This window comes from Colius striatus, chromosome 4 (genome assembly GCF_028858725.1).
Source record: "Colius striatus isolate bColStr4 chromosome 4, bColStr4.1.hap1, whole genome shotgun sequence".
NCBI lineage: Eukaryota > Metazoa > Chordata > Aves > Coliiformes > Coliidae > Colius > Colius striatus.
The window spans coordinates 49,945,083-50,089,261 of record NC_084762.1 but is presented as its reverse complement, the minus strand read 5'-3'; the positions used below and the strand labels follow the sequence as shown (position 1 = coordinate 50,089,261).

Sequence of the window (144,179 nt, the reverse complement as noted above, 5' to 3'; positions counted from 1 at the left end):
TTCTTATGTAAGACAGAGGGACATCAGTGCTCCTGAGCATGTGGCATAGTGCCATGAGGACCAGCTAAACTCTTTCAGACAAGTAAACAAGTGGTTTTCTGAAATACACACACATGAGCATTATCATCCTTGGAAGTTACATTAGGTTTTCAAATGTATGACTTTGATAGCTATTTCAGTACTTGGCAGTCTGAAAAAATTGTTAGTGAGAATCTCTGCATTATGAAGGGTGAATAAAGAGATTGGCCAAATTTTTAATATCAGTCTATTCCCTTTGATCAGAAATATGGGTTGATTCAGGGCAAAAAACAATTCTTAGTTTGCTTTCTATATGGAACACATTTAAATACATTAAAATGAGTTAATTTGTAGGAAAAAAAAACTATAATATTCCACTATATAAATTTGGAATATATTTTACATATGCAAATTTACTTGGTTACTTTCTGTATAAAGCTCTGCATTTTATATGGAATTTTATTCACAATGAAAGGATAAAGGAAGAGCTAACAACTCAGAAAGAAAGGCTTTATTACCGATTTCATCCTTCAATGGCTTTATCTCAAACAGCATCATTTATTTTCTACTCCTTTTTGTCTCATGCCTAGTCAGAATAAGACAGCTGGGCTTTGCCTTTATGCTTTTACTGATAGCCCCAAGCCTGTAACATAGAGAGACAGCTAGTACCTGGGTAATAAGTGTTTAGGTTTGGATCAGAGGTGGTGGGTCCTTAGAGCATAGCATGAACCCAATTTCTTGCTAAGCATTTGAAGTGTAGGGGAGGAGGTAGAGATAGAGGAAACGGGGGAACTGGGTGTTTTTGGTTTTACAAGGAAGTAATTCCTGAGTTTTTAAGAGTTGCCATTCAGCAAAATGTGGCTAATTGTTAGATTCTGTATGTGATACTTAAGATCAGGGAGCAAATGACACTGTAAAAGATAAGATAGAAAATTACATCTTTCCTGCCCTGGATAAGATGCCCAAAATTATCCTGAATGATCAGGAAACCCCTAATACCTTGTGTAAAAAATGGATAGGAGCCTCAGGGTGTCCTGTCTGAGTAAACGTAACTTGTGGAGATGGACACAGGATACATCTTGAACCGAAGCTGAGCATGGTCATCTCTATGTAGTCATAAAGAGAGCTTTAGTGATAATCTTCACATTTAAAATTGCTTTTCAGACTTTCTGAGGACATGAAATCAGTTCATCCTTGGCACAGTCTATGATACCTAACTTGTATATAAATGGTCAGAACTCTGAGCTCAGATATTTGCATACACTTTTGTACACTTTGAAAAACTGAGGACAACTCTCTGTCTGCCCCATCACAAAAAAAAAAAAAAAAATCACAAAACAATAAACAAATAAACAAACAAAAAAGTGAGGGAAAGTCTTAGATGATAGACTCTCTCCCATGCCAGGCTGCTTTCAGCTCTCCTTGACTTTTGGAGTGAGGGATAGCTACTCTGCAGCTTGTTGCCAGTCTGCACTTCACCCTGCACGTTTTCCAGTGTCTGGCAGTAGATCCTGAGAAAAGGATGCCTTTCCAAAGGCAATCAAAAAAGCTGAAAGGTACCTTCTAATGTGAGATCAGGCACCGTTTGTGTTTACCTTATCCATGCCAGGACTCCTGGCTGCTGTTACTGGTCACAGACCTACTGAACACAGTGAAAAACCCTGTACAGAAATTGAACTTGCATCATGACACAAGAGTGTATTGTGCAAACCTTGGTACAAATAACTTGTTAAAATGTGCTCAAAGGATAGAAAAATAACCAAGAACATTTGTTCAGACATTATTTAACGATCAAGGTCATTTTTTAAAAAAAAATCTCTGGCAGTATTTGAATTTTATCACACTAGAGCTAAAATGGCATTCTTGTTTATGATTCTTGCAAAGCAAAACTCTGCTTTGTGGTCTCCAAAGAACGGATAAACAGATGTGACCTCATCACTGTACCAGGCAGTAATTCTCCTTCAAAAAGGAACAGGACCATGTAGATTAGTCTTCTCCCTAATGGTGTGATAACTGGGTAATTATTTCTTTTTCCCTGGGTAAGGAATACTTTTATTCTGTAATCTTGTGTTTGTCTGAGACCAATGAGAATATACAAAAGGAGTGAAAATTGCATTTGCTAAGTTACTTCTTGCTGCTTCCCATTCAAATACACATTTCAGATAGGCATGATGTGCTGTGAATGCTTTGCAAACACCTTCATACTTTAGCACAGTAGGATTTGCAGGGGCCTCCATCAGCAAAGTGCCAGCATTGAAAAAGCCTTCTACATTTGAGTACTGGGCTAAACAAGCACTGTCAAGCCAAATTCAACAGACTGTGTTAAGGGTATGCCAGTGACACCTAGTGTTGAATATGAAAAAGCTGTAAAACCTTATGGATGTTCTCCGTGAAGCCATTTGTGACACCCAGTAAAGTGTGTGCTGTTGAGGTGGCTGCTGCAAGCGGCAAGGCAGCAAGACCATGGTACCTTTGGCAGGGCAGAGGGGGACCTGGGGCTGTTATCCTGCAGCCTGGGAGGCTAGTGGCCTCCCAGGCCATATTCTCAATCAGCAAACAGCATGTTCAAGAGTTAACAACCCTTGATAGCAAATAAACAACATTGTAGGGGTGCCCTCTCATTTTTCTATTCAACATACACCTTTCTAGCTAACTGGCAGAATATTTCAAATTTGTATTATTTTGTAAGTTGTGGGATGCAATTTGGTCACCGATATACAAAAATTGCAGTGGGAGCTGTATGGGAAGTACTGTACTGTAGTCTAATTTAAACAAGGAAGAAAAGACAGTATCTCAGAACCGGATTGCAATAAATAAATTCTGAAATAAAACTCCAGCACAGTAGGGAGCTTGGAGCTGGTGAAATATCACACAGATTCAACGAAAAGGAGAACAATATTCCAAGGATAATTGATACCACATAGCAACAACAGTTATAAGTTGATGAATTCAATGTTCGTACAGTAACACTGACGGTCAAGCAGTTCTTTTAGATTTTTTAACATTTGGTTTGTTAAAATTCCTGTTTCTAAAAATAAGGATAAAATGGGCTGTGAGATCATAAACCATATAAAAACAGATGTATGCTTAATGTTGTACAACAGAGTTAAAGAAGTTAGCATATGAATAACTAATCACCATCACAAGTATGTCAAGAATTGATTAATGCAAAAATACTATAACATTGCTAGTAGAAATAGAACATCAACTTGAACTATATACAGATTTATGACATTTTTATCCCTTTTGATATTTATTATATCACAGAATCATACAATGGTTTGGGATAGAAAGGACCTTTTAAGGTCATCCAGTCCAAAGCCCCAGCAATGCTCAGGAACATCTTCATCTAGATCGGGTTTCTCAGAGCCCTGTCCAACCTGACCTTGAATGATTCCTGAGCTGAGACTCTTACCACCTCTATGGGCAACCTGTTCCAGTGTTACATCACCCTCACTGTATAAAATTCCTTTCTTATACTTAATCTAAATCTACCCTATTTTAGTTTAAAATCATTATCCATTGTCCTATCAAAACTGGCCCTACTAAAAACTTAATCCTATCTTTCTTATAAGCCTCCTTTAAGTATTTAAAGAATACAATAAGGTCTCCTCAGAACCTTCTCTTCTCCAGGCTTGAACAGCCCCAACTCCCTCAGCCTGTCCTCACAGGAGAGCTGTTCCAGCCCTCTGATCATTTCTGTGCTCCTGCTCTGGACCTGCTCCAACAGGTCTGTGCCTTACCCGTGCCGAGGGCCCAGAGCTGGATGCAGGACTCCATGTTGGGACGCATCAAACTGAAGTCGAGGGGGATAATCAACCTGCCTTGACCTGCTGGACACAATGTTTTGGATGCAGTGCAGGACACAGTCAGCCTTCTGGGCTGTGAGCATACATTGCCAGGTCTTAGCCAAGAAAAAAAAAAGTAAAAACAAAATTAGATCAATTGAAAAAGTTACTGTAACAGTAATGAAGTAGACAAGCTCACAGGCTGATTCATTATGAGGAATTCAGACCAAAATTTAAAATTGTTGTGACTTCTGCAGACTTGCACAGATCCATACGTGATTAGATTCCTTCAAGGCTTCAAAGATGCACTTCTGTATCAGAGGCACACTGCAGGTCTGGTGTCTTACATTAGATGAGCTTAATTTGTTTAGTGCTTTGAAAGTCATATAAAGTCACTAGAGACTTCTTGAATTATCTTTTGGAATAAATTCAGCATCTGTGTTGTTTGATAAAAGAGTGACACAGATGTCTGAAGCTTCTAAAGGCGGGGAGCATCAATGGAGGTCAGTCGAAGAAGACTACAGGACAGAACAGAAAAGGACTAAAGTGATCCTAAGAAGTATGGACTGGAGAGGAACTTTGCTGCAGGGGCATAATTTGCACTACTCTGTTCTTGAAGTAAAGTGATACTGCTGTGTCAGTGTAATACTTCAGTTTTGATTGCTGGTCAAAAACATTCATCATGAGTTAAGGCAAGTTTAATGCAAAAGTGTATGTGAATTGGAAGAGGACACAAGTAAGATATATTTAGCAATGCTATTCATTCAAAAGGAGAGGAAAGCAAGCAATGGTAAGGATTCATATACAGTATGGAGACACTATTAGGCCAACATTTTCTATTCTGAATGAGAGCACTTTTTATATCTGTGTTATACACTGAACTTTGCCAATAGCATAAGCAAAACAAAAATACATCATCAATACAGGTCACAAAGCCAAGCGATAATTTTTTAAAATCTTATTTTTTACTGCCTCTGTGTTCTGTGGATAAGGTTAGATACTCCCAGGTGAGAGAGAAAATTAGATTAAGTGGAAAATTCCGCATGGACTGTATACTGTGCTTGATAGTTATAGCAGATTGTTATTCAATACGTTTTCCTTTGGGATCAACCAGTGCAGGAGAGGAAAAGATGTCGACAACTCTGTAGTCATTATATTTGTGTAGGGTTCATTCATTTTGATTACTGCTGTTACTCCAAAGGTATTCTTGATATCTGAAACAAAAATGTAGTTCTCTACAGTTCAGTTCACTTTAAAACATCATCAAATTGGTATGACACTCACAAGGTTTTCTTAAAGTGATAGTGACAGCTATTGAGTTCTATCTAGCACTGTTTTTATGCTTGCTATAAATAATTACTTTCATCAGCCATTTTCTCGACTATATATCACTAGAGAAAGATGCAGCACATTCCAGGTCTCCACATATATTAGCACTGATTTATTGTTTCACCTCTTCATCTGAATATGACAATAGCACTAGAAGAGTTATCCATCCAGGCTTTGATTTCCTGTTATTTTCTGTCTAATTTTAGAGTTTGAAACCAGTGACTTTGGGGATGGCTTTTGCATTTTCTTCATGTGGGCAACATGAAGAGGTAAAGGTCTGTTGGATAGATTCCTTTGTGAAGCACAGCTTTTTGCACTGCTAAGGCAATGACAAGAAGCTCCAATAGGGCCACAAAGTACTAGCAAAGAATCCCCTAGGACGGCAAACTCTGCACAGTTTGACTCTACCACTGCATATCTTCCTGCCTCCGTGTGAGTAGGGGAGAGAATATACTTCAATGGCAAGAAAGGACACACTGGACATGTGGCAGAGAAAACTGCTTTTAAGTAAATCCACTGAGAGTGGTGGTGCAGAGCAACTTTCCAGTAAAGGGAATAACACAGTTTTTAAGAGTTAAATGACTGAGACAGCTTAAACTGCTCAGACTTCATCTTTGAGACCTTCTTGTCCTTGGACTTATGTTGTGGAGCCACATCCTAAGTTGAGGATGCTGTTCCAGGTATCATTTACTACGCAGTGGAACTGATGCTCATCTGACCAGGTCTAGGAAGAAAATTAACTCATGTGGTTTCATGCTCCTTCACATCACAGGGAGATCAAATGCATATCTCTGCCAGTGCAAGGAACAAAAAAGGATGCAGGTGGAGAGGGGATGGGGAGAGGAAGACAAGACCAAACTACCTCCAACGCTGCTATAAAGCTGGACCCTTGGAGAAGCTACTGACAAGTCTCCTGAGAATTTGTGGCAGAGTGTGGTACCATTGTATGGTACCACATTGTATGGTACTAGACTAGGCACTATACTAGGCACAGACTCCACATAGCTTTTCATGAAATTTGTGAATTTATGGAATATAAGTGTCTTTATTTTTCCAAAAAGATTAATGAAACTAGTATTCTTGAGAACAAAAAATATTTTTTTGACTTTTTAGTGAAACAGGTAAGAAATTAGTGTCTAACATATGCTTATCTTGACAGTATCATTTTAACTTGCTCTTAATTGGTTGGCTGAATGGCTGTTTCCATGACAGCATGGCAAATATACAGCAGGAGCACTGATAAACACTGATGAATAACAGATCTTTAGATTTCAGGGAGAATTCTTCACTAGTCTATTACTGCTTTGTACATTTGTCATGTGGTGACAACACATTTCACCACCATCCATGACACCAAGATAAAAGCTGTCTGACTTCCAAAGGCTCCATGTGCTAAGTAGTTCCTACCTTTGAATGTGGGTCAAATAATGTTGAAGTACCTCTTCTAAAGTTAACTTGCTAATGACAGTGACGTACAATACTGAATGTCTTCTCTATCCTTGTCAAACTAGTCTTAAGACCCTACCAAGCAACAATGCTTTCAGGATGGAAGTGGCTTCTCCTGACCCACTGTCTCAGATTTTTCCAGCCATGCTGACCAACAGAAGGAAGCTCTTACCCTCTAGCTCATTGCTCTGGGGTTCACTGTGCAAGCTGTGTGGGAAAGTGTTGGGATAATTCATTCTACTGAGAGTCATCAAAGAGGACACACTCAATGAGAGATGAAAGCAGAGGTGATGCCACATGCAGGGCAACTCTATTGCCTCAAATGGTGTTTAACCCAGATACATTTTAGTTCAGTCTTAAATCACACACAAATATCAGAAACAAATTTGTAGCTTCCTTTGGTCAGAGTAATAGCAACTGAAACATTGCTGTTTTGAAGGAGGTTTGATAGTCCTAAATGTGTCCTAGTGCAAATTTTAAAAACTTGTTTTGTGAGGATCTAAATAAGCACTGCAGAAAAAGATCAAATCTCTTTCCTTTTGAAATCAATGACAGTTTTGTCAAGAATTTAAGGGTAATCAGAATTTGTTGCCTGTTTTCTTGCTTTTTATGATAATTTCCTGGCTTAATAAAACCAGAAGAGGTAGTATTGAATAAAATATTAAAATAAGAATAGTTATCTGCTTGTTTAGACAATCTGCAATGCTGGTTGAAATAGGAAGGTCATCTGCATGCTCATAAGTTTTGTGGAAAGTTTTTCTGAACTTCCCTGTATTCCAACCATAAAAGATGCGTTTAGTTTTGCTAAAAAGCAAGGTCTCACTGCAAGACAAATCATTACCCTATCTGAGACAGAGGAAGCTTTGCTACCACAAATTCTTGTAACAAAATAACTGAACTTAAATGAGTCCTATGGTTTACCTAGATTGCTATCCACCAGATTTTATAAGCATAATTTAAAAAACATTTATTCTTACTACAGTCCTGGATCAAGCAGTCTTCACAGTTTTTCACTCGTGACCAATCCCCACTCCTCCTTCTCCTACCTATTCCCTAAAGCACAAGCTCTGCTGGTTTGTAAGATTGCATGGTTAACCAAATCAGAGATTTCTCTTCAAACATACATTAGTTCTCATCTCATCAATTGTTAGCAATTGCAAGTCTCAGAAATTTCAGAAAATATCTAGTCATTGTTTGAAACGTATTTCCTTCAAAGATGACTGAAGTCAGATTAAAGGTAGAAATTCATCCAATCACTATTCACTTTTTAAAGTTAGACTACTGTCCAGCCTAATAGCTTTTGAGTTTATTGTTAATATTTCCTCTTTCTTGTCTCATTAAAAGGGAACAGAGTGGTTTGGCAGAAAATAAACCCCCTGCATTCTAATCGTCCTCACTGAGGTGGGAGGTTAGGTGCAACTAGGTTTAAATGCTGAGTGATACACAATTTGCCACAATCAGTCCAGGTGCATTCACCTCCTGTGAAGTGTCACAACTCTGGATGCACTGGTAGCGGACTGCACTTTCAGTCCAATCGTACTCATCAACTAGCACGGCTACACTCCAGGGTTTGGTAATGTTCAGTGAGAAACTGTGACTGGCTACTTATACAGTGCAGTTTTATTCATGAAACAGATATAGGGGTTCTTATGGATTGATGGTGAAAGAAGAAAGCACGTGCAAAAAGAGATATATAAACAATACAGCACATGAAGTCACAAAGTACAGCCTGGCTATAAAAAGTTAAAGAGTAATTCTTTGTAGAGATTTCTAAGTTTCCCACAGAAGTACTTAGTTTAAGTTTCACGCGAGGCATTCCAAGGCAGGGAAGAAGAGAGGCTCAGTCTGTCAGCTGATCCCAGGAGTCAGAGACAATCTGTGAGGGAGCTTCCCTGACTTGATCATAATGATGTCTTCCCCCACACCCCACTTTTCTTTTAACCATTTAATACTTTTTTTAACCTTCAAAGTGGAGTTTGAGTGACTATAGTCATAAATACCTTTATTACGATTAGTGTAAAATTCTCTCGCCTCATATTTGAAGGTGTAGCTTACAAAAAATTCAGGATGCAGACTCAAGGAGGAGTGGTGGCACCTTGGAGAAGAATAGCCTTCTGGTACTAAGTAGTAGTTTTGGTACTAAAATGATATTATAATGAGCAAAGTTCACACAAAAGACAGCATTTTGTCAATATTTGACAGACTGATGGCTCAGGGTACCAAATGTGCTGCTCATCAGTTCTAGAGGACCATCTTGTTCCCATGTACTGTCACAGTGTCTGATCCCAGAACCTCCACTCTGCTCCACACTCCGTGGTATCTGCAGGCAATCGCTGTGTTGTGAATTCCTCACATACCAGCAACAGCTGTACCCACCCTGTAAGCCTTTTGATTTTATACCTTTCCTTAATTGGTGAACAACACTGATTTTTAATATAAGTTTTAATTTCCAGGACACTTAAGTAATTATGCCACACTCCTTAAAAAGTATATTTTTTTTTCTCAGTGACACTCAGTAGGAACCTCTGTTTTGCTTCATATGCTTTTAGGACAACCTATGATCAAAGATAGCTTCTGTGCTCTTCTAAACCACACAGTAGTTGTTATAAATAAACAAGGGTTTTTGTCTGCTGTTGAAATGTGAGTGATAACTTTTGTGCTCTGGCATTAGAACTTCTTCAGTGGTGCACTATGCCGGCACCCAGAATAATACTGTGTAATAGAGACGTGTGGCATTTCTCAACCATTCCCATTATACAAGGCAGACTGATGCACTAACATGGTGAGCCATCTGTGCTAATGCTGATGATGTTATTAAAACATTCATTACATTTCACAATTTCATATTAGATCATTTCAATTCTTATTTTGGCATAGTGCATAGATTTCTTCCTCTAGAAATATGAACTCAGTATGCAAATATGTTTGCCCTGATAAATTCATGTCTGGGTTGAACATTCTTACAAGTGCTGTGGCTCATGTAATTATGCCCTCAGATGCTGATAGTAGAAATAAAGCCCTAGTTCACGCCAGATTAATTGGTCAGGTTTTAGGACAAGTAAATCTGATGCATCCATTTCTGCCAACTTGTTCTGTTTAAAAAACACAATGCCATCCAGAGCTCTACTCCATGCTCCTTGATGCCTTTCTCTACAGGCAAGGAAAAATACTTTTCTCTCACATTTGATACCATTTAGTGGTAGGAATATTGCCCTAAAATCATACTGTAGCAGTAAATAACAATACAGTTTCACTGGTTATCATCCTGGTATGTAAATAACATGCTAGCTGGCCTATTTATTCTAAGTGAGAGCTAAGGACATTGATCAGTGAACATTGCACTGGGCACTGTGCTAACATACAGCCTATCCTAGAGACCTCACAGTTCACACGACAGAACAATCCAACAGAGTAGGCTGGACAAACAACGGTTAAATAGAGGAAGAAAATTATAAACTCACAACAGATTTATTTCACCAGAAATTTTCATTGACTGCCTGCTTATACATCTGAGAATTGCCAGAGACATTGGTGACCTCTGTGTAACTAGGACTGTGTTATGATTGTCATTTAAAACAGAACAAAAAGTCTTCCATGCAATTTAGTGATGATGTCCCAACACAGTACAATAAACTATCACAGGCTAATTAAAAATTTCTTGTTTATTTTTAAAGACTGAACAACCCTGCAGATGAGACAGAAAAGCATATATGTGTCTGTAACTCCCGTATGGAAATATAAAATATTCAACATGAGGGCATGCTGTTCGGTCAGCTAATGAAGAAAAACAACCCACTTCACTGTTATAGACAATTTGCTAGAAGAAATACTAACTGTAGGTGTTTTACATGATCACACTTTTCATGAAAGAACTGTATATGGCGTGCAACTGCATAAGCCCTTTGCCTGTTTTGCTTTCGTGCAGTCACCTTCAGTCTTTTGAAATGTCTGCAAATAATAAACATAACCATGAAATGGAAGGTAATGGAGGACCTTTACTATGTACGTTTCATACCTGCTTTCCATAGCATACATATGCTAAAAGACAAGGGACTGCAAAATGCCTTAAGTCTGTACTTTGAAAATGTTTTGACGTTGCTGAAGGCCCAGGGAAGGAATCGCCTTTCCCAATGTAGGTCACATTTTGTGTACCTCTAGCAATATGAAGGTATTTCTTCATGGTCCAAAGCCCATCTGTGGCTCCAGTCTAAGTTTGTCAATTATATAGAGTACTACCAGTACAGTTCACAAGCACTAGATGTCTGTACTTAAAAATGTGGCAGCATTCAGTGACATTTTATCAGAATAGTATCTTCTTTAAGTAGACTACACTTCAAAACTCAGGTGCACAGTGTCTTCTTAATCTATAGAGGCTCCTCAGAATCACAGGGACTAGTTCTGTAAATTATGTCTTTCAGAACTGGCTGAGAACACAGTACAACAGAAAAGCCAAGATAGGTTATGGTTAAGAATTGCTGCAGTTATTCCAGAAACCTAGTGTAATCATAAAAAAATAGAGGTAAAAATATATCTTTCTTTAAGCCGAGGTTTTGGTAGCTTCCTGATCAATAGGAGCAAATATTCAGACATTCCTATTGCCAGACAGGAGAGGTATTTTTCCCAAACTCTGCACTTAAAACTTTTATAGGTTATCTCCCTACTTGTGAGAACCATAGCTGTCTTACAGAGTCCAGTTTCAGACTGAGCTCTGTTTTCTGGGGAAAAGGAGGGCAAAGAGACAAAGGATATCAGAAAGACGGGAGGAGGGGGCTTTCAGTGAGATCCGACACAGTAATTTGTGTGTGATTACCCTCCAGGCCATGAGATGAACACTGTTAGTTCTTGGGGCTTGCCTTGACGTGACCTCCTCAGTGAGAGGAACAGCATAGCTCTGGATGTCTCTGCTTGCTGAGATGAATTCAGCTCTTACACAGAAGTATTTTCTTGTCTTCCAACTACAACATCCTCATAAAGCTTCTGGACGCCTTTTTCCTTTTAAACACATCAGCTCTGAGAGGCTCCTGTTCTGCATGCTTGGAGATACAGAAAAGCTAGAGAGGTTTTTTTTTCACCTTGCCTAAACTAAAACATCTGGGAGCATACAATACAGCTGAGAGACAATGATGTTTGAAAAACATTGTTCTTCTGATCCCTTTTTATCCCTATTTTATGAAGAGCAGAAAATTCTTCATTTTCACTTCGTCCACTATCATTAACAGTGCCTCATGATGCTAATTAATATTGCAAGAGGCTAAATCTCAGGCTGACTATCTCACATGCAGGAATTAGTTGTGTGGGTTTGCAGAGCAGCATGTGCCCATGAATAGGTTTTTTAAAAAACAATAATTAAATTAAACAAAAGAGAAACTCTAAGCTGAATCTGTGGCTAAATGATTAATATTGCTTCATGTTTAAGATTTTTTCCCAGTCTATTTTGTTTAATGATTTTCAGCTATGAATATTACATGTCCTTCTGCAGTTAATTATTTATGCTGATGAAACATGGCATTCTCTGTAGCCTTTGGATTCTAAATGGAAAGGAACACATTTTCTAGACAATTCCTTCTGAATAGTGCTGGCTGACAGAGGTTTCTTTCATCAGAGGCAGGATCATCCTCAAGCCAGTTTAAGGGGGCTTGGAGTTCACTGGGAGAAATTGTTGTGCAAGTAGAATCTTCACGACTGGCCAGCAGCTGTGTGTACCAGGCTGACAGTTCTGGGTGATAAGCTTCAAAGAGCCTGGCCTCAGAAATCATTTTCTTCCTGGTGGGAAAACCTTTCACGTGAAAGACTAATTAATCAGCAGCATTTATATTTTGGAATTTTTGGTGCTTCAGGAACAGTTTGCATCTGCCCAGGATTTTATAGTGAGCTTGGAGTCTGGCTAAGCAGAACTTTGACATTTTGAGATTTCATTTTAAATCGGCATGAAAGGAGTCATCAAGTATTGAAATCCTCCCAGAGATGGAATTATCTTTTTCCCCTCAGCTCTGATAATTACTGTTTATGGATCTCTTTGCAGCCAGATACCCTTCATTCTGTGAGCTGATCTAGGTAAAAGCTTTGGCTGAAAAAAAATCTGCAGATATTATCTCTGCTGTTGTGTCATTTTAGTCACAGAAATATATGTCTCTTCTGTGCCATAAGTTCCCCAGAATCACCAAATCTCTAACACTCCTTTTGGACAAGTCAGGTCTTTAGAATGTGACCTTCATAGTAAACTGATGGCACGTAAATAGCCTGAATGGGAAGCAATCTGATAAAATATAAACCTCAGAGAAATAAAGCTTACTTCAACTAGAGTAACTACAAGATATTGTGGTAAACCAATCTCACTTAGAAACGTATTGTACTTCAGTATTCAGGGAAGCAGAGCAAGGTGTTATAAGCTTGACAAAATTCCAGCTATTAACTGCACATGTACTGCTACTAACTTAAGGAGGATTCTTCTCTGGGAACAACAAAGCACTATCACAAGGAACAAGAGAAACATGTTGTTTACTGAACTCAGTAGTGAAGAATAAAAATAATATTTATTAGGAAATCTTTAGATTAGTACAGCTGGTGCATTGACTGTGATTTATGCTTCCTTAATTAATCCTTTCTGGTGGAGAATTTGGAGATACTGATGAGTAGCCATAGAACCCAGGTGCTGCAAAACATGCACTGCTGCTACTGTTAGGCACAAACAGCTGCAAGCAGATCTGGAATAGCAACAGGATCTCAAACAGCCCTTGCCCTCCAGACATGGAGACACTGGAAATGGTTCAGTCACAGTGGGGCTCCATTTCAATGGTGCCCCAAGGATGTCTTGCTCCTGCCCTGGCAGAAGCCCTGCTGCTGTGTCTGTCCCTCTGTCTCATCACTTTCTTCATCTCACCAATCTCTTATCAAGGGAAAAATGAGGCTGGACTGGCATCTGTTTCTGGTAAGTACTGGGTCTCAGTCCTATGCCCATTGCTGCAATGCAGGGAAGAAATTTGTCTGTCTCGGGAGGTGAAGGTGTTCACAGCTGTATTTTTGCAGCAACTGGATTTTCAAGTGCTTGTTGCTCAAACCACTCATTTAGCACTGTATGATATAAGCATAACCTATTTGGCAAGATGTGCATTTAGGATATGAGCTGTGTAGAGAGAAATGAGAGAGAGAGATTTCTCAAGTTGAGCCTCTGGCATTGTACCCTGTAGCCCCTGGCATGTATTTAGGTTTGGACCCCCTGGAAACATAGAATCATAGAATGGTATGGTTGGAAGGGACCTTTAGAGATCATCTAGTCCAACCCCCCTGCAGAAGCAGGTTCATCTAGATCAAGTTGCATGGGAACATGTCCAGGAGGGTCTTTAAGACTCCAAGAAAGGAGACTCCACAACCCCTCTGGGCAGCCTGTGCCAGGGCTCCCTCACCCTCACAGTGAAATATTTTTTTCTTATATTTAAGTGGAACTTCTTGTGTTCCAGTTTCATCTTATTACCCCTTGTCCTGTTGCTAGCTAGTATAGAAAAGAGGGATGTCCCAACCTCCTGATACCCGCCCTTTAGATATTTATAAATGTTAATAAGATTCCCCTCAATCTCCTCTTCTCCAGACTAAACAGCCCCAGTTCCCGCAGCCTTTCCTCATATGAAAGATGTTCCATTCCCCTGATCACCTTGGTGGCCCTGCACTGGAATCTCTCTCCAGAAGTTCTCTGCCCCTCTTGAGCTGAGGAGCCCAGAACTGGACACAGGACTCCAGATGAGGCCTCACCAGGGCAGAGTAGAGAGGGAGAACCTCCCTTGACCTGCTGGCCACACTCTTCTTGATGCATCCATACTCTTCTTGATGCATCTTGATGCATTGAATCAGCCAAAATTGTGCTGGTAAAACAAACTCCAAAACCTACACACTCTACACACACCAACTATTCACAAGAAAGTTTCCTGATGTTCTTGACAACGTTGTGTGATATTTTATCCTGTACCAAATTTGGCATTATAAAGAAAATAACTATAACTTGTGATGGTGGATCCTGCCCAGATGAAACTTTCAAAAGGATTGAGCAGTCTTTTCGGATAGCACTTTATAACTGCCTACATTTTAATAGGATTGTTCAGGCTGTGTTAAAATCTGTGTTAACACAAGCTGTAACATTGCCAATACACCAAGCTAGGCCAGCCTCAGATAACTCCAGTACCAGCTAGTGCCATGTCAGTTGCTTTCATACAATTCCCTGAAGTCCCTTTTGCCTTGAAATCTTCCTCTTCTCAGGATCATTTAGATTTAATAAAAAAACCCACATTTTATGACTCTTAACAATGACATCTTAAATAAAATAACTTCCTGTAATTCTGATAGCAGCTACCAACCTTATTTCCATAGCTTTCATCATTCACCTCTAATCCTCTTTCCTTCTTGCTTGTCATTATTTGTATCTGCTTTTATTCTTTCTGATCACTACTGTTATTCAATTTCCTTCCTTCTTTCATCTTTTCCTAACTCCCACTGCATTTGTGTCCTGTCATTTTATGATTTTGTTTTTACTCCCCATGTAGCTTTCTATCAAATATCGAACTTTATAACTGACTTTACCTTCATCTTCCTACCTTTTTTCTTCTCTCTTAGTCATGCTCTGGGGATCAGACAAAGGCCAGCAATGCAGACAGTTGCATACTCTTCTCACACAAAATCCACAGAGAACAACCACTCAGTCTCCTTCCCTGAAGAACAGCAGGATAGCCTTGGCTTCAATTGCTATTCATATTAGGCTGAAGGCTTTCGGAGATAGCAAGTGTTTCTTACCATGTACCATGCAGTGCCTGAAACGTGGGGTCTCTGATCCCAATTGAGATGATTGCTAATTAATTAATAATATCAGGGACTGGAGTATGGCCTCATCGTCAGGCTTTGGTTCACCTGAATGATGTAGGAAGAGCTCAGAAGAGCACCTCTGCTACATGGGCTAATTGAACATTTATTTATTCATTTACTTAGACACACTTAAAAAGAAAAAGAGTGAAAAGAAAGAAAAATGTGAGACATCATCCATGAGTCTTTGCCATACTTTTAATTAGTAGCAAATTGATTAGTAGTCAATGTTTCCATCACCACGCCTGTAAAAGCAGAACCAAAAGCAGAACAAAGGAAAACCAAAATTTCTTCCGGGATTACTCCATACCAATAACGAGCTAGTCTGACATCAGGTCTATTGCATTGCTTCATGCTATGTAAGAAAGGAGGGAACAGAGGTAAACAAGCAGATATTTCATGAGTTTTCTCCCACAAAGTTTTCATATCTGGGTTACATTTGTCTTGCTCAAACGATTTCAGTGGTTTAGACCACTTGGATACACATGACATGCAGCCATTTCTGAGGGAAAGGATTGCTCTCATGTAATGACCATAAAAAAACAGAATAAATCTTCTGAACATAGGCGGGAATTTCTCTTTTCCCTTTTTACTCCTCCCCAAGAGAAATTGTCTTCAAAGTTCAGAATACACTCTCAAGCAGATAAAAATTAATATTTAATATGACTTATTTGGGATTTAAGAAAACGGAAAATAGGTCATCATGTTTAACTGCATGTTTAAAAGTTTTCACAATATTGAGTTTCTTAACTGAAGTTCTCAAACACAATTGTGTTTCCTTTAGTTGTCAAACATGGCCGTATTGAATGATTCCTTATGTGGATCACGTCCTTCTCTTGAGAAAAACTTATCCTGACAGAGGTGTCAGGGCCAATCTACTTCACTCAATTCAGGATTCATCTCTTTGTCCCTGAAGCCATTTTCTTAGCAGAGACAGACAACTCCAAGATGTTTCTCAAGAAAATTGAGCTCACAATGAGATTGTCAACAGAGTTGTCCTAGAGTATTCACTTTTGGGATGAAACCCCACTTACTTTTGACTGGATCATTCTTTGGGCTTAAATAGGTAATATGAGCAAGGCTTCGACCTAGAAGATATCCCCTGAAAGAAGGATCCATGCTGTATTACTCTCATAGACTGAGTTCACTGTTCAAACATGGGAGCAGAGGCTCCCACAAAATTGCAGTCACCAGTCACACTTCTCTGTCATTCTTGCTCTTGCTGCAACTCTTTCAACTTGTTTTCCTCCATGACACTGTCTAAAAGGAAAGGAGGAGCACTTTATTTCAGATAGGTCAGGTTGCAGAGGTTCAGGTTGTTGAATTGATCTGAATATTACACAATGTGCAGAAATCTTGTCTTTCTGACAGTAAACACTTTACCATCTAACCCTCACAGATGTGTTTTCATGACTTATAGAACAACAGAAAGACTACATAGATAACTATCTGTACATATGGTTGTACAGGTGTATAAATCCATCATCCAAATCCATCACACCAAATTCATGTAATGCCGGGGCTGAACAAGCAAGCCCTCAAAGCTTACGGTTTGATTCTGACCCAATGGTTATCTTGAAATATTTACAAGAGTTTCAGGTGCCAAACTTTAAGTACCTGAATTAACTGACCAAGTTAACTAGATTCCCTCTCTGGTCAATAGAAATGAGAAGCTATCAACTTGGGAAGCCATCCTAAGCCCTAAGAGCACTGCTTGCGATAGCCCTGCAAACAAGAACTATCTTTACATTACCTTCTCTATATTAAAAATAACTTACAGAGATCAGCTGTATGGGCTTATGTTGGATTGACATAGGGTGATTGCCCTCAACAGCGAGGAGAAGCCAATGTGACATAACTGAGGGTAAGCACAAGTATGCCGTGGTCAACAGTGTTTCTGAATCAGCTCTGGTGATCCCTTGTCTTGGAAGAGGACAGGTTGCAGGCACAGCAAGGACGGTGAAACTGTAAAGTGAAACAGATGCTAGCTTGTCATTTGACCTGGAGAACACACTTCACTTTACGGTGCTCATTAGGGGGAACTACAGTTTCCTCTGCCAGCTTGTAAACCTGCTTTCACTCAGACTGCACATTTGATAAAGTTATTTGTCCTGTAATGAATACCAATTTAAACTTCTCGTGTAAAGTTTTGCACTGTAAGCATGTGGGTTACTGCATATGGGTTTTTGTGTCTGCACGGAAAACATCTCTATGCATTTGTGTTTGTGCAGTACCAAGCGCCAAAGTGTTCTCAGGCTGGGAGCAGGGTTCTTGGCCACACTATAATGAAAACAAAATTGACATTATTTGTTTTGTGGTAGTGCCTCTAGGCCTCAATCAAAAATGACACAAGACAACAGATGGATGCAAGTACACCAGGGAAACACAAGACAAAACATTTATTCATTTAGCAAGAATCAGCCACAGTGCACCAGCTGCTTAGGTATTAAATATTTTGTAGGAAGCATTGTATAGATATAAAAATTATAATAATTGGTGTTATAACCTACCATATTTGAGAAAAAGATTTTTTTATATACTGTTGTATCATGGGACTGGAAAATGTGACCATTAAAAGCAAACACCCCTGTTAAGTATAAACATTCAGTCATTCTTCAGCTGTAAACATTACATTATCCTAGATTGAGTCGAAGCTGGTAGTTGTGTTCTCATTTAAAAGATGATAAATTTCATATCAGAATTTTCTGACAAGTGTATCTGCAGTATACAACTGGTTATACTGGACAGTGTTGGCTAATTTTACATCTGTTCAAATATTTAAACCACTCTGAAAAGAAAAACTCACTCCTTTCAAATGCACCCCCAAGCATATTACTGTGGCATTGGTACATGAAACACACAAAAAGGAAAAGTAGATGACAAATTTCATTGCAGACATTAGAATAATATTTTAATGATAAACTTATGAAAATGTAGAGATTATGACTGTAGATTTTATTATTTTAATAAATACATTTATGGACTATTTTTTAAGTTTTAAAAGGAAAATATTAGATGCCGATCTTATTGCTCATCTACCTTTTGAATAGCTTGGTTGTTTTGCTGAATCTGTGGAACCATTGGGAAATTTCCAGTGGAACTGGTTTGGTTTTTTTTTCAATTGGAAAATTCATTAGCTGCAGTTTTTCAGGCCAATGTCCCAAGATTGATTAAGTTTTTCTCAGGATGCTTTTTTATTTTGGTGTCAAAGTTCCATGTTGCATGCTGTGTGAGGCACATTGGGCACGGCTATTTTGTATTATTCCCATGTCCAAAAGTTAAGCTGAAAGATACTTCTCAAGAGCACTTTCCCTGGAAAGACAGGGAGATTTAGTGTGGGACAGACTCATTTATGTCTAAAGCAAATTTGTTTTCCTGGGTATTTTTGCTGCCCAGTTACTTTGTTTGAAGCTTAAAAGCTCTATTTACTTGCTTTCAAATTTTATAACTAACTTTTTTTCCATCCAAGGTGGTTTCTGTTGTCTTTTTTGTTTAAGATCCTTTTTTTAAGAGATCAAAAATTTTCCTGGAAGTTCTTCCCCTTTACTTTTCACGGACAAGCTAAAGCAATTTTTCAGGAAGCACAAAGAAACAAGTAAAAATACATGGAAAATATAGTTGATGTGTATAGTTTCTGTGTACAGTACCTTGTGCATTTAGCTAACAGACATAACATCTATTCCTAGTTCCAACTATTTGTTTTACATTTTTTTTCTTAAGAAGGGGAAGAGTAAGAGCAGCAACAACTGAGTCTGTTGAATTGGTTCCATGTGTGTTAAAATGTCCAGACTAATACAACTAATATATCTAGCTACCAACTCTGGTGAAGGCATATCAGATAAGGTAGCAGCTCTAATTTTTGCAAAGACTAGTGAAACATGACATGAGATTTGGAACTGAGTATGGTGGGATTTGTTTCTCTCATCAATAAACAATAACTATATTTCAGCTATTCATTATGTGTTCTGACAACTAACAAAATCTATAAAGTACAACTCCTAGGCATATGGATTGTGTGAAATTCAGATGTAACTTCCCCTTGTAAAAATCAAACTATACTTTATGCTTCATACTCTTCAAAATTCCCATTTTTTTCTTCTGCAAGGACAAACAGAAGTAGCAAAATCCTTGGCTTGTTCCCAATTGAAGGGAAGTTTGTGTAGTGAGCACACAATTTATTAAGAATTTTTTAAGTACTTGAGAATGAGCATGTATTGTAAGGTGGGGGATTTTTCCATTTTCAAATTTCTTGCCTTACAGACAGATTTAATGAGTATTTTAGAAAAGCTGAAAGTTGAAATACCTGAAAATATCTTTCTCACACCTTTCTTGTCTCCCTCCTGGCTGAAATCTAAACTAAATTACCTGACACGCTGGCAATGTCTTTCTTTGAGTAACTGTCCACGTTATTGATGAACTTTTTTTTGGAAAGATGTTTGTGCATACAATATTATTCTCCTATAGTGCAAGCTAAAAGTTACAAAAAATATCCTGTGCTACAAAAATTCATCCAGTGATTTTGGTGAATGGAGTAAATTACTTGATTTCTCAATTTTATTGTTTAGGATGCCATTACAGTATCAGAGCCTTGCTGTATACCAAGAAGGGTTTACTGTAGCTTGTAGTCTGATATCTTCCTCTCATGAACTAAGAGTAATCTTTTAATTTTTATCATCTTCTGTTCTCTTGACAGTCTAAGACGTCATGCTCCTAGGAGGTGATTGAGATGGTCAGAGCTCTGCAGACTTTTCCTGCCCATGATGGACACTGTCCTCTCAATGAGGAAGCCAAAGCCTTCCTCTGCAATGCTATTCAGTTGAGTTTACCACAAGGGGTCAGTAGAAATCAGTGAGAAATAGTCCCTTTCCCACCCAAGAACTATGGAATGCTCACAGTCACTCTGCCATTTCCTATTAATTTCAGGAATTCAGTGACGGAAAATCTAGATGTGATTGTTTTTCTTTATAACCAGACAGCTTTTACCACTAAAATATATGAGTGGTTTCCTAACATTCCATAGAAGTTTGCTCTTGATCAAAGTAAGCTGGGATTCCAAAGTTTGCTTTCATTTATTTTTCCAAGATAACTTTGCTTCAGTCTTTCTTCATTATATTTGTCAAAATGAGTGCTTCAAATGGGGTATAGATTTATGATCAGTTAATAGAATTTTTGTTTCTTCCAAACTAGATTTAATAGAATTATTTTTCTTTTAAAATTAGTAGAATTAAATGATAAATAACTTAAAAATTAAACTAAAACATGGGTCCTACTAAGCTCTGTGCAACTGAGTAGTTGAGAGCAGTTACATAGATCTTCTCTCCAAATGTTTATGTAACTCATTTCTATTTTATTCATGTTCATTTGACTACTCATCAGACTTGTTCTGTTCTCTCTGTATCACATTCCCTTCATTCCAAAGGATATTGGGGACAAGTGAAAAAAAGAGATTGCTGGCTTGAAGTTTGATTCTCTGTCATTTTTGTGAAAAGGTGGTATGCCTAGGGAGCCTTCTAGACATAAATTACAGCAAATTAAAGACCTGGGTATACTACAATGTGAACTGGCATCTCATAAACTTTACCAAATGCTATCTGACCATTTTCCTTTAGACAGGTAGTGGGTCAGTTAATCTTAAACTGTAGTGGTACATTAGGTAATATTCATGGAGCTCTTGAAATTCCTCTTACTTTTTCTTGCCTTTGCCATTCATCCTGAATGGTTCAGATGTAATACAAAGGAAATATGCTGGGAAACAGATTGGGAAATATTCAGATTTCAATTTATTGAGTCTGTTGCAGCAAAAGAAGTTTAAAAATATTGTTAAAAAAGAAGTCCAGTGGTTGAAACTGTCAGGGAATTATGAGTCTGGAAATCGAGTCATTTGCTAGAAGTATTATTGTACTTGGTTCATTTTTTTGACACAGACAACATAAGTAGTAGAAAATGAAACAAGGTGAGATTTTTTTTTGCTTCCAAGAAATCAGAGCTTGGCTAGTCCTGTTAATGCTCAAGAAAAGAGTTTCATTGGTACACTGTACAATGACTTTACTGTGCTTCATTCAGAGCTGGTGTATAATGAATGTGTTCAGCATGGTGTACAAAAAGAGCATGCACAGTGAAAAAGGTTGATTATTCCTGTATATTACAAAGTCAAAGCAACATTAATCTTTTAATCCAGACAGGAACATTCCCTAAACTCCTAATCGCTAATATGTACAGCCAGCAGACTCTGAAACACCTTTTTCTCTTTTGCAACACTCATAATTCATTGTGAGTATAAAATGCATAGTCATCAAAAATTGCTAAAAGAAACTCATTTCAGATGTAGATTTGGAGTTGCATTCTGCTCTGTACCTTGAATGTCACAGGAAATTCTCATGAAAATGTAGCAGAAACAGGTCCCCCTATATATTGGAGACAGTACCTGGGGCACAGAGTACAAGCTCCTGCCACATGCACTGAGATACATATCAGCTGATGACAGATCAAAGTGGGATTATGGCATTGGGATGTTGGTGACACAGGTTACATTCAGTCCAAACCTGTAAGAAATTTCTTCCTTTCCTGTTCCCTAGAGAACCTGGAGAGTCACTGATATAGATGGTAAAAAAGAAGAAGCAAAAATGAAGCCAAAAGGCCCAGAGTTATTTGTGATGAGGGAGACCAGTGCTGCTCCTGCTCTTTGTCACCTACAGAGCAGTGCAGGCAACAGAAGCCAAGTCTTGGATTCAGGCGATGAGTAACTCAAGGTACAACTTCTCTGAAGTTTCCTGCCATTCAGTGCATAGTGACTGCTGCCACATCAGCACCAGTGTTTCACTACAGACATGAAGCCAAAACCTGAATAATAATAATAATAAAAAAACCCATTTAAAACTGTAACTTATTTTTTTAACATGATGTCCTGGCAAACTCAAACACAAAACTTTTCAGGCACCAGAACTCACTTTCTCCTCCATGTAGAGTGACTGTCCTGAAGGTCTGATCAAAGTACATAGAGTTCAAAGAGCTTTTGAGGAATCGTTGTGTCTGAAGGCCTAAATTGAAATTGGATCCTAGATGTGCTACATGCTGCAAGTAAACATTGAAAGTGACAGTTCATCCACTGTGGACTAAATAAGCAAGGTGGAGATAAACTATTACTATACTTGTGCAGACCTGGAGAGTCAAGATACAGGTAATGACTAAATTACTTGCCTCAAGTCACATCAGAGGCAGAACTTGAACTTCAGTGTCCTGAGTCTCCTTTCTGCTTTTTAAACATCCTGTCTTTACTTACTCCTACGGTCATGATCCAAACTGACACATGGGACCTGACAGATGTACCTTACTGAGGACAGATGTGACCATATCCTCGGGAGGAAAGGTAGAAGGAAGGCCTCTGCAATGGATCTCTAACATGCCAGGTGCTCAGAAAAGAGCTCAGGTTGAAAGCTTTATAGGAGCTGTGAGGCGAGGAAAAAGGGAAAAGTATACTCAGTAGCAGGGGAGGAAACTCACTCAATAAATACAAACTGAAGACATATTTAGAAGCTGAGTATGCAAGCTGAATTTTCCCTGGGGCTAATTGCTGTAATGGCATGTTAAATAAATCCTTTCTAAACTTGGCTGTACCACAGGAACAGTATTTAAATAATGAAGTGCTCATGGACAAATCTTCAAAAGTACTAGGCAGAAACAGGCTTTTATTTAACTTCAATTGTAATATATGAGGGTTTTTTCCCATCTAGTTACTGTGACCATCACAAATCAGATCATATTTTCTGATAATGTCAGGGCTGTCTTCTCCTTCTGCAGTCCTGGGTAACTAGGAATATAACAAGTGCTCGTCTTCTTAGCCTTTTTATATTGTTCCATGACAGACATAGAAATGTTCTTTGTTCTTTATTAAGCAGTTGGTAATTTCTGGTCCTTTCCTTTTCCATTATGCATGGGAAATGGAAGATATTTCTAAAACAGTAGTCTCTGTGGCCAAGTCTCTTGAAGAAGGGAACTTCAGCTGATGAGTTAGAACTGCCTGCACTTCAACTAAAACTGAGCAATGACAGTTCGAGGAAAAGATGGAAGAAAAAACAGAGGAGTAAAGTATATATCTAAAATCTAAATTTCTTAAATCTAAAATGTTTCTCTCAGTCTGTGTCTTTTTCTCTCAGTCATAGACTTCCTGATACACTTATCAAAAGGTACAAATGACTCTAAAAAGCGATGTGAGGTCTCAAATGGTGATTGCATTGGAAAAATATTTCAGAATGTTATCTGGGGTTTTGACAATTTCTCCACTCAGAAAGGCTGGAAATTCTACTTCTTCTGTGCTGTTTGGCATATTTTTGTTTCTTGTTCCATTAACTGAGATGAACAACCTCATAGATGAATAACAAACTGATAATAAAATTCTGAAATCATTCTAAAGATTTCATTTTTCAAAGAAATCAAAGGAATTATTAACCTAATGAGATCCCTAAGCATCAGCTGTAAAATAACTCTAGTAAAAGGAAGTACTTTGTACCTAATTCATCCCTACTCCTCATCTCTTCTTCTGTGGTTATTTGTGCTGTTGTAAAGCAATATAGTCCTCACTCCATATGTAGCACAAATGTTCTTTGCAAGGGGTTCTTTCCGAAATCCAACCTAATGACTGAACATGTTGTAACGACATGTAATGACACTGAAGTAACCTTGCAGTCTCATGTTTTTTAGTGCTCAGAGATGCCTTTCATTCATGTAAATATAAGATAAAGTTAGGAATGTATATATCCACTGTGTGAAAGTGTACATTATCTGTTTGGTAGAGTTTTTTTCAGGATACAAATACAACTTTTTATTTTATTTTATTTTTTTATGAACTATTTCCTTCTAGTGTTTTCATAAAAGAGCAGGAAGGATATGATTCTTCTAAGCCATAGAATAGTATGTTTACATATTAGGGAACTTATTTCATAGAAATCAATATCTTTTCATTTCATCTGGGGAAGAATAATATTAGATACTTGTTGGTTCTTGGCGTTCCTAACACTCTGTTGGCAAAGGGAAACAAATAATTTTACAGCTGCTTCCAAGAGAGTATATTATTAGATTTTGATATTTAACTGCATTTCCTCACAAACATTGATTTGCTGTTGTTATTGTTGTGACTGCATCCAGGTGGTCATATAGTTTGAAAGAAATATGCAATTAAATTGATATCACAAAATGATACTTGGAATATTTGTGTCTGTCTAGGTCTCAGACTCAAAAGCAAGTCATTCGATTTTTCTTCAGAAATGGAAAACTCAATTTCCTCTTATGAACTCCTCAACTGTTAACAACCACCAAGAGTGATAGAGAGGATGCTTCTAATTGAGAGGCTTGTTGTGAGGGTAGGAGGCTCTTCCATTTCCTCACTAACTGTCAACGCCATAGGAAACATCTTTGTTTAGATTACTGTGCATGTTCCAGAAAAGTTTAAACTGGGTTGCGGGTGAAAAGGGAATCAGAGGGAGCAGAGCTGGAAGAAGGTACCGTCCAACTCTGAATGTCCTCTTCAAAGTGCTATCTACATCAGCCCAGGAGTCCAGGCACTCCAATCTGGGTTATAGGTTCTGGCACTTTGATGAAATGAGCTGTAGCAAGGACTTGAGCCTTTCTATTCCTTCTCCCCAGTGGGGACTGTAGTTAGTGGATAATTGGTTGTACATGTGCTCTGACCAGAAATTCTTTCCACATTGAAACATACATAAAGTGTTAATGAAAGCTGTCTTTCACAAACTCATTTTTCTGTCTGGAAAAGGGTTTCCTCTAAACAAACCCAGCCATGGGAGTGGGGGGCTTTTCTAACTCCATTATATATTTGCTAAAGACATGAATACATTCGCATCTTTGCTTCATTCAGAGTTTTCATTTAATTGAACTTTATCCTGTGTCTGTCCTAATATCAGAACTACAAGACTGTGATTTGAGTGCTGAAGCATCCTACCTAGAATACATTAAAAGAACCTAATTTTCAGAATTTCAGGTTTGTGTTCTCCCAGCATCAGCCATACTTAGAAGCTTTGCTGTCTGTTTGAGCTTTTAGGCAATTAGTTACTATATACATTTTACACATGTTGCAGCAAAGATTAAAATCCTTGTGGATTTAATTGCACAGTAGTAGAAATGTGACATTCTCTCTTCTGAAAGATTTGTTCTTGCCCATTAAAACTGATCACAGTCAGCTGAAATCTTGTCCAGGAAACAATCATTCAAACCAAGCCTTAGCTCTGTGGTCATTGGATAACAACAGTCTGCTCAGGTATACAGTTATTGCATATTGTCTTTCATCCACTAGTGCAAGGGATCTCCGCTGACTCTAAAGAGCATATCAGGTTTTGCAGAATGCAATGCCACGCAAGTTCACTTATGTTCTTACTGTGGGATTATGATGCTGTTTATAGAGCATGTTCTGTAATGCCACATCTGGACACGTAACTGTCCATGAGCAGGGACCTGGACCATTAATGAAAACAGGCTCCATTAAGACAGGTAGATTGCATGAGCTGAGGTATAGACGGCTACGCAGGGAAATGGGCAGGAAGGTCAATCACTCCTGCTCATGGGTCTGGGCACGCATATACCGTGCTTGCAGCTAGCTGAAGCGTGTCGTGCTTCCTGGCAAGGCTTCATCTTGCAGAGTTAACTTTACTCATGAGAAAACTATGCCAGATTCTGGTCTTTGAAGATTTCGGTAAACTTCTTTTTCAGGGAAAAAGGGTTGCCAACTGGGATTTTTCATGAGTCGACTGTTTTTCAAAGATCTCTGTAAAAGGGGCTTGGTTAAGGGCATTGCTGGGGGAAACCAATTATAATTTTCAAATATGCTAGACTTAAATAAACATTTAATTAAAATAAGACCATCTCTTTCAGCCATTGCCTGTCTTCTGCTGTTTGTAGAGTTGAAGAGTTCTGGGAAATTCCTGATACTTATATTTTTTCACAGCATCAGCAAACTTTTCAAAGTAACCTTCAGTGCTTCCTTTCCTTTCTCTTCTCTCCCTCCAAACTCTTTTTATCAGACTCTTTAACCTACTTTTTAGTCTTTTGTTTTTATTTTCCCCTATTTTTTCCAATCTCCAATTTTCTTCCAACCTTTCTTTCTTTGCCCATTACTCTCAGGTCCTTTTTCTTTGTTTTTTTATTCACTGCTCCCTCTTTCCCCAGCCCAAACAAACATCACCACATACCAGTTTACCTCCACAGTAGCCAGTGTCTAATGATGGAGAGGAATATCCGGAAACATCAGTTTTCAGCATCTGGGAGTCAGAATGTTATATGTAACATGGCTTTTCACCCCCTCTCTGATTTGCATAATTCTTCTTTAAATATCTGTCTGCCTCTGGTGAACCACGAGATGTAGCTGGGCTAGCAAGAAGCAGAATGAAAAAAAATATGATTTCTGTCATTTTTAGTAGCTTCAGATGACTTCCAGGTAGCCTAAGAAGACCCATGAAGAAAGCAGGAGTGACAGAGGACCAGAGATGGGGCTGTGGAAAAGGAGCATCATCTGAGTGACATGCAACACACAATCTGTTTCCACTAAGGTATCATAACACTGTATTTATGGCATTATCAGCATTATAACCACAATAGGGCATGCAAAATTAAATGCTGACTGTGAGTCTTTGTAGTTATTAAACCCTATAAACATCTCCAATAAAAGCAAAGGGAAAATATTGGCCACACAATGTTTTCTTTTAAAAACGTCCAACTGATACTAGTTTGCCTCAGGTTTAAAGATCTCCCACCTTCCAATATAAATTGATTTCAAATTGTCCTGCTTTTTGTTTTGCTTTTTTTCCCCTCTTCCTCAAGGACTTTCAATACTTCAGTCTGCTTGCTTGGCAGGACATGATTAAGGAGCCAGGACAATGACATTACATAGAGATAAAGTAAATGTAAACAGTATTATCATCCCTGTTTTGCAGATTATTTGTAGTAGTTGGTGACGTTGGCTGCTATTAGACGTGCATTCATACAAGAAATTGTGGCTATTGTTAATGTATCTTCATTAATACAAAGAACATAGCTTAGCAAACATGGGCGGTAAATAGATTCTTAACAACTACAAAGAAATAAACAAAGCATAGCTTTAGCCATTGCTAAAACTTGGTTAGAGTTATGTCATTATTTGTAAAAGAAGAAAATTATAATTAAAATCTCAGTAAAAAAATCTCCAATTCTATTTACAAGAATCTAACCAAATTCTTATATACAACTCCCATGTCATGTTTGTGCTCACCTTCCTTTCTCCTGCTTCATGTTAAACATAAAACATGATTATTCTTCACTATTTTAAAGTATGCAATAAAATCCTGTAATTACAATAAAATCCTGTAAACTTTGCCCATCAACCTTAACCTTTAGGCTTTTCTAACTTTTTTTTTTAATTTCATAAATATAGTTTACCATTAATCTCAGCATTCTCTGTCCTTGTACTGTAATTAAAGTTTACGAGGCATTTTGCTTTACATCTGCAGTTATTCTGTGAAGAATCATTGCTTTTCCACTTCTCAATTCATTTTCAAAAGCAGACGATCTTTTTAAATTTTCATAATATATAAAGGTTGCTCCAGGAAAATTCAGCAGACTTTGTATTCAGTGTCAGTCTATATCTGGATTAGGTGAGGAGGTGTTTTCAGGGTCACACTGTAAAACCAGTCTGTTTACAAATTCTATTTCAGCTGTGAGCAGGCTTCTCAGACTAGAGGCACTTCAAAAGCAAAGAAAATATTTAGATCCTACTGAAGATAAAAAGTTTCTAGATATCAACAACAACAACAAAAAAATACATCCAAAGTAACAAGTTCCTCTGCTGGTTACACTTATTGAATGGAACTAGAAAGACAAACAAGGTGGAGATAACGTTCTGTGTCTTTTGTGTCACAGATTTGGTAAGGATGACCTGAATTTTGAAAAATAGATAGTTACTTGATTTGAAGTTTAGCTGCAAGAACCTTTCTCTTAATTTTCATACAGACACAAAGATTCTGTAAAAAACAAAGTGATTATAATCTTTTATCAGATATATGTTTAGCTATAATAAAGAAAAACAAAAGATGATACTCTTCATTAATCTTACCAAACCATGGACAGCTACGAGTTTCTGAGTAAATCCTGTCCTGCTGATAAGGATTAAATCCTTCCATTTGTTAAAATGCAAAATGTAATGCAGTTTAAAAACTCAGAAAGAATAAGAGACGGAGTGTAACTCCTGTTTCTCAGTTTCCAAGGTGAATTGATCTGTAACCAAAGTGGGGATTTTAGTCACATTCACAGCTTTTCAAGTGAATGAGAGCAATCAGTTCCATTTTCTCTGCTTTCTAGACATCATTAAAATACATATTTAGTGTTTTATAAATGGAATAAAATTATTTATTATACCTATTAATATATATGTGCATTATCTTGAATTACACATAGCAGTTATTACATAGTACAGATTAATTGCTAGTTACTTGTGTGAATCACTAAATAGCTAATATTTTGTATTACATTTTCACCTATAGGAAATAATCCAGTGTATACCATTTACCAAGCCGCAGAAATTTGACACACATACACTAAGCATGTCTGAAAATGTCTCTCCTGTCTGATCGAATCACTAAATTAACCACGCAATCATGTAAAACATCTTTTTCCAGTTAAAATTTTCAGCATATCTTAATAGACATTTTATGTCATGTCCATCATTTAGAGGGGATAAGTTCTATACAGGCCACGAAAAAAAGCCCATATTTCTTATGTGTTTAGTAACACAGGTCTTCATATCACATTGTCTGCTTCTTGCTACTAGGAATTTATCCATGTAAGTGAGGAACAGAAACCTTACAGTATTTTAAAAACTAAATATCTTCCCCTATGTAAGGAATTAATAGCCAGTGGTATTTTCTATATCCTAAAATATTAATAAGGACATGGAGCTCTATCTGAGGAATTAGAAGTTGTAAGCCATGTGTTGCTCTGTTTTATATCCTTCATATTTTTCATAAAAGTTCAGAGAATAAAATATCCATCTCTGAGGAGATGTTTTGTTTTATTCTTAAGTGTCTACATTCATATTTCACCTACAGCACTTTTGAAAAATATTGCCTTCAGCAATCTGAGAGCTGAAGCCACCTTGCAGCCACTGCAAAGGGACAGCTCCAACAGCAGCAATGGGAGTTTGCTTTGGCTACCCCACGACTGCATTTCAGCCCTCTTCAGTCGGGAAACATACTCCCATCCCGCAGCATTTTTTTATGTCTTGCAAAATTGTAATTGACACTACTATTTGAGAGAAGGGGCTTTTAGACAGTGAACATTGAGTTAAGAAGCACAAAACTGGTTTTATCTATTAATGACTCCACTGGTTGCCAAACCATACTAAATTTGCACTAAATTCTGACTGATGGAAGCAAAGAATCTCAGCTGACGCTCATGTGACTCTAAGATTTTTGTCCTTAAAATAAAAGGTGATGTTGGCTAAGTTTTGTCTTAGGCATGTGAGGTAGTGGCAGATGTTCTGGGCAATTGTTAAATGAGCTCCAGATGGTAGCTTAGAAGTTTGACCTTAAACATTTTCTAACCTTCAGCTATAATTTTTAAATTAAGAGATGCGTAGATGCATGGCTTGTTCAGTTTTTCTCCTGGATTTAGACTGAAGATAAAATGATGAGGTTCATCAGGAAGATGGATGATGATATTATCTTGTCTTGAATTCATCGTAAGTGAAGTTTGACAGAATCATCTGTTCACCATTATCTATAAAAAGATTTTAAGGGGGAAGAAATAGACCGGTAATTTTGTTCTTTTTAGTCCTCATAGAAACTAAAGAAAACCAATTTCCTTTTTGAATCTTTTATTCATGTCTGATAAAATTTCATCTATTTATGCAGATTGTTTTCTGCTAGGCTGCTCAGAGTAAACCCTAACTTGATGTGTTTATCCTAACAGAGGACAAACCACTCAGCTCTCAGGTTTAAAGAACTCTTTAAATTTGCTTTCTTCTTCAAAAGATGATGTATATATTTTGAGATCATTTACTACTCTTAGCAGTGTAATCACTGGATAGTTTGTCAGAAACTGTAAGAAAGTTCATCTCCACAGGAAGCTTTATAATTTAGAAAACAACATCTAAAATCATCAAACTCTCCTGCCACCTGGACTTATTCTCTACATGCAGAGTTAAAGGAGGATAACTCATTATTCATTTCCTCATTAGAAAACAAACAACCTGTCATTGTGGTAAAACTTCTGTATGCCATTTCCAGAACTGTTATATGTAGTAAGTGCGTGATTTTGAATGCACAATGGGCATGTGGTATAAAATTATTGTCTGATTTAAAATTGCCTGTTTTTCTCCATTAATTTCTTTTTGCTCTAACACATCCACAATTCCAACATTTACACTGAAAATTATTCTCTGAAGTCTGATTCCTTCCAGCAAAGAACATGTAAAAGTCCATCTCCAAAGGGCAGCAGGAGCTAGGTCCTTTCAGGGCATGAGGCAAGGCCAGAACAGTAGGGATACACTACAGCTGGGCTCTGCACACTGTGCTTCCTTCCCAAGGAAAAAATGCTGGTCTCACCCCAACATGGGCTTGAAATCATAGATGCATCTCTGAACAGAACTCCAGGGTACTACTGAATCTGGTAGTTTAGATGTAGTCATAATAAGGTCTGGACCTGTAGATATCCTGCTGCTTCAGCCACACTTGCCATCAAAACTGCTGCAGACAAAATAATTAACTTCAGAAGGAAGAAAACAAAGCCTAAGGAAAGCCTGCAAGTAGAATCTAGGCCTTCAGTTATAAAGCACTTCCAGGTCCTTTTGAATGAAAAAATATTGACTTGGAAATATTTAAATACTGCCATTGATCATATCTTTGATCTATAGATAATTCAAAGAAAATAAGATCTAATAACATATCTTATTAAAGCTGATGAATATAATCAGCATCTTTCAGCCTGACTGAATATTGAACACTTCTTTATATAGCAATAACTCAAAAAGTATGAAGCCATTACTCAAGGTAATGGAAATAAAATCATGAGGCTGAAAAGGATTCTCTGAAGTTAATTGTGAAACAGTAGGTCTAGGGTATTGATTTATGCAAATGCCTATGCCTGTATACTCATCAGGCAGGCAGGAGAACCAATCATTGAGGGAGTTACCCTGGGAGCAGGCGGAGAGTTTTGAGGAATCCCAGGTGGCTGAAACAGACACCTTGCTGACCCTCACTGACACCCTCTGGCTTCAGGGCATAAAGGCAGACCTGCAATGTCCAAGCAGCATCTGGATGCCTAATCTGTGACTCTCCCTCACAGACACACACAGATGGTCTGTGGCCAAACATTTCCAAAATGCACAGATCAAAAAGCTATAATTAAACTTTTTGATGTTAGTCTTTACATAGGACTTTGCCCCATACACAAAGAGATCCCTTACACAAGTATATAACCAGCATCAACATGATTTACCTATGTATTGCTCATATTTTGGAGAGTGTAGATAGAAGATTTTCTTGACTTTGATGAAATATATGTAAAGTGATTGAATTTTTGCTTAAGAATACTAACTCATACAATGAATCTAATCACAGTTTACTATAGACATACTCATCCTTGCTTTCAGGCAAACAAAACTGACAGTTCTTTCCTGCCTTTTCTCGTAAAGTGCAGCCTAAGGTCAGCTGATCGCTTCAGATCAGCACGGTACAAGCTGAAAGTACAAGTGAGATATGGTACAGAAGGGATAAAAAGCAGTTTCTTTATTTTCCAAGTTATTGTGGAATAGTAGTTTTTATATCAATGGTCATGACCAATTCATTAAGTGTAATTTCAAACCAGTCTGGTACAAAATTGTCCAAAGTCTGTTAAAATCAATGTAACTATGGAGTAAGTAATTAGAATTCAATCAGCAGGGAAAGTGTCTGATTCTTAAGACAGAGTAATCAATATATATTTTGACAGAAATCATAAATTGTAATGGCTACATTCAGAAGGCAACCTGTTTTATACTTTTGAGATTACGTCTTTCACTTGTGTTCCCTTGGTGGATCTACACTGAGTGCACAGAGAGTTCTCTCTAGCCATACTCACATTTTTGTCCTTCATCATGGAAATATGATGTATGAGAAGCAATTTTAGTGTTCTGATCAACTTAGGAACAATGTCATTTTAAAACAGAAACATAAAGAAGCAGAGAGAGATGGGGATAGCTTTCTTCATGCAAACAAAAAAATCACTTAAGCAGATCATTTTAACACTTTTGCTAATCATTAAGGCAAATACAAAGATTTACTCTGAAGAAATGTCATCTCAAAAAAATTGTTTGTTAATATTTCAGGGATTTAGAGAGCAGTCTACAAGAAAGCTACCTACAGTTCCATAATGGGTCTAGAAGCGTGAAGACAGTAGCTCAAACGGTTACCACCTCATGGTAGAAACTTAAGTGTTTTAAGAAAGACATTAGATCTCAAACACATACTTCCAAACAAGCTGCTAAAATAGCATGCAAATATATCGTGCTCACTGTCTTAAGCCACCTCATAAAACATGAACATTAATAATTTCACAAAGCTTTCTGAGCAAGACCAACCAAATTCACTTGCTGATGTTCAGCTCTGGAGCACCAAAGAAAAGCAAGCAAATAATTTTTTTTTTTTTAAATAAAATAATCAGGAAAGGAATAACAAAATGATACACAGTATGTTGATCTAAAAAAAATGCTAAGTAATAGATTTCATTTCTCTAATCTGTAGTCAATCCTCAGTTCATCTGCACACAGTCTTGCTTATAAAACAAAAAAGTCCATTTCTCAATCCTGCAAGCTAAGCTTAGCAGCTCTTCCATCTGTTGAGCTATAGTAGCAGACAGACACCATACTCTATCATTGAATGTTATTTGTATCCAGGGTACAGTGTAAGGTTGTAACTGCACGCAGTGACCTCCTTTTCATCTGCCTGTTTGCAGATTTGTACCAGGGACTTCCAGACCAAGGCAATATTTTGTAGCTGGTCACTACCATCATTCTTTCTTTTTTTTTTTTCTTTCTCTGGGGACAGCTTGTCCTGGGCTGCTCAAGCCTTGCTTTTGTTTAGGTCACAGCATAAAGTCTCACTTCTTTGCAACTCATCAGACTCCTATCCAGGTCAACTGCGTGACTAGAGATTGGTCTGTGCGATCACAGGAAGTTACTGCTGATCCCGGCATGCCTTGGTTTGGCATTAAGAGTAAACCATTTTAACAGTCTAGTATAAATCTCAGCTCCATCCTGCAGAGAAGCTCTTAAACTCTTTATGAGTCTCTGCCATTTAATATTATGCTAGATAGGCTCAGCTTGCAAAAAAGGAAAGCACATTGGCACTGGGCTTTCTTTTTTTATCACTGCTAAATATCAGGCTGACAAGACTGATAATCTTCCCTGATTACTTCCTTCACATTTTATTAGGACATGTTCTTGCATTCATTCAGACATTTAATTTCAGTATTGATGGCTGCTTCCTAAAACATAAACAATTCTGTCTTGGTTTGAAAAAAAAGGTTTCTATGATATCCAATAATTGCCTTAAGTGACAGCAACCACCATTACTAGCTCAATGCATTCTCCAAGGTTACTGGACTCAAGAGCATTTTCAACTACTAATTGTTTCTCTTCATGCTTCCTTGTTTTTTCCTTGGTCTGGTAATTAATTTCTTCATTCCTTCCTCAGGTTTTCATGTTCAAACACTAATTTTCTTCCTCAAGCTCCTGAAACATTTTTGTGTACCTTAACCTTTGGATAGAGCCACTGCCCTCCTGAGCATGCACACATTTCTTACAGGGGTCTCTGCTCAATGAGGTAACTCTAGAGCTGCCCCATCTCAGAAGAGCCCCTGCAGATGTATGCAGATATGGCTAAACGTGGAGTTATTTACAGATAAGTTATCTTCTCCCTTGCTTTTCCTCCAAACACATAGCATTTGATTGCTATGTGTAGCGGGAAGCTCTAGACTCTTTATGCCAGCTTCCTAGCTAGCAATTGTCTTGTCAGACAAAGCCTAAGGAGCTGCCTTCTTACTGCTTGAGCTAAAGTCTGGGAACAGGTAAAGGGAAATTCTAAACAATCATAACATTGCTGGGACTTACACTCCCTCTGAGCAACAGTGCTGGAAGAAACTGATAAAGATCTAGATGTGCTCAAAGGGAAAGAAGTAAGGAATTGCAGTGGCTGCCAGACTCTGTGGAAATAATGACTCAACCTCTATGAATATGGAGGAGGGTACTGGCTTGAGTGATGAGTGAGCCACAGCCACCATTACTTTCAGGACTCTCATCCCAAAGTTTTCGGCAGCATTAACATGACAGCTACTTGCGCTCATGCAGGAGAGTATGGACATGCCAGAACAAAATGCATTACCTGTGCCCATTAGAAGCTTTTCTTTGGCAATAGTATCTCAATTTCCCAGCACCATAAACATCCACTTCTGCCATAACATGCATTTCCTATAGCTTTTGCAATAGCTGTGTGTCAATATTTGCAAGTATTTATGTGGATTTACAAGATCACTGTATGCTGTGGAAATCAGAAATATGAAATTTGATCAGTGATTAATATAACTTGGAAAAGTGTGCATTTCTGGAGTATAGGATACTTCATCATCTCACTTAGATGAAAATTCTATGTTATGAAGCGTTGATCTTTATGGGCCTGTTGACTACAAGAAAGTCATTCTGTCTGAATACTCAACCTACTCATACATCCAAGCTAGTATACGTTAAAAGGATGGAGAAATAATTTTGTCTGTACACATCAAGATATCAGATTGCATGAAGTTGACTTTGCAGCTTTTCCTGTCAAATTATCCCATCTTTTAGTGGTGGTGATGATAGAGGTACTGGTGGCAGCTCAGGCTTTCTAACACTGAGACAGGGGGAAAAAAGACCTTACTGAAGCAGAAAGTATCATTGTAACAATGCACAAATGAAAAAGGATGCTGAGAGGCAAGTGTAATACTTGAAAGGTATTACAACTCATTTATTGAAAATGACCAGGTTTCATGCTACCATCACCTTCTTAAAGATTGCATTCAGTCCTCTTTGATAGCTTAGAAGCCTCTTTTTCTATAAAATGTATGCTTTACAGGCAGCTGCAAGAGAATGCAGCATAATGAAGGCAGGTGCTGAATACAAAATACGTTTATGTCATAAGGTGAATTTCGTATCTTTTACTTGAAGTTGATCCATCAATTGAAAACCATAATATGATGTAGTTAAATGAGAGGACACATTTTGCCGATAGCATGGCAGAATGGAAACTGTACCTATAGCCTGCAGCCCTAGAATAGTATTGCAGCACTACTTATAAACTTATAGGCAACAAGGAGATCTGATGAAATGCTGCTAACTCATTTCCTCGAACCTTCTACAGAGGTTATCACACCCTTATATTAAAAAACATATTCTTAAAAATGTGTTTGCAGAAACTTGAAAAGAAAAGATGATCAGAAGACAAACTGCTCCTATCTCATTTGCTAAATATTATTTAATTCCTCTACTAAAACATCTCTCCTCTCCCCCTCCCTCTTCACCACCATGCAAACTGGCAATTGGTAGTAGACTGGTGATTCAGTGGGAGCCTGAATTTTTCCATCTTGTTAGTCTCCGCTAATGATTTGGGGACAGTCCTCCATAAAATCTGTTGTTTCACTGATGGCAGCTGGCAACTGGCTAGTTATTCCACCTGGAAGAAAGGATATGGCAGTAAGTTTCTGCAGGTCCTGGGGTCTGAGAAGAGCAATCACAGGTGAAAACTCTGGAGTGGCCCAGGCTTCAAACAAGTGGAGCTAAGTTTCATGTGGAGCTCTGGACTTCTAGGTTAATAAATTCAAACTGCAGTGAGAGAATGTATTTGAATGTGTGTGGTGTATGGACCTCTGACAGTAGGGTATCAATGGGATTTGCTAGTAATGGTTTCCCTGTGAGCTACCTAACATATGGGATTTTCTTACAGTACAATCCTGAAAATCCTGACTATTTCAATTTATTTGCTTTTGAAAACACAGCTTGGCAGTCCGTGTATTTACACTGACACATGCAGCAACTGTGTACCTAACATCAGTTTGATGACTGTGAAAGAGATTAGGGAAAATAAATCAAAACTCCTGCTACTTTAATTCACTAAAAAGTTTCAATTTGTTTTGTAAGCTCAGTTCTTTTTAGATGACCTGAAAATTTGAAACAAAGGAACATTTGCAGATCCAAAGAGTATACAATGTCATGTATGCGTGTAGATTAAACATGTGTTGACTTTAACACATATGACAGAAAAATAGTTTAAGACAGCTGTAGTTAGAAAATGCAGTTAATAACAAACCACAAATGTTAGGTTAAGGATGCTAAGTGTGTACAGGGCCCATATTTCTTGCAGTTTCTTCTCCTCTCTAACATTTAAATTAAAACTTCAATCTCTACTGACCAAGAACTTTGAAGTTTATAAACAACACAGTAAACATTTTTGTCTGTAGTTCTACAGGTATTGTCAAATATTTGCCATGATGACTGTAAAGCTTTCCTACACAATATACTTCATACCTAAGCCTTTAACAAGGTAATTACCAAGCAGAGCATTTATTTGTAAAGCAAACAAAAGAATAATAAGCTGCTTTGTTTATTCTTTAGCTGTTTTCCCATAGTAATTAAGATAATCCCAAAAAATTACAAACTAACAAAAACACTTAAGTTTTTCCATTTCCAAAATTTCTGAGCACTTTTTTTTTTAAATACACTCAAAAACAAGTACAAAATATCATTTAATTCATGAAGCCCAGATCAGATTCATCTAGGAAAGGCTCTTGAGAATATGCTACAGTTTCATTGGTTGTTAGCAAGTGCTTAATTGCAGACATAGATGTTTTCCTACATAAAGACGATCTCTAAAATTAATTTAGATTCCGTCACAGATATGGTGATAAGATCATATCCCCCTCTCCATATGTGTAACAGTCTCTAGCAATGAAAGTACTGCATGAGTGCATTCGTGGAAGTTCATAATCTGTCCCAAGTTACTTATCAAGCATCCTTCAATGTAACTCCAAAGACAGAGCAATGGAAAAGTATGATACCATCTGGAAAAGATTAGTTCAGTAGTCTTTAAACTAAAGAAGGACATGACCAGGAGAATAGGTCATTTAAAGCATCCTTGAGAAAACCACCTTTGTTCAGCAGGTTACAATGACACAGAGATAAAAAGACAGTGGTTTACACTGAACTCATGAGTGAGATAAATTTACTGCTGAATTCAAACACAGTGTAAAGGATTATTGGTTCCTATTAAGGAAACACTCTACTCTGGGTTGTGGATTCCTTAGTTGTAAGCAATGATTTACCATATAACAGGTTACCACAAAGAAAGTAATAAGCTATTCTATGTCATTTGGGAAAAGACCAAGAAAGGCATAAAATGAATGAGGGAAAACTAGATGGTTATGAGGAAAAGTTTCCTAACAATACAGAAAAACCTTCCTGGGAAACCATATTATTAGAGAAAATGTAGGCCAAATCCTAGAGAGCATGGTTTATATACAGTTGAGCTGAGCTAAGACAAGGGAAATTAGCAGGAAATCTGTGAGATGTGTTAGGATTTTATGATCCTGAGGCTCCATCATGGCGTTCACTTGCACTTTTTTCTACAGCATTTTGCAGCAGCAGAGCCTGAAGGTAGGAAAAACGGCTGCTGGTATGTGACAAGAGGGAAATCCCCTTGGCTAGAGAACTTTCTGCTGTCACCCCTGTTTCAAGAATAGCTCCAAGTCTAGTTTGCAGCCTGAGCTGAAACAGTTCTTCCAAATCTCCTCCTCCTTGAATGTTCCAACATTAAACACATATTTAATTTTCCAAGGCTACTCCTCCTTTTAGTGTGTAGTTAGGTGCATTTTAGTGCTTGGAAAGCTTGATTATGCTATTATGAAGACACAGAGTTTAATTGCCCATGGATGCAGCTGACTCCCAAATCCTTCTCAACTCCCAATCTTAACTAAGAGCTTTTAATGTGTGAGGATGTTCCCAGAACCAGGAGCACGCATAATTCCAGCAATGATCTGGCTAGGAGGAGGGATAAGAGACTGAAATGTGCAGTTTTATCCACCCTGCTAGACCTCATGCAAAAGAGCACCACGTGACCGTCAGTCTTGTCAAATACCTCTAACAGATCTAGCTACATTAACATAGCAATTAGACTCAAAGTTTATAGCTAAAAGAAGATGGCCCACCAGAGCAACTGCCACCATTGCAGTGTAATATCTTCATCTAAAAACCCAGCTGTGAGAGTATTTTTGGCAGAAAATGGGCAATAATAGCCCCCTCTTGGTTATGCTCCCTCAAAAGCTACCTTTTGTTTTAACATCTATCTCAACTTCTAAAGAGATGTGTGTGATGAGCAGTGAAATCGTTTCCAAATCTTAGGCTAGACAGCACACATCCTACATGAAGTATAGAACATTTGACTGCATTTTCTTCAGACTGCCTCTGTAATACTACCTTGCAGAGGTGCAAAGGCACAGGACAGTACTGGCACTCGGCTATTTGTGAATCGTTACATGATGACCAAACACTTGGGGCTAATGTCCACACTAGATTTTTTTTTTTTTTTTAATAAAATCTATATTTCTTTTTCTGTCTCTTTCCTACTCTATAGTGTCTGGTTGTCAGTCTACCCAGTCTTTATTTTACTTTCCACCCTCATTTGCCCTGGAATTTCTCTGCACTCAACATGTAGTACAATGCTGACACTGGCTAAGAGAACACTATACTGTTTTATTTCATTCAGTCGTCCTTTATCTAGGCAGCTGCCAGGCTGTCATGTCATGGTATTTCTGCTTTTAATTCCAGGTATTTCAGGATGGAAGATGAACCAGAACATTGGAATTATGTATTTAATGATATGATATCTTTTGTTCAACAGATTATGAATCACTTTGGAGGCACACTTAGTTTCACATATTCATTTGTTTCTCTGTCAATTTATATAAACAGTTTGTCAACAAATGTTGAATCAGTGTAGAATTTTCTACTATCAAGAATATTTTTCATAGTAAGATAATTTTGTTTGTCTCACATTCAGGGAATGTGTAGACATCAAAATACAATACTCAACTTTTTACTTCTCTGATACTTATTGCTCATGTAAAGGACAGTGAAGTTGGTCTAAGAGGAGTTTTGGTGGCATTTTTCTCCAGTCTCTGTAATGTCTAAGAGCAGTGAGTCATAGCTCAGAAATACAGACTCCACACTAAGGATGGAGACAATGTGCTAACGAATCTTCAATCAAAACAGGAAGGCAAGCAGAAAGAACGTAACCTTATCTTTATGACTACCTTTAAAGTATTTAAATCAAACAGTTAAGAAATTCACAATTGATTTTGTGTGAACGCTGTGATATCAATAGCTGAAACACCAAAGAAACTGTCTCCCACTTAGGCACTCTTAATACAACAGGCTGTTCTTTTCCAGGAGGTATCATAATAAAGTATTAACTGGCAGAACAAAGGTAACCATTTCCTCTTCTCTAGAACTAGACAAACTAGAAATCACAATGTTACATAGCTTTACAAACACTGGTAAAACAGATCTCTTTTGGAATTTTCTCAGGAACATGATGAAGGCTTTTAGAAGAACTTCTTTCTTGCTTTACAATCCACATTTCAACAGAAAGCCTTCTGATGCTAGTTAGGGACCTCATTCATTTGTTTGTGGTCTGTGATTGTGTTAGGGTAGCAGTCTTCAAATCTCATTTTTGTGTGAGATGAGACATTTTTGGTGAAAGTATAACCTGCTGACTTTTAGATGGGCTATCCTGGAAGACAGCATAGGACAACTCTGGAATCATAGGAAGCCTGTATTCCAACCTTTAGTCCAGAATTACCATTTTGTCCTTCTATGTGATTCCGTGACTGGGTCTAACATTGAGTCAGGCCAACTTGCTCAGGGCTTTATTCAATCCTGTCTTGAAAACCTCTATGCAAGGAGCCTGCAAAACTGGATATACTTCAATCTAAGATGTAAATGTATCACATAATAGCATGAGAACATATATATACCTTGCTCACCCACTGCTCTGGCCGAAGTAATAAGAGGAGGCAAACTTTCCCATTTACACCTGTGACTGGAAGCCCTCACTAGCCTTTTAAATAGAGAATGACTTCACTTTTTCAGAAAATCAATTTTCAAGACATCCTGAGGCATTTTCCAGCCTTGCAGCACTTGACGGAGTAGTAGTTGCTATTTGAAGAATATTTTTGAAACAGAGTAAGATAATGCATTAACCTTCAGGAACAGAAAAAGAAGATTGTAGCTACTGTTTTCTTTTGGTTGTCTTTTGAGGCAGGAGCCCATTAGAATAAAATAGCTTCAGAGTTAACACACTGAAGTGTTTAAGTCAAGTTGAGTTTGTTTTTAGAGGCTTCTTAAAAAGAAAACTTTGTAATAACTGAAGAACAACAGACACTTAGAATTGCCTAGTATTTTTGAATGGGAACACAATTTACCTAGAAAGGCTTTGATAATTACCCCAACATGCCAGTTACTGAGAAAATGAATTTTATTTCAAGTTGCTAGCAGATTTTTTTTAAAGAAACAAGCAAATTCCCCTTAGCAATGCTTAGTAGAGGCAAATGTTAGCCTCCTAACTGAGAAAAGGAGCATGTAGGTGGTGTATTTCTAGCTAATTAGCTGAAAATTAAAAAAGCTCAAGGAAATAAAATGAAACTTCTTGCTGAATGGTTTATGCCCTGGAGTAAAGATGCTTTCATAATGATAAAATGCTTTTAATCACCAAAGGTTTGTCTAATAGGCTCTATATTGATACACAACACACAGCACTGAAACTGTGCCAGCATGGCCCGTCCGAAAATTCACTGCAGTAAATGATAATGGCACTTGGAACGTATTTGCACAATCTAAAAATATCTTCCGAAGGACTAATCCTTCCCCTTTGGAAAAGGATCAGGCCAAATATGCATGGTTTTGCCACAGCTGATACTTGAGTTGTGATTTTCCTGACTTCTGACTCCTTGAAATACCGTATATCTGCACAGGTGGCTGAGCTACCTTTGCTGTAAACTTTGAAAAGTGTCACATGGAAACCAAGGCTATATGGAAAGCTGAGCAAGAGCAAGGAGTTTCCGAACACCTCACAGCAATGTCACATGTGGTTTGTGTCCTGTCTCTCCTGGGGTAACTATCCAAGCACTCATGAGGGATTTAGGGGGCTTACATACTGTGCGCTAGCAGTCCACAGAGAAGGAGCTGTGAGCCTGGGGAACTGTGACCTACTCTCCACATCCAACTTTCCTCCGTGGCTGTCACTGCTAAACCAAGATGAAAATCTACTCAGAAAACACGCTGAAAGAGCCTAAACTGGTCTTACTGCAAGTAGAGTAAAGGTGGTTTTATTTAAGCAAACTGACCTGTAATTTTTGGCAGGTCTCAGTTCCGATTTATGACCTGTTCTCTTTCTTCTCTAACTGCACTCACTACTCCTGTTTCTGTGAGGAGGCATCACTACCCAGCCACTGCCTCACTGCTTTCAGGAGATGACTCTGCAACTTTAACCATTGAACTGCTTGTCTACCAGAAGTTATGGGAAACATGCAGAAACCTGCCAAGAATAGAGTTTCTGATGCAGGCTCTGGCTCCAAATCAACTCGGCTGACACAGACAGACTGCCGCCACCCTTTCATAATTTGTTTCTTTTTTGCTACACGTTGGTCTTCAGAAGGTACTTATTACATGTATGTAGCTGATGAATTCCCTAAACTAGTGTCTGCTTTCACCTGCATGTTGATTTTTAATCATGTAAAGACATTTAAATTCATAGCTAGAATCCGTTTTCTGCACTGGAAGAACCTATGGTGAATGAGCTAAATGCATGGGGGTCTGGGTTTTTTTATTAAGTTGTAAAATAAGATTTGGCTTTATCCCAAAGCAATTAATTTATTCCTTTAACTGGAGAAGAAAAAAAAAAGATATAAAATAAAGATATCTGATCTTTTCAGTGTTATATATAACATTAATCAGTTGATGGGAACAGCCTGAATAGCTCAATCTGAAGAAATGTGTTTGCAGTGTGTACTTATTGAGTGAAATCAAATCTACAACACTCAGAAGATAAATCTGTACATCCTTGTTAGAAGCTTCAGTGATTTTCATTATAATTTTTTGAGCATATCAACTCAGGAAACTAAAATTCAGTGGGCATGTTGTTTTTCTCTAAAATCTCCCAGGATGTCAGAGACTAATAGAGCTGTAATTTAAATATAAGGTCACTTTTTTTTTTTAGGGCATATGGTTATCATAGTATCACATGCCTGACAAGTTGTCTGAAAGTGGAAACGTGCTCAACTTTTGTGAAAGAGCAAACAACTGGCATATTCTGCTCTTAAAACTATTTCTTTCCCTCCTTCCACTCCTTTTATTTCTATTAGACAAAGCTACAGGTGTGAGAGATAGTCTTTACTCATCAGAACTTTAAAAGTGGATCCATAGCTGACTTTAAAGGAAAAAATCTGTGCTGCCTGAGTCTGCTCTGAGGTCCTAGTTTCTGTAATGAACTATGACTAGAGAGATCCTTAACTGAGATAAAAGAGAGAAAATTATAGGCTATACGCCCTCATGCACATAAACTATGCAGGAGCAGGAGGGTTTAGCACTTAGATTGGAAATCCATAGGGAATACCACTGCACTACCTAGAGCCGCTACAGATCCTGGGGCAGTTTTCAATGAGCATGTGTTATCCCCAATGTCTAAGCTCTAGTTGGGATTAGTTACAAGCTCCACTTGGTTAAAGCCTCTTGGAAATCTGAGTAGCACACAATTCGGCTCTCCGATCTGAAACAGTGTCTTTAGCTGGCTGCTGGTGTTAAACTTCATACTGGTGGTGGCTGTGCTTCACTGGTTGGAGAAGCAATCCCTGAGTGCTGGATTAACAGCATGAGAGATGATTTGAGACTCCTTGAGGCAGTGACCCAGGGAGCATTTCAGAAGTAAGTGATGCCATAATTCTATGGACAGAGCACTGCAGTGAAGTGCCTAAAGGGAGAGCCATATGGAAGCAGTTTGAGCACAGCTCTAGAAAGTCCGAACTCCTCTGTGTTTACCCCATCTTAGCAAGAGCTAGAGCTAGACTTCTTCAAGGAAGTCCTTGAAGAAATAAGTAGTACATCTGCTAAAGAGAGTTAATGTAATTTATCTACATGGATGAGCTATTGTCGCAATAAGCTGATGATGTTTGCAAGGCACATATGAAGTGCTAATAAGCACTAATTAAGTATTTTTCCTCTGCCATTCCGTTTCCCATAGACGACAATAAAGTTTTTACTCTACCTGTTTTGGTAACCAATTACAGCTCTGACTCGCCTCTACCTGGCAGCTTAGTTACATTTATTTGCAAGCAAAGGAAGAGCCTGCCTCTGGACGTGTAACAGCAAACAAAACCTGTTGGCGAAGCGCTTAATCCCAGGGGCGCTCCGAGGTAGGAACGGAGAGCAGTTCTCCGCGCACAGAGAGCCCCGGCTTCACAGACACCGCGGCGGCGGGGCTGGCGGGCTAGCAAACCTCGTATTTAGCTGGCCCCGCGGGGACACAGTCGCCCGACCTCGGGCAAAGGCGGGGAGGGGGTGGTGCAGAGGGCGTCCCGCTTGACCAGGAGCTCCTCGTCGGCCTGGCCGGCCCCGAAGTTTGGGGGTGAAAGTTTGTGTCCGGGCGCCGCTGCGGAAGCGCCTCCTGGGAGCGGCGGCAGGTGAGGAGCTGTCGTGAGGCCCCGCGCGGGTGCGTGGGCGGCGGGCGCGTCGAGGGGTGCGGAGTTTTCGTGGGGGGGGATGTCTTCTACGGCCCCGTAAGCAGCAGTGTCCCGCCGGTACCGCCCAGCCTCCTGAGTTCCACTGGTGGGAGCAGGAGGAGGCAGAGCGGCTGCTCCGGTGCGTTTATGGCAAACAGCTCCTTGTAGACAGGGGTGGCCCGGGGCGAGCCCAGCTTCGGCGGTGGCAAGGAACTCCCGTCGGTGGGTCCGTGCCGTGGGTCGCCTCCGGAACGGAGGCTACGGCTCATCTCGGCGGCCGGAGCGTCTCTAGAAGTTGAGGGGGAGACTGAGCCCCCCGCCGCAACCACTAACTTTTTCTGCTGACTCCTCACATCCCCCCCAGAGTCACGCAACGGGAATCGGGAATTCGGGGCACGTCTACAAAATAATCATTATTTAAAAAAGAAAAGAAAAGGCTAGTACTACCTATGCGTTTCCAAGCAGTAGAGTGAATGACTGGGGCAGACTGCAAGTCTGCTTGGCAAGCTGGTAACACTTTGGCTCGCTGCAGCCAATAAACAAGATCGTGAATTTCACCCCTTAAAAAAAAGGGAAGATCTTGCTTTGATAAAGTCCTTTTCCTAATTCTCCCTGTTCTAAGAAGGGGAAGAAAGTCCGCCTCCAATCCTGCTAAGAAGATTGAGAGTCGTCAAGTTACTGTTTTGTGAGCTGTGTTGCTATTTAACTTCCCGAAATCCAGGTGACTTCCGTGGGACTGCTGGCCGACTTCATGCAGTGCTTCAGGCAGGTAAGAACCAAGCGTGTTTTGGTCTACTGAGATGCAGCAATGTCCTCCCGTCCTGACTGGGAGTTATAAAGACTAGTACTGCTTTTTCCTTTTTCAAGCGAGATGTCCTGCAGCTGTAGGAGGACTGCTTTCAGTCACCTGTGGAAATTCCTGTTGAAAGATTTAATGGCCTCAGAAAACAATATATACTGCTTTACTAAAATTAGAACTTGTTTACATCTATTGCCTCACTAAAATAAGGAGTTTTTCTTTGGAATTGTTTTGAAAGGTTAAGGGGCACATAGTGACTTTTAGCAGATTAAAATGGCCAAATGCATGTTTTCTTTGTCACATTATTAATTTTGCATAACATGTTGTATGCTGTAAGGTACATTAATAACAAAAATGAATTGCTATAACAGTATTGAGGTCTGCTGTGTAACAAGGGAGGATGAAGGAGAAAAATGTTAAATATGGTCATCTTGGCTGGGTAAGAAGTTACTTTGGTCATACTGATACTTGAAATTTCCTGACTGCTTTTGAAACTTAAAATTTTTAACCTCTATTTTTTTTTAAAGAGGCTTTATGGTTTAAGGGTTTTCAGTGGGTGAGTGAAGGATGCTCACTTTCTTTAAACAGCTGTCTACTTTGAAAAGAACACACTACATATTTCATTAAAAATATTTCATTATTTTTGTCTTGGGGAACTCCTAACAAAATTATGTTAACTGAATTTGCAAGGTTGGCAGGTAGTAATCTGTTATTGCCAGGGATAAAAGTTGTGCTGACCAGATGGTGTCTTCGGTTACACTTTGACACAGTTTTCCTATAAGCAGCGCTTCAGGTGAAGAAGTTGCTGATGTATCAGCAGGACTGATGTAAGACTGTGTCTGGATGCTGGGTATCTCTCTCTTTGGCACCAGGTACTGGAATAATCTGTCATGGAATAGGAGAGAAATTCATTGCTTGCGCAGCCCTGTCTGTACTCAGCCCTGTGGTGAGGCCTGCCAGATTGTTAGTCATAACCTCAGTAGGTTCCTATAGTCAGGAAGGGCTCAATTATGGGAATTTAGGGGTTTTGTTTGGTGTGGGGTTTAAAAAGTCATTACTTATTTATACAGACTTTCTCAGCAGCACTGATACTGGTTATCTTGATCTGGTTACGCACTTAATACAGACTTCCGTAATACATACACCGTAAATGCTCAGTGTAACATGCTGGAGAGAGAAAATGACGAATATTGTATGTTTATTCCTAGCAAACATTGGAATAAACCAGAATGAAACTTAACACTGCCTGATAAAAGAAACTATGCAAGCATTGTTAAGAGCTGGAGCTGTGCCTTGTGTTAGTTGTTGTGAAGCCAGAAAGTTGAGAGGTAGATGGCAGAAACACGATCCTGGAGGATCACCTACGCATGAAGTAGGACACAAACCAAGAGATGAGAAGCCAGGGAGGAGGGGGAGCATTGAAGTGAGAAGATATCCTTACTTCCTTCCGCTGACTTGAGTTGAAAGTAGCCTGAGACAGTGTCCAGCAGGACAATCCATGATGCAAAATTCGCTTGACATGATACTCCAGTGAAAAACATCAGAAAATGTATTGCTTCTTAAGGTAAGGAAGGAAGGGAAAAAAACCCAAACATGAGTAGGATTGCAGTAGCTTTCTGTGTCCTTTTTCTTGTTTTGCTTTCCTTATTCAGTTGGTCTAAGGAGATGCTGAGTGGGTGGGAATTTGTGGTAACCTACAGTAATATGAATCCTGAGGCCATTATAGAACATCTGTGTTTTTTATCAGTATTCTGCCAGCTAATCACTCACCTTCATCACCTTTTTATTTTTTTTTACTTTAGGTGAAGGCAAAAAAGGGGAGGGGATTTAACAAAAGAAAGATTTCTAAAGAGTTTGAGGCAATCTAATGATTTCTATGTTTTGGAACTGGATGGTAGTGAGGATAATAGTGGGAAAGAGAACTTAAGTTAACCAAATGTACTATGACCAGATGCCATTTATTTTGTGTGGCCTAAAATAGGAGAAGCCAGGAATGGTACCTGAGTGCTGGAGGTGCCTCTTCTGAGCTGAAGGTGTATTTACTTGCCAGCAAGAGGAAAGGTGAATGATGTACTGCTGTGAGGAATCATACCACAAGCAGGAGATGGACTCTTCCCCATTTTTGGGTGGCTCTGCTATTTGAATAGCTTGTGTTGGCTCTGTACAGGGATGTTCCTCTTTGAGATGGACCCAAAACACATCAGGGAAAAATGCAAGAGTTTTACATTAGTGGAATATGGATTCCTGAAACTCTTAAATTTGACAATAGTATTAAGTGATTTGGCCTCAGAAGCAAATCATTATAAACTCGTCATATTTCTGAATTTTTCCTGCAAAAAGTTGTGTGTTGTCGTCTAAGGCTTGAAGTGTCTTACAGGTTAACTGTATCTTCATGATGGATAAGGACCACATGTAATAATCTCTGTCTAGTACTCAAAAGGACTTGAAATTTTGGGGCGTGTGTGTTACGATGACATTTTTTATGAAGGCTTGAGTTGAAATGGATGGGACACATGAGCCTGTACTTCCAAAAGAGACAGGGAAGGGGAGGTTGAGCTAGAGAAAGAATTGAGATCAGTATAGGTGAAAGGGACACAGCAGTTCCTTAGACTACATTAGTTTCCCCATAGCAAGCATTGTATCCACAGGATAGTCAGACTGTCACCCAGCGAAGCCTTGTTGCCCAGGACTGAGAGCAATGAAAGATTTACAGCTTAACTAGGGATGCTGAATGTCTATCTGGATATAGCTGATCTGTTTTGAAAATACTTAGGTTGAAAGTAATTGCTTGTTGGCTCTTCTTTACAGCCGTAACAGAGCATTCATCTTGATTAAAGAATATTTTAAGGTATTTCCTCTTTGCCAGAGTGCTAGAGAGTTTTATCTATGACTATTGCTTTTTAATACTAAAGGAGCTAATTCGTCAGTGTTGTGCAGCCATTTTTCAAGTTCTACTAAAAGACTCTCAAATACAGACTTTTTTGAATGTCACTATCTTTTTTTTGTATGTGCATTACAAATGACTATGTTAAATAAATTAAACTACTTATTCAAGCTGAAAAGTCTTTAAAAATTCTATAAGGTATCAGAATAGTTTTGGATTTTGAATAGGTTTTATGTATTTAAAGTCTAACCTGTTCTAAACTAGATAGTGTTAATTAAAGCTAATATTGCTCATGTTTAAGGCTAAACTTAAAACTTAGCCAAAATGTAAACAAAGAATATAGTTTCATATAAATTAAGTTTAAATTAAGCTAATCGCACATAGCATGAAAACTCTTGATACAAAGATAGTTGAGTGACTGTGATGATGTGATATGTTTGTTTTACAGTGTGTTTGGTAGTTTAAAGAAAAATCGCACTGTGAACTGCTGTTTCCTTTTAGGAACTTCTATCCACTCAAAACTGAAACCACACTAGTAGAAAAACATCTGTTTTCATCTTCAGAGATTAAATTGCTTGGAAGTGCTCCTAACTTTTACTGTGTAACTGAAAGGTGGTGATGCAGGGCTTGTAGATGATGCTGCATGCAACCATGATAGAGTTTGGACAAGGTTAGCTATATGTCCTATGCCATCATGCATAATGGATACATGTGATGGCTCATATTGTTAAAAGAAAAAACATCAGCACTGTTCCTTGGGGTAATTCCTTTGTGTGCTGTAGTTTGATTAAACCAGTGCTTGCTGCCTTCTTTTGGCAGTAGGGGCCTCATTCCTTTTTTCCAGAACAGTTTTTAGCTGAATGAGCTTTCTGAATGTTACCATGCAGATGTCCAAGCCTTCTCAGTGATGTGGAATGCTGGACAGTTAGGAATGGTGAAAGCAAGTAGCAGGAGAGAGCAGCAGTGCCAGCCTACACGCATTGGAAATGTTTACGAAGATGTCGTGGGGGATACTTGGCTTTCATCATCATCCATGAGGCCTGAGAAAGCTTGCTTTTCTTGCCCACTGAAAGACTGGATTTCAGAAGAGAAGGCAGGTTTTGCACAGAGATGGAATCAAGTGACAAACACACAAAAGGAGGCTTATTTGGAAGCATGCCACCATTCATTGCATGTATCTGGATTGATATAAAGTTATGAATCCTAAACAACTTTTCTAAAAGAAGCAGGCTTCTTCTTTCTTATACCTGCAGTTTAATTTATTTCAAAGGTATTCATTCGGGCCTTCATGTCTTATTTATTTGACTTTTTTTTCCCCCTAATCCAGATGATGTCAATGTCCTGTTATGTGAACAACACAGCTTCACAGCTTATGTCTGGAGGAAAACAGAAGAGGTGTGTGTTAGTTGGTCCTTTGACTAACAGTTCTTGAAGCATTGCTTATGCTGGGGAGCTTCTGTCTCCTCAGCAAAGTGATTTCTGAAGACATGCAAACAATGTATTTTCTGAAGGGCTGAAGTTAGGTGCAAAGGCCGAAGCCTTTCAGCACAGATAAGGAAGATTCTGAGAATGCTGAGAGCACTATGGGAAGAGGTGCAAATGGTAACAGCTAATAAAGACCTGGTTGGAAGGAGGTTCCACTACCCACACAGGAAACTCCCCAAGCATTTTCCTTGCTTTTGCCCAGTTTTCCCTGCTTCCTTATGATTTTGTGCATCATCACAATAGGTGAGAAGAGATGTATCTCTAGAGGGGATTCCATCTCTGCAGAATCAAGGCAAAAATAACTAGATGAAATACTCTTTCCTTTCCCATTCCAAGTTTGAACCAGATACTTCATAACTCACACAAAAAAAGACTTCAGAACATTTACAGTCTTTTAATTTCAGAACAATTGCATGTGAAGTGACTCATATTTAAAGTCTGGTTTACATTCTCTACAGGTGAGCTTATGCTTCAGAGAAGTATATAGTTTTAATGGCACAGAATTGGTAAAAAAACTTGTAAAGTTCCAAATGCGGTTTTGGTGTTCTTGAAATCATTTGTTTCTGTCTAACATAGTTACTTTCAATGGCTATTTTTAATGAGAAGTCCTACTAAGTCCTATGTGTATATTAGTTTTTAGAAACAAAGCAATTCTATATGTAAGAGTGCTGATTTATTTAAAAATACAAACTTGTGGAACATGCAGGACTTATTTTTCAGAGTAAGAGTTAAGTACTTGTGTTTTCTTTTTTACTGTTTATTTGGATATGCGTATGCTTTAGCTCTATTCTTTTAACAGATTTCTCTTTCAAATATTTTTCAGTAGACTATCTTCCTTTAAAAACTTGAGGTTTTTTTTGTTTGTATTCTTTGCAATAGTTTACCAGGCACTTCTGTTGGATAGGCATTTACAAGGGTGTCCATTGCATTGAATTTTAACACCTTTGCTGGGCAGACCAGTTTCAATAACTGCTCTTCAGCTTCTGGTAACATACTTTCAAAGTGTATGCATTCTGATTCAGGTTAAAGAGTTGGCTTTTTTATGGTCCACAGTGTTATCCTGTGTTCTATTGCTATAAATTGAATTTTATGGCCCCTTCGTGGCAGGTGCAGAATATTGGGTAAAGTACTTCCTTTTTCTGGGCACTCTACTTTTCAAGAAATTGTGGAGGTAGAATGGTCTCCGCAGCCAAATCCAGAAACGCTTCGGAGTTTCGCTTCTGCTTGAAACTCATCCAGAACTAGAACACTGTCAAGATCATGAACAGAAATCTAAGCATTGAAAATAATAGCTTGTAAGAGCTCCAGCTTGTACATAGCTGTTTACAGTCTCTGGTGAAGAATAAAAATGTAACAAGAGAACTAGCTCCAATCTTCTGTATTCCAGGTTAGTGTCTCAGGGGAAGATACCGAAGGAGATGCAGGCATGCTGAAAACTTCCCAGAAGTGAGCCATGTGTTCTTCTGAAAGCTGAAAAGCAGCCCTCTGATAGGGTCATGAACCTAAGACAAGTTTTTGTGTCTTTAGTGATGTTTGGAGTAGCTGGTCTACTCCTCTTCATGTATCTGCAAGCTTGGATTGAGGAACAACAACATACAGGTACAGTAGATTTTCTTTCTTCTCTTTTCTTAAATGTAATTGCATCGATTACTTGCATCCCTCCATTTAGTAATAGAATGGCATTGAAAACATACTTGTTTTAATTGTTACTATTTCATCAGCATTAAGAAATTTCTTGAATCACAGGAAAAGATGACCCGTGGCTACCTAATTGTATTTTATCAGCTTCACTTGAAAAAGCAAGCATTGCAAAAGCATATTGTGTATGCATGAGGCCAAGTCCAGTTTAGAAATAATTCTGTGTGCTAGTTTACTGTGGGTTTTGTAAACTTTGTGTGGCAAACCAATTTGTGAAGAATTACTGTTATCTCTTATAGACCAAAGTGGGCTTCTAAGCAACAGTGCTCCTGTGGAATCATCCTACCCTGTTTTGTTGTGGTGGGTTTTTCTTTTATAAGAATGTGAGATAATGGACTTAGAAGGCTTTTGTAAGTATAGCATATTGCAACTTGGGTGAATTTTTGTTGACACTGATGGAGGATTACATCTCTCATTTGAACTTAGGTTGTTCCCCATTCACTATATTTCAATTTGTGCTACGGTTAATATAGATTCTTTTTTGGATGAAAATAAAACAGACCATTCACCTCAATGTCTAGTGGGTGACCAGCTCACAGGATCAGTCTGGAGTTAGTCTGAAGTAAAAATAAAACCTCAATATGTATAGAGTAGATGTCAGTAGGGTCCTTAACATCCACTGTTTTGCTCTGCAGATCCACTGCTGTTGTGCTGTGTTACTTGATGGCATATCCTTGATTTTAGTTCTGTACTTGTTTTGTTTGAGGGCTTTTGGTTTTTTTTGGTTGGTTTCTTTTTTGGTTGGTTAAGATGGATTTTTGTTTCCTTTTTTTTGTCTGTTTTTTTGTGAGGTTTTGGTTGTGTGTTGGTTTGTTCTGGTTTGGTTTTTTGGGTGGTTTTTCTTGTTTGTTTGGGGTTTTTTTTGAGGTTTTTCCCCCCCATTAACAATATTTAATGTTCCCAACTTGTTAAGAAGTCCCGATTTTTATGTCCTCTCATCTCTATTGCTCAGATTCTATTTCTTCTGTAAACCTGTTTATGGTATGCTGATACCTTTGTGAAGAAATTAGTCTTTTGGCTTTATTGATCCTGTGCTTTAACTCCCTGTGAGCTGCTAGGGTCTGGTATGTTTTAGAAAGCAGTGATGAGGTGGGAATTTAGTGCATCATTCCTACAATGGTTTGACCACAACCTTGAGGTTTTTTTCAGCTAAGTGGAGTGATCACAACATTAATTTCATCTTGTTAAAAAATTTTGGGTTGGTCCAAGGTATTTACAAGCTTGTATTAACAAAATTGTTAAAAGAGATAGTATTAGTCTTCCTTGTCACCCTGACAAGGGGTGCTGACAGAAATAGAGCACTGTATGGGGGGAATCTTCCTTGAAAATCTACTGCTGTTTGGAATGTTAAGGGCAGATATCTTTGCTTTCAAGGTAGCTCACGAATGTAGATGATGATTGTAGATTATTGATTCAGTTACTTGCTAACATTCTTTGCATTCCTTGCATCTTTTCCTGTACTGTAATTAACCTTTCTTTCCTTGCAGTATTCCTCCTTGCTATTTTTCACTGTGTTTTTTTCACTCCTTTCTTTTGTCTGTTTATAACAGTCAAAAGAAACAGGAAAAATGTAATAAAGGGCAAATTAGAATGTACTATGTTCTTCTGAGCAACCAGATGCTTTCTGTGGGGTTTTCTTTGATGTATTGCCATAATCATCTTCAGGAGAGAGGCTTCTCCTTGTACACATAAGTCATTTCTATGTGAAAACATTTCTGTAATAAAATGGAAGCTATCAGAGAATAACAGAATGTTTAGTAAGCTTGAAGTATGACTGCAGTTTTGACTGCCCTTTTATCTCACTGGACTGCTGTTGTGACAGCACTTCAGCAAGATCCAAAAAAAAAATAAATTTGTCACTCTCTAAGGTCACTAGGTCATCCACATTGGAAAGAGCATGGAGAAAATATTCCTTGATGTCTGGTATTTCCTTTTCTTCCAATTTAACATGTAGAGATGTTCCCTTTTTTTTTATTTCAAACACCTGTATTTCCTCTAAACATTCTGCAGCTCAGTTCTCTAATGTTCTCCCCCTGTTCGCTGCTTAAGAGTCGATTCGAAATAAAACATACTTGCATATCCACCATATACTTTAGTTATGGGTGGTTTGCATTCTTTTTTTTTTTTTTCCTCTTTTGCTGTTTTTTTTTCATATTGCTGTGTGTTGTGCACTGTGGGTCTTTTGGGGATGAGCTATGTCTGGGAATCTCAAACTGACAAATGTCTTTAGAAGGATTTTGTGTACTCCTTTAATGGTAGTACTGGCTGCACAGCTGTAAGACAGCTAGGCTTAATCTGCAAGTGGCTGAGCATGTGATTTGATGGCAAGTGTACCTCATGCTTCTCAGTCACTGTGCTATGAGCCTGTAGAGACAAGTGTTTGTTGTAGATGGAACTATTTTTATCTTCAGTGATACCCTGTTCAAGACCTACAACATTCATGTTTCCATTTGGTTGCTGAAGGATGGAAAGTTGGCTGTGTCTGTTTTACACCAGTGAGGTGCTGCTGCTTACCACCCCAATCCTCTGAATATCTGACTTGGAGCCTTGGCAGATTGCAATCATTAGAAGAGATACTATGTTTTACTAGGTGGTTGTTTGTAATGTGCATTCTTATTTTGCAGGCTTTTCTAGCTGTGGTGTGAATGATTCCCAATTAGACGTATATTTTGTGGGGAATTGTAAAACTGTATGATAATACCCTGTTCCTTATTAGTGTTTGCCTATACTGCTGTATTAAAGTCAGATAATCTACTGCCATACTTGCCATTCTCACCACCTTTTCTCTTTCTTGCTGCTTGTAACTTGTCACACAGACTGAATGCCACTTCTCTTTCATAGTTCGATGTCTTTAACTTTTTCTCTCTTCTTTCTATCTGTTCTTCACACCTCTGAGATCTCAAATCAGATGTAATTCCCCTATTTGTCTTATTTTCATCTAGATCTGGTCTTCTCTAAGCTTTTTTTTTTTTTCTGATTTACTTTTGCAGACTTATTACTTCATCACTCAAATTTATACAGGACGGGAATACCTTCGTTAATCTTTCATCCCATCTATCTACTTCAGATGCACCTTCAGGCTCAGCAACTGTATGTGTCTCTCGGCACAGCCATGTCTTTCATGCTTTCCCACTGTGCTTGTACTCTTCAGATTATTTCTTGTCACATTCACCATCCCTACACCTTAAAGATAGTCTTTCGTTGAGAGTTATCTAAGAAACCGCTGCTGGCTTACATGGTGGTCCTCTCTGATGGCTTTTCAGAGACATTTGCAGACTGAGAGAGCAGGCAGGTTTCTTGGTTTGACTCTGTGCATGGAATATATAGAGACAGGATTATATATCCTTACTTAGATGTAGCAGAGCCCTTCTGATAGGTATCTTCAGTGCACCTGAGTGGAGTAATGGGGAATAGACTTGTGGAGAACAGTCCAACATGAATGTCAAAACATACAGAGTTTATCTGGCTGAAAACTTCATTGACATCAACTCTGATAATGTAATATATATGGAGCATTTTGAATTCTCCATGTATAAATATATTCACTATGTATGAACTCATGTACATTATTGAAGCTTGATATGAATTCAACTAAATCCTAAAGCTTTGCTTGACAGTTTTCCATACATCTTGCATTCTTTAGTGAAAGCATCAAATATTGTGACAGCGATTAAAAAAGGAATTACTATTTAGTGTATGCTTAGTAATTTCTAACACTGTTAATCTTGTACAGAGGAAGCAAACGACTGTGTTTTCCAGAGTTGATGTTGAATTTTATACTTAGAATCACCTGCAATAGGGGTGTATTAGGTGCAAAGGATGCTTGCATTTTAATCCTGTGATATTATCCATGTGAAATGAAGTTTTTAACTTAGGGATTATAATTTTCTACTTTAAAACTTTTTTTGAGGGTGGAGTGGCTGGTATGATTTAGTGTCACTGATAATCAAGAATATCTCTGGGAATAGATCTGTATACTGGTCTTGTGTGGGGTTTTGATTTTGGCTTTTTGTTGCATTTGTTTTAGAGGGAGGCCCAAAACTGGACACAGTATTCAAGGTGTGGCCTCATCAAAGCTCAGTACAGTAGAATGATCACCTCCTTTCTCCTGCTGACAGCACTGCTCCTGATACAGGCCAGGGTGCCATTGGCCTTCTTGGCCACCCGGACACACTGCTGGCTCATGTTCAGCTGCTATTAACCAACACTTCCAGGTCCCTTTCTGCCTGGCAGCTTTCCAGCCACTCTTCCACCCACCTTGGTGTCATCTGCAAACTTACTAAGGGTTCACTCTATCTCCTCATCCAGATCATTAATAAAGATGCTAAACATGAGTGGCCCCAGCACTGAGTCCTGGGGGACACCACTCGTGACCAGCCACCAACTGAATTTAACACAATTGACCACAACTCTTTGGACCCAACCATCTAACCAGTTTTTCACCCAGGAACGTGTATGCTCATCCAAGACAAGAATAGCCAACTTCCCTAAGAGAACACTGTGGGAAACCATGTCAAATGCCTTACTAAAGTCAAGATAGACAATATCCAAAGTTTTTCCTTCATCCAACAAACGGATCACCCTGTCGTAGAAGATCAGATTTTTTAAACAGGACCTGTCCTTCATAAACCCATGCAGACTGGGCCTGATCACTTGATTGTCCTGCATGTGCTGCATAATCAAACTTAGGATGGTCTGCTCTATGAGCTTCCCAGGCACTGAAGTCAAACTGACAGTCCTGTAATTTCCCGGATCATCCTTCTGTCCCTTCTTATATATGGGTGTTATATTGGCTGACTTTGATTCAGATGGGACCTCCCCAGTCAGTCAGGACTGCTGATAAATGATGGACAGTGGCTTGGTGAGCACCCTTGCCACTTCCCTCAGCATTCTAGCATGTACCCCATCCAGCCCTGTAGATCTGTGCACATCAATGTGGAGCAGCAGGTCACTGACCATCTCCTCCTGAATTGTAGGGGAAACGTTTTGCTCCTTACCCCTGTCTCTTGGCTTGTGAGGCTGACTTTCCCCAATGGAAATGCTGCTATTACTAAAGACTGAGGCAGAGAAGGCATTAAGCCCCTCAGTCTCATCCTCGTCTTTTATTAGCAAATTTCCTTCTGGATTTAATAGGGGATGGAGGCTCTCCCTGGTCTTTCTAACCTGATGGAGAGTACCACTGGTATAGCAAGCAAATCCTCCTGGTTTACAATACTCAGCTACTAATAAGACTGTTCTAATGAGGCTGAGTGTGTATAGGTTTCACCTTTCTGGTCAGAATATGTTGTCTTTCTGTCTAAAGTGTTTTTGTTTCTTGGCTTTTTAAAAAATCTACCTCATTAGTGGAATGATGCACAAAAGCCAGGATTCAATAGAAGCAGTAAATGCTGCCCGGTGAACAGTTACAGAGTTATTGAAACCTGAGAAATACTACAAGATTTTATTAGGTGAATTTCCCCATGTAACATAAAATTAGTTTATTTTTTTCCACCCTTTAAGTGGATGCGAGCTGTAGAGAGGGAACAATTGTCTTTGCGCAAAAATATCTATTAAGAAACAGGTAGATATTGATACTTTGGCAAACCATAATGATCTAACAACACAAGTGAAAGCTAAATATAAAAAAATATGGTTTTCAGAGCTAGTGACTGTAGACTCTTAACGCTATGTTCAGCAGTTCCAAACACCTAGAAGCTTTAAGAATCACAGAATCATAGGGAAGGGACCTCTAGAGATCATCTAGTCCACCTCCTCTGCTAAAGCAGGTCCACCAAGATCAGTTTGCAGAGGAACGTGTCCAGGTGGGTTTGGAAACCTCCAGAGAAGGAGACTCTACAGCCTCTCTGGGCAGTTAAAAAGAAGTTAAAATTTCTTATGGCAGCATATAACATTTAAAACTGTATTTATCTGTGAGGATGTCCTTCCTAGATCTGTCTGTTTAACAGCCCTCAATCTTGAAAGTAATTAATTTTGCTTTTATCATTCCTATAGCTAAATTGCATCTTATTTTAGAAATCCTTTTTTTTTTTCTTAAAAAGAAATTTCTGCCATGCTGTGTTCTTGATGGTATTGTGCAAGAGTGTTTCTGAGTTGCTGATGTGTTTTGATCCTTGGTATTTAGCTTCCATGTTCCATTGGTATAAAAGAAACTAAATGGGATGTGTTTTTGGAGATCCTTTCAGCTATGTATTCAATAACATGTTTGAACAGAAGCCAATGTCATTTTGTCTATTATTGTGTATAGGATTTTGACAACCCACTCAATCTTGTTCATACCTAGACCACAAAGATCTACTTGTAGAAGGGTGTAGCACATATCTTAATTGTACTGAGGACACCTAAGCATCTTCTTTTTTGTGTATTTTTGAACTGGACTTTTAAGAGAGGCTACTATAACTTCCTTAGGCATGTAACAACTCACTTCGGAATTTGTTTTAACTACTGCTGGAGGGTTTTTCTAGCTTGATAATGGAACACATACAAAATGGGGTGTCCTCTTTCCCTGAAAGGCTGATTCTCACACACACAATATATTGATCTTTTGAATTGCATACAAAACATGTATAGGTAATCTTCACATTGTTTTCTGGTTATTCAGATCCTTCGAGCAGAACATCTAGATTATGTGAGTTTTTACATGGAGCCTTTAGCAATCATTCTTTCTGTTCAGTTGATATGGGTTTTTTTAAACAAAAGTTGACTAATAAATAGTGTAATTTTTCTAAAAGATATGTGGTCATTGAGTGGTCAGTTTTCAGTTATTGTCCACCATAGTTCTTGCTTCTAACAACTTTCAGTTCATAGCACTTTTTCAGTTCCAGAAAGTCCTTACCTTAAAAACTAATCATTCAGGCAATGAAACCCTTTAGTCTTGCCTCTCCAGTGCACTGATTGTGTGATGCAGTACCACTGAAGACATACACATAGCTTTACAAAGGAAGAAGGCTGGAAAGGTAATTGTTACCTGGCAGGTCATAATTTAGAATAGTAAAACAACTTGGGTGATAAAAGTTTCTGACTTGTTCCCTTTTTAGAATAACAAGTGGTTGCTGCTGGAGTACATTTAAGGATGGTCACCTCCGTGTCTGACATGAAACTGCTTTGATATTTGCTTGATTAGGAACAGTTCTCTTGGAGCATGTAGTGCAGTCTCTGTGAAATTCCAAAGGAAACCTTGGATTCCCTACTAGAATGAAATTAGAAATTCTGGTATTTGTTTCTAGTATGTATTTATTTATATATATATATATATGCATTATATGCATGTATGTACATTCACATCTAGTATGCTCACCATTTCCCTTCTTTGTGTGGGAGCAGGGAATGCTGGGAGAGATTTTAGACAGAAATCTATCTTCTCACAGCTATTTGCCTACATGGACATCAGTTTAAATGGAAGAATTCTTTTGATGTTCAGGGTCAAGAGCCTCTGTTTCTGTGTTTTTGTTTCCATTTCTCTCAATTGGTGTTACTGTAAATACATTATTGCTGTAAATTAGGGATCATTCTTGATCACCTTGCAATATCTGTGAAATAAACACGTAAAGATCGGGAGACTGACAGGTTACAAGTAATGGAAACCATTTCAGTGTAGGAGGATTAATGTCCTATGATAACGTGTATGACTTAGGTGGAAAAAAACAGTCTTTTGAAGCAAAAGTTTTAAAGAAGAAGAAAAATTCCTTTTAATTTTTTTAAACATGGAAAAAGTAGTTTTATTTTTGGTTCTTTTTGTATTTAAAGGCAAATAAAAACAAAATCTTCATGGTATGGCAGCATGGAGATTGGCTAGGCTTTAAAGTTTGTGTCCCTGCTGCCTCAGACAGCTGTCTTACATACCTTTCTGTATTTTTTTTCTTGTATTTAAGTTACAGAATCACAGAATTGCAGAAATTGGAAGAGACTTCTTGAGATCGTCTAGTCCAGCCCCCCTGCTAAAGCAGGTCCACCAAGTTATGGCATATTTGAAGAAAAATAATGTTTCTACATTTTTACAATAATTCTGTATGAAATATTGTGAATTATTGTAAATATGTAATAACTGTCAGTTTGAAACTGGAAATATTCATATCCCATCGGCACATAGTGTTTTCTTTCTCAGTTCCCTCAACCTTGAGTCTTGTAGCTCTGTCTGTGGGAGCTATCGTGACTGGCTTCAGCGACAGAGTGTTAGTTGGATACTGTCAAATGCTATGTTTAAACAGACAGAAAAATCCAACCAAACAGCAAAAACATCACAAGCTTGTTCACTTCTATCTAAAGTTAGGGTCAGTGACCAAATCAGCTTAAAGGTGCTTCTTTTTTTGAATATTGAATATCAGTATTCATTACTCAAGAACTGCAAACTATTCTGTTTTTTAAGCATTGCCATGTACATGAACAGAACTGTTCCCAGGGATATATGAGCTTCACTTGATGTAAAGTGATGGGGAGTAAAATATCATGTATATCCATTTGGTTTGGATTTGGGTTGATTTCATCTTGATTTAGCCAAGATCTGCAGCAGCTTGCTATTCTGCCTGGAATGCTGTAGTTGGCAGCAAGTGGCAATGGTGTTTTGCAACTTGGAAAATACTATACCCTCCTGTTCTTTCAGTACTCTCGCTCCTTCCAGTCTAATTCATTTCCAGCAATGCTGATAGTTTCCTTACCACTTTAAAAGCCTCCCCACAGTAACAAAATCCAAGACTATCATTGACCTCTGTCAAACCTGTGTGATGCCTGCTTGCAAATACAAATTGTCTCTCACAGCTCTGTTGTTACAAATGATTTTGTTTATATTGACCATGCAGCTTTCTGTCGCACGATTCTGGCAGAAATTCACAGTGCATAGCTCTAGCAAAATGAGGCTGAGTAGGCACAGTTTTTGTCTCAATCCTCCAGCTTCCTATGAGCTATATATAGCACCATCTGCAAGGGATGATGACATGAGTTATCAAAATATCTGAGGAATTATAGGAATCTCCTTTTTTTTTAATGAAGTAACAATACTAAGCAAAGAAGATTCAAGACTTCACGTCACCTATTTAAAAATTATTTTCCTCTTTACAGTTCTGTAATATTCTAAGAAAAAAAAAAACAGGATGTGGTCACAGCTAGCCTTTTCCAAACTTATAGAGGAAAGTGTTGTGGAGACAATTAATAATTCTCCTGAGTGACCTGATCTAGGAGGACCTGCTTGAGCAAGGGGGTTGGACTAGATGATCTTTATAGGTCCCTCCCAACCCCTACCATTCTATGATTCAGATTTACTTTTTCTCTTGTGGGGGTGTTTTTATTGTTGTGGATTTTGTTTGGTTTTGGTTTGTTGTTTGTGTTTGGTTTGTTGTGTGGTTTTTTTAGTTCAGGTATGTTGCAGTTCACAGAATTACAGAATGGTAGGGGTTGGAAGGGACCTCTAAAGACCGTCTAGTCCAACTCCTCTGCTAAAGCAGGTCCACCTAGATTAGTTCACTCAGGAATATGTCCAGGCAGGTTTTGAAAACCTCCAAAGAGAAAGAGACTCCACAACCTCCCTGGGCAGCCTGTGCAAGTGCTCCATCACCCTAACAGTAAAGAAGTTTTTCCTTATGTTTAAGTGGAACATTTTGTGTTCCAGCTGTTGTCCATTATCCCTAGTCCTATTATTAGACACTACAGAAAAAAGTGTTGCCCTATCCCCTTGACATACACCTTTCAAATACTTGTAAGTGTTAATGTGGTCACTCCTCAGTCTCTTCTTCTCCAGACTGAACTGTACCAGATCCTGCCACCTTTCATCATAAGAAAGATGGGTAGGAGTAACTAGTGTTGAGGCAGTAGTTGTAAGGAGTTCAGCTGATAAGCACAAAACCTGCTGTGAACCAGGCAGACAACAAGATGGAGGAGGTGGGAAAATGACTCACACACCACACAGGCTCAAAGAAAGTCATGGGCTTTGGAAAATTGAGTTTCTTGCAAAACAGTGATAGCAAGGTAATACCCATCTCCTAGCAACGAATTTCATTGCCCTAGAACATAATGGATGATGGCCTAATAGCCACAAAATTTGACATACACCTCAGGGGACAGCTTTTGCATGTCATAGGTGCTGGGTAGCATCAAGAAAAGTAACTGAAGATCAGCAGCCTAAGTTTAAGAATAATCAAAATCAATAATAAATTTCACTGTGAGCAAATGCCAGGTGAAAGAAGAGGAGATGTTAATTGATTTTATATTTAATGTGATTAGAATTGAGCAGGTGATTTCGATACCAATTATAATGTAGCAATAGAAGAACTTGCCTATCTGTACATATGTGTGTGAAGGCAGAAATCAAGGAAGAGGCTGTTACAGGTTTGTAATACTTTCTGCTACAGGTATATTTTAATTGAGGGTTAATACAAGCATGCATTTAGAAGCAGCTCAAGTGAACTGGAGGTTATTTTAAAGTCATGCATTTGTGCCCTAGTTATGTGCATATTGCCTCTTGGTAAACTATTTGTAAGAGGAAAAGAGAATGTGTGGATTTTTGTGTTTGATTCTGATCAGCTAGGGAGATGTGATGTGTCAGTTCTGTTGACTGTAGCTGGAAGCACTCAGTTGTATTAAACAGGGAAATAGCAGTGCCTGATGCTTTGCCATTCATCCACAAAATAGCTCCGTTGAGGAGCCTTTCTAATAGAAAATAATGTAGTGAACATTGTGTACAAAGGCAGTTTTCTATCTGACTTTTGGTCATATTTGATATTATTGCTTAAACTTTTTAAAACAGCAAACAAACCTTGGAAAGAGAAAGAAACACAGTTGTTTCTGAATTGTTGCCAAAGCCTCATAATTTTTCTGTTCTTCAGAAGTGTGTGCCATGGGAGATTACTTCAACTTTGCATAAAGATACTGTGTTTTCAGAGAGATATAGATAGGCGATAAGTGTATTTAAAAAGAAGACTATGTCCCTGCTTTTGTGTATCTGTTGATGGTTCTCAAACACTTGTCTGTACAAGCCTTAATGTGAGCAAGGGTCTTACTTTCTTGGGTTAGAATGGGGGTCATGAATCTCCAATGAGGACAGCTTTTTTCTGTGACAGCTTTTTTCTGTGTGCAAATGGTGCTTTCTCCACATAGCAGTGAGTTTCAATGGGAATGAAAATTCGAGCTTCCTGGGAAGGTCAGCTACTCCACTGGAGGGGACACCATGTCCAGTCCACTTTCATGAGGGATACAAACAATAGAGTGCCAAAAAGCTGTTAATTGATGGCAATTGGCAGCATAAAAGCCACCAGCTTTGCCCTTCCTAGAAGGGTTTGGAGGCAACAGTGGGGTAAGAAAAATTCTCTTGCTTTCATTAAAGGATGGCTGCTAGTCATGGAAGCTTTTGATTTCTTTCACGAAATATCCTTGAACTCTGTTACTTTGCCATTTCATTCTTCCTGACTTTGGCTTTACAACAGTGGCAGTGGAAGGAGATGTTTTAGCTAGAAGAAGGTTAATAAGACCGGATCAGTAGAGTTTCACTTTTTGCTCTGCTGATCCATGCAAAATTATTTATTCCTGGAAAAAAAGATAAAACCTCCCTCATTTAATAGTAAAATAATGCAGTGGAATCTCTGTTGCAATACTGTGTTTTGTTTTGTTTTTAAAAAAAAACGATTACAACACAGTTTTCAAATGAAGCATGGCAAGATAAATGAAGAAACTATGTGTAGATGTATTAATTTCTTCATTTTTATTTATTTATGTCTCTTTCTTGCCATCATTAAAAATTCATTAATGTACAATATGCCTTGTCCACTACTGAGAACTAATGGGCTACAATCTGTTGATGCAGGTCACGACACATGAATTGTGTATAAAATGCAGCCTGTTAAAGATGTTATGTACATAGTTCATTAAATGTGATTGCTCTAAGATGATCCTGTCATTGTGATGAAGAATTATGCTACAATTTCCAGAAAGATCTGCAGCTCTGTTCTTGATGTAGGGCCACAGAACCAAGACTGTTCTTGAACTTTGACTTGATTTATAAGCTACATAGAAACACTCAAGCTGAGTTACTCCACACAACAATTATTAATAAGGCAACAGAAATTTATTTTCCTTAGAAACTAAAATTTCCATAGGAATATAAGATCCTCAAGATGTCTAATCTTTTCTAACTACTGATAGTTTTTTGAGAGGTCATTAAATATGTAAATATATGGACATTGGAGAAGAAAGCAAAGTTTTCCTGTGATGGGAGGGAAATAAATAGGGTAAGTGAGCTGGTAGATAGACTGGAATTTACTTTGGTGTATTTTTCCCTTTTTTATGCTTTTACCATGGGAGGTGCTGAAGTACCAATGTAATAAAAAGGGCATTTAATATGAATAGACTTCTAATCACTTCAGAAATTAATTGTAGGAGCAAAATCATTAGAGTGAGAGTTGTCCGACTGGCCCTGATGAAATTACACCCAATGAAGCAACAAAATGTAAAACAAATGTATTTTTACAAGAATTATTTGATGATTTTTCCTCTTCCTCTGTCAAAAAATTGTTATTGTGGTCTTGTGACTGGTAGCAAAGAGAAGAAAATGACAAATGTCTCAGAAAAATTGGTTTTTTCCTTGATTTTCAATTTAGTTTCCTTGGATTGAGGGAGCAACACAAAATGTATGTGGAATATAAGAAATAATATGGATACGATTGTGTTTTAGGGTTTTTCTATTTGCTTTATCCTTTTACAAATGGCAAAAATTAATTTCACCCTGCTTGTTTTCTATTACACTTTTTCAATTCAGTGTTTCTCTTTTGAAGATGAACAAGCAGATGAGACTGGGCTTTTGTAGGCTGAGGTAGTTGCAGTAAGGTATTAATACTTCATGATTTATTTAACCTTTAAGCAGAAATTCCTTTCTGGTAGAATTAATCTGCAAAGAGCAGAGGTATGCTACCTCTTAAGTTATGATTGATCACGCAATATAATGAAACTCTATTGGCATCAGGTTTAGGACTGATGTGCATGTAAATATAACCCAGATAAAACTGTCAAACGCTGTGACTGATAGGTGAGTTCAAGGTATTCTAGGCAAGTAGAGTCAGCCTTGCTTCTTCAGCTACCAAAATACACATATTGTGCAGCTGGCCTTCATATGCTGTAAATAAAATGTAGTTCAATGAGAGTTGAGAGGCAATTTAAGCAAATTCTAGTCTGTGAAGACCAATGCCAGTCTACAAGTTAATAATTGACTTTCAAGAAAGTTAGAGGTTAATCTTGGTATTTTAAATAGGGTAATCCACGTGGACTAGTACCCACTTAAGGCAATCAAATTAATTATTTAGGAGATATCATCTATTATTTTGCAAATTTTTGCTATTCTTTCAGCATTCATTTGAGGTATTTGCAAAATAAACAGGTGACCTCCTGAAAATAACTAGACCACATATTTCCTCTGGGTCAGAGAACTGCCAGAATATCAAACTCCAGAGCTAGTAGCCCAGCACCTTTTTTGTTTTAGCCTTCCTACAAGGGCCAAAGATCCAAGAAAAGATAAAAAAGGTATGTGCATTCTAAGCAATGATGTGTTTCTTGAAGTTGACACATTCACTAACAAATGTGCTTTGGTAATATTTACCAGCTGAGGTAAGCCATAGGAAAAAAAAAGTCAGGGGAAAAAAGCCATCATTCATGATAAAAAAGGGGAGAAAGCCAAATACTGCAGTTTAATTCTAACTTCTCATATGAGAAATGTGCTAAAGTTACTGTATACTGTTACAATTGTATTGCATGTTTATGTTTTTCATGATTATGTATTACTTTTGTCCAACTATTTCTTGGCAGTTGCTATCACAATTTTTGTCCTTGGACTATGCCGTTTCTCACATATCAATTATGACTTAAATTCTCTATCATTAAATGATATTCCAGTGAACCCATTAAGGGAAGGCTATCATCACCCAATCATTTTGAAGAGTAGGAAATGTAGAATTAATATTGCAGATACTTTTTCAACTGAAACAATTCTATGATTATAACTAACCTGGGCAAAACTGTGTGTTTGCCTTGAGAGAACTTCTGATAGTTCAGATTTTTCTTGCTGGTATTTCTTTTCTTGCTCTCCAAAAATCTGGAAGAGGCTAATGCAGCTGCAGTTAGTAAAGGCTAATAATGGGTAAATGTATAGGAATATCATTTTTTTGTCCCAAAAAGCTCTGTGCTTCAGGGAATGATGATGTCTCTAATGTTCATACAAGTGATCAGCAGAATTAATAAGGAATATTTTTTTTGTGAGAAACACTGAAATTGGACCTATTGAAAGTACTTAAGTGTCTGTTCCTGCTTTTTTTTCCTAAATATTCTTTTTCTTTGGGTTTTGTTGTTTTCCTCGTATGCAATAGTGCACTTTTGTAACAAGTGTTTGTGGCGCGGAGGTAACATTTTAGGTATAGTCACGTTTTGTTCTTAAGTAAGTAGCAATAGAACTGAGCAAATAAATATATTTCTGTTTCATGTAATTCCAAATACTCTATCATGAAAAATGTTCACATAAAACTGCACCTATCTGGGAGTGTTTTCCAGCTACTAGTAAAAAAAATTTATTGTGGGGGAATGAGGCCTTATCCAATGTCTAAACATCTAATGGAAAGCAAAAATATATGCTTGTTTGTGGAAGCAAGGCCTCATAAAGGTGATATGAGCTGGGGAATGAGGAATGATGGAAAGGAGGGAAGGCAGAGCCTGAAAGAGAGGTGAAATGGGTTTGGTGGTGTGACAGCCATCCCGTGGGGAAAAAAGTGCCTGGAACTGTTGAACTAGGTGAGTCCAAGAAACGCAAAAAGCCCAAATCAGACACATGTGAGTTTTGTTTTTTGAGTAGGACAGTTTAAACAAGTGGATCATAAATAGTCTTTTAAATGATAAATGTTCATAGGACAAAGATTTAATATTAGACTTCCATGAATATCAGTGAGGGGAGACATTCAGGCTAAAAGCAATAATTTTCAAAGAGAAATGCTACTTGAGCTAAGCAGAGGATAGTATGATCACCCTCTGTCACATAAGACGTATCAGGTCACCTCTAGACATATCAGGTCCCCATCAGCTATCTCAAGTGAAGCTAATTTTGTCAGTGAAGAAAAATTATACCACATCAGGTCCAAATGTCTCTCAAGCTTAGTCTTCTTTAGGCAGACAAAATACACTATGTAAAAATAAGGCATATTTATAGTAATAATTCAGAGAATTTTGTTTACCCTTTGTGACTGTGGTGGTTTGACCCTGACTGGATGTCAGGTGCCCACCATACTGCTCTATCACTCACCTCCTCAGCAAGCCAGGGAGTGGAGAAAATAAGATGAGAGTTTCGTGGGTTGAGATAAAAGCAGTTTAATAAATAAGCAGCAAAGCCACGTGCGCGGGAAGCAAAGCAGAAGCAGATAAAGCTGTTACTCTCTACTTCCCATCAGCAGCGATGTCCGGCCACCTCCCGAGAAGCAGGGCTTCAGTACGCGTAGCGGTTGCTTTGGGAAGGACAAAAATGAATCTTGTCTCCTCTTCCTGCTCCTTTCCCCCAGTTTATATTACTGAGCTGATGTCATATGGTATGGAATATCTCCTTGGTCAGCTGTTCTGGCCATGGTCCCTCCCAAGATTGTGCCCACCCACAACTGTTGGTGAAGGCAGGGGAAGGGATACTGGAGGGACAGCCCCGATGTTGTGCAAGCAGTAGTCATAATGTTGATACCAACAGCAAGCACAGCACTGCAAGAGCTGCTGTAGAAAATCACTACCATCCCAGACCCACTACAGTGACTTACAGTTTAGAGGCTTCCTGGTTTAGCAACGTGTTCAGTAGCCCTGGATTATTCCTTCTTCCATCAATTTCTGCCGTATTGTCTTAACCAATGCCTTTCCTCTGGGATTTGTCTGTTGAGAAATGTCCAGGTTCAATGTATCGGAGACTTCTTGTAGCATTTTTCCTGAGATGCTGTTTCATTCTATGAAAATATCCACCAAAACATGATATCATTGGGTCACTAAACCAGATTTTTCACCTTCTGTCTCAGTAGGAATTTACTGATCATAAAATTAAAAAGTGATTGATGGGTGATTGTCTCAGCGGCACATCCTGGGTACTTCTTTTACATTCTTAGTACTTTCTTGTGATTTTTGTCTTACAAAAACTGTAAGTTGGGAATGAGTGATTGTTTCACCTCAGTTTTTTACCTATCAAAGAACTGACAGTAACCTGGAGAATGTAGTTTTCCAATTATTTTTTTGAAGGGGAGGCAGATGTCTGTTTAACTGTACTCATCACTGCTCTGGGATTGGCCTCCCACATGTGTAAATAAACTTCCTTTCAAGGAGAGAAATTTTTATAAAAGTGGGTCAGAGATATGACAGACATTTGAAGGGAAAGTGGGGCTGGGTATAAAGAGGAAAATTTATGAGGAAAATTAGCATTTTTTAAAAAATCAATTAATAGGAAGAACTGCACTTCTCTGCCAATGAGGTCAGTAACGTGACTGAAATAATTACTAGATTTTTATTAGATGGATTCTTTTTTTTCGTGCTTTTGACAAAACATGGATCTTCTAGTGCCTAGAATAGAGAGGGAGAGGAATAAGTGAGGATTTCTGTGGATTTATATAAAACATCAACTGTTCTGAATGCCACATTTGCTTAATGTTGCTTATATAGTGATTAGAAATGGATCTGACAGTTTGAGTTGGGCAAAACATTTGCTGGGTATGGATAGCAAATAGAACAGTAGGATAGCTTGATTTTTTTTTTTTTATCACCATCTAGAATGAAATTTTAGTGTCTCAATCAACTGGAACACCTTTGGGAACAGAATAATGATTAAAGAGTGTTTGTAATGCTATCACCATCGCCCTTTCCCCTGCTTAAAGGAAATGACCTGCTGCCGTTTCATGTCAGAAGAGCTGTCTGTCACTTGTGGATGTAGGTAATGCCAATTCACTTCTTCAACTTAGAGAAACTGAGCATCTGACAGCAAGGGAGGGTGTTTTAGCTATGAAACTGCTGCCTAAACTTCAGCAGACAAAAATTAAATTTTCTTCTTAGATGACAATTAATGAAGTGATGGTAGTGTCAAATGTCATTGTTGAATGAAATTTTTCAAATATGAAGGATACTTTTTCCATTCATGTAACTTTAACTAAATTTCTTCAAATTAGTAACCAGAGTTTTTTTGAGAGGAAAAAACTTCGCAAGCCAAGGTGAGTCAAAGGAAAGCTCCAAGAAATTATGCTTAACACTAAACAGATACAAGTAACTACATTAACTTCCATAAAAACTGTCATTTGTTTTACTGAAAAGAAGTTTCCACCTGGGGAAAAAAAATATTGGAAAATAAAATTGTAAAGACTTTTAAAGAGTTTTTTAAGGATATCTTTTTCTTGGCATCTCAGAATAATAATCGTTAAGTAAATTAAGGGTAAGGTTATCTGAAAATCTTACAGAATAATTTTACTGGTAAATGTAATTTTATCCAAGTAGAAACTAAATACAAACGAAAAATTAAGACTTTCTTTTTTATTTCAAATCAAAATGCAATAAATTGTAGTATTTAATCTCTGGGTTTGTTTTTTAAGGAGCTTTTTGATTCAAAGCAATATATGATGTGGAGCTTAAATTCAATGTGCTGTTAAAAATGGAAAAAAAATGGAATATCAAACTTTCCTTCAGAAGAGTAATTGGGGTTTTTACTAGCTGTAACAAAGGCCCTTTAAATTCATGCTGATATATTGCAGATGCATTATAGATTACTGTATTTGAATTTAAGACCGAGAAGGCAAATGATAATGTATCACTTAATTTATTTGACAAATGTACTTTGTTTAATTAGGCACAGTACTTCACAGACTGAGCAAATATTTTGCGGTCTGTCGTCTAAAGAATGATTTCTCATAAAGATGTTGTAACAGCAATTGATTAAATTATGATTTGAGTTGAAGCGATCTCAGAATTTTGTGAGCAAAATCTGCCTGTGTGGTTTATTGATGCATGAGTTGGAGAGTCTGATAGAGAAATCGGTTTTGTCCAGCCTTCATTGAACTCATGGGAGTTTTATTTTAATTCTACACAGTTACATTTTCTGATAGAAACAGTACTGTCTTTTGTTGGAACTATTAGATGAAGGTTACATTCCTTTTTAATTAAACTCCTGAAAGTAAGAAAAAGGCAACATTGTCAGAGATTAACCTCCAAAGCAGATCTGATCAAACATTTTAAAACTTTTCAAAAACAATATAAGCCCCATCAGTCTATTATTCCTTTCCTTTATGCATTTGTTGTTTGGAGAAACTTGTGTTTATAGCAAAACATATCCTTCTTCAAGAGTAAATTTTCTTGAGGAGCAAGTCCTCAAAGTCTATCTATAGTAACTGTCCAGTTAAAAGAGGCAAGATATATATTTCAGAGTGCTGAATTTCTAATGAAGAAGTGCAAACACTTTGCCTAAGCACACAGCAGCTAGACAGTTTCTATGAAACAGCCTATCCTACTGGGTACTATATTGAAACAGTAAAGTCTCACTGTTGAATATAAAACAGTATTTGAGAAGATACAGAGCATTATGTCTTCTATACGTATAATGCAAATGAATAGGAAAAAGTGACATGCACTTGCTTTTCACTGATACAGTGACAAGCAGTAGATGGGACTGCAGGTTTATGTATGCTTAATACTTTTTTGCCTGACGGTAGAAATGCCAGTATAAATTTGAGTCCTCTCTTGCTTAAATTGCAAAATGTCAGTCAGCAGTTGCAGTGGTTTATGGAAATGAGGGTAATGTCAGCTTACTTCAGTGTTATGCTTTTCATGCTTTAAGCAAGTAAGACCACTTTCGCAGCTCACTTGTAGTCTGAAAAGTTTGAAGTATTTTGTATTTGAACAATAACTCATTGTAACTCATTTCCCACATGCTGCTGAAAGTGACATGGCTGTTGCCATCAAGACACCTGAGTGCTTTCTGCCCTTGATTATAGAATTCTAAAATGAGTGTTTCTGGAGGCCCTTGGCTGTAAATAGTCCTGGTAGTGGTTGGTGCTACTCTCCTGCCTCTGCTTGGGTACATGCTTGGGTGCGTGTTCCTCTTACAGGTCCTAAGTTTAAGGAAAAAAAAAAAAAAGAGAGGGGGAGAGGGGAAGATTTTCTGTAGTATTTTAGCCTGGGACATTAGTAGATTGTGGTTGTGGAGTCATTTGACCCCCCCACATTAATTTCAGAATATGAAGATTTTCCATCCTCTGTTAAACCATGGTAGTGACACATAAATAAGGGAGAAGTTTTGTATTGGTCTAAGGGGACTTAGAGAGGGCTTTGTAAATTGTGTATGGAGATTCATTAAGGAAGACGTAAAGAGAATTCAAATCATGATTTACATGTTAAGCCTAGACACATGAGTGCTGGACATAAAAAAAAAAAGAGACAAAATGTGCAAAGGGGAATTTGTAAATGAAATGTTAGAGTCAGTAGGCTAATCTTCCTGACCACTGCTGTTAGTGAAGAGGGTGGGGGGATGCTTCCTTTTGCCCTCCAAGATAACTTCAGGTCTCAGTCTCTCTTGAAGTTTAGTGTTGCTGAGGTTGGTGTCACACACTGCTTTGGACTAAGGTTGGGCTACAGAGTTGGTCATATTTCTTCTTTGGAGCATGGATACACTGTGGGGAACAGGAAAATTTGTGTGGGTGAAGCTCAAAATGTGTTGAGAGGGGGCAAGTAAGTTTTTGGTTTAAAGTTTTGAAATAACACAGGTTGGTTTGGGGGTTTTTTAATTATTATTTTGCTGATTGCAATTGCAAATCCAGATTAATTATCCTTTTCTGAATGTCTCCTATGGACCTCCTGTCTTTCCAAGGGCTTAAGAGAGTCTAGAAAGAGGCTTGTTTCCTTTGCATAAAATTAGCTTTGTGAGTACCCCTTAGAGGTACTACAGTTTGTGTTCTCTCTATATAAACATTTTAAAGAGGGTGTGCAAAGGAAATCTAGCCAAGAATAGAAAGGGGTTTCATGTTGCTAGGTTATATAAAACTGCAAAGGTTTGCCAGGTTCTTCTGTGGTTATTCAGCTTAGTTAACCCTTCATGTGTTGTATAATTCACGTTAACATTTTTTAAGATCCTTTGGGAAGACTAGTTCAGAGGCTAATGAATGAAGTGCAGATGCTCATCTGTGAATATAAGTGGGAAAAAACAATACAAAATAGATCTGCAACAAAAAGCTGTGAGGAGAAAGGTTACACAATGTTCTGCACCCTCTTTCAGCCATTATATACTCACGAAGTTTCCTTCTGTTTCCTGATGGTAGATGGCTTTCACTTGACCTGTGGTGTGCTTACCTGGTAAACAGCAACTTCAGAGTTTTATGGCATAGAACTCTTTTGCCTGCCATTCCAATGGGAAAGTGATGTCTTAATGAGTCATAGATAAGATGAAAGATAATGTGTTCTGTCTGAGCTTGCCATAGATTTGTTAAGAAACCTTCAACAATACAGAAAATTTATACACTAAGGTTGATGCCAAGTCCTACTTTGTAGGTTTCCTCTGGTATTTGGATCCCATATTAACAGGAACGTGTCCTCTTAGGTTCAATAGAGGATTCTTTATGTTTGGTGTGCATTGAGACTCTTCCATACAAAGGCAAAACAACCCACCAGAATTTCATCTCAGAAAGATGAAATTCTGTTTATTCCATTTCTTCTTAGTAACTCTGAAAACCTGAGTCATTATTAATTAAATCCTGAGATAGAATTTTGCGGTTCCTCAAGATTTATTCTCTGCTTTTTTGCTTACAGAGTTCTTATAACCAATTCATTTATCTTATCAAAACGTTATCTATTCAGATAAAAAGATTACTTGTTACTGATAATGCCATTGTATACAGACTCAGAAGCTGTGGTTGCAAAGTGGACAGTTGGCAAATAAAATCTGAACAGTATAAATGCTTCCTTGTTTATCTGAGTTTAAGAACTTTCAGTAACTAGTCTGTCAGTATGAATGTTTAGGATTTGGCATTTAGAAGAAGTTCTGTTCACTGTCTCGGATTTTCTTTCTTTTATTTTTTCTCAATAAAGTAGGGAAAAAAACCACCACCAATCTGTCACGGTTTGACATGAAGCCATTTCTGGTAAGGGGGAAGGGGCTGTAAAGATGGCTCCTGTAAGAAGTTATTTGAAACTCTCCCCACTGAGCCAGACCCACTTCTAGGGCTGAGCAAATTAGACACCTCCACGATTTTTGAGAAGAAACTGACAGAAGAGGCTTCTTCCTGTTTATTTTTCTTTTCTGTCCCTTCTTCTTTTCCTCTCTAAGTCTAGTATTGGAGTCTGTTTTGCCTGATACTGTAATTGGCAGTGAGCACTCCCTGCCTTTGTCTCAATCCACAACATCCTTGCTTATCTTTTTTCCTCCCATCTCACTGCAGCCTCCACCATCCTAATGAGGGTGGATGTGGATGGGGGGCAGTGAGCAAGAGACTGTCAAAGTGCTTCATTGCTGACTGGGCAAAACCAGGACACAAACCTACACTCAACAAATGAATTCTATATTGCTTGGTTTATAATATTATTTAATTAAAATAATAAATTAAGCATACTGAATTTAAAAACAGAAGTCTAATAAACTCACAATTAGATTTTCAATAAATATTTTGTCAATATCTGTTTAGGCAGCTGTGTATAACTTGAGTATTCACAAATTTAAGAGCCAAAAGAAGAGGAAAAATGTAATTTATAGTTTGTTAACCATTTAAACTAGAAACACATGCAAAGGTTACAGTCTTACATTTCATCATTCACTCCTTCCACAGAAATAGTGGTAGAAGATATTTCAGTGCTGTTTATGTTAAAGACTTTGATGTTGATCACAGTGGTCTAACCCAGAGTTCTTTCACAAGCCTGATATGTTCTTCTTCCCATATCATAGATCTGATTTGTATATTTATTTTGTGGCAGTTAATGTTAATATTTAAATACTTTGCATCAGGTAGATTAAGTCATCATAATCTGAATATTTCTGCATATAGTAAGTGTTTACCGTATGCTATTTCCCTTTTATTCCCTCTCTTTATCAAAAGCAAAGTAAACTTATTTTTGATGGGTTGGGATTTTTCACCCTAATAGAGAAAAATGTAATGGATTTGTTCATGTTTTCTACCTACTTGAGCTGTAATCTGTTCACTTGAGTGTCTAAAAGGGCAAAGAGTCAAAGAGCAGAAAATGCACCTTGAAGTGATAGACGTGGTAATTTGAGTTTAACACCTCAACTGGACATGGCTATAGATGCTTCTTATTGTCAAGGATGTACCTTCTCAAAACAAAGTTGTTAAATTTTACGTGCAGTATCCAAACTATCACCTATAATTCTCTGAGTATTCTTTTTATCTGTGCTTGACAGATTCAGTTTCTTTTTGTTCTCCCATTTCTCTTGCAATCCCTCGGGCAGAATGTTCTTTTCTTATAATTTTAATTCCGACAGCTATATACAATAAGGTATATTGAAGTAGAAGAAAAATGTTCAGAACCAACAGACAGCAATAAATAAAGTTAGTTTAAGCACATTAACTTCCTTTGCTTTTCTTATCTGCACACTAGAGCCTCCAACTACCTCTTCCTTTTACATAAATTTTATAATGTTTTATTGCTAGCATGTTCTTTTGAACCAAAAATACTTTAAAAGAAGATATTTACAATATAAGTGGAAGCGAAAAAGGAATCCAGGTATACCAATAATCAGACTAGGTGAAAACTAGGTTCTTAGTTCTGGTCAAAAATACGAAACATGGCTATTTGTATGTGTCTTCTTTCACTGTCCAAAATCTTGTCACCATCAGACTTTTTGTGTTGCAACAGCAATTTTGTTTGAACATGACAACTAATTCTATCCTTCATTTAAAAATAAACGGTATTTGACATCTTAGGCTGATTTTGTATTATTTATTACTTTGGACACTAGTTACATATCTGATTAGCTTGATGATATAAGGTAGAAGCTGATCAAGGCGTTTGGTTTCTTGCTGGCTGAAGCTATGGATTTTAATGCTTGCTGTCGTTAGGTACTGAAATTCCAGAGAAAACTGTGCCTAGAAACCATTATCAGGATAAATTTACTAACCAAGTTGTAGAGCATGAAATGATACTGAGGATTTACATTTACAGACCATAATGAAAAGTAGAATCTGGCTTTGCTTTTGAGTATTGTTCTGCCTTTTTCTAGTACCAGTCATTTGATGCTTGTCTTGAAGTCTCAGAGATATACAGCTCTGTCCTGTAATTTTCAAGGTCTGTATTGCCCTTGCAAACAAGCAGCAGTATAGAAGGGCATTGGGAGTCCAGAAAATGGCTCCATCTCATCTGGACAAAGTGGAGATGTCATTCCTAGAAAACCAACTGTGCTATTTGTTCAGATTTTTGTAAGCAGATGAGATATGAATATTTTTTCTTTTTCTAGCGTTTTTTTTTTTTTTTTTTTCACTTTTCTTTCCAGATCAGCAGGGGTTTAGCACAAAAGGTTTGTCGTCTATTTTCTCTGCTCTGGTGCATCCATAACTTAAAGCAGTTCAATGATTTATTTCTTTTTACTCTTTTGTACACAAGTGGGTATAGTTCATTATCTTATCATGCTTAGTGAAGAAAAATGTTTATTCCGTATCAAGAGTTGGATATCTTCAACTATGCTTTTAACTTTTTATAAAAATCAGAATGATGAAGTATTGCAAAGGATGTAAGAGTTAGAGGTTGGCAGACAGAAGTATGCTTTGTTCCCTCTGGCTAGTAATTGCAGAGTCTGTTCTCCAAAGCCCATGCTTTATATATGAAGCAGGAGAAGTGGATGTAAGAAGACACTTTGAATATTAAAAGACTAATTTTCTGGTAGTTCAGTGGTCGGTTGGCTGACATAAACAGCACACTTTGCTCATATAATGAAGTGTGAAGTATTTTTGTGACTCCTTATAAAACAAACAGCAAAAAATGAGGACAGAGTTTATTCACAGATGCCTTGTTATATTGTATTCTTCATGGGTTACTGAGCTTCTCTACAACTTCATAGGAGCATTAAAGTGCTGTTCTCATTTTTTTTGTGTGTCTCCAAACATAGTTTCTGCATTCGATGTTTTGACATCTTAAAAATATATAATTTGGATAAAGTACCTTAGTAGTGATTCAAGCTTTCCATGACATTTGAGATCTAAATAATCTTAAAAATTATCCCTGTGTTTAGAAGAAACTGGAGAGGCAAAATATGAAAAGTTCATGTTTTCCTATACATGGAACATAAATTCCTCATTGGATGTTGAAATTTCAGAGTACAAATGAGGTTTTAAGTCTTCCCCTTTTCTTTCTTTTAGAAGATGGTGGCACACTCCTTTCCCTTTCTTGGAAACAACTAAGCCATCATATAAAAAGAGGCTTTCTTGATGCTCAGTTACTTGTTTTACTTTTTATTGTCGTTCCCTCTCGCATCTTACTTCCAAGCATGTCTTTGATAGTCTGTAGGGGACTACCTATACTGGAAAGTTTGTTTCTAATTTATATATACCAATTTTCATACTTATCTTTTTGCAGTATTTTATTTTTCAGAGATTTTTTTTTTTTTCTTCTAGCTCTTTGAGGGCTTTCTATAGCAACAGTAAAAACTCTTAGATTGGAAAAATCCACAGGACACTATAGGAGTTTGATGATAACATCTGCCTACAACTGACATGTTCCAGTTTCAGCAGTTCCAAACATTACCTTGAGCTGATATTAACAACACAGGTATGATTCTTGAAATTTGCTAAGAAAGGTACTTTTAATCAGACTGAGTCCTATTTTGATATTCTTCACTTAATAAGTTTACTGATGATTGCATGTTAGAGACCAGTACTTCCTAGGATAATTGAAATCCTTTGCTCTTTCTGTGTTGTCATTTCTCTTAATGAATTATAAAATTGCTACATACGAATACTGAAAAAAATGTGCTGTGAATCTGAAAAGCTATGGAGAGAAGGAAGATAGTGGGAGAAAAATAGCACTGCTTGTAGGACTAACTAAGGTAGTGATCAGTGCTACTTTAATAAACATTTGGAAGATGGATAGTCTGTACCATGATCTTTATGTTTTGTGATTGATAACTGAGTCGAAAGTGTATTTAAAAGCACATTCTAAAACTTGCATGCTTGCAGAGTACTCCAGAGATAAAAATCTGTTTGCATTTATTTTTTGATGTGCAAGAGATCTGTTACAATCCTCTGCCTCTTAATAAACAAATATTTGTGGCTTAAATTATAATCATGAGTTCAGACTGCAACTATTCTGGTATGAGCAGTATAGCATGTGGCTATCAGAGCTCAAGTGCAGTATCTCAAGGCCTGATCTCTGCAGCCAGTGGAACAGCAGTTATTGAATGGAAAGTACAGAGGAATCCTGTCAGGTGGAACCAGAGTGGGATTCAAGTGGAATGAGTTTTTCAAATGAGGAGACATATTTTGTGAGGGATGAAGATAACAAAGGTTGAGAAGCACAAATTGTATTTGAGAGATCTCCTTTTCGATTAAGGTACAAGAAACAAACTACTTCTCAAACTTGGAGCATGCCAAGATATCTGGATTTTGCTGTAAGATGGGCATAGACTATTGCTCTGGAAAATACACTGGTATTAGCTGAAATCTTACTCTTGTTGCAGGAACCTCAGCATTTCTGAGATGTTGAGCTGCATGCACATAGCTAGCAAGGCACAAGATGCTGAGACTCTTTTGTGATGATGAGAAAATAGTGAAGGGAATAGACCTGAAGTGTACTATAGGAGAAATAAGAATCTTTTAGACAAAACTTACACACAGAGAAAAGAGTTCACTGAATGCGTTCTTACGGAAGCAGATTTTATTTGGTTGGTTGAAAGACGAGGATAAAGAGAAAGAAAGCAGAAAGATGTCTCTGTGATGTCTGTGAAACAAAAGTTGTTCTTAAATGGCAAATTATTGTTTTTAGCTGAATGGCAAAAATTTTGAATATAAATTGTAAGATGAGAAGCATGTCATGTAAACCAGATATCATTACTTATGTACAACTCAGTGCACTACATGTTACCACAAAAATGAGTACAGGTAAGGCATTAAATTGTACAAGGGAGCACTAAACCTGCATGCTCACCATGACAGTATAAGGAGAGTCATTCAACATAGCTGAATCTGTAGAAACTCAAGAGAAGTCTAGTCATTCAGAATGGCAACAGTAGGGATATTACTCATTAACCACACCAGTGAGTCCTCAATTAGGTGTAATAGTACATGTGGTATGTTCAGGTTCTTAAAGAACTAGCTGTTGATTAGGAGAGAAAGTTACTTCAGTTGAAGTTGAATCACTCTCACAGACGTCTGATTGAGGGACACTTCTTTGAGGAGCCACTGGCCATAAATTGAGCAGCTTTGGAGGGCTGTACAAGTCACTGTAATGTTCATGGGGTACAGAAGACTCCATGTAACACTGCCTACAGCATTTCCCTCTTGTGGATCTCATGTTGGGTACTGTAGGATGAGAGAAACTGTCTTGTGGATGGGGAAGAAACTATCCACTGCTTTCTCTCTATTGTGTTTGCAGTTGCCGAGGCTGCTTCAGATGTGTTCTTTACTGAATTTACCCTGCATATTTTGGTTAGAATTCTCTACAAGAAGATTCTGCCACAGTTCAAAATGCTGTCTTAGAAATAATAGAAGGAACAGATGACAGTTGTGGTTTGTTTGCTTTTTTTTTTTCAAGAACTTAAAGCAGAGCAGCTGTTAAACGGAACAGGATAAAGATTTCTTGTCTACTCTGATCTCTTGGCCCTTTGACAGTGCTGCCTCTTGACAAACTGATGCTTCTTGGGAAAACAACTTGGATATCACAGCACCTACTCTTTGAAGTGCTTCTGTCATCTCGGTCTCTGCCATCCTAATGTCTCATTGCTGAGACAGTTACCGAAAGTTAAAGGAAAATATGGTAGCAGGAAACATAAATTTAGTGAATAAAATAAAGATCTGTATGCAGAAATCATAGAGTTCCTTTCTCTAAACTAGTAAATCCTTTCCAATAAAAGCCATGTTTAGCTCTTCCTATCCATTAAGCATAGTGCTACTGAAGTGTGGGAGAGCAGCCACTAGCTTAGCATCGTAAAACTTTGTGAAGTTTTAGCCTGTATCCAAGCTAGTGGCCCACTGTACTGGCAAGATGACCAAATAGTTATTTAGCTTTTTAAAGTTTAGCTGACCTGTGTTGTATCATGTAGTAAGAAAAATTAAAAAAGCAATTCATGAAAGGAAGGAGAGGCCAAAAAAAGAGGGATAAGCTCTCAAGCAGTTTTCTCTAAAGAAAAAGTAGGAGTGGAAATCCAGGAAGAGAATGTGAAATTAAACAGTGTCCTTCTTATGTATTCCTTAAGGGTTTCCCTCTGCTGTGCATAAGCATTCAGTATTTTGGTGGGGTTTTTTTTTGGTTTTTTTTTTGTAACATGCTACGAAAGCAGATGTAGGGTAGTATCTTAGTCCTCATGTTTCTTAGTTTCTTTTTTTTCCCTGCATAATATCAGACAATGTTAGTACATTACTTTCTTGTCCTGGAATCTTAATGCTGTTTTTGTCATACTGTAGCATAATCTTTTCCTATGCTCTTGATGTGGAGAGTATATTTCCCATAATGTGTAGCTGTGGTTATCAGACCACCAGGCACAGCAAGATTTTAAGGTTTTATTAATACTGTTTTTCCCTTCTGATGGGATGTGTTTACCAGAATGTATTTATTGCCAGCTTCAAAACTAGAACTAGGTTATTGAAGCAGAAGTACAGAACGAGAAAGCCTAGTCTTGTAAAACCATAAACTGTAAAAAGTCCTGTAAACTTAAAGCAGTGCCAAATTTGGTTTAGGTTTTTTCTCTCTGAAGAAATGCTTCATATTCTAGATGAAACAGAAAGTATTCTTCCTTGAATGATTTTTTTTTTTTTTTTCAAAGTGCTGTAGTGTCACAACAACTTATTTGCAAGATGTTAAACTCAACAAATCTTCATTGATGAAATAGCTATCTGGTATATTTACCACAAAAAACAATGACAGAAGAATAGGTTTTCATCAGTATGACTTTTAGTACAATATCAGCAATGATGTGTTTGGTTAATAAAGTGCTTCGAGGTTGGCATGTTCTGCTTTTAAAACCAAACTGAACTTATTTTTTTAAATTTAACTAGTGATACTTTTATATAATTGCAAGTAAAATAGCTTTTATGTGGGGCAAGTCACTTATATGATTCCTATACATTGGTATTATCTCAGGCTGCAAAACTTATTTAAATATATATGAATCAGCAACCAAGTTGTTTGAAACTAAATACTTGGCAACTACTTTGCTCTAAATTGCATCTTCAAATAGTGACTTCACTGAGCTGGAGATACCTTAGGCTGTCTTCAAGCTAGGTAACTTGTGTGTAAGTAGCAGTCTTGCTGCAGCATGAAGTAATTCAGGGCTAATGACTTACCCTGCTTCCCTAACTGTGTGTTAGGCATAATTCAGGCTTCAGTGTAATTTTTCAGTCTTTTGAAATTGATGCTTCATGTCTGTGTGTACCAAGCAGAAGGATTTTTGAGCTGCCAGAATTTTTCTTCTGTTTAAGGTGATCAGCATGTCATAAGTTACCAAGCCTGTATTGCATCTTTTTCATCATTTCCTAAAAACAAAAAAAAACATAACAGGACATTGTTTTGTCTCCTTCCCTAAACTGACATGGCTTTTGTTCTTCTGGCCATTTCTACAGAATGGAAGAGAAGCAGCTCCTCACTACTTGTGCATGTTTTCACTCAACATTTTGAATGTCAATATCCAAAGTAAAAAGTACTACTTATTTCTGGTTTTCTCATGTGATTTGCATTTGAGAATTTGGTGATGGAGTGATGTGAATACTTCTTTAACATTAGGCACTAAACATAACTTAAGACAACAATTGAGGTGCTATGAAGACCTCATGCTTTTGATGCTCAATTTGCATGTCTGTAAACTGATCAAAGTTTATAAAGCTCTCTTCCCCTTAGACTAGAGAGCTCATGCTGCAGAAAAGCTTCTTTACTGTGAGGGTGAGGAAGCTCTGGCACAGGCTGCCCAGGGAGGTTGTGGACTCTCCTTCTCTGGAGGTTTTCAAAATGTGCCTGGATGTGTTCCTGTGTGACCTGATCTAGATAGACCTACTTGAGCAGGAGATATCTTCAGCAGTGTCTTCCAACCCCTACCATTCTATGATTATATGTCCAGGACATTCTCTTCCTTGCTTTGCTCTGTGGCTCTGTGTATTTTGCAAGAGCAGCTGCAGTCATGTTTTGACATCTCCAAACATAAGTGAGAGAAAGTTTATATTATGACAAGTCTTAGTTGGTTTTTGTCTTCATATCTGATGCTCTTAAAGGAATGAAAAAATTTGTTCTTGATCAAATAATCAGGAATCTCATGTTGACATCAGCAGCACTAGCTTAGCCCCCAGTACTGCCTGTTTGCCTCCATGACTACAATCAGGACTCTTAGACCAGAATTGGTACCAGAAACGTATCTATAGGCTTTTGGATTCATTTTGGACATTTTCTCGTCTTTTTCCATGAAAAATAGATAGAATTGAATATTGATTGAAACAAACTTTTTTAACTAGTAGACATAATGACATAAACACATGAATGTACTGTAGTAATGTCTTCCAGAAGTATTTAGCATCCATTTTTCACATGAAGAATCAAAGTGTTTGCAGTTGTTATTTGAAGGCACCAGAACATTAGGTAGCAGGAGTCCACAGTCACTGCTGGTCTCTGAATTCCGTTTTTGATTTATTAATTCTGAAAAGGATGAAGACTTCTTTCATTATGGTGTTGGTGATACAGATTACACACATGTGTGCTTCCTGAGATAAGCAGTATCCAAGCTAGGGATCCATATTGAAAGCTCTATAGCACTGCTTACTGTCGCTTTGTCAGAGCTCTGTTTTCGCTTTCAGGGCAAAACTTAAGAAAAAGGCTTGCTTTCCACAGAAATAGAGGAGATTTTCAGGCTACGCTGACATATTGTATTTTTACATTTCAGCAGAATGGATTAATTAAGATGTTATGAGTACCCATAGTGTTGAGTGGGTGCCGCTGCGTATATGTTTTTTAGGGGTACAACCCGAATTTCCAGAGTGTATCTACTGGATATGGATGCTCTCAAAGATGATGTTTTCTGTCTTCAGTGATGGAAAGGGTTCCTACAGAGATGGAAGTTTTTTCTGCTCTGAATTTGTCCTCTTCTACTTTCATTAGAATGAGTATTAGTACTCCAAAACTCTTGGAAAGTCATTCAAGTAAGTTCTTTTATTTTAGTCAGTCCTCTGAGTAAGAGTGATGTGTTTCAGCTATGTACATCTGCTTCACGGTGAAAGTTAATTTGCCTTTAATTCTGCGTAGACAAAATGAGGCAGAGTGTAAGAGAAACAATGTGAATGTCATTTAAGCTGTAACATAGACACCTAATGCAGATTTTTAAATGAGGGGGCAGGTTGTATTAAAGACTATGAGAGAGAATTGTAGAATCATTACAGTTGGAAAAGACCTTTAAGATCATCAAATCCAACCGCTAACCTAACACTTCATCATGCTGCTTGGAGTAAAATTATGCATGGCCTTGTCTGTGCTAGGATTTTGCTTCATATTTCCAATTTGCCTGAATGCTACTTGTTAGGTAGAAAGAGCCATTTACTTTTTTGCTCCTTAACCTCTTTTGTTACAGAGCACTTTTGTAACACATAGTGTAAAGCTGTTGAAGATGATTGGAAACTCTTTCTAGATGTAGCAAATATGGGAGTAGGATATCTACAGGAATGAGCAGCAGTGTTTACATTGTTACCCTTCAGTGGGTGGATGTGGACTGGTGGTATTTCAGCAAGCTGTTTTACTTGAAAAAACGTGTTTGTGAAAGGAGTGTCTTGCATGACAATGCAGTACAGGCATAGGATGAAGACAGATTTATATGGCGAGATGTAAGTCTTGACATAAGCCTGTACCAATAAACTTACAAACAATATGCTAATTTACTTAGACATAAACGGTATTTTTCTTCAAATTAGATGTAGCAAATATGTTTCTGTTCATGTCACTGAATATTAGTTAATGCTCCCATTGTTGAACTATTTCAAATAAATACAGTGTAGAGTCCTAAAAGCTCATCCAGCAACTATGGGACTGAACATTACGCAGTAAGAATTAAAATTGAGGTTTATCTCAGTTATCCAAAAGGTCCACATTCAAAATGAAGCTGTACTACAAAAACCATAGACTATACTGGGATTTTAAAAATTATTTTTCTTGTTAATGCATATTCTGTTATGAGAGACTTTTTTTTTTAAGCAGCTTCTGCAAAGTAGTTTTCTTGTCTCCAATCTATGTGTTCCTCATAGCACTTTTTAACAAAGAGAAACATTAAGCTTAAATTAACATCTCCAGGTAACCTAGCAACAGGATATGATTAATAATACCTTTCACCTAACTGTATGCAGATGGATGATTCTATGATTTAGATGTCTGAAAGTGAAAGCAGATTCAGAATTGGTTGGTCAAAACCTGGCAGTGCAGTGAGAGAAAAGGTAATATGATAATATCCTGTGATATTAAAAAAAAGAGAGAGGAAATAAAAAGAATATTTAATGGCTTGGATCTGATTTCCAGACTGAAACACAGAGCATAATACCTTTTTTAATAACAATTAAATGATGTACTAGGCAGAAGCAGAAATACCCTTGCTTCTCATTATTGGTTATCATCACTAATTTACCAGCAATGCTTTTTCATATGTGAGAGATCAGAAACAATCAGCAGTAATTACTGGGTCATCACAGCTAAAATAAAATGTGATATAAATGAAATGTAGTATAATTTAATATACAGTTAATGGATTTATAGTACCATACCAATGTTTTAGGCCTGAAATGGACTTTTGTACTGAGTACTGTACTGAAAAAAAAAGTACAAAATGTTGGATATGTCATTAAGTTTATAATTAAAGTTTGCTAGCAGAGAATGAAGGGAAGTTGCTATGGACATTCTGCCTTAAATGACACTGTATTATTTAGGTTTTCCTTAAAATTTTTCATATATACATATATATATATATACACATATATATATCAAAAAATAAAATATATAAACAAAAGGTATCTGAAATTTAGATTTTTATTTCCATTTTATGTATTTCTAAAAGAATGGAGATATTTACTTTTCAAGCACTCAAAAGTGGCTAGAATATGACAAGCTTAATTCTTTCCTATTTTTATTCATTCTATATAAAGAGGAATAGGTTGAATATGTGACTCATTGTATACTCATTTTGTAATAGTGGGAAATTACTGTTTATATAGGAATAAAATGGGGTAATGTATTTCTGTGCTGAATGTAGAATATCTAGTTATCTTGAGATGATCTTGCGGACTAGCATAAAATCATAAATATTTCCCTTTAGAGAAGAAATAACCTATTACAATGCAGAACCACAGATTTTTGCAGTTTGAAACCTGCAGAATCTGGGGTTATTTTCTCTATTTTCAAATTATTTAATTATAGTTAGCATGCAGCATCTGTGTGAAATCAGTAGAGGATTTTTTTTTTCTAGTTCATCGAATGGTGTATATTTGTATTTACTGCTCAATGACAAAGTAAACCTTTCAGCATATTTCAGTGGTTGTAGGAGGAATACTGTGAAAGATTAACTGTTTATTTGCACTCATTGTTTTCATAGAGTAACATCCACTAACAATCATTTCAGTCTTATTTTTTCTTAACACAGTTTAATTCTTTAGTGCCTGGTGACATTCTGGGTTTTGTTGCTGAAAATTCTTGAGTTTGTGTCTGAGACAACAGCAATACCCATCCCTGTACTGCTTGCTACATCTCCTCCTACCCTCTTGTGTCGCCATGTCACTTAGTTGACTACGGCTTCTTAGTCATCATGACTGGAGTGAGCACCATGAAGCATGACAGAACCATCATGGAAGAATAAGTCTGTTTGCCTTTGGTTAGTCAGGCTTGCAGCTGTTAACTGTCAATTTGCATTACAGGAATAAAAGATGGGCACACTATTAAATTCTGCCTAGTATTACTCTTTGTATATTCTTGAATTTGGAATGGGAAACCATTGATCCTCTTATCATCTGCCTACAGCTACCTGTTGAACGGAAGGCATTAATTCTGTTACCTGGTGCTCAGTGTATTGTATATAAGGATGTGAACTTTCTGCATGGTGATGATACAGGCATAAAGGTCTTACTGTTTTTTGTTTTCATTTAAACAAACACCAAACTCATAATTTTTGAGGGATTTCTCTCATATGCATCTCTGGTATTAGTAGAGAGAAGAATACTTTTTTAGGAAACAAAATACCATCCTTACTCTTGAGATCTGAGACTCCTCCTCCTGAAATTACTTTAAGTTGTGCCACCAATTTACCTGAGATAAGATGATGCCCTTATTTCTTTAGTTCTGTTGAACCACATCTCTTTAGATATCTACTTGTAACCACTAGCTAACTGGTTATGCAAACAACTTTTGATGCTTTTGCTTCTTTAAAACAATATTCGGCAAAGACTGTTCACAGACTGGTTTGATTTGTATCTCAGATAATTACTCTGAGAATTACAGTTTCTATTCAGGGCAAGATATCCATGCAGTTATTTGAAAGCTTTACTGACCTTCTAGTTTTAGTCAGCTGTATTTTCTTGGATCTTCTGCACTTAAATACATTTGTAGGTTTTGGTTTGAAAACTGCCACACAAGAAAAGAGTAAAATTGAAATTTCTCTTCCTTTCTGGACTGCAGTTTCAGGGCAGCATTTATTTTGCACATTTTCAGCTCAGAGATGCTTTCATAGTAGGTTCTGTAAACTTAAAGGAGATCAGATTTGTTTTCAGGAAAACTTAATTTTCCAACCAATCAATTTTAAGATAGAGTAAAAGTAACAAAAATCTGTGCACTAGGAGTTTGTAAGTGCATAAGATTTTGTTGTGTAGAACAGCTCTGGAATATAGTAGGGCTATGCAGGCAAAATGATTCTGAAGTTAAAAATTACTAATGTTTAAAATGTGGCTTCACAGGGGCTAAAGCCAGATATGAAACTGTTTTGGTGCAGCAATTCTCCACAGCCCATTGTATTTGAATAGGTGTCTGCAATAACCATCAATGAAATAGACTGTAATTAAATTCTATGCCTCCTGAGTAATTACTAATGAAAGAGTATTTCCATGTTTATTACACATTACCTCATCTAAATTTTCAGAAGTCATGTGTGACCTGGAATGTCTCCATCTCTTTTATAGCATAACTGGGACACCTTATAGGGACCTCTTTTTGGAAGTACTGTATATCTTACCTGAATTTTGAGGCAAAGTGCTGGTGTGTGAAGCCGCATCCTTTCTGCCTTTCTATTTGAATCATAACTGTGAGGCTTTTTTTTTTTTTTTTTTTTTTTTTTTCAGAACTGAAAAGAGTGAGGAGACTTGCTGGCTGAGAAATGTAGAGGGAATTATAAGTTGGATTTTTTGCATTCTCGGAGTGCCTGCATGCATGTGTTTTGCCCCTCTCTGCACTCTACCTCAGCTGTCAAAACACGTTAGCCTGTGTCTCTCTGACTAGCATGGAATTCCTCTGTACTTCCATCAGTGAAACAGTTGTGCCTGTGTTTCGATTGGCAGCTGCTGTGTTGCAAAATGCCCTCAAGATCCCTATGCTGTTGAGAAGGCAATGCACCAGCCACAGGAGATCCACTTCCTAAATTCCTTGTTATGGGTTAGCATGACCCCACACTCCATGTGTTTTAAGTAGCAGGAGGCTGCTCATCTCTTTAATATCTATCCAAGGTTCCACTGGATCTATTTGATGGTATAACACCATGTAACCATTAATCTTAATATTTTAGTTCTTATGGAGGTAATGACATTCACAGAAATCTGAGCAAGCTTATTTTGTTCACTGAATCCGGTTTGACATATCCATGGTGTTCTTGGATGGCCTTGCAGATGGCCTTCAGTTTCACAGGTGTCTGAAATGTTTAATGTTTCTTTTTTTCTTAGAATAAGCAGAAGAGGTTTATTTCATAAGAGAAAAATACACACACAAAAGAAAATAAATACAGTGGTTCAGATTGCTTCTGCATCCAGTTCAGGATGAACGCTGCTGTTCCTCTTTTGTCACTGCTTGTTCATGCTTTAGTATTCTTTGATTTTAGCTGTTCTTGCACTAAATTCTCTTTTATTTGAGTGTATTTTCTTCTAGTTCAGTCTCATTATTATTTTTAATATTATTTTTAAATATCTAAATATAGTCGCATCTCTATTGACTTTGTTTCTTCAGTCTTCTTTCCCCTTTCCCTCCCCAACCATCTTCACCCATTTCTCTTGTTAAATACTTCCAATCATTTGCTTTTGTTGCTGAAAATCCAGCAATTCTGTACTGGACTTCAGAGACTCTCTGACTGGCCTATGGCAGCATCATCCTTTCACTGCCAAGAGGATAAGCTATTTTTTTCATGTGAAACTGAGTTGTCAGATGTTGTTACCCTTTCAGCTTGTAACAATTGAAATGCTTTATTTGCTTTTCCTTGGCCATTTGAGAAGTGACATCATATTGTTCTGGTGTTGGTAGTGATGGGTTGGTGGTGTCCAGGACTATTGGTCTGGGTTAGGAGGATTTTACCAGGGTTGTTTGTTTGGAGGTGTCTTGTTTTTTTCTTAGAAGACTTACTCAGTAAGTCTCAACATCTAATGGAACTTGCAAAATGATGTATAAAAAAATGCAGTTCTTTTACTCAGACTAATCAGATTGATAGATCTGTGAACAAAGCTGATGTGCCTATTTAAAACATGTCCCAGATTTCTTTACTTTTCATCTTTTTTGGGTAATTGAGGAATCTCTAGTTGGTCTGCAGTGTACGTGATAATGTCTCAAACCCTTTCTGCTATTTTCTGGTGCAGAGAGGGATTATATGCATGTCATCTTAGGAGCAAGGAGAGGGTGTAACAGGGAGGTCATACAACATGTCCTTCCAGGGAATGGCAACACAAAGTTCAAGAGCTCACCAACAAATAAGAAAGAGAATGAGGAATATGAATGAACGCTGGTGAAGAGGCATAACAGAAAAATGCACAAGATCTGGCTTGTGCAGAGCCAAGTGGCACCTCAGACCCTCAGTGGCACCAACAATGATGCTGTGCTTTTGCTTCCTCCATCTGTAGGAGGTAGGCCCTCAGAGCTAATAAATGAGACTTGTGATTTACTGTAGTTCATTTTTTAATTCTATGAAGCTTGTGCTTAGCTTGTGACACTTGAGTAGACCCTGAAGTCAAGAGAGACTTTTCATGTGGTTAAAGCTAAGGGAGTGCTGAAGTGCTCTGTCTGTTTGATTTGTGCTCCTTACTGCAGAACTGAGTTTTAGCACATGCAGTTTAATAAGGTCAGAGGAGACAGATTTAGGAACAAAATTTGCTATACCTTGGGTTCTGTTTCTGGGCTTCTCTCCACAAACCCTATCCCCATTACGTGGATGCTTCTTTTCCCATGGTAGAGTCCACTTTCGGGAATGTTTTGTGACTATAACAAGAAGAGGTAGTGAAATTAGAACCGTAAAAAGCAGGCAAATGATAAATGCATTGAGTGGTGGAGTAAAGAAGATTATTTTCCTCAGCTTTAATAATAGAACCATAAGCAATAAGACAAACAGGCTTAGAAAGGATAAATCTAGCCAGATTGCTTTTTTTACCTTTCTGATAAGATTACAAAATAAGCAGATGAAAGGCAAGTGATATAATACATGCATTTTAGTAAACATTTTGATACCATCTAACCAAAGCATACACAAATAACGAATACATGTTGGCTTGGATAGAAACATAATCATACATACTGTAGATGAGTTGGAGGACTGCAAATAATGAGCAGTGGTGAATTATGATGAACTGAGACAGGACAAAATGTACTGATGAGGCTTTGCAGGGGTCAGGATTTAAGCTCAAGGTTTTATTCCTTAACATTTCTGTTGATTTATCCCTTTGTCAAAGATGATAATGAGACAAGTAAAATATTAGCATCTACTGGGATTAACCCTAGACAGAAGACAAAATGTAGTATGTATTAGGAATCATCAGACCTTAGAAATAAAGAGGAAAAAAAACCACCTTTTAAAAAAAAAAAAAAAAAAGATAAGAGTTCAGGAGGAGAGGCTGAACTTGCTAATAATGCCAGTAGCCACAGAAAGGTGTAGAGAATAGTGAATTAAACAATTGAATGACTGAGGAGTAGCAGCAGTATTTAGCTGGGTTCTAAGAATCTTTAAAAGGAGTTTAGATTTCTGTCAGCAACCTGTCACAAGTTATTGAACAGCTTCCTAGAGAAAGTTACTTAAAACTTTGCTACTTGAGAGATCCCATTCTGCACTGGAAAAAAGCAATAAAATGTGCTGAGTGAAGTAAGATAGTGTTGAATAACTTCTGTCTCTAAAGTCTTTGTTTACAGGTCTAACCCCCAGCATCTCATATAACAAATGCTACCCCCACACAAAAATGGTCCTGTCTTCTAATGCCACTAGATGTGACACCCTATAGCAGAGCAGTATTTGATGTTCTTCCCCTGGTGTTTACACCTTCTTTCTTGACGACATGGAATGAAACTGAAAATGTCAGCATGTAGTTAGCATTTCATACACACTCTCTGCAGTGCAGCAAAAACGTTCAACTGTGTTCTGAGAAATAACCAGAGAAGTAGCTGAGGCTGAATAACCAGTTTGGGAGTGCTGTTGCTCAAAGGTGTTAACAACTGTAATACAGCAGGATGTTTACAAAATGATCCTATACCAAATACCATCAAAGTGGGCAGGAATGGATTAGGCCTGCTCTGAATGCATTTGTTGGGTTATTTTCAGTGAAAAGTGGTTTTCTTGTTAAAATCTGCACTGCTGGAAAAAATTGAGTTTTTTGACAGATTGCCACTAACTTTTGAAATAATGTTTTTGATTTTACTGGAACTTTTATCTTCAAAATATTATTAGACAATAGCTAAGTTCCCCTATAAACCACATAATGCATAACATAAGATGATACATAATGGTGTGTTACAAGCCTGTGTGAATCTGTCAGTGGTACAATAATTAACACAGTACTTGGCTTTTTTCACCTAAATCCACCCCTCCTGGATTGTAATGAAAGGTTATCATGCCTAAGTAAATGTGTACAACTGCAATTTTCTGGAAATTGTTATCAGACATACTGTGGAATTTTGTCTTTTTTTCTAAATTTCTTGTCAATTTCCACACCCAGAAACTAGCTTGTTTAAAGTTTCCTCTATGGATGAAATTGTGCATTTCTACTAGTTCCGAAATGACTGTTTTCACATAAGTTGACATACTGAATATCTTGTCTATGCATTGGGAATTAAACAAGGGCATCAAAGGACATAGCAATAGCAATATTTTATCCTGAATTGAGGAAGAAATAAAGATAAACTAGTTGCTGCAGAAATCTGAACTTGTAAATTCAGTCTTTCAATTCCCTAAGTGTCTTGAGGAAATTCTAGATTTATTATTACAAAATTAACCAAACTAATTTTGCTATCTATTTCTTGTGGCAATTGTGATCTATCTGTCAGCCTGAATAGCAAATATGAATTCTGCATGCAGGCAGTAAGCAATTAATAGTGTTTCTATACTAAAAGTTTGGGAAACATGGTTGATAACTTCTCTCCAGTGATGAGATGTCGGAGGTTCTTTCTGCCACTTCATGTAATTAAGCCTGTATGAGATGTAATTAAGCCCTATTATATGTGTCTCACGCTGCTGCTGCTGCTTGTCATCTCAAATCTAAGCTAAAAGAAAAACAAAACTGGTTTTCACCAGATCTTTTAGGTTGAGTTGGAGCAGACTTAACAAAAACAATTATGAAATTAATCAGATGTGAAAATATATCTTTAGTTGTGTGTATAGCTTGAATTTAGAGAAAGGAAGAACATACAATTAGAACAGTCAAAGATGTGAATTGCATATAGAATATGCATCACCATAATGCCATAAGGAAGCTAAATAATTAGTTCAAAAGACTGACAGACAGTGACAACTGTTTTGTATTCAAAGTATATCTGATAGTACTATACACTTCTACAATTTCAGTTGTGAAACAAAAGATTTGTTTTGTGATAATTTACATTGGCACCATTAGAAGCAGTTGTTCAATGACTTTGTAATGCAAACAACTTGGTGTCTAATCCAATAAGTTAGCATGAACATTTTGGTTTATTTTTCATGGATATTAAACCAATTATCGTCCACTGTCATACTAACAGCAGAATGTAACTGATGTGTTTACACTGAGGTGGTCCTGTTCTAAGTCTAACCCTTGCATGCTTTCAAATTCAGGAGAAAATGACTACTGTCTCTTAGAAATTTGGTACTGCAGTGTCTGGTCTATGATGCTGTTCAACAAGTGAAGTCCTGTACTTACAGTTTCTGAAGAAACTGAAGTACACATTAATGCATAGGCTAGTTCTTTATCTCTTTAAGGCTAGAGAGGCTGTTTGACGTCAGCTAGTTGTGGCATACAGCAGCTAGTGGCCAATGTGGACTGCTTGTTTTCTTGAAAGAGCTTTGGAAAAAGCTCCCAGTTCAGTGTCAAGTACAAAGAACTACCTGTGTTCATTTTGGTCCTGACTATTATGTGAGAGAACATCCAACAGAAGAATAATCTTGTTTCTTGAACTAAAGCTGAGAGCAAACGGATTATTTTTTTATGTTAGTGCAGAGCCAAGCCCAGCATAGGGCCACAGCCCTGAGGAGTGTCATGGCTCCCATGTACATCTTTCGCTTGATCTACTTTTGATCTGGAAGGTGCCTTATCCCCTGGACAGCCTTCCTTGCAGAACACGCTGCAGAGCTCTGACCAGAAACAGCATCTCCTAGTCAGTACCACAAACTTTGCCCTCCCAACTGAATCTAGATGTCCTGTACCCTGAATTGTGTGGTGGTAATCAACCCATTTGCTTGTCTTGACCCATCTTCCCTTATATTAAACCAGATTTAGAAATGATAGGGTCCCCTATATTAAACCAGATTTGGAATGACAGGATTACGTAGTGACCAGTAGGCTTTCCTAAAACCAAAATTTTATTAAAAAAAGAGAAAATATGTTATAAATAAGATATGTGTGTGCCTAGTCAAGAGCAGGTCACTTGTCTTCTAGAGTGTGAGACTTAATAAATATGTATTAAATAATGCATGTCCTTATTGTAGACGACTCGGGGCATGGTATAGAACCTGCCATTTCTGATATCAGTATCCCCATCCTCCACTGTTCTCACTTGTTCCTGCAGTAACTCATCTCCTAACCACTTAGATTGTAACACAATCACTAACAAGCCCGTGTGGATACATGTAACACTTCTTATAAAATTAATTCAGTAATCTTCAAGTCACAGCATCTGTCACATAGTGCCCCTAGCTACACTGTATTGTAAGTGCTTAAAAATAATATTGGAAAATGTGTTTCATCAGGAAGCACTAGATGTACGGATTTATCGTAATTCATTCCAAGCTGTGAAATGAGGATATAGGATAAATAATGCATTAAAATATGAATAATCAGGTAAGATTAGGCCCTTGATACATCAAAGTATGAAGCTTAAAAGTTATGATACCAAGAGATTATTTGAGGGTAATGCTAAATACTGCTTTATGCATTCATATATATAGTGAATATCTGCTTTAGCTATGAGAAGTGAGTCAGAATTATGCAGATGAACTAGTATTTTAGATTATAATTGAGCTTTCACTACAGTCAGTTTAGGTGTCTATTTTGTGCATTTTCTTTTTAAATACTCATTAGTCCAGCAATTTAGAGAACAGAAAGAAGCAGGTAAAATGTTGTATTGTTCTTCTGCTCCCCCATGACTTCATACTGTTTCACAGCAGTGATTTTCCTCTTGAAACCTGTAGCAGCATCCATCCTCAGCTCAATAATGGTACCTTTGTCTGCAGTTTTGCCGTTCTTACCTGGCATGAGTCTAGTCCATGTGCTTTGTCACATCCCTGCCTCATAACTTACTGCTGTTTCTGGGAAATCTGAGCCATAGTAGCTTTGCCATACAGGCCTTGGGCCTGGGATCACAGGCAACTGGACCCCAAGGAGGAGGGTTACCATACTTACTGTAGAGAAACATCTCGGGCCTTGTTTCTTCCTATGTGACTGACTCTGGGTGGTCCCGCTCTGGGAGGGGGGTTGGGCTAGATGATCTTTCAAGGTTCCTTCCAACCCTTGAGAGTCTGAGATTCTGTGATAAGTAAACACGGAGCCCTAGAGCAACTCAGGGATCTTTGTCAGAAAATTCTCCTACAGAAAGAAGTGCTGATCCAGTGCAACTGTGAAACATTATGTGAGAAAGAAAGTTTCAAATGAATTTTCTGTTTAAATTAATTTTGTGGTAGAAGTGTGTTGACATTATTGTTTTGATGTCTTCTGAAGGATCCTTTCTTAGCTATCCTGAATTTGCCAAAGTCTGCAGCCAAAGAAAAAGGACAAAATGTTTTAAAATTGCTTGGAAGTTTCAGCTAGTCAAAAGTGCTTTCGTTGTTATAAAATTAAAAGAGAAAAAAAGGAAAGACAAAAGGTCAGCCATGGCTGTGCTTGTTTTCATTTTCATGCCAGAGCATTTCTGTCCAGCATCCTGTCTTTTTTTATAGGTTTGCATATTTGTTGCAAATTGAATTGTGCTTTCAGACTTCCTTGCATAAGGAAGAATAATAACATGAAGAATTACATAGGGAAAACTCAGTTACCATGAGCCTGCTTGTGATACAAAGACTGAGAATAGGGAAGATAAAAATGGGCAAAAGAGATTACAGATTACAATCTAGAGTCATGCCTGGCATTTCCCATCTAAGGATGTAGGATTGCCATGGCTTGACTGTATTGGGCTGACTGACCCAGCAAGGCCCATGACCAGAGAGGTCCAAATTGTTGTTTGCAAAAGTCTATGATGAGGCTGTTAATGTGCAGACAAAACCACTTAGCACAATGTCTAAAGCCACCATCCTTTCAGGGAAAAAGCAAACCTTTTGTGGTTACGTGAATGTGAGATCTGTTTTAGATTTTTAATGAAGTCTATATAGACTGCTGGTGAGATCTTAGGTAAGGCTGTAGTGTATATCATGCCTGCTTAGAGAACTTTGTATTTACATATACTTCTTTCTTAAAAAGGTAGCCTTTTACTACCTTTTGCAAATAAACTAAAGTGGATCATTTTTCCAGAGGTCTTCACAATCAATGAATTGCATTTTTAGTCTCCAAAAGGTGAAAAGGTATACACCTTCAGTGGAAAAATACATTCATTTTACTGCTTTTAGAAGAGTTTCTAACCCAGCTGCAATCTAGGCAAGTTTGGAAACTGGTCTTTAAAGCCATCCTCGTATTTTCGTAGTCAGTGTGCATTGAAAGCTACCTGTGGAGTTTGCCGCTTAAGATGGAGATGCATTTATGCTAGTGCAATTTACTTCTTTTATTTAAAATAAATGAATTTTGGTTGTGATTTTATAAGAATATGTTCTTCGAAAGTTATGTATTAAAGGTCAAGTGATACAGTCTATTTGGAAGAAACAAGGTCTGCTTGAATAAACATCAAGACAGTTTCTTAGAATAGCTTCTATGTTCTCTGCAACCTTTTTGAGCTTGTTTACTTGGAAAAGGCACTTATTCCTGATAGTAGGACATAAATTTTCTCACATTCTTTCTAATTTTGTCCCCAAACTTATGCTCCAAGGAGTAATGTCTTCAGGATGGTGTCAGAGAACACTGGTGTTTGGGACCCAAGCAGTGGAGCAAGCTCTTCTTGGTGGAGGGCACTTCAAGCTGAGGTTTCCCTCTCTTCCCTCTATCATGCAAGTCCTGAAATTGGACACCAGTTCATTTTTCTCTTCTGGCTTTCTGCCAGGTAAAGAGATTAGATGTGACTGTGTTTCGGGTTGGTGTAACAAGGGAAGGATATAAAAGGAGGGCAAAGTCTTCATCTGAGTGCTGTGGCAGAAAGTCCGTGACTCTTCTTCATGGCTGGTGCCTTGTTAACAGAGTTCAGGAGGACACAGGCTGACCTGGCAGGGTTGTGCAGACCTTTAGAGTTCTCTGCCCACCTGTCCCTTCATCTAATCTTGGCAATTCATACACCACCTTGTTAGCTCAGCGGCCCCTGTGTCTGGAGAGCTAAAAAGACCTTTCTGAGAAGTCCTGAGTGAGTCATACAGCCTGTCTCAACTCAGTTGCATTGTATCAAGGATGGATGCCATCCCGTGTCCCACATCTTTTATCTCTGAGAAAAACAAGAAGCTGTCTAAGGCCTGGAGCTGACTCCATCAACATACACTTACAAACTCAAAATTAGGAAATTTGCGGAGACCTTTGTTCAGAAATGTCAGGAAATCATTAGGAAATTGTTGAAACCATCTGTGATTTTCTATTTAATATTTCCTTCTTATCCAAAGGGAAAAAAAAAAACTATATTGATTTATTTTAACAGCTGTACTTTGGGATTATAACATACAGGTCTGTGCCTCTAGCTGGTAAAACAGCAACTTGAAGTGTACTTCAAGGTAATAGAGGTGGATTTCTTTTGTTAAAAAGATGTTGTTGGAACACTATTTCTTCTATTAGATGTCCCCTTGTTGATGACTTGTCTCCCTGGCCTCACATTGAGAAACAAGATCCTAAAATTTTTCTCTAGATGAAAAGTTTCTATATTAAACTACTAAAAATGACAGCATTTTTTCCCCCTCATCAAATTGACCTCTTTCTTCCATATCCAAATATAACTCCTCTTGCTTTTTTGACTTAAATTATGCACAATTACAGCAAAACACTATTCTGAGTTTTGTCATGCATAGTAATTTCATGATTAGTACTTAGGATGTCTTCACACTTGGGTATTTACAAGTTGATTAAATGCCTTGGTTACCTACTTGGACAGCAGTTGTTATAGAGTTGGAGCATTTTGGAGAGAGTGGGGTTCTCGTTTCTTCCTTGAAAAGCTCACAGTGCTGTAGAAAAAGTACAAATGTGAGAACCTTGTGACAAACCAGATATAGGCAGCAACTTTTCTTCTCAGCTTTGCTTCTCTAGGACAGCATTCCACTGCTTAGGACCCGAGGTTCTCTTTTCTGCAGTGGCTGGGCTGTAGTTGTTGGGCAATGTCTCTGCCCAGAGTTACCTAAAGCTTATAGCAGTCAAGTACTAAAAAGGGAAGAGTGGCAGCAAAGAGGCAGTGTAAGTGCTCTACTTCTCCTTCTCCCACTGTGGTGAGTGCTTGGGAATGACCAGCTCTTCCCTTTATACCACTGTATGGGCAAGTCTCTGTCACTGCTACAGGCACAAGCATTTATAAAATGTAACAGCAGTTATAAAATATACTCTTCTGTGAAAGTGCCAGTTCAGTTATCTGTCCCTTAGTAAGTATGATGGTTTTAGCCCTTGCTGGATGCCAGGTGCCCACCAAGTTATTCTATCACTCCTCTTCCTAAACTGGGCAGGGGAGAAAAAATCAGAACAAGAGATTTGTGAGTCAAGATAAAGACGGGTAGATCACTCAGCAGTTAGTGTCATGGGCAAAACAGACTCAACTTGGGGAGAAATGGTTTAATTTATTAATTAACAATCAGGACAGAGCAGGGAAATGAGAAATAAAACCAAATCTTAAAATACCAGCCCCCAGCCTTCCCTCTTTCTGGGACTCTCCTTCCTTCTCTCCCAACGGCACAGGGGATGGGAGTTACAGTCAGTTCATCACAGATTGACTTTGCCACTGCTGCTTCTTAGGGGGAGGCCTCCTCACACTTCCAACTGCTTCACTGTGGGATCCCTCTCATGGGAGATAGTCGTCCACAAACTTCTCCAATGTGGATTCTTCCCACAGGCCACAGTTCTTCGTGAACTGCAGCGATGTGAGTCTTTCCAACGGGAGCATCTTCTCGCACCCTGCCCCAACATGGGTCATCCACCAGGAGAACAGTCCTTCAGGAACTGACTGGTCCAACACAGGCCCCTTACAAGATCACAAGTCCTGACAGCAAACCTGCTCTGGTGTGGGCTCCTCTCTCCCCACAGACTCCCAGGTCCTGTCAGGAACTTGCTCCAGAGTGGGCTTCCCATGGAGTCACAGCCTCCTTCAGGCATCCACCTGCTCCAACGTGGGGTCCTCGATGGGCTACAGGTGGATCTCTGCTCCCCCGTGTCCAGACCTCCATGCACTGCACGGGGACAGCTACCTCACCATGGGCTGCACCACAGGGAAATCTTTCTTTCAGTGCTTGGGCACCTCCTCCCCCTCCTTCTCCACTGACCTTGGTGTTTATGGAGATGTTTTCATATTCTCAATCCCTTCTGCTGCTGCTGCAGTTTAGCAACTGTGCAGCAACTTCTTCCCCTTCTGCAGTACATTATTCACAGAGGCATTACCTCAATTAGTAATTAGACAGGCCTTGGTCAGCTGTGGGTCCATCTTAGAATTGACTGGCATTAGCCCTATCAGCTACAGGGAAAGCTTCTGGCAGATCTTTGTTTAAAGAAGCCACCCCCACTACCAAAGCCTGGCCTAAACAAAACCACTAAGAAATCCAGAAGCAAAAGACTGCTTTGAGAAATTATGCCTTCTGGTTTTGTTAGCTGAATTTGCAATTCAGGTATGAGAATGCCTCAGCCTTCCTAACTAGCCCCAGTGTTGTCACATTTGTTTTCTTAGGAAGCTAAAAAGTCTTCCCCATAGAAACAAGTAGTCATTTCTGTTTAAAAATGAGAAAAAATATTAAATAAGTCTCAAATTTTAGAAGATTTTATCATGCTGCCCTGGGTTATATGTTGGGTGGCATATTGGGCTGATCTGAGATTGTTTATGTATATTTCTCCCTTTTCAAAAACAAATAGCATTCCAAGACTGTGGCTTGTTTGTTTGTTTTTTACTTTCTCAGTCTTTCTGTAGAGTAAATCTCCCACTGTCTATACAGTTCGACATCAATATTCTATACATTGTTACATTTATGTATAGTTTCCTACCGCTGAAGACAGAAGTTCTCAAAGTGTTACTGCTCCCCCTGCTGGTGTGTTGTCGTCATGGCACCTGGATACTTACCCGACTTTAAGCTGGTAAACTGCTTGCAATTTGAATTCATTTGGATGATTTTATGGAGAGACAAAACAAAGTTTAAGACTATAGGTTTGTCTCTTTTCTTATGTCGTATGACTATTAAATGAACAAAATGACTTTCATCTGTCTTTTTTATTTACACAAATGTGGACCTTGGATACGTGTAGACTTGTCAGCACATTTTTATTTGTGGTGGGAGCTACTTAAACAATGGCACGATAACTATTTTAGCTGGTTTGTATTTCAGAATGGTTTATTTTCTGGAATGAAAATTCAGAAAGGTAGAAAATTTTGATCACGATTTACTGATATTACAGTATTAAGGAATAATAAAACTAATTTTTTTTCCAAAAAATTTAAAAAGTGGAATTGTTTTACATGGTGGCTGTGAGGGAGGGTTTTTTTGTCCCCATGTAAATGATGAAATCAAGTGTTACTAAAACCTCACTTTGAGGTAAAATCTGTTCTTTATCATGCAAATAGAAAAGTGTGTACAGCTCTTTAGCCTCACTGTACAAATCGTGAAAATATTAATCTACAGGAAGGAGATGATAAAGAAGCTAGACCATTTTTTTTAAATTAAATTGGAACTTCTGGGTTTTTTTCTTCCTCTTTTTTAGAGCTTGACAAAAGCGAACAAAAACAACACAGAGCTATATTTCAGGAATTCATCAGCTGCAGCCCAGAATAATGGTCTCCTCCTGCATCTGGTGTTGAGCTGAAATAGCTTTCACATGATTTTATATAAGCAGGACATAATTTGGTTGCTTGTTTGCCCAACAATAACAGGCCACATGAGGCCAGACAGAAAATATGCTGAGTACAGTTATCTGGTTGCCAGCAGGTAACCAAAAGCAGATTGCATAGGAAGAATGCAGGAGTAAAGCAACAATTTGTCATCCCTTCCCCCAGGGCTCTCCCAGTTCCCCTTAGGTAATTCTCTAACGAGATTTCAGAATAACTTTCGAAAAAAGTGATTGTTGTCCTTGCTCTTTGGAGGGCCTAACATGCAGGAAAGCTCATGGTGTTTGTGGGAATGTACTGAAATGTAGCAGGGCTTTAGGAAATCTACGGGCAGCTCTGCCTGTGAAGTCCTGCTGCTCTGGGTAGTGGTAAAAGAGAGAGATGAGATTTGAGGCATGAGGGACTGTAGTCTCGCAGAGTGTGCCTGCATTTCACGTGGGGTCTTCTGCATCTTGGTGTGATTTTTTTCATTTCAGAGTGTGATTCTGTGTCTGAGGACAGCAGTGTGTAGCCCCAGTAAGCCAATAAAACAGACCAAGAATAGGGAAATGTGCTTTGTCTGCTCTCATCTCTGAAGAAAATCAAACCAAATGAAATGTTGAGTAACAGTGGACCTGAGCTTCTGATGTGCACATCTCTGGCCTGAGAGTATTGAGTCTGAGATGTAAAATTTAAATCTCAGCCATTGATTTTCATTTTAATAAGCCAATTAATTTCATTCAGGGTGCTGTGGCTCCTTTTGTGTAGGCTGTTCAGATTAAGTAATTTGACCATCTGTGGAGGTGCTTGGCAGAGAGTACTATGTCCTGTAGGGTACACTGTCCTTATTCTACTTTTTGCTACAAGCAGAGGGTTTCCTTTTGTGAGGACCTGACCTGAAGCCCATCTGTGGGACTGTTCTTTACACCTATTTAAGACCATTCCTATTTAAGGAACAACTTTTTCAAGGTGTATTGTTAAAATATAAGTTGAAAAAAAAATTTAGTTAATTTTTCTGCTTGGCTTTGTATGGTATACTGGAAAAACTGTTTGAGAGATTTGTGTCTGCGAAGGTTTCTGTTTGAGTGGGCTACGCTGCCTCTTTTTGGAAAAAAAAAAAAAACCCAACTTTTTTAATTAAACCTCCTGAGGCTAAATGTGGCTATTTGAAGGCACTATGGGATTGTAATCCAGAAACAGAGCACTAATTTCCTTGTTTTACTTTTAAATTAGGGGTTTTTTCTGTTAACTAAAATTGAAATGTTTCAATTATGAATAATGCCGGGAAGAACTTGCACACTTGAATGGGTTTAATGAATTGTGTGTGTTCTGGCTGCTTTGTGAACGTGAGTGTGGCGGTGGAGTTTCTGAGACTTGTCACTTAATATATACGCCAATGCATGTTTTATTTATGTTGTATTAATTTTAACTATCCTAGCTTTTTTATTTTATGAGCAGAGTTTCTGTAGAAGATTATTTTAATATGTTCAGAAGAAGTTTCCACAGACACTGAGCTGCGGAGCTTTATGTCTCGTGAAAGTGTAAGAATTGCGTGTTTCTTGTGTACTTTTATTAGCCTTAAGAAGGCACTGAATTTTTCTGTCATGATTGAGAAAATACTGAAGGGCGGTTTATTCCTTCCCCTGGATAGGTAATTAGTCTATTTTCACAATACTTAGCATTATATGTTGATTCTAACCAATGATAGCTAATTTAAATATGAATAGAGAGACGGCAATGTAAGTACTCTGCTAAAACTTGAGACCAGGTACCAACAATAAAACTATACCCTTTTTTGACGGTAATCTAAAAGGTTACATTGCAATTGAGTGCATCTTAGTATGGGGGGTTGTTGTTTTTAAGGAAGCAAAACTTCGTTAGAAGACTTCAACTTACTTCAGTTCATTTTTATGTTGCCTGCATTTGAACAATTTTTCTTATTTGCCATGTCTTTTTTTGTTGTTTTTGTTTTATGAGCTGGTTTTTATCTTCTGTAAGAAATTGCTTACTGAAAAGCTGTATTTTAAGCCTTCAATTTAATGTTCCAGAAGATATCAGAGTACTTTTGACTAAAACCCATTTTACAGTAACTTGTGAACACACAGGCATTCAAACTGCTTTTCTAGCTAACATCATTGATTATAATAGTGCAAAGACAGTGAGTGCAGCAAAGAAAATTAATATGGTAAGGTTATTACTTCATTAGAAAAACTGGAAAATATAATTCATGGTCATTAAGTGTGGAGACAAAAAAAAATGTTTTCACTGAAGTGATATCCTCTTAAAAAAAATGTATTGCAGACAACAGTATTACTCAAATTAGTTGTTGTTAGTCTTTTACAAAGTGATTCTGAGCTGTTTTTCAAACTGAAGTGTAATGGTGAGATTCTGTACGCTAAAGACCACAGAGCCAAAGACAACATTGGAATAAATTAGAGACCTCTTATTTACAGAAGATCAATGAATATTTTTGAGGTGACGTACACAGATCTGGTCATCGATCTGCAGTATGTATGTCTATATATAGATAGATAGATATAGATATAGGCACAGATATAAATATCTATATTCTGTATTAAGAATAGTTTGTGAATTTTCAGCTTTTGCCTTAGGGAGTTGCTGTACAAAATAAAGACATTGGTATATTTTGGAGAATTTCTCTACTTTCAGAAATTTGAAATGTTTGAGGGGAAAAAGAAAAATAGAGTTTTTGCTTTTGTGGGTGTTTTTGTTTTCTAAGAGCTCATTTGTAAGCCAGGTTTCCCAAAGTACGTTTCCTGCTTACATCTTTGGAGAAAATAACTGCAGATACCTGCCCTTTAGACATGTGTGCTTCGAGTGACTGACTGGAGGTGGATTTCAGTGTGGTGTGAGGGATTTGTAGCAAGAGGCAAGGGTTGCAGGGATGGCCCAGAGTTAATTGTCTTTTCTGCTTTTTGCAGCATCACCACTCAGTGGCAGACAGCTCTTAGAAGTATGTAGGTTCATTGGATATTGTGTAACTTAACCCACCACGAAGGTGACTCTGCATCTCTTGAATCAGAGGAACATTCACATTGACATTGATGCTACCTATGCAAGAAAAGTCTGAAGTATTCGGAATCATGCTTTAATAAATAAGGCAGATTTTGGGCTACTATATTGAGATTTAAAGATTTTTTTGAAAAGGGTTTGGTTGGCTGTTTTACTTCCCTTTCCTTAAACAACAACAGCAAAATTTTGAGATACTGGGAACTAGAACTCTGTGAGGTTTGGAAGTGGCTGTGAAAGTTTTTTGGAGTTGGACTTTGTCACTAGGGGGCACTTAGTCACATAAAATTATCAGTTTTGGGGTTGGTGGGTTTTTGTTGTTTTTTTGTTTTTTGGGTTTTTTTGTAAAAGCTGCTTTCTTGAAAATCTTTTCTAAAAATATATGTTGATATTTTTAAATTGTTATTGATTCAAGAGTATGCATGTGTAGCCACAAATATCTGCAAACACAGAAGAGTGTCAGGGCAATGATCTGCAGTGGAACATTTCCTCTGGGACAGGGAATAAAGGGAAAAACTAAAGTGAAGCTAAAATGTACCGAATTGAGTAGAAAAAACACTCAGGCTAAAGATATACCAAAAGGCTACTCAATTCAAATTAATTTAATTTAAAAAAAAACAAAACAAAACAAACTAAAGTGGAGCAAATTACCTTTTTTAGCAGTACGGGAGATAACCACAAACACAGATGCATTTCTTGAGTATCAAAATCTCTCTGCTATAATTTAACAAATGCAAAAACTCCCGTTGCTAAAAACAAACAAAAATAGAGTCCTCATTTGAACATACTAGTCATGAAGAACTTAAGATACTAAGTAGAGTGCACTTTCATAGAAGGGTTTGAAATACTTGACACTTCACTGAGTACCATCTAGATTCATTATGGTTTGTTTTGCCAGATCCCACTGTACCGCAGTGATCTTCTGATAGGATGCTGAAGTTTCACTGGCAGCCTGGCTGCACATGGGCATATTGGCAGTTCCTGATAGACTTGTTAAGATGTCTTTGTGTTGAAAAATTGTGTGTTTTACCTATTGACTGCATGACTGTGACAATTTGCCATAGGATCTCTGTTCTCCATACCCCTCTGATGCAAAAACAATCACAGAGGGCTGGAAAGCGAACCAAGGGGTGTTCCAAGCAGGTGGAGTTCACTGTGGGTTTGTTGTTTGTTTTTTCTGGTTGTTACTGCCAATCACAGAGAGTCAAGAAGACACTTGGGGACTGTGTCTGTCAAGCCAGCTTTATGCTGAGGCATGCAGAATGCAAGTATTAGTTTACATATAATTTCAGCAAGCATGCCATGCATTCGTAGTGGGTCTATTCGTCAGCATTGCCCTCAGCTTCTGACCTAAGCTTGCTGTAGAAGGCCTCAGTGCAGTGTATCTGGGGTTTTTTTTTTAGCTTTCTGGGTAGTTTTACAGGTTAGTTATGAAATTCATTAGCTATAGTGAGAGGATAGAGCCAGGGGAAGAATATTTCAGGTGTGAATCTGAATGAATCTGTGAAGTGGAAGGATTGGTAAGTGCCAGACTTCTAGTGACAGGGGTTGGGAAGAAAAAGAAGCAGTGACAAGGACCTAACATTCTAGAAGCTCTGTTTTTTTAAAAAAACTGAATTGCCTCACTTTAAGACTTTGTTAGAAGCATACTGGATTTTGGAAATTTAAGCAATTTTGAAAACACAGCTTCAAGAAGCTGCTTATGTAAGCAGACATTTATATTTCCCTATATCTCCTGCCTTACACTGAGGGAATGCTGCTGTGGTGCATTTTGTTAGACCTGAAGGTGAGATCATAAAATTCTAACAGCTTGCCATAATTTCCTATATCTCTTCTGTTTTAGAACTGTCCTCATGATTAATAGACATGTATACCCACATCTGCAGCACTGACTTTACATTCATGGACTTGAGGCCAGATCTGAGTGCCCTCTGCTGCATTTTTGTTCCTCCATAAATGGACATAGCAATATTTTCTGTTCTGTAGGTCATAAGGAAGCAGCATTAAAGACCAAAGGTTAGTGTGTATGTGTACTCTCTAACAAAAAAAGCAAGAACGCAGGTTTCCTGTTGATTCTCTATAGCTAAGGAATTTAAAACAATTCTCTTGGGCAGAACTGAGAATTTAAAATGCAAGTCAGACACGATAACTGTGGAATATAGTAGCATTGCTAAGGCTGAGGGCAAGCTAAGATTGTTGAGATAAACTTTTTCTGGGTCCCCTCCTGGCTATCTACTATGGCTTATAGGAACTTTGTGTTTTATGGTGCAGTCTTATCTGTGCAGGCATTAAGGCTTGCCCTTCTGTACTATGTGCCAGGTGCTCAGATGGCCTATGTAAGTGTTTCACTGCACAGATCATATTGCAGGACAAAGATTTACAAGCTGAAATTCTTTTTTCTCTGTCTGTCACCATAAACTTCACTGCAGCATGGCTCCCACCACATTTCCTGGAAAGAGACAGTGGACATCTGAATCCACAGTCCTTCTGACTCGTTTTGAGGGAAATTTAAAATTAGATTTTATGTAAACAGGATAAAAAGATGCAAGAAATAAGTATTTGTATGTTTTGCAATGGCATTCCCTCATGTAGATTGTAAGCTAGAGGACACGAACACTTCTTACTCTTGCTATCAAAAAGAAATATATTATAAATATGTTATAGTCAGAGTGGGTTTGATCAGCTAATTACAAGACTGAAAAACTGAGAAATTAGAAAGCAAAGTTTTCACTGGTTTTGCTGCTTAGGCGTTTTGAGGGAAGCAGGTAGAGGGCAGTAGGTGCTAACATTCAGGATATCGTCTCCATTGTAGGGGTACTAGGCAAAGCACTGCTGGTCTTCCCCGGTGATTGTAGGTAACCTGATTTTACATCGAAAGAGGCTGGGAGCACTCACGTTATCTGTTAACACAATTCCACAGCTGGAGTTGCAAGATCTTAGGCTGCTACAAGAGAGCCTCCTGGTAGGACTTAAGAATCAGCGATGAAAAAAGTGCCAGCATTGACATTGGGGGTTCTTCTTTAATGCTGACAGCTGGTTTTGGCCTAACACAACTGAGATATTTAGTGTCTCATGCAGATTTTCTTTTTCACTTTTAAGAACTACAAAATTGTAAACATTACTTGCCATGAAAACTTTTATTTCCTCCTCTACAGGGAGAAAAAACATAGGCAGATGACTATATGAACAAAACTTGTTTGAAATATAATTGTATTTAGTCAATGCAGTATAATTAGAAATAGTGCCTAAAAATTCATTTTAATGGCCATTGACCTCTTTATGTTCTTTAATATCTGCTTTGTGAACAAAAATCCAACACAGCTTTTCTGTAGTGTCTTTTGTGTGTAGTTCCAAGGGAGCAAAACCAGCAAGTTGACAGGTAGTCCTGTAATAGGACCTAAACATTTGATGTTTCCAGCCTGTGGCATGGAAGAATGTTCTGGTGTTATCATGTGGCTAAGTCTTGCTTTCAGTATGCTTACAGGTAACTTTGGAAGTCACTGAGGTCATTATGTTTGTTTATTTTTCATTGCACACAGAGCCTAATGCTTTTAATATTCATTAAGTCTGTTCTTCCTTTTCCTTGGAAATTTATCTAAGCACTGGTCAGCCACTTATGATTCAAGGCTTATGTATCAGGTTAACAGGAAAGGTCAACAGCGTCCTGTATGACAGCCTGGTAGGCAGGGCATCACCCCAGAGCAGGAAGACATCATTATGCCCCTTCAGCAAAGGAGAGAAATGTGTCCTGCCATGTTTAAGATCTCCCACGTGTGCCCTAACAAAACTGTAGGATCAAAGAGCATTTCTCTGCAAACTCCCTCTAGCGCAGTCCCTGAAAGCAAAACAAGCAAAGGGGAAATTAGTCATTTGTGGCACTTGCAGCAGTTTAGGTATAAACAGGCTGCTCCAGTGCTCAGAGCTGCCAGGGTTTAGGGGTCCTTAGCATGACCAGAAGACAGGGTTTTTTGTGTGTGAAGAATCTGAGTGGTGGAAAACAGCATAGCAAACACTTTGTGTGCCTACATAGTCCAGAACTGAGAATTATTTCACTGGTTGTCTGTTATATCCCTCAAGTTCAGAGCAACGCAAGTTCAGAGCAATGTGAGATGAAGAATACAGCTTTACTCTTCCCTTGCTTGCATGCCACCAGTGGACCACGTCAGTAAGCTGTGGTGGATGTACTTATTGAGGGTGTCTAGACTCTGAAGTATTTTAAACCAAGCCCTTTTTGGTTTTTTTTTAGCATCTTGTGTTGTTGCACATAACAGCAGCAGTACTGGATGAGGCCAGAGCTCTGTCTTGCTTGATATCCTAGCAGCAAAGTGAAACATCCTCACTTGACTTTCGTAAACTCCAACAGTTTGTGTTTCAGGGACTTCCTGCGCCAGAGGTACTTTCTGTTTGCTGATCAACCCCCAGAGGATTTCCCATCTCTCAGCTTATTCAGTCGTCCCCTGAATCCATGTAAAGTTATAGCAGCCGTAACATCCTCTGGCAAAGAGTTCCTGAGTTTCCTTTCCCAGTTGCATGGAGAGATGCTTCCGCATGTTTGTTTTGAACCTGCCATCTGCCTGCTTCATCTGATGCCCCTAGTCTTGTGTTAGAACAGGCAGCAAACAGTCAGTTCTGATTCACACCTTCCATGTCACTTACAACTTTACAGATCTCTATCATATCATTGTTTTGCCAGGTTTCACAGCTGTTGCACCTTGTAAGCCTATCTAGTCTATACTTTCAGTCCTCCATCTTACTTTCTTTTGTTCTTCTGCAGTTCTGTACAACAGTGGAAGGATCTGAATTGAATTGCATATAACAGATGCAAGTGTATGTATGTACAGAAACACAGTGGAGTTTTTTTTGGTTTTCCTGTAATCTTCAATTTGTTTTCTCTAACTTGTGAGTACAGAGGTGAAGTTTACACAGAAGTTTTACCACCCCAAGATGTCACTCCTGAGTAGCAACATGCTCAAAAATCAGTTCAGAGTCCACCGCTTCTGAGTTTAAATTAAAAGTTTTTGCCTAAAAGTTTCCTAATATGACTTTGCATAAATCACAGTTCATATATAATCTTATTACCAGCTTACTCCTGTAAGAAATTATTCTGCCTCTATCATTTCTAATCCAAATAGTACCATCAGGAAACAATTATCCTCTTTCTGTCTGGTGCCTTTCTCTTTGGTGTTTTTAAGAACATACTGAAGAGCATGGGTGTCCTCAACATGAGGCAGCAGGACTCCACTGCTGACTTTCTTCCACAATAAGAATGGGGTTGGATGCTCAGGCAGGAAATTCAGACCTGTCAAACTCGGTTTTGCAGTCTTCACTAATTATTTAAGTAATAGCAATTGGCATGGCTTTAGTCCAAAATGCTTTCTTCTGATCCAAAGAATTTTTTTCCACATTTCCTTTGTGTTTCATTTCACATTCTTTCATTAGATTTCAAATAAAGAATTGTGTCCCTTATAAATAAATATAAATAATAGGCTGAAAAGAAATATACCTCTTCCCTTTAATCTGTGGAAATTGGAGACCTTGCCCATGCAGGTAGGAAGAAGCCAGTAACAAGTTTTGTTGATAATCAGATACAATATTGACTCTGTGTTCCCTGGAAGAAGAAAAGAGAAATATCTCATCCTGAGTGGTCAATTCAGTAGAAATTAGTAATTTACATGTGAATAAAGGCACCATATTATGATCATATCCCTTAGCATTTACTGAAGGTAAACTTGGTTAGTAATTTACATGCTGATTCATGTCGGGCATGGAGGATTATATTTTAATGCCTGAAAATAATACAGTTCACTGGGGAAGAATAAACAAGGTGGGGTTTTTTAGTCATTAAAAAAATAGTTTTAATTTCTTGGTGCTAAGGATTCTCTCAGAACTTTTTTTCACCTTTGCAGAAGACACGTTAACCTTACCCTCAGTTTGGGGTATCACCATCACTACCAGTATTAGTATACACCTATGGTTTGCAAACCATGACTGGGTAAACTTGTCTCTTCAATCAGTCTGCCAGTCATGAGCATGGCTCAATTTCAGCTGCAAATTCTACCCCCCTTATCTGTGCCTGGCATGACACATCCTACAAGAAGATTACTTAGCTTGTTATCTGAATGCTGCTATGTAAATAGTGCTGTATAGTCATGTTCCTCTTGCAGGTCTCCGTAAAAGTGCACCTGCACGTTTTACAGATGGAAATTGTACCTAGTTATGAGCTTTTAGTGCATATATATGATCCTTTGCAAGCAGCAGCAGTGTATTTTGTGGGCAGAAAATGCTTGCATGTACAAAACCTGCAGGTGTGGTTTTAAAGCCCATTTGATAGTTTACCCTGTGTGGATGAAAAAGTTTTACTGTGCCTGAGAACGTCTACTTAGACTCTCCCCAGGTGATCAAATTGATACAGTGCATCATTTTGCTTTTGGCATTGGGGTAGTTGATGTTTCTGGGTACCAACTTACTGCTGCTATTTCCAGTCTCTGTTTAATTAAAAGGAAACATTTAGCTGTATTTTCAGTGACATATATGCATTCATTTGTCATAATGATTTCTGCTGCTGAACTTGCTTCATCACCTGTGCCTCTTTCTACTTGTGACCACTGCCAATACCCAAGCTGGCATAGCAAAGATGACATGCAGAGGAAGGCACAACAGGCATTTCTAAAGTAAGCAAAATGCTCCTGGCAAAGTAGTGTATGGTGCTATGAATCTTGGAGCATCAGGGTGTTTCACCTGTGGGAAAGGAGGCAGTTGCAATTAACTGCAGTATGTGCAATATACACTCAGTTACTATTCAGCTAGGTAGAGTTAGTGGTAGGGCAGATTATAAGCTTGAGCTGCAGGTTTGGTTTTAAAGACATTAAGCATACATTTTATTTTTTTTTTAATTTTTTTTGCAAAAGCCTAAATGTGCTCTCACATAGTGATGATGAATCCTTTACAGACTGACTTTCAGAATCATCTTGGGGTTTGAGAGGAGGTCATCTTATCAGATCTTCATTAAATAACTACTGTTGATTCACTCGTTAATTTTCTTTTACTTTTACTGTTAAGTTATTGTATCTTTTTTTTTTCCCTAGTCAATTACCTTGTATGTAGTATGTAGTTTGAGTTTTCTGATGTTCAAAGAATATATTCAGAGAACCTGACTAGAATGTTTTTATATGTTTGTTGAAATTCTCTTGTTGAGGTTGCTTGTGCATCATTATAGGCTCTTCTTGTAAGGGGATCCTTAAAATATGACCCATTTAGTTCTGTTTTTTTAGAAAAAAATCAGTACCAAATTTGTGTAAGCAGAAAGTCAGGTATAGATTTTTAATAGGGCTAGAAACTACCTTATTGCTTTATAATAATGCCATGATTCAAGCCCAGCCAGGAACTAAACACTGTATGTCTGCTCGCTTACCCTGCTACCCCCAACAATGAGATAGGGAGGAGAATTGAAAGGAGAGTAAAACTCATGGGTTGAGATAAAAACAGTTTAATAATGGAAATAAAATATAATAATTGTAGTGAGAAGGGACGTGACAAAAACAAGAGAGAAACAAAACCCAAGAAAGACAAATGATGCCCACTGCACTTGCTCACCACACACTGGCCAATGCCCAAGCAGTGATCTGCCCCTCAGCTCCCCCAAGTCTATATACTGGGCGTGACATCCTATGGTATGGCATATCCCTTTGGCTAGTTGGTGACATCTATCCTGGCCACACTTCCTCTCAGCTTCTTATGCACCCCTTCGCTTGCAGAGCACTTAGTGCTGAAAAATCCCTGATTTAGGATTAGCACTACTTAGCAGCAACTAAAACATCAGCGTGTTAGCAACATTGTTCTCATACTAAATTGAAAACACAGCACTGTACCAGCTACTAGGAAGAAAATTAACTCCGTCCCTGCCAAAACCGGGACAAGCAATACAAACTAAGCATCCGTAATCATTTTTTAAAACAGATAAAAAGTGAGAAGAACAGGTTTTACAGGTTTTTACAGCCAAAACCAAAAACAACCAAACTTAAAACTCCGTTAAGCAACGACATAGCCTTCTTTGGTAATAAAACCTCCTTTGGTAACATTTCAGTAATGACAAATGTAAAAACTGTGTATTCTCTAATAAGTCACATTCACACATCAGAAATTAACTACTTATTAAATACTGTTGTCAAACTATCCAAATCCACTTGAAAACTTAATCTATTTAAGTAGTTGAGCTTCACACCACCTTTCTCTCTCCCCAGTTTCTTTTGAGCAGCACCAACCTCAGTCATGGATGACCTTTTACAAATGACTTCCAATAACTACAGCTGAATTCAAGCACAAGAGTTGATCACAAAAGGTCATACACTAGTTATACAAAACATAGATAAATTTGTACTCCCTGCAGCAACTGATTGCTGTGGGGTTTTGTTTTGTGTCTGACTACTCTTAATTCAGAGCCATGCACTAGGAAAGGTTACGTTCTAGTTTTGTTTCTTTGCCTTTCTCTTCCTAGTTTTCTTTCACTGTAAAATTATACCATTTAGAGAATTTTTTGAGTTTTCCATGTGTTAAAGTTTTCTTTCAAGAGGCTCCTATTTCACCTGTTCCTTTTCCCCTGTGTTCTTTACCAGTGGATTAATTCCAAATCCTCTTGCACATAACCTTTGTAAACGTGAGTAGTGTCTTTTTCTAAGTGTCACATTCTCACTGGGGAATATTTTACTTTTAAATGAAATAAGTTCAGATAAGTTATTTGAGACCAGTGTGCTAAGAGCATGCCTTAGAGTGACACATTTAGACCTTAAACAAAGAAACATGGAAGATTCAAACAAGTACAGTTTATTTATGTAGACATAACTCAGAATGAGTAGTAAATTGAAAGAATATGTGCTCTCATCACCACTGGTCACTTCCTGGCTGTATGTTGTATAGACAATTAATCTCCTGTTAATTTCTGAAATACAGAAACTGTAGACTAAGGCTTCCCATGGAGACTTTTCTGTGGGCCTCTACTTTGTAATTAGTGCCAAGAAACTGGAATTTTTTCCACCCGTTTGAGTTTGCTGCATGTCCATCTTACACACACCACTGCTTCTGATTCACTGCAGAGAAGCTTTGTAGCTCAGCTGTTTGTGCTGCAGTTGTCCTAGCAGGTGAGTCAAAATAAGCTTCTGTGGACATAACGCTGTAGGAGCTTGTGCTGCTTCCCATTGTTACTGGCATCTTCACCTTTGTAGGCCATTTCCAGGGTATATATATAATATAAATTAAGATTATAGGGAGATAGTGTGCCTCAGAGCTGGATATCAACTCATCTTCACTACAAATGAAAAACCAACAACTGACCTTTAGGATATCCCAGACTGGATGGTCAGGGCTCCATGTGGCTTTGACTCAACAAATTTCAACTGCAGTCACATTCCTTGTCTGAATACAGACAATCATATGTTCTTAATATGAACAGAAATCAAGGAGGAACCAAAACCAAAGCCAGACTACTGCAACACTTCAGCCCTACTTTGAGTGCAATGCAAAGCTTTAGATGCCTAGTACCGTAACAGGGTATATTGAAGAGACAGCTGTATGTCCACAGCTTTTTTTCAGTGTGGGCTCTGAGTATGTAGATTCAAGGTCTAGCTGTTCTCCGCGGGCTTTTCCATTATGACAGCTCTTACCATGCTGTTCTTAGAATAAAACTCCAATAGTTTTGCTTCACTGGAGAAAAATCAGGGTCAACCACCCTTCATTTAACACATATTAAGAACCTGGATACAGGAAAGCATAATGGACCAGCTGATGGGTGGAAATAGCTTCTTTTGTGTCAAACCTATCTTGTAGAAGATAACTGCATAAGCGATTGAGCTCAACACTGGAAACACTGGAGCATAGTCAAAAAACCATTTTAACAGATTATGTGACCTATCCTCTGGCTGACTGTAATACAAAGCACCATAAAGCACCATGCATAACTAGCAACAAGAAAGTGGAAGCTGGTGGTCTACAGGATTTCAAATGAAAAAGCAATTGCCCTTGCAGTGTGAAAACTGAGTCAGTTTCTACCATAGGATTTGAATCACATTGTGATAGTTTCAGGAAATGCATCTGCTAAGCCATAATTAATTGATCCTTGCCTGCCTAATTGCAGATGAGTAGGAATCCACAATATGCCTGCCTTAAGAGAGCAGGAATCTGAAAAAGTTGTGAAGTGGTTGGATAAAAGAAAAAAAGCATTTCAAAGCAGTTGCATAGTGAGCTGTAAAAACAAAAAAAAAACCCAAAAAACAAACTGTTCTTGTTGTTAGATACAGGATAAATGCCAAATAGGCATTGAATAGACACATGATGTTCAGCTGGAAACTATCCAAACCATCATATCAATATTTTGTTGATGATAAAACCAAATATGCTGTCTGGCATGTTTCCATTGTCTCAAATCTTCCATCCTTAAAGGAAAAAGGTGACAAATTTTTGCTTTCCCTTTTCCCAGATTTATAAAGCTCAACCTTCTAGAAGCAAACTGACAAACGAGCCTGCCTGCTAATTCTGTTAGAAAATATGTATCAATGCTAATGAGACAGAGAGCACGTAAAACTTCAAATTTTTAATTACCTTATATTCTAACATCACCTTACCATAAGTACAGTTACACAGTGTTAGCAAATGCAGGATTTGGTCCAGAAGTGGACTTGAGTTACACTCCCACCTCCATTTTATCCACAACAGAATTAATGAATGAGAGCCCTTGGTCCTATTAAGACTAATGTTTCTTTTGTCAGTCCTGGGTTGAGTTGTTTTTCCTTTGGGGTTATTCTTGTTATGACTTTGTTAGGTAGAAATTGAATGGTGTGTGTTAATCAACACAGAACATTTGGCTACTTGAGCTTGCGGAAATGTTTAGTTTCCCAGGGTCCTTTGAACTTCCCAGGGAACAGTTCTGCATCCTTATTAGAGACTGACAATTAACAGTCTGTTTTCATATCAAAAGTAATCACAAAAAATTAGCTAGGGAGACCTTGGAATGCTGTGAGAGTTTCCATGTTTTGAGATGGCCAACTTTCCTTCATTTGCTTCAATCAGTATCAACTTGGGTTTCTTTTTATGTTTCCCTCTGCCAGGGCAACTTGTGAGTTGGCGTCATGACAAGTGAGAAGGATTATGCAATATCGGGAAGATGTGATTAATACATTTTAGACCATTCTAATCATATGCAGTTGCATAATTATCATAAAGGTGCAAAAATAATCTAAACTAGTTTTTGAACACAATGATGTAAATGAGCAGTTTCAGTTTTTTTAATTCCTTGTTAAGAAGAAGGAGGAAATGCTATGTACATCTGCAGGACCTGTGTTGCTTGCAAGTCTCAGAGATTCTGTGCATAATTTCTAGGAAAGCTGTGGTTCTGTCCTAAATATTTTAATTTCTGTGTGCTAAGTTACATGCTTTCACAGAAGATAATCTATTAATGTCACACCTTCTCCATTTTAAGTCTGAAAACCAAATCCGAGTGTTTCTTCCTCAGGCTCCAATGCGTGTGGGAGTGCTGTGGAAGTTTGTCTCAAATGAGTGCTTTGGTTTCCTTTCACTTCTCAGAATCTGTTCTGGCAGATTAGGAAACCAGTAATGAAAGTGAGGTGAATTGTAACCAAATAGGTTGCATATGTGTTTATTTAGGTCTATAAAAATAAAGTAAAATCCAAAGTTGTTAGTCTTTCTGTCATGAACTGGAAAAACAAAATTAAACCAATATTAGATTATTGAACTCCCTCTTCAAAGCTCATTTCTTAGCAATGCCATTCCCACCTGCAGTTAAGTGAATATTGCTGTTTTAGACTATGCTTATGGCAGTTTCAGAGCAAGGCTGAAGGTCCCTTTTGCCCCCTGGGATTCTCCTCACTTTCATCAGTCTGCTTGGAAACCCTCAGACACTTACGAACAGAGAGACAAATGCAGAATTTTTGTTCATCCACTGCCTTGCTGTCATGCCACAAATACTAGTTGGATTATGTGAAAACTTAATTAAGGAAATGAACTTTTTATTCCACAGCCTTCATTTTATTGATGTTGATGATGGATGCTTAAAGTATAAATTAGGATTTGGTTTTAGGGAGGGGAAAAAAAAAAGAAAAAAAGAAATTCTTTGTTACTAAGACTTGTAGCAGTCACGTCACATAAATTGGCAGATCTGTGTATTTAAGGGATTTTATACTCTAATTAAATGCAGTAGTAGTCTTTTGCCTTTTGAAATGAAACTTTTTTTTTTTTCTTCTGCTACATACTTAGGGAACATGCTGTCAAAATCCTTACTGTATCCAACTATTTGAACATAAGAAACAGCATCAAGCTGTTATTTGTTCTGTTGTACTCGGATTTCCAGTCTGAATCTTTTGTACCTGGTGATCTTAATTATATTGGAGCTGGAAGTAGTTTAACATTAAAGGAATTACACCAGATTAATCTCTAAACCTGCACAAATATCGCATTCCTGTGTACGGAGGTAAGCAGGGCATAGTGTACATAATTGCATGTTGTTCTCTGTGTAGGTTACGTGTGTTAAGGCTGAGGAGTCAATCTTGCAGTTCCTCGTGACAGCATCAGTTGTGGCATACTCTCATGTCTTGCAGTGGTCACTTACCTTAGCAAACAGGCATTTTTCCCTTCAGTAAGGTAATCTTCCTTATAATATGAATAAGCAAGCAAAACAAATAGAAAAACCCAACTTGTCCTGGAAACAGGAATTAGTATACTAATTATTGTATGAAAATACATAGAAATCTTGTAAAGAATGTTTGCTATAGTTTTTTTTCCAAAAGTGATATAGCTTGAGGTCAACCAAAGGAAGCCATTTATCTCAACCATCCATTACACTTTTTGAGACTAGAGAGACAGAAGAAAATCACTGAAAATAAATGGGGAAAGGTCAGCTTCTACGATCCTGGTGCAAAAACATTGCTGGAATCCAGTTGCACCACTTTAGCCTCAGAGCAGCAGGAAAGGACAGCCTCAGCAAATATGAATCGTTGTTTGTGCTGGTAAATACATCTTTTGACTGGAAGAGTGAAGTGTAGCTGTATATGATTAAGGCCTTTTGATTTGCTTATGTTTTCAGGGCTGGTCAGATCACACTGTTGAGTCCATTTAGGAGCAGTTTGCCAGGTAACAGGTAGAAAAAACAATTTTCAAGAGAAGTATAGAAGATCAAGCCATTCATATGCAGTCTGAGTTGCAGATGTGTCTCTCGGACTGCATTGTCTACCGATAGGACAACTTCCAGATAAATTTCCAGGTGGAAGTAAATTTCCCAGACAGTTTGATGTTCCTGCATCCATTCATCTTGTATAAGTTGCTACCTTATTGTAGTGGCTCTGGGAAAACTATTGTAAATTTTGTATTTTAGCATGTGTGGGTCTACGGGTAATGAAATTTCTGGCAAGTCTCAAGCAATCATGAAACTCACCCAGGTGCTATCTGTGGGACTAGCTAACAATGTTCTGATGTTTCTGGTTTTGTCAATGTCCCATTGCTTTACATCCTCTGAATTTGGAGTGCTTTCTCTAGTGGGGCTTGACACTAATTGTCACCACAGAGATCACAAGGCACCTAAACAGAAATATGCTTCTCAAAATTGAGGGTGTCATAAGTAAAACAGAGATTAGTGACTAGTCATTGTAAGAGAATTCTGGGCATTTATAAAACAAACGACAAAAAAAAAAATGCAGGACAAATTAAGTTCTAGCTAGTTTCAATGACAGAGCCTTCTACTGCCCTACTGTTGGCCATCACCTGGACACTGAACCTCTTTTCAGCACTCTACGTGTTGTTCATGTTGTTTCACTGCTTCTTGCAGCTTTTCTTCTAAAACAAAAGTACAGTACACACTAGGACTTTACAAGCTTCCCCATTTAATGGTGCCAGTGTATTTCCACTCCAATCTGCAGCATTTCTGTTATTACAGACCTTGGTCTCTTCTGAGCAAAACTGCTGACTGTGCCAAATTTACATAGTTGATCTGTGGTGAGGACAAGGATCGTCTGGCAAATAAATGGAGAACAGAGTATTCAATTTACTGGTGACCTTGAATTTGATCTCTCTTCTGTCCTTAACAGCCTAGTCAATCTCTGTCCTGTTTAACTCCTGTCATCGTTACTGATATATCATGCAGACACTCCTGCAACTGCTTTTTCCTTGATACTGTAGTATTTAAATTGCCAAAAGAAAGAACTAAGAGTGATCAAGGAACAAACCAGAAGAAATTATTCTTCACCTTTTCCCTAGCAGTGTCAGTAATGGCCACTAAGGTCTTTCCCAGTTTTTCTGTTCATTTTTTATATTTGGCTGAGGTGGAAACTACAAGTTTGATTGATAATGCAATTTGCATCTCAAGGCATCACTGGAAATACAATGGTATGAAAGGCTATTCTAGTGGAGCACTCTTTTTCCCTGGGGCTGACTTTAGAAGCTCATTGATGTCACTTCCTTCCTCAGTCAGCAAGTGAATTTTCACTAATTCTCAAGACCAGCTGTCCATGCTGTCAACAGAAAGTTATTAAAATTCCTTTAAAGTGAATCAAAATAGCCTAAAAACAAATGTACTGGGAAACAGGAAAGCATCAGTATTCAAAGTCCACAAACCTTTGAGCAAAATAGTGTTGATCTAACCAGAGATTTCAAACACTCTGCTTTCCTAGCAACTTGTATATCATTAGAGAATGCTAAAAACACATACTCCTTTAATATTCTATTACCAACAACCTATTGGGTTAAAATGTTAGTTACAAGAATAAATTCTATTTCTCCCAAAGATGCACTCAGTGAACAAGGGAGTACATTTTGAGAAGTCTCCCTTAAATGATGAGAGGGGCAGCCAAAAAAACCATATTTTTTATATTTAGCAAATAAAACCACAACACAAACATGCAGGAAATAATTGATGTCAGAGACAATCTTATAATATAGCCTAAAGTGATTAGCTTTATCTGAACTATCTGAAATGCTTTCATTGAGGAGTATTCTCAGAGACAAGTAAGAAAGATCATTTTCCTTTGGTTCATAGAGTGCTTGTACTGTATTTTAACAATATATTTTCATCTCTTTTAAAAAAATCTTGTGCCTCACATATCAGTACAAAAAAATTGAGTATTTTTTTCCCATGCTGGAGCTGGCAGCCACCCAGGCTAGGCAGGATCCCCTGACAGTTAGTAGTGATACTGACAGTTTGTAAATACTGTCCTATCATTTTTATTTAAAAAAAAAAAAAACCAAAAAAAAACCCCAAACCAAACCTCAGGGTATGCATAGCCTGGCTGGATAGGTAAGTGTGAAATTCCTCACTTTCCCCAATATGCATGGATGATCTCCAGTAGTAAAAGAAGGATAATTGATACCAGCTGCCCTTTTGACAACTAGCACGTCCAAACAGTATATGAGGCAAAATTACCACCCCTTTTGATCTAAAAGGAAAGAATAGGTTTGAGGTGTCGTTGCTGCTAAGGTCCCAGATAGCTATAGAAAAGCAGTATTCAATCTAGGCTTCCATCATATCTTCAGGAGCACACTGAAGGACACAGCAGAAGGAGGCCAGAATAAGGAAGCAAGACCATAATTCAACATGCCACTTTGTGGATATTATCAGGATAGAATTTCTGCCTAGAGCCAGCTGGTGCCTAACCTCAGTCTTGACAGAGGAATGTAATTTTATTTTAGGGCAGTGGCAGAAGCTGCTTTTTTCCTCCAGTGGTCAAATCCTGAGCTGGATGCTACCAGTCTCTCAGGCACGTATACATGCAGCAGTACATCTTACAGCATTAGGATGCTTCATAGCACATATTTGAAAACTATTGTCATCACTTTGAATGTAGTAATTTCTCACGGGGTTCCTGGTTAGGAAGATTAACTACCTATCTCGATCTTCTTTTTATCACATCTTAATTGAGAGATGCTTGGATTTCTCTTACTTTAGGTGGATTTCCTTTTTGAGGTTTCAAGTCATTTTCATGTATTAAGTTCTTTGCTGGATTCTTTGGGTTTTTTTCCTGTATGTACATGATCGTATTCTTTAAAATATGTACAAACTAATTATTTTCTTTCTCTTTCAGAGTCTGGAGAAAAAATTCAACAGCAGATAATCAATCAGGTATTTTGTCACTTTCATACTTTTTGTGACTTAATTTTTCATGTAGAAGGATTGTAGCAATTAAAGGGGAGAAATTCAAAGGACAGCCTAATATTAACTGTATGTTGTGCTATGGACCATATATCAGACTACTTCCTGCCTCTGTAGATGTGTCAAATTTGCAGAAATAGACTTGTTTAAATCAAACTTAAGAATTGGCATTTAAGCAGTTGCTCATCTACTTCTAAATGTGTTGATAGTGAGGACAAAACCTAGACATAATTTTCTCACTGATATATATTTTTTTTTGTGCAGAATTATGCTTTTGTAAAGAAAAATAGTAATGTCTCCCCTGTTTACTGGTATTCTTTCTGAAAAACAGAAAACCACTGGTATTAAATATTTGCACAGCACATGTAAAAAATGTGTTTCGATGGTGTTTAGGTTTTCATTTCTTCTGTAAATTTTTGTTGAGGCTTCACTAAACTGTGACATTGCTTGTGGAAGCATTTTTCTGTCTTGTCTTCATACTGTATCAGCAATAATAATTTAGGGGAGAAAAAAAAGCCCCTTTATACATTGCATTTTAGCATTTCAGCATCAGGAAAACTGTATAAGAACTGCACTGAGTTTTTCCCCTAACCAGAAAAAGAAGAAGAAACCCAGAGTTTGCTTTCCTAAATTACATGATTCTATGTTCTTTCAAACTGAAAGGATCTGGCTTGTACAGAAGCATTGTGCTGTTTCTCATTCTTGGCTTTTTGTCCTCTTGCTGAATGCTGTTAACCAGATGGCAAATAAATGGGTATCTGTATTGCTCATGAGATTGATTTTGAAAAGTCACTTAAACAGTCATTAAAATATTTGTATTCCAGCAATTACCTTCCCTTAAATAGTCTTCCTTCCAAGCTGTAAATTCCAAGGCATTGGCATCATTACATCACTATTATCTGTAAATTGTTCATCTAAATGAAAGACTAACCTGTCAGGTGACTGACCATCTGAGGCAGCCTGCTTTGGATCTAACAGCATTTCTCCTTTTGTGGCACACAGATATCATTGAGTCCCTTTCAGTGGCCTGAGTTGGCACTGCTCCTGAGTAAGCTTTTATGTTTCTGAAAGTTTTTAGGAAGTCTGGTCCTGTGACACCAAAGAACATCCAGAGTTGTTAAAACCTTCCCGTTGGGGCGTCACTTTTTTCTCTTTTATCTAGTGATAGGACAAGGGGTAATGGAAAAAAGCTGGAACATAAAAAGTTACATTTATAAACATAAGGGAACGCTATTTTATTGTGAGGGTGATGGAGCACTGGTACAGGCTACCTGGAGAGAGTGTGGAATCTCGTTTTCTGGAGGTTTTCAAAACCTGCCTTGATGCGTTCCTGTGTGACTTGATCAAGATGGACCTGCTTTAGCGGAAGGGTTGGACTAGATAATCTCTGAAGGTCCCTTCCAACTCCTACTATATGTGATTCAGTGACTATCTTGAGAAATTCATGGATGAGTATACTTAGCCCAGAATACAGCATTACGTAAGCAAAGGAAAATATTTTTCTAAAGAAAGGTAGAAATGTCTGAAACTTAATGGAAATTCTGTGCTTTGACTGGGAGTTTATATCTTAAAACAAGTCTAATTAACTTTTATAAACTAACTGAGTTTTAGTATTAGGCTGAAATGTCTTGCAAAACCGATTTTGGGAGTCGTTGTTGGCCAGAAGGGGGGGCACTTGTATTTTTAAAACACAACTTGGGGCTACATTGACAGGGCCGTGAATGGCTGATTGGAGACCTAATTCTGCACATTTTCTGTCTGACAAAATCAGTTCTGTGTATGGCATCGCCCTGTTCTGAGAAAGAGTATGTTGTGATAAAAAGGACATTTGACACAATTGCAAAAGGTGGATTAGATGCCATGCTTCCTGTATCCAGTCTTGGCCTTTTCCTGTGTGCCACTGCCTCGCCTTCTTCAAATTGCTCATTTGTTCTGTCTCGCTGCAGCTAACTTAAGAACACTTAATTTTGCAGAAAAATTACATTGCCTTGATATGTGGAGGATGTGTTTAAATAAAGCTGTAAATGGTGATTTATGGACAAATGGTAGGCATTCCCTTTTGAATGGATACCAGTGAAGCTGGTGATACCCCAATCCATACAAACTTTGTTTGGACTTCCAAGAAATGGGAAAACTTTCAAATTAGAAATCAATTTCATTTTCAAGCCTATGATTTAGGGAACAATTGCAGAGGAACTGTTTATTTGATTGGTAGTAATACGACTTCAATAAAAATATTTGACCTGAAGTTGATCCTAATGGAATATCTCCTATAGAAGGATTCTGTCTTTTTTTCAATACTGAACTTGAAATTTTCTATGCAAGATAAGTATCTTATCTGGCTTAAGATCTTCTAGTTCCTTTTAAGTTAGTGCAACAACACTGATTTAAACTGGCTGCCAGAAATTTAAGTGAGGGAGAAGTATCTCTGCAGAAGATGAATGATGTTGTAACTTGACAGGAGCAGAAGTGCAAAGGGCAAATAGCAAGTAATGTCTTGTTGAAAGGTGAGTACAGCAGAGAGGAGATGGGGAAATGATAAAGGTGCTGTCCTAACAATCTCCTTCTAGATAAACCCCTCACTATCTGTGGGTATCTGGGACCTCTCACATCCTGAAGACTACTGTAGTTTCCACATAGTTCTTAGCTCTTTCTGAAGTCATAGTTGATGAAATATGACACAGATAAAACATTGAGGTAGGATCTGCTTGCAGAAACCTTTGACTACAGTTACCAACTTCAGTGGCTCTTGTTCACTTTGATTTTAAGTATTTGCTAGTTTTCCTTGAGCACCTATTTTGTCATCTATGTATATAGGTGTGCATATTTTGCTTAACAGCAACGATCACCTACCACTCTGCCTGCACAGAGACATCGAAAAATAGTATGTACTCTGCTTCTCAGTACCTGTTTTTACCTACCTTTGCAACTCCAGAGTAAATCCTAGCACCAATATACAGCCTGATTATCTGTAGCATGTTGATTACTGCTAAGGGAAATGCAATGTACAAAGAATAAACCTTGTGCTAACTATGTACAAGTCTTGGCTGCAAAACACATTACAGTCAGCTAATCAAAATGTGTCTGAAGCAGTTCTTTATGTTTCATCCTTACCATTCTGATTCGCCTGTGTTGTCTTAATGTATACTCCCACATGTGATTTTGGCCAGTGCTTCTCAGAAGTGCCAACAAGAATATGCATACTTGCATACAGAAGCTGAAGTTTTTCGCACAATCAGACTTTTGGGTTAAAATCACAGCTGTCTTTGAGCCAAGACTTGAGCCTATCCCTTCTACAGTGAAGTTGCAGATTGTGTCAGGAGGCTGGTGCTCTGCAATGTCTGGCCCACTGTTCTGTCCCTGAGGAGTTCTTATCATAGAATCTTGGAACAGTTTGGGATGGAAGGGACCTTAGACATCATCTAGTCCCAGCTCCCGTGCTATAGGCAGGGACACCTTTCCCTAGACCAGATTACTTAAAGCTACATCCAACCTGGCCTTCAACACTTCCAGGGATGGGGCAGCCAGAGTTTCTCTGGAAAACCTATTCTGGTGTCTCACCACCCACACAGGGAAGAGCTTTTTCCTTATGTCTCATCTAAATCTCCCCTCTTTCAGTTTAAAGTGATTACCCATTGTCCTGCCACTACATGCCCTTGTAAAAAGTCCTTCTCTGGCTTTCTCTTCAGCCTCTATAGGTACTGGAAGGTTGCTCTAAGGTCTTCCTATAGAGCATTTTCTTCTCTAGACCCAACAGTCCCGACTCTCTCAGCCTGTCTTCACAGGAGAGGTGCTTCAGCCTTCTGATCATCTAGGTGACCCTTCTCTGGACCCAATCGAGCAGGTTCATGTTCTTCTTATGTTGGAGAGCTGGATGCAGGACTCCAGGCAGAGTCTCACAAGAGCAGAGTAGAGGTGTAGAATAGGAAAGGAAAAAATGTTTAGGTTTTCCCCACATGTTTTCTTTTTTCCAGGGGTCTTCCTGATACCGTTCTCTGCCTCCTTCTAGTTCAGATAACATAGCAGTGCTTCACTCATTAAATAATAGATAGTACTAACATGGTGAAGAAGGAAGTATTATTCAAATACAAACAGAACATTTATTTAAGAACATTTTCAGTATCTTTTTGGAGGAAACTTTCTCAGGCATACAGGAACATACATGGAGTGTATGAAGATAGAAATATCTTGATTTTCTGAAGAATTATATTTCTTGTGCAAAAAAAACAAGCATTATAGTATGCAACAGACAGAAGATTGGATGTCCAATGGAAATATTGAAAGAAGTGCAGTGAGTTTTGAGCAATGAAAGGCAGCACAAGCTGCAAAGTTGGACTGCAATCCTGATTCTCAGATTTCTGAATGTTCCTTCTTGCTCCATGAAATAGCAAGGGTTTTCTACCAGTGTTAATCAGAAATTAAGAATCACAATATTCACATGGGTTAGGCAATTATTATCTTTCCTTTTGCAAACATGGAAAAATTAAGTGTGAAAGTCAAAGGACTTGCTTAAAGTTACAAAACCAAACACTGTGGTTCTGGCCAATGCACCTACCTTCAACTACAGCGCTGTTCCTTCTCATTTTTCCTCTGTGTCAAGGAGGGATGATTTTTTAACTAGTTAGTGTTTGGTTGCCACACTGATCATCTGTGGCATTGGTTGCAGATTAGCACATACCAGGTGGACAGCTATACAAAAAACTTGCTACAGAATAAACTATATTATTTTCTTGTACTTATGATAAGATATGCCCTCTACCTATGAGGTAGCCCTCTTTAGTGAAAATAGGTTATTCTACCTTTCAGTCAGTGTGAGGAAGGAGTGTACAGTGCATAATCCCCTTTGTAAATTCACAACCTATTTTGTTGTACAGTAATTTATGAATGCAATTAATTGTCAAGTATTATTCTTTCTGTAAAATTGAACATATGAATTTGTCTAAAATGTATTAATATAGACAAACACAGATTTGAGATACTTGCCCATCTACAGTGCATTATCCATTTCCATGGTTCTTTTATTTACCAATAAAGTAATCTAATTTGAATGAAATACTGATTGGGATTGAGGGGAAAATGCTTTAAGACCTCTAGAGACTTTACTATCTCTTGCAAAGCAGTCTGGAGGAGACTGAATTCTTCATACCTGAATATACATTAAAACTCTTCACCTGAATGTACTTTCATTTGAAACTTTTCTTACTGTTTCTAAAAGAGCAAGATGTCTCATATATCCTAGCAGATAAGTGTGTTTACCTGCAGACAAGAAAAAAATCCCTGTGGATCTTACCACAGTCACTAATGTGAGAAACATTGTATTACATTACAGGCCTCTCTTCTCAAAGAGGATGGGAGGTTTTGTGGGGAAAGAGTACAATTGTTATTACAGATCATGATTGTAAACGTGCCTTAGGGAGACCTGTCCAGTCACACTGTCAGGCCTTCTCCCTCTCAGTCCTCCAGCAGTAACGTTTGAAGCTGGGGGCAATTTTAGACAACTTTGAGACAGGAAGAAGACATCAGCAATGTGAAGAGTCATGGCTGATCAGAGGGGAAACTTTATCCTCTCTAGGGAAAGGGCAGTTGTTGATATCCAAATCCATTTCAAGAGAGGGCAGAGAGCTGCCCAGTGAGCACAAATGCCGATGGTGAGCCACCATGTTGCCACTGCTGCCAGTTGAGCACAGAGAGGAACTGAAAGGGAGAGATGGGATACAGAAATGTGACTGAAACTCCTTCAAAACTAGCTGCGTTGCTGCTTGTAAGAACATCTTGTTGAACAGTTTGTTTGTAGCTTGATATTTGCAGCTGAATTAATCTCTTTTAAGTACCTGACTCAAAACCTTTTGGGCTTAGAATCATATTGTTTCCCCATATAACACATGTTCTTTGCTGTATTTTTATTGCAAATATCTTAATGAGCATCCGGGTTCCACATTTTGACTACACAAAGCAAACATCTAAGCAACTCTTTAAGTAGCTATGTCTTCATTGTAGTTTGAGGGGACAGGTTTGCAAGGAAACAGAAGTGTTTAAGTTCAACTCAAGTCCAGATTTATGACAACTTCTGCTCAGCTGTCAGCTCCGAGAGGAGGCAGGTGAGTCTTATAGGCTTGTTCCTCTGTGGGTACAGGTGTGCCCCAGTGTTGGCAGGACTGGTTCAACAAGCCATCTCACCAGGAAAGCTCAAACCTGTCAGATTGGACCATATAAGGTACAGGTATGCCGGGCAGTCTTCTTTAGTCCTGTATCTCTCCTGTATATCAAAGTGAACTAGAGAGAGAAAAAGAGAGAGGCTCATCTGATATCTGGTGGTTTACAATACTCCCTGGAAGAGGGGAGACAGAGTTTTAGTCCCAGCAGGAAGGGTTAACCTCTGGGGTTAATGCCTCGCAGTTAGATCACTCTCCCAGGAAATCTCTCTTCATGCAAATGGGACAGTGGGGACCAGATCTCTCTTGTGCAGTCTGCATGTCAATCAGCAGATGTCAAGACATGGTCCCTAATAACTCTGAATAAAAAGATGTTGGTATCTAGCCTGAGGCATCAACTCTTGTTGTTATAGAGGAAAACAGATGTTATTTAAAATATGAAATATGCTCAAAAATGCCTGCCTAGCTTGAGTGATGAACATACAAGAGGCATTATTTATTTTCTTCTTCATAAAATGACCGTGTATGTGAATTACCATGCACTTGGAAGTAACAATTTTGAGAACTGCACATGTCAACAGAGGAACCTCTTTAGGTTATTTGACTTACTTCTGTCCTTATGAAAAAGTAATCGTGTTAACATTATTTAATGAACTCTAGTAACATACCAACATCTAATATACAGAGATTACCTGGAAGTGTTGTATTCAGATTTAAACTCCCTAAATACGTATATTAAACCTACCAGTCAGTGGAACCTGAGAGTCTTTTTCTAATATTATTCTTCATAAAATTAGTATTGTGTGCTTAGTTTGAGTCCATTTTGAATTTCAGGTTGTTTAAGCTGCTTTGCTGACATTGTTCTGTACAGAAATAAGAGTTAGTGCTGGTGAAGATTTCTGGCCACTGACTGCAGTGGCTGACTTAAATTTTATTAACAGAATGTACACAGAGGAGAAGGTCTATGCTCTGAATTAAATACTGATTGAACATACTGGTTCACCTGTACCCGAAACAAGTATGACTGCACAGGAGGGAAACTGGGCTAAATATGGCCAAGTATTAAGTGATCCATGATCTGAAAGTTGCCTTTTATTAACAGTACATCTCAGACACACATCTGGAGACAAGAACTCCCTGCAAACTGGATGCAGGTTCTGTCTAAACACAAGCTATCTGGGCTGCAGTGGCTCTGTGCTTGTTTACAAGTCTGTAAGTTATACTGCAAAGAACCACCGCCATGAAACTGTTGTCAGAAAGCCAGAGAAGCAACATTAGCATTGCACTGTCCAGAAACCAGTTTATCATTACCATTGATTGGCCTGGGAAATTGTTTCTTTATTGGAAGTAAGGAGGTCCAGTGCTTTGTTTCATTTTAATTACTTCATTGCAATTGTTTTTGTGAACATTTAATCTGTCATGCAAATTTACATGTTATTTAGTTTCTGATAATAATAGTGTCATACTTGGTACTTTTTCTATTAAACATGCCTTGATCTTTCTTATCCTTCCCATTATGAACATGTTTTGGAGAAACATAACATGACCGTGAGGGTGAAACAGGAGGGAATTAATTTTGGATTTGAACAAGAACTGTCAAATAAAAGTCGAGATTAATTTCCAAGTTGTTGACCATATGAATCAACGTGTGGAAGTGACTCATGCAGACTGTCTTGCCTCATTAGCATGAGTGACTTCATACTTTCTGTAGGTGAAGGCTGAGGACACAGAGAGGAGGGGACCCCTCTGTAAAGCCAAGAGTCGGGTACCTGTGGGGGCCTCAGGCAAAGACAAATGGGTTCCTCCTTTCCTCTTACTGAATGAAGATGGGACTACTACTATAATTCTGATAATGTTACTATTCTTCTTACCACATTGGGCCTCACCACTTCACCATTGCTTGTGAGCCTGTGTTGTTCTCCACCAAAACCAGCTATGGATTGGTGCTCTCTTTTCAAATTTTTCCACTGACGCTTGACCACACCACATTAAAAAAAACAAATCTCATTCCCTCTGCCCTTTTTTTCTTCATTTCATTTGTGCCTTTGCCATAACTCCAAGTCACTCTGCATTGAGACGCCAAACTTTCTACTAACAGATTCAAGGGACAATAGTCACTGATTCACAAAGCCGTGTTTTGAAAAGCAGTATTTAAAATGACTGGTATTTGTTAACTCAATTTTACCTGCAGTATTTTTTTTTTCTTACTATGGTCAGTTATTCTCCTATGTCTTGGTATTCACATTGAGGTGTTGGAGAGGATATAGATGTGGGCTACCAAGCTTGTAAAGAATTTGGAGCACGTTTCATATGAGGAAGAGTTGAGAGATCTGGAGCTGTTTAGCCTGGAGAAAAGAAGGCTCAGGGGAGACCTTATCACTCTCTACAACTATCTGAAAGGAGGCTGTAGCAAGGCAGGGGTCGGTCTGTTCTCCCTAGTAACAAGCAATAGAACAGGAGGAAATGGCCTCAAGTTGCACCAGGGGAGGTTCAGGCTGGATATGAGGAGGAATTTCTTTACTGAAAGTGTTGTCAGGCATTGGAACAGGCTGCCCAGGGAGGTGGTGGAGTCACTGTCCCTGGAGGTGTTTAAGAGATGAGTGGATGTTGTACTTAGGGAAATGGTCTAGTGAGTGGTTGATAGGGCTGGGACAAAGGCTGGACTCGATGATCTTAAAGGTCTCTTCCAGTTGAAACGATTCCATGATTCTAAGTACCTCCCTTGAACCTAATTGTATTTCAGCTACAAACTATAAAGTTTACTTCTTATTCTCTGGAGGAAGCTCTCAGCTCATTTCTCCTTTCTTTTTTCTTTTTTTCCCCCCACAACTTGTTTAGTAATCTTAGAGATATTTGGTACAACTACATGTGTTTTAGAGATACACATGCCATAGGAAAGTGTAGTGTCTGCTATAGTAAAATTATACCTTTCAGGACTGATGGCTCCACATACAAATTATTCCTAGATCTTAATCCAGAGGAAAGAAAAGTTTGTTCTTATTTGTATTTCTTTGAGAACATTAGGGGCAGAAAGAGCTATGAAAGTTCAAAGCAGAGTTTTTTCATTTTTCTTCTTCCATCATGGAATTGTCCATGAGCAACAAGGTGTCTCTGACAAAAGGACTTCTGCTAAACTTGCAGATTTCACAAGGAATACATATGTCAGATCTGGGTTTTGAGGAGTGTAGAAGTGGTGATTTGCCCTGAATAAATTAGATAAGCTAAAAATTCATTACTCCTCTGGGAGATGAGGGGTTAGTATTGCGTGTCTTTGAATCAAAAGGTCTATCTGCACTACACAGAAGGTGAAGTATCTCATCAACAAATATTTACTGTCACTTGTGGCCAGTCTGGTTAGTCTCTCCAGTTGGGAGCTCCTGTAGGGATTTTGTGTAGCTTGCCGACATTACACTACACAGCTTCTCTGGTATAAGAAAGCTGTGAGCATAGTTATGTGTTAACTCAGGTAGCATAATGGTAGACTAATCTGTCCATTCTGAAGTATGTCTTCTACCACAAAAAAAAAAAAAAAAAAAAAATTAAGGGTAGTCCCTCCTTTTGTCAGGCTTCAGAAAACTTGCATATACATATATAAGTATAGTTTTACATGTTTTTACAGCTAAAATGAGGTAATAGTAGCTGTGGGCATCACTGGTTTGCTGAAGATGGGAGTCATGAAAACTTTTCCTCGTATTTCAACTACATGGCAATTCTGAGCTACAAATGTGGCCCTCTGATGAAGAAATCCTTCTAATTGTGCCCAGTTGTGTCAAAAACTTGATACTTTTAAGCAAATCAGGCTTAGGCTGAAACTCTATATTACCTTTTCAAAAGCTTACATGTACCTACCAATTAAGAGGATGTTTTATAGCCCTCCAATGTTCAAGCTACCTTCATCTAAATACCTAAACTGAGACTGATCTCTATGTGCTCCGTGATCAACATAGAATCAGAGAGTGAATCAGAAAATGAACTTTGTCTCGGATAAGCCTTTCTCTGTTTTCTAAAGAGATCCTAGGTAAACAAGTAAGGTTGTGAAATTATATGGTCATAATACAATCATGACATAAGAAGCAATGAAAGAAATAAATTTACACAGTGAAATCAAGTAGCTAGAAAATGAAATTGCTCTGTCCTAAATAATTGTTTTTCGTAAGTTTCACCTGCAAAAAAAAAAAAATTCAACCTGTTCTTTTCTTAATGAATTAAGTTTTTACCATCTTTGAATATCCATGTGTTTGGAGAACACTTAGCTATTTAGTGTAATAGTGCTAAGAGTGTCCTCAGGGCACTCGAACTGCAACAGTCAGGTACAAGCCACAGTAAAAAGCAGAGCACAGTAGGCTCCCAGGTGAGTTGAAGCATCTTAGATAACTGTTTCAGGAAGTGTGTTTTAGGACAGAAGACAGCTGCATGTTGCAAACCAAACCATACATTACTAATACATACAATGTAGTTATTTGGCAGCACAGAATAACATGATAAAACAGAGTATTTCTTTCCTATTTACACTGTTTGTCCTACATTTTCTGTTGGGCTCACTTTATTATTCTTGTTAGTAAAAATTAAGATCCAACACTAAAGCATTTAGGAAACACACCACTACACTGCAGGCCATTAAATGTTTGTAAATCAGCCTTAGAATATCATCCTTTCCAATTCATCATTATCTTTTTGCATGGCAGGTTTCTCTAATTGCAAATTGTCTAGATGAGATCTCACTCGTGCATTATAAAAGCACTACAAAACATAATTGGATAAGTAGTCAATCTCTTCTACCCCACTGGCTTGTGAAGGTATTAAAGGAAAGAACAGCTTCAATGTGTGTAGAAGGTGGCATTGGCTACTTAGTGGCTTCTAGTCACTTACAGTGAGGAGAAATCCCTCTGTGGCTGGGGAAGAGCAGGGAATCTCCGGCAGCAAAAAATGACATCAAACATCCAAGGACCCATTAGTGACTCAAAAATGCCTTTTACTTCAGCAGCTTCACTGAGTTGCCTACCAGCAGCCAAACACTACAGTAACATTCTGTTGAAGCAGTTTTTTCCTTGTATTTAAACTAATTTTTTAACCTGTATTTTGTGCCTAGCTAAAGGGAGACAGAGGCAATGTGCACACTCTTGTAAATTGGACTCATGACCACTTCTTAACTTCCTTTCAAATGTGTTAATGCAAATAGGGAACAAGGCACACTGCATCATTACTGGCAAAGGTGCAACACTTTACTGGATTTTAATTCTTGGATGAAATGTATACAACCTGCTTCACGAGTTGTCCCAAGTACAGCCTTGAATCTATCCAAGGTAACCGTGGAGTTCATCTCCCATATCAGACAGATGTTTCACAAACTTACTAGCTCTTTGGAAAGCCGTGAATGGCCATCTCTGCACTTGGACACTTGTCTCAAAGAGTTTGTTAGGGACTTTTTTGCATGGGAAGATTTGGATCTAGAGTTAGTGACTGATACAAGATTACTTGTGTGCTGCCTGATGCTGCTGTATCTTCAGGCATTTTCCAAAACAATGATGCTCAGCAATTTGTGGGGTGGACTGTTTGGAAGGTAGGTATAATGGACAGGGGTTTGGTGTTTTTTTTAAATGTTTATTACTTTTGCAAGCTTTTTCTTTTCCTGTTCACACTGTGAAAAAAAATCAAAATAACATGGAGTTGTTCAGATCATAAAGTGTCATTGAAAAGTCACAGGCACCAAGAGCAAGCTGAAGAAGACATCTCACTTTGTGTAAGCCTAATATCATAAAATATTAAAATCCTTTCAGAGTGTGTGGCTTCCAGCTCTCTCATGCATGTAAGAGTGTTAGCAGCAAAATATGCCAGTCAAGTAGTTTTGCTTAAGACATATGGCTCTATCTATTCAACAATTTCTGTTAGTTTCCAAAGAAAACTTCCTAGTACAAAATCTCTCATCAAAGGTAAAGCTTGATTCATCCCTTTGTTCATCTCAATTTTGCTAGCTTAGTTACTGACACGAACGTATAGGAAGGTTTGATCTCGTCTTTTTTTCTTTTGTGCTGGAAATCTTCCATTGCAATGTAGCAGCAGTTTATGCCTTTGAAAATTATCACTATCCACTCCCATCCTTAGGTAGAGGAAGTTATAGCCAGCATTTACTACAAACACTCTATCCCTTGAGAAGCTTGTAACATTTATCAGCCATTACTGTTATATTCACTATGGGATATGTGTCTCAGTGAAAAGGGGAGGTGGAGAAGGGAAGCAACTAATAGTATTTTACATATTTAGATTTTTTTTTTCTCTCAGAACTTCCAGGGTCATTGTTTTTCCACTAGGTCCTTTTATTTCTTTTTCCTTCTGTTTGGGCCTCTTTTTTTTCCCAAGATATTCTTTCTTATTTTGCCTGATCTTGCTGGGAGGAAGCCCCTTTCAAGTGATTCCCACTGTGCGTGTGTTGTTCCTTTAGGGTGTTACTCAAGGTTTCTGTTAATAGTTCTGCCTGTCCTTTTCTGTGGTCTTTAATCCCATGAAAAATTCTTCAGTAGTGGCTCATACACCTGCTTTCACAGTTTCTGAGACCAAAATACAATCCTCTTCTGGTGTCTCCTTGGGTTGTCTCCAGAGGTTGTTCCTGGACCCAAGGTGGACTGTTCAAAATGGAACAAAAATCAAGACCACACATCTTTCAGTCTTCCCTCCTGACCTGATAGAACAGAGTCATCTTCCTCTAGTTTGGGATGGCAGGCTGAATTCAGAAGGCTGAACTTTCCTCTGAAGCATGGGAATCATTTTAGTGGCTTTACTTTGAAATCCAGGTGGCTTAAGTGACTTTGAACTGAAATATCTCCTGAAATAGACTGCCAAATTCAGATTACATATCATAAGAAGTCATGAGGTACTGCTACTCTCTGATTTTCTCTGCATAGGAGAATGCCAATATAGTCACACCTCACTGGCGACTGTCTTCTAAATTATGAAATTCCCCAAAGCCAACCTGATGAGTTTACAGTCTTTGCTTATTTCAGCATTGTAGTGTGACTTTATTCCTGTTGACCCTGGTATTGTATGGTTGATTTTTGTATATCCCATATTTTTTCATTCTCACCTTTTAAGGTCAAAGTACTTAATTTATTTGTAAGTGTGTGGTTCTGCAGTAGCACTTGTAAGTCACCATTCACTATGATACTAGTGTTCCCATTAGGTTCATAGTCATCTCTTGTTCTACTGCTATTATTACCTTTTGTTATTACACACTTCTCATTAATTCTTTCCTAGGACAGAAGGGATAAAGCTCTAGGCACACATGTTTCCTTTGTTTCAAAGAATGAAATATTAGACAACAGAATTAAAAAGCCAGATGATATTAGAAAACATGACCATATCAAACTGAAAGAATTCAAATATTCTTTTGCATCTCTAAAAGCACCAACATGCCCTCTCCCACATACGTACAAGTCTTCTGTAGCTTGTTCTTTTATTTGCTTTCACCAACACAAAAATCATTTTACTCAGTTCAATGGAAACAAATACCTGATCATCAGTGGTATGCAGCAACACAGAATAGCCGGATCCCCCAATTTTGTTTTTGTCATTGGAAATTATTATACTGCAAGATAGGATAACTTTTCTTTGAACTGTATGTTTTTTCATAGGCTTTACTTCAAATTAGAATTCAAATTGTGTTCCATGCATTGCCATTTCTGACATTATTCCTCTAAATTTTTAACAGCCTTATTTGAGTCGGCCTATGAACTTTCCCATCCCCCCAAATTCACACTTATGCTCTACCAGTCCACAAATCAACTTTCCAGTAAATGTTTAATCAGTGTATGGCAGAAGATTCTTTTTTTAATGTAGGTTTCAAAAAAAGTTAGACTTATTAAAGCAGTTAGACAGTCTGTGCATGTGTGTCTAACTGTTTGACTGTCTGGTATTTGCAACAGGATGTTTAAAAACCTGTTGACCATCATCTCTCCTCTCCAGAAGTGTAATGAAAATAGGCAGCTATATAGATGTCCTGATGCAGCAGACTTGCCTACTGATGAAAAATCTATAAGCCTCAGTAGGTGCACGAGAATCCACTCAGGAATAAGAGAGCAGAAATACTCAAACTGCAAGAACTCTTCTGTCAACTTGCATGATACAAGACTAAAGAATTTGACAGCAAAACACATATCCAAACTTTGCTGTTTCTGCAGCTTGTGGATTGCATGGTGGCTGAGGGTGTTAAAAGACATGTCTGGGAGGAAAGTCTCATCTTTTCACATTCTTTGCAGCGTCACTAGTTGATGTTTAGTTAGTTGGTGTCATTAATGTTGATGTTTAAGTCAGATGGAATTAACTGTCAAGGCACCTAGTTTTTCTTATCAACTGTGGAAGCAGCTAGCTCAGGTGCAGGCATCTGTGTTGCAAACCCTTGCTTGTGCATACAGTCTAATGCATCCCACTTCCATGGTCTATCTGGAGTGGGACAGGTGTAGGACTTTTTGGAGGGAGCTCTTTGTCTGCACTACACCCTGCTCAAACCAACTGATGTTGGCTCTTTAGGAGTCCTAAGTGTGTCCCCTCCCAGCAGTGGGGGACAAGACCTGCTCTAAATCACAGCAATGGAAGCAGGTCCAGCAAGCTGATGGCATGGTTGTGCCATTGTGTTCTGGAGAGCCGTTAGCAGCCATGCAACTCAACCAGTGCAGTTGTGGGGGAAAATATGCTAGTAGAGAAAATCACCTGGCCACACCTACCAGGACTATCAGTCTCCCTTTGAGAACCTCTTCTGATTTCTTCAAAGTTGTATCTTAGGTTATTTATTTTTGTACAAAGACCTACTATGAATTAACAGGTAAGGTTCCCAAAGCATGTATTTCAGTAATTAGCCCAGCTTGTTGCTAAATTTGATGTATTGGTCAAGTGGTTCAAAAGAGACTTTGAGACTTTGTACTACTAAATGTGGCTTGGTCACATCCTTGCTGCTGTTGCAATGTGAATGGGCAGGCTGGGCTGGGCTGCACTGTAAGCTCTGCTCCTTTCTGTGTTTGCAGGATTTAACACTCACACCCCTGGGGACATCAAGGACAGCATGGAGCAGGAGTACTCGTTCTGTCTTCAGTAACCACGAGATGGCCATCTTGGGTGGCAGGCACTGGCAGGGCAAGGCTGACCCTTTCAGTGTACTGGGTGCCTCCTTGTCTGACCAGCAGAAGATGAGCGAGTCACCTTTTAGCCAGCTCAGAGGGTTGTATTTACCTCCTGCACTGCACCCATTAAACAAGACATTAGTCAAGGACAGCAAGTGGAAGGATGTGGACAGCACCCAGGAAAAACGCAAGTCCCTCCTGCATGACTTCTGTAAGAAATACAACAGCAAAAAGAAGCTGCGAACCCACCTCATGCACCTGGTGTCAAGAATTTACGTGGAGGACAGGCACAAGGTCCTGTACTGTGAAGTGCCAAAAGCAGGCTGCTCCAATTGGAAAAGGGTCCTCATGGTACTCAACGGACTCGCCGCATCGGCACACAACATTTCCCACGATGATGTGCACTATGGAAAGCATCTGAGGAAACTGGATAGTTTTGACCTCAAAGGGATATACACACGCTTGAACACGTACACTAAGACTATATTTGTACGTGATCCCATGGAAAGACTCGTATCTGCCTTCAGGGATAAGTTTGAACATCCGAACAGCTATTACCATCCAGTATTTGGGAAGGCAATAATTAAGAAGTATAGACATAATGCAAGTGAAGAGGCATTGAAAACAGGATCAGGAGTCACGTTCAAGGAGTTTGTCCAGTATTTGTTAGATTCCCATCGCCCAGTAGGAATGGACATTCACTGGGAGCAAGTCAGTAAGCTCTGCTATCCCTGCCTCATCAACTATGATTTTATTGGAAAGTTTGAAACCCTGGAAGAAGATGCCAATTATTTTTTGCAGCTGGTAGGTGCACCAGCCGAGCTGAAGTTTCCTAAATTCAAAGACAGACATTCCTCTGATGAGAGAACAAGTGCAGAAGTAGTGAGGCAATACTTAAAGGAATTGTCTAAGGAGGAGAGACAGGGGACCTATGACTTCTATTCCTTGGATTACTTAATGTTCAATTATACGTCACCAATTGTATAGCACCAGAATAGCTTCAAGCTTCTGTTAGATATTTTCCATTTTTGGAATTCAAAACAACTACTTTGATATTAGCCCTGAAAAGAAACAAAGTTACCGCTAAGTGAAGTTGTCTTGACTTAGAGGGACTTTTATAAGCTAGAGTGACATCAATTGACATTAAATTATAGGAGAATGCACCAAAAAAAAAAGACCTGTGGCAGCATAAATTGCACTAAAATGCCTGAAAAAGCTGCTTTTACCATTATGGATTATACTGTGGAAGTGGTAGCACAGCCAGCTGTTGCATTAGCTTATCTAATGTTCTTTTAATGGTTCAATAAAAAAGCATTCAGAGTAGCATGGTTGTTATTTGGTGTTATCTGCTTTTAGAAATTGGTTTTGAAACTATTTTTAATGTATTTTTTACTTTCTGTCACTTATTAATAAAGAAGCATTGTCTAATTTTCTAAAATGTTTGCAATGTTCTTAGTCACAAGGCTTGGTTGTTTGACTACTATTAGACTGTAGCTGGTTTTAGACCTGATTGGTTTGTATTGAAGCACGCTCTTGAATACAAATGCGTGAAACTACAACTAGCACAGCAGCTCTGCTGAGCAGAGTAAATTTAGGTAAGCCTGCAATCTGAAGCCCCAGTCCACAACCGCATTTTGATTGATGCTCTAGAGTTGCCAAATATGACCCTCCTTACAGAGAACTGCGTCATATATTGAAACTGACATTTTCATTTACAGTGATGTCGATCACCTAATACATACTGTTGTCCCAATATTAAATATATAATTCCCCTTTGGTGACAGGGCAAAGTCTTAGGGTGGTATGGGACATTATAAGGTCAGTACTGAGAAGCAACTTAATTACAACTTCTGTGACGCTCTTGGCCTGACAGTGTCTGATCATCAGCCCAGCTCACAGTAATTTGTTACACAGAAGTATGCCCATTGCTTTCCAGTCTCATGAACTGATTGTGTCCCCACAGTGCTTCCTGAAGTCACCTGTGTTTTGCTGTCCTTCCTGCCTTGTCAGCAGCCAGTAAACTCCAGTGGTGAGGTGGATGCAGCAATGTTACATGGTGGGATGATGTTGTGGTTTAAGCCCATCAGGGAACAAAAGACCACCATTAGCCTCAAATACCGAAGAGGCTGAGAATTGCCAAAGGGCAGGGAGAGCTTAATTGCTACTTAAGGTTCAGGACAAAACAGACCAAGCTACTCGTCTTGGGGATGAAAACAGAAAATAATTTAATGCAACACCATCTAAAGCATAACGATAAAACCCCAAAACATAACAAAAATAAAACAACATAGAGTGGTACAAAGATGAAGAGTCTGACCAGCCCTTTATGACTACCTTTTCCCCACTCCTCCCCTCTTCCCAGCCTCAGAGTCCTGATCTCCATGTTTTTACCTCCTCCCCCACTGAACAGCCCAGGGGGGCAGGGAATGGGGGCTTCAGTCAGTCTATTCCCTATAGCTTCTGCAGTTTGTTTCTCCTCAGGGCAGGTGGGCTCCACATCAGTGTTCCCTGCACGTCCGTGGGGTACCTCACACACATGGCAGCCCTGCACGGGGTGTTCCGATGTGCATTTATCCCAAAGGCTGCAGCTCCTCTCTGCCTCTCGTGTGGGGCTGCTCTGCGGCCCACAGGCTCTCCAGCATGGCCTGCGCCATGGCCGCTTTCTCACACAGTCTCCCACCAGTCCAGGTGTACTCACACAGAGCTGCTGGTGGCTCTCAGTCCTGCCATAGCCCTGCATAGGTTGCAGGGATACAGCTTGCATTCTCACCACAGCTTGCAGAGGGGTCTTTGGTCTGGTGCTCCTCCTTCCTTCCTCCTTCTCTGACTGTGGGGTCCATGTGGTTGCCTCCATCTTGTATCACTCCTGCCAGCACTTCAAATTCCCGTCCCCTAAATAGTGATGGCAGAGGTGCCAGATTGGCCCAGCTGGAGGTGGGTGTGAACCCAGAAGCCGGGGGAGAGACAAAAAACTCTTTACCGGGTCTTCACTGCAACCCGCTCCCTCTGTTACCAAGCAAAAACAGCTTCTTGCTAAACCATGACATGGCTATTGGTGATTCATCTTAGAGGCAGTTGTGTCCAGAGTCCCACAGTCCTAATTATAAAAGGAAAAGGTACCTTTTCTCCTCCTCTTCCTGTGATTCCCTCAAATGCTGACCAATACATGCAATCATTTCTGCAGCCCTCAGTTGCGTATAGCATTTTGTGAAGAGTATCAAGAGTGTCCCAGAAGGAGAAGAAATCTCTGCAAAATGAATAAGGAGAAATACTTATGTCCTTAAAAAATGTCAATGACACCTATTCTTTGCTTCTTGGGATGGTTTGAGGCATCTTGCTCCAGTGTCTTGATACAGCAAGTTGTAGAATAAGGAAACAGATTGATGGGAAACTGATGTGAGTGAAATGTCCTTTTCCTCTGTTCCCAATCACTGCTTATGACAAGCGCTACTGCCATCCTTTTCCTTCATTTGAGGCAAACGTATGTCATCTGTCCATAATTGTGAGTAACTGTGAGTAATTGTGAACAATTAATGGGAAGACTGTTTCCTATGTACCCTTGCTGATTGTTGCTCCCTAGGTTTTCTCCTTGAAGAGGAAAAAATTCACCTTCAGCCTCTGTGGTGTCAGTGTGTAACTGAGCAGGCTCTGCACGTCTCCCCTCAGGGCAAGATGAGCCACTCTGAGGGAAAATTTTAAAGCATATTGGGCAGTCCAAGTTGGACATCATGCTGTATGTGATGAACAACACCCATAGCTGAAGCCACAGCAATGTGCCCTCATGGCCAAGAAGGCCAATGGCATCCTGGGATGCATCAAGAAGAGTGTGGTCAACAGGTCAAGGGAGGCTCTTCTCTCCCTCTACTCTTCCCTAGTGAGACCTCATCTGGAGTCCTGTATCCAGTTCTGAGCTCCCCAGTTTGAGAGAGACAGGGAACTTCTGCAGGGAGTCCCGCAGTGGGCTACAAAGATAATCAGGGGACTGGAACATCTCTCTTAATGAAGAAAGGCTGAGAGACTTGGGGCTGTTTAGCCTGGAGAAGACTGAGAGGGGACCTTATCAACACTTATAAATACCTAAAAAGCAGGTGATGAGAGGATGAGGTGAGTCTTTTTTCTGTAGTGCCCAGTGACATGTATGTAACAGGCACAAGCTGGAGTACAGGAAGTTCCACTTGAAAAGAAATTTCTTTCCTGTGAGGGTGACGGAGCCCTGGCACAGGCTGCCCACAGAGGTTGTGGAGTCTCCTTCTCTGGAGGTTTTCAAAACCCACCTGGATGGATTCCTGTGTGACCTGATTGAGGGGGATCTGCTTTAGCAGGGAGTTGGACTAGATGGTTTCTAGAGATCCCTTCCAATGCCTACCATTCTATTCTCTGGGTCCACGGAGCAAAGAGAAGAAAGAAAAAGCTCACAAACCATCATCACCATGAGACGTAGAGAGGTGCAAGTGTTCAGCACTGATGAGGATCTCCTTATGCATACATGCAGGGAAGAACACATGCACTATTACTTGTGTGAGGTGTTGCTGTGCCAAGACGTGTCTGTAGGTGTTAGCACCAGAAGTGTTTGGGATGGGATATCCAGCTGTTGAACTACCCTGATGCATGCCTTTTCTCAGGTCAATAACATGTCCCTAAATATTCTCTAGACTCAAGGTGATGTTCAACTCCCACCTTCCCTGGCTGAAATCCTTCCTTCCAGCACCATGGGGAGTACAGCTACCCCACGGCTGAGGGCTCATCTACAGAATCAACAGAACCATGGAATGGTAAGTGTTGGAAGGGTTCAAAGGGCACGATGCTGGACAAGTGGCTCCTTGCAGGTACTTTCAGGCTGGACACCACTACACTGCCACTCTAGTGTTGTGCACCAGGCCAGTTAATGGCTGTTACTGAGTTTCCATGTGTTTTCACTTGGTATGCCTTTTTTTTAAATTGGACTGTGCATTTCCATGACTGTTGCTCTCAAGTGGGACCATGCATTAGAACATTAAAAGCAACTCTTGCCAGAGTTTTGATTTTGCATCATGCAACCTCCAAACTCATGTGAAAACTGTCTTAGATTTCACTTGGATTTGACCTTGGTGTAAAGAACATCTTTTGCACAGGCACAGAGGAGCTCTCTGTATCTACTGGTCTGGTATTGATTCACACCTCAAATCCTGATGAATGTCTCTTGCCTTGTAAGGAGGCCATTGAAGTTGTTAAATAAAAAATAAATGTATATCAACCTGTGGATGTCTATATATTTGCTTTATCTCATTTGTTGTAGATGTATGTTAATTAGTTGCTAATTTACATACAGAGAAATGGCTCATCAATATTTTCCAGAAACATATGAGGAAAAAAAGTTTAATGTGCTAATAAATAATGGAGGCCAATTTATACATGTTTTGTATTAATTCTTTAATTCAGAGAAATAAATAGTAGTAAATGACAAAGTCTCTGAAGAATTTAAGCTTCACCTTGAGCTTGCTTTAGTGACAAAGCCTATCTGATCAGGGAATGACAGAGATCCAGCAAGGAGGGGGAAGTAATTGTATTGAAAAAGCTTTATAGTCTCATAAGATTTCATCTACTAGCTGGTCTTAGATGAAGCTATTGTTTGAGTCAATGCAGGGTGAAAGAAGTTATTAGCAAATGTTTGGCTTCCGCAAATGAGAGGCAGAATAACATTGATTTGCATGTGTCCATGGACATAGATATCAAGTCCCTGGATTGTCATGTTGAAAATCTGTTTGCATTTGTGATTTCAAAGGGGAGGACATTACTTAAGGCCTTTAAAGCATGTATGTGCACAGAAGCATAATCATTTTAGCCACACTGTTGTTCTATGGCTCTAGTGAAAGTAATTTAACTTCCTTGTATGCTCAACTTCAAATTTCATAGCCCCTAACTGCACTTAAAAATTCATTTTTTGAAAATCTAACCCAGACTTTTGTAAAGAAAGGCCTCTCCATAGTCAGCTTCAGCGACCTAAGGGATTCAGATGATCTCAGCAGCAGAGTCTAGATTGTACTTTGCCTCATTAACCACATTTTGAAAATCACTAGCCTTCTTTGCCAGGAATTAAGTTACATGATTTGAAATTAACATAAGAGTTTAGCATAATTGAAGTGGGACTGTGATATCTGACTTGTGGGATTATAAGAGATAAAGGCATAATTTGCAGCATAAAAGATAACCTCTGTTTTTAAAAGTAAATTCTAAAAGGTCGAAGTGTGAGGTTGGATTGGAACTTCGCTTATATTTTGTAAGACTGACAGGCAAAACCTAAAACTGAAGGTCACTCACTACAAGCAGTGTAAAATCCCACCCCCACAACTGTGCACAGATGTTTGTTTTACTCAGAAAATTGCATTGAACATATGCAGAAGAGGAATGAAAATACACAACATTCAATGCAATTACCCTCATACTAGAGATCAGCTGCAACATGCAGAGCCTCTTTTAAGGGGCTTCATTACAGTAAATGCTTTTCAGTTATGTACATTCCTTCATATGAAGATCTCTGAGTACTTCTCTAATGCAGGTTGGTTGTCAGGGCAAGTCAAATGTGTTGTAAAGGCATTAGAATAAGTCCATGGGAGGACTGAAGTGCTCCCTTGGCTCATTTGTCTCCTCGAAACACCAGACAGTTGTGCTTCCCTCCTGAAACAAAAACTTGATTTTTGGAAACTAATGTTCCATACTTACCTTTCTTTAAAAATTATTCTGTAGTAAATAGAATAATTTTAAATAATAAAGTTAAAATCATTTTAATTAATAAAGGAAATAAAAACAATAACAACAAAAAATAGGCCATGTAGGTGCGCATTCCCAAATTCTGATGTTTTTGGCAACATAAGGCAGCTTTGTTTATCCAGGTAGGATTGATTTGACTTGTGAAGCTCAGACAAAGCCGTTACGCCCATCTCTCTTAAAACTGCTGCTAAACTGTTGCTTGCTGGAAGTGAGAGGTATGCAGCCACAGCGCAATCAAACATGGCACATCCTCTTGAAATGTCCCATGGTGTAACTCCCCCCAAAAGGCCAAATTTATTGGAGCTACTCCTGCCTCGGGCAGTTCTATCTTGGTGATATGTCATTGGAGATCACCACTTTAATTTTAAATGTAGTTTAAATGAAAATTACAATATGACACTTTGCAGAAGTCTGAGAGGAAAATATTTTACTAGAGCATTGTATTGTACATGTAGGTTATATATAAAAGTCTTTGGTGTATGTGCCTTCAGGCTAACAATACACCAGATAAGTCTTTTTAACTGCAGTGTTAATACCAGTTTATCACCTGTATAACCTGCTGTGGTGCTTTCAAAACTAAATCCATTTGACCTCAAAATTTAATGTCCAAAAGCCTACCATAAATTATAACAATTTTTTCAAAATACGGATGTGGCTGTACTGTATCAGTCAATTCATTTACAATTGCAGGAACTGACTCAAGAGAAGTCAAGAGAAGTTGTCCATAACCTGGACAACTTTTGCTTCCTAAAGTGTGTATTATGTAGGTGAGTGATGGAAACTGTCATATTATTTAGTTTAATGAGAACGTCTTAGATGAAATTTGGTATTCACAAAAATGCCTGTTTTGGGGGCCACCTGTTGACCTTTTGGCATGTAGCTAATTCCAGTGAGTCCCACAAGTTTCTTGTACGTAAATATAGTTCTGTTTGTGGCTGGAGTAACAGATTTGGACTTGAGACACCTAGGTCTTCCTCCAAATTCTGTAACTTCATGGACTTATTTGCCAAACATGAACAACTCCCTGCCTCAGTTTCCCCACTGGTAAAGTGGTCCTGTAAGTGTAAGGTGATTATACCATGTGTCTTCTCCTAAAATCATTTAATTATATGCATAAATAACTGCAGTCAGAAATTAGATGTTAATATGGAACTTAACGCATAGGATGTTCATGGCCTTTCTTTATGTTATACTTCCAGGGGCTTGGAGAAAGCCAGGGACTTCCCAACTTTGTTCCAGCCAAGAAGTGCATCATTCAGCTCTGTTCTGAGCATTTGGCAGCCTTAAGAATGAGCACTCTGTTTCAAAACACTGTGCATCTGTCAAGCCTGCCCAAGTACTGCCTCAGCATAAAACCAGTGGCAGATTGTCTGATGAGAGCAAAGTATCCCTCCAGTTCCTTTTGTATAGAGGAGAGCAGACAGAGACAGGGCAAGAATCTTGAGGTCTCATTTTATTTCTGAGTACAAATAAACAGAAGTTATTTTATTTTGGTGCAATACCCCTAAGGAAAGTCATGCTCAACTAGAGGGTTCTGCAGAAGCAGTGGATCCCATCCTTGCATGGAGACTCTTGCCTTTTCCCACACAGTACCCAGGACTGTGTTCTCCAGCCCTTCCTGAGGTCCTGCCAGCCCAGTTCACCTGACTGCTAGAAACTCTTAGGATTTACCTTCTACTAGCAGAGGCAATTTTTCTATAGCTTTGTGAAGGCTACTAGGAACACAGAGACTATATTGTCACAGACTATGTTCTTTTCTTCCTTTTGTCTGCAGAAAGTGGTGTGATTAATAACTCCAAAAGAGGGGAAAGAGTCCTTAGAAAAGGAAAGGGAAAAATCTCAAGACCATGACCATAACTTCTTTTTTTTTTTTAGTATATGTAATTGTTGCTTCACTTCCTCTTTCCTCTCATATACAATTTCCTGCCCTCTATAAATATATCAGCAGAAGAGAATGAGACCAATTGCCAGTGCACTCTCAGCTGTCAAGTGTAAGCCTCCTCCAGTCCAGAACATCTATGTTATCATGGCACTGAGGCTGCACTAATAAGCCTTCCTGAGAGTATGATACCATCAGTTATCATCTGTGCACACCTACCTGTCTTGTCATGTAGAAACTCCTCCTATCTTAGGCAGAGAGTTGTCAAGTTCCTTCCAGAAACCACAGTTTCCACAACTCCCAATGCCAATCATTTACCAAGATGTGCAAATTTGCAGTGTCCCATATAATTTGCATTAAAGAAGTAGCATTATGAGACATGAAGTGTAGGAGCACAACAGATTTACCTGGGCACTTAAGCACACGGAGATGTAAATTGACACTCAGTGGATTGAAAAATACATGTCAGTAGGATATTAAATGCTAAAGGTTTAATTTCCCTAATCTAGTTACTTGGGTGTAAAAACTGGCTGTACACAGACTAGCACCTGCCTATTGAACTATCTTGTTCATGATAAAAGCAGAAACAGACACATAAACAGATTTTTAAGCTTTAGGAATGATAATGAATTACGATTGATCTGAGTAATAATGTGTGTTCAGAGAGCTGAGTTCAACTACACAGAAGTTCTCTCTTTTCAAACTCTCACAAATGCATGTATAAATGCATGCACATGTTTTGTAAATCCATGTGCAAATATACATTGTGTATATGTGAGTCTCATAACATTCAGTCAAACATTTTTCAACAATGGTAAGAGGAGCTACTTTGCTGAAATCCTGAGTTTGACTTTGAAGATCTTAAATGTATATTAAGGTAAATAGTCCCTAAGAAAGTGAGTTCACATCTGTTGGCTCAAGATGTATAAATAGAATTTAGAATAACTCTGCAGTCATCTCTGGGTATAGCAGAGAATGAATCTGGTAGCATTGTACGTGCAAAGGTATCATATACTTTATAGGCATATGAATGTTTTATTGGCATGTTGCAGAGCCACGACGTTATTCCGAATGAACCTAAGCTACTTGCAGAGACTGCAAGTTTACCTCTTGTATGGGTTTTCTTGTCCAGGACAGGATGCTACCACCTCTAAGCATCTGCAGTTTGGACACCTGCACCTGCTTCTGATAACAGATATGGCTACAGGTTTGGGGGAGGGTAGGTCCTTGATAGGGAACTTGGAAGAGGAGGAAGTGGACACGAGTTTGTGGCATCTCTCTGATTTCAAGGAAGCTATTACCTGTTATGCACTCCAAGCCATAGACACCAGCTGTCACCTTTGCTGTGACTTAGCTGGTCTCTTGAAAACTAAAAGAAAAAAAAAAAAAAGGAGAAAAAAGAAAAACAGAAAAGGGACAGAGAGAAAACTTTTAACAAGGGGGAGAGAAGATAATTGTGGCTGGAGGTGACTGCACACACAGAAATTTCTGCTTTGCTGTTGTATCTCTGATGAAAGTACCTCAAGAAAAGCTCAGCTCCAAGGAAGGATGATGTTTCTCAAAATCACAGTTCTGATGAATAGCAGGGAAAACACAAACACAGAATCAAAGTTAGCTGAAATTGGTCGGTGTCTCAGCCACACTGCCAACAAATTTCCTTGTCTCATTTCTCCCTGAGTCTTCTTGTCTGTCTCCAGCTGAGTGGCTGCAGTGGGCCCAGGACACTGTGCTGCCTCTGCACACAGGAACTCCCCTAATGAAAGTATTGTTACCAGGCAGAAACTTGATCATAATTTATATTCTGCCTTGCTTTACTTAAAAGTGATGCTAAGACTTGAATTTCCAGCTTAAGCTTATATATGTTAGGCTATTCAGTTGGAGGAATCAGGCAAACTTTTCAGGTGGGCTGAGCAACTGCTGCTGCTACGTACACCAATAAGAGCTGCAAGGGCCACACCTGAAAAGCAGGTTAGTCCAAAGGGAGACTCCTCAGTGTGACCAAAGAACCCATTTCTTAGGAAATCAAGCCTACTAGCTTTTTACTGTAAAAAGATATCCCTAAACATACTTTATCTGGAAGCAGCAGAGGCTACTTTGCCAAATCCATACCTTTCTGAGCAAGCAATGGAAAAGGAGAGGGGATATTTCAGGACATTTTGAGAGATTCTGTTTAGCTTTTTCAATTTTGCTTTCCACATTTCTTTAATTTATTGCAATTTACCAAAGGACAACAAGCTCTCACACTGACATTTTTATAGCTGAAATCTGCTCTCTCTGCTGCCTTGGTTGCAGAACCAGGCACAGACTGAATGAGAGAAGCTGGGAACTTGTTATGTAAAAACTACAGTGAGTTTTTCTAGTGCTATTATGCCCTGACCCCTTATTTTGGCACAGTAACAAAACCACTGAGATTGGACAGTTGTAGGGTTTCCCAGGCTCTTTTTTTTTCCCTTTCTTTCATTTGGCCTCATCACAAAACTAAAGTGTACCCAAACTTCTGAAATAGTCTAGGACTTTCAGTATCTTCTACACACAAAGGAACAGCAGGGAATGATGTGTATTTTATTTATCGGGACAAATTCATGTCTAAAAATTTCCTTGCTCTGGATCATGATAGAAATCTCTGACACATTTTTCTAGTTGTTTGATGTTTGAGCTAAACTGTGTTCCTTAATGTATTACATTCTCTTTGTTTTCTGCATGTGCCTTAAATTCTCTGTTTTTAGAATAAATTATATTTGCCTGTAATTCAGGTGATTATTTTCCTCTCCAAGACTTGATCTTTGTTACCCTTCAGCATCCTCACTTGAGTAGAACACAAAAGTAAAATAATAATAATAAATAAATAAAATTAAAATAGGGGCAACAGAGGAGAGGAGAGGAGAGGAGAGGAGAGGAGAGGAGAGGAGAGGAGAGGAGAGGAGAGGAGAGGAGAGGAGAGGAGAGGAGAGGAGAGGAGAGGAGAGGAGAGGAGAGGAGAGGAGAGGAGAGGAGAGGAGAGGAGAGAAGAGAGGAGAGGAGAGGGAAAGGGAAAATTTTTTTGGCTTTTGTACATCTTTATGGTTTTGGAAACTTGGAAATTATCTACAGTTTCTTGGGTACACTGTAGCTCTTTGAGGCAAAGCAGTGGGGAGGAGGGTGACCTTTCAAGGACAAATTACGAGTGTCTGACATTGGACGGCAAAAA

The 144,179-nt window shown here is 38.4% G+C and overlaps 1 protein-coding gene across 1 annotated transcript; it reads left to right on the top strand.

Annotated features, from left to right (window-relative positions):
* The first annotated feature begins 43,970 nt into the window (after window positions 1–43,970).
* CHST9 (carbohydrate sulfotransferase 9) lies at window positions 43,971–133,702 on the top strand. The gene is made up of 5 exons (XM_061995523.1): window positions 43,971–44,192; window positions 44,953–45,000; window positions 50,787–50,998; window positions 117,040–117,077; window positions 132,271–133,702. The coding sequence occupies exons 3-5, from the start codon at window positions 50,896–50,898 to the stop codon at window positions 133,351–133,353; spliced, it is 1,224 nt and encodes a 407-aa protein (XP_061851507.1). The 5' UTR covers window positions 43,971–44,192; window positions 44,953–45,000; window positions 50,787–50,895; the 3' UTR covers window positions 133,354–133,702.
* Window positions 133,703–144,179: the final 10,477 nt, after the last annotated feature.

What these genes read in the sequence shown, in the direction of transcription:
- CHST9 (XM_061995523.1), top strand. Translation starts at nt 50,896, where the DNA reads ATGAACCTAAGACAAGTTTTTGTGTCTTTAGTGATGTTTGGAGTAGCT. An exon ending in TGAGGAACAACAACATACAG is followed by an intron (nt 50,999 to 117,039) that starts GTACAGTAGATT and finishes TTTCTCTTTCAG; the next exon opens with AGTCTGGAGAAAAAATTCAA. An exon ending in AACAGCAGATAATCAATCAG is followed by an intron (nt 117,078 to 132,270) that starts GTATTTTGTCAC and finishes CTGTGTTTGCAG; the next exon opens with GATTTAACACTCACACCCCT.